The sequence below is a fragment of the Trachurus trachurus genome (genome assembly GCF_905171665.1).
Source record: "Trachurus trachurus genome assembly, chromosome: 6".
In the NCBI taxonomy this organism is placed as follows: Eukaryota; Metazoa; Chordata; class Actinopteri; order Carangiformes; family Carangidae; genus Trachurus; species Trachurus trachurus.
Window position 1 is genome coordinate 29,032,160 of NC_139897.1, and position 125,674 is coordinate 29,157,833.

A 125,674-nucleotide genomic window follows, 5' to 3' on the forward strand; every position below is an offset into this window, starting at 1 on the left:
AACCAACAAAGAGGAAGTACGGTGGTAAAGAAAGAAAAGAAAATGGCTGCTCATGAAGTTACATAAAGTTCCTGCAGTGGAAAAGGAAAACATTAAGTAATTTATCACTTTTATTATTATTTAGGTTCCTATCGACTCTTCTAGTCATGTGGTCAGCAGGGCAAAACTACAAAAACTACATATAGATGGATGGTCGTTGTGTTACTGTAAAACAACAAAACTTCTGGTCTCTAACTGTTGCCTCAAACATAAAGAACACACTCACACACATACAAATGCAAACAAACAAACAAGGGTTAAAAACACAGAATACAAAATGTGCAAGTTGGTATTTGATAAAGAAAAGAGAAAGTGACGGTTTAAAGTGCATTGAGGGTCTGAATGGCAGAGGAGAAAAGGAAAGGTTATAAGGACAAATACTGTAATATGTAATATATTCTAAGTCAGTGTTTTTCAACCTTGGGGTCGGGACCCCACGTGGGGTCGCCTGGAATCCAAATGGGGTCGCCTGAAATATCTAGTCATTGAAAAAAGAATTAAAATTGTGATTAAAGACACCAAACAATCCTAAACAACTGTACTTCATAATTTCACTTTCTCTAATATATAAATCCAGTTCAAATAAAATGCAGCATATAGAAATATCTGAGTTGATGCATCTTGATTGACGGCCGCAATCACGTGACTGCACATGATTGCAGGGTCGCCAGGAATTTGTGATGTCAAAATGGGGTCACGAGCCCAAAAAGGTCGGGAACCACTGTTCTAAGCTGTTTGTATTTCTGGTGCTGTAGCTCTGTGGGATGGCAGCAGCAGATTGATTTGATTGATTAGAATAAATCAAGTGCACAGAGAAATTGTGGATATTTCAAAAAATATTTAGGGACGAAATCTTGCAGGAAATAAAATGAGTGGGACAGACCAGGTGACGTCACACCAGGTAAACATGGCGTCCACTGTGTTTTCTCTCTCGTGTGTGTGTGTGTGTGTGTGTGTGTTTGCTGTGGTGGCGGCTGCTGCATCGGCCTCTCTCTCTCTCTCTCTCTCTCTCTCTCTCTCTCTCTCTCTCTCTCTGTCTCTCAGCGTCTTGTTAGCGTCCAGCTGGGACTCGTCCTACCAGCTGAATGAACGTCAACAGACGACACACGGCTGCACGTCGGCCCGGCTGCTGCTGCTGCTGCTGCTGCTGCCTCTGAGCAAGGCAGCTCAGTCGGTCACTCGGTTGCTCTGTTTGGTTTTGTTTTGTTTTGTTTTCCAGACACAGTTGAACTGATGATCTGATTGTGTTGTTGTTGGTTTCATCTTCACGGCTCCTGTTGTCGACGTGTTTCCTGATGTTTCATGTGTGTGTGTGTGTGTGTGTGCCAAGGTACCACAGCAGACCACCCTCCTCCTCCTCTTCCTCCTCCTCCTCCTCCTCCTCCTCCTCCTCCTCTCATTATCCCGTGCAGATGTTCAGCGCCGGGCCCTTCGGCGGTATCAGGTGACCTCAAATCTAATTGATATCAAAACTGTGGCGGGGGAGGCCTAAGCCCCTCGGCGCTCTCGGGTTACGGCCTGTTATAAACCCGGCCCGACTTCTGAATGCCAGTTTCGGCGTGAAACATGCACTGTCCTCACTTCAAAGGAGGCGGGTGTCGAAGAAGGGGGAAAAACCACCTAGGAAGAAGAACCCCCCCCCCCACTCCACCACCTCCTCTTCCAGCCATGTTCTGCCCGTTTCTGACCGAATTGAAACTAAATCGGATTAATCACGCTCTGGACTTTTATGAGAGGGGGGCATTTGTTTTGGCACGCCGAAACAAAAGCATTAATAAGCTCATCGGCAAACAGTGAGTTTAATATGGGAAAGTGATCCGCGGCCGGGTATTACAATGCAGCTGAGAGGGGGAATTGGAAGCTTAAGGAGAGGATGTGATGGTAATGACTTTAAGGCGGCATAATCCCCCCCATCTGTGCCCGGCGATTGTTTGATATTTATGGTTGATGATCGGCACTAATAGGTTTGTTATTTTCTTTGCGGGATGAATATGAATGGCAGGAGAAGAGGGAGAGAGGGGAGCATGGGAAGAAGAGGGTTTGTGATTTGTTTTGTTTTCATTTTGTTTTGGGTTCAAACCGCAGATCGGTTTCAGACAGACAGACGGGGGGAGGGAGGGAGGGAGGGAGGGAGGTTTGTCCTGCACCTTCTCTTTCTGTCTGTTTGTGTGAAGTCAGATTAAAAGATGGAGGAGTGGAGGGAGCTGAGTGGAAGCAGATGGAGCTGTGTGTTGTTCACATTAATCCCATTTGTCGCCGGGAGTTGATCTGATTTGTGTCCGTCACAGGAGATCGTTATACCAACACATCATCACTGGTTTTAGCCTTTATTAAAGGGACAACGAGGAGTTTTGGAAAAGCAAAGCGTTTTCACACCACATTTATGAGCCTCCGCGCGCACCGTAGAATTCTTCGACTGGCGCAAAACAGACTCATGTTTTCATTCATCAAGAATTAAAGTCAGAGGTTCAAAGAGGTTCAGTTACCGTCGTAGTTCCGACCATAAACGGCAATACGGCGGCGTTATTCTCATGAGCGTCCGCAAAACCGAAAGTAAGGAAACGCTGGTCGGCTCGCCCAGCATTTCACCATTAATTAAAATAACAAAATAACGATAGAGACAAAACGATATATTTATCGAAAATGGAGCCATTAACAAGTGTGGGTAACGTAGATTCATCCACATTAACGTGAGACTTTATTATAACCAAATAGAAACTCCTCGTTGTCCCTTTAAAGGGATAGTTTGGATTTTTTGACATGAAGTTGTCATGACTGCAATGCAGATCTTTTCATTTGAAGGGTGTGTTTAGTCTCCTCCACAAAAAACACTACAAAGATACAGTATACAAGGAAATAACCTTTATTTATAACAACAGGAGTTACATTTCAGCAGTGCAGTTCTGATCAAAACAAACACAGATTTCTGCAAAACAAAGACTGTGAAGAAAAAAAAACAATCCAAATGGATTTGAACAACAACATTTGATCTGACAAACACATCAATGTAAATGTGATTAGAGTTTACGTCTCCAGAACAAACCTCAGTGATAAAGGAAGGTCTGGTGATTTCTCTGTTGAGGTCCAAACAGCAACAACAACAACACACAAACGCATCAACACAAATATCCAACAAACATTTAGAGCTCAGAGAAGTTTCTATTTTCATGTGGAGAAATGTGAGTTTAGGTAAAGAAACATCATCATGAGCAGTGATCTCCTCCACGGCTCCAGCTCCACCTCAACAAACTCAAACATCAACACAACAAGAAATGACAAGAGTTCAAAGTCCCACCCATAATGTTCAATGATTGACAGGTGACCTCTGTGCAGTGCAGAGACACAACAGCAACAAGCTTTTAGCAACAAACATGGAAAGAAAGTGATGAACTAAAATACAGATTTTAACCAACTGCACCTTCAATGATCTTTGACTATTTGAGTTTACACAACTCTGCTGTGGATTCATGGCCAATGATCCTTATTCCAGCATGCAGAGGCTGAGTGAATGTCGTCTGGACTCTGTGGAGGAGAGTCATGGTTTCAGAGACGCTGTAGAAGGACAGAATACCTGCACTGTGATCCAGATACACTCCTACTCTGGAGGACGGAGGACCTAAGACTGGAGTCCTGATGTTGTTGAACAAAAATGTTTTGGACCAAAATAGCGCCCAAGATTTGTCACAATCTCCAAACGCACTTTCTTCCTTTCCTCTGTTGATATTCTTGTATGCGACTGCTACACGAATTTCTCCTGCTCTCCACTCCACCTCCCAGTAACAACGTCCAGTCAGACTCTCTCTACTCATGACCTGACACCATTTAGTGAATCTGTCTGGGTGACTAGGATAACACTGAGCTTCACCTCGTGTTACTTTTCTGTTTCCCTCAGATAATATCAGTTCTCTGAATGCTGTGTTTGGATCCAGTGTGATTTCCTGTGAATATCTTAAGAAGTCAGCTCTGGTCCTGGGCTCTGGTGGTGACAGTAAAACATCCACTTCAGTCACTGTCAGTGAGATGTTTGTCCATCTGTCTCTCAGAAGGTCCTGTAGTTTATCTCTGAGCTCTGACACAGCTGCTGTCACATCCTCAAAGTGTCTGAGAGGACGGGTATCGATGCTGGATGAGTGTGTAGATGGACTGAGTGCTGACAGTGAGGGGTAGTTGTGTAGAAACTGGGTGTGATCCTCTGTGTGTGACAGCAGCTTCAGCTCAGCGTCTTTCCTCTTCAGCCCAGTGATCTCCTGCTCCAGCTTCTTCTGAAGCTCTTTGACTCCACTCACTTGAGTTTCCTGCTGGGATCTGATCTGCTGCTTCAGCTCAGAGCTTCTTTTCTCCACGAGACGGATCAGCTGAGTGAAGATCTTCTCACTGTCCTCCACTGCTTTATCAGCAGAGCCATTGATGGCCTCCACCTCCTGTTGAAGCACCTTCACGTCTTTCTCTGTGTCCTGGATTCTCTGCTGGATCTTTTGTCGACTCAGCTCCAGCTCTCTCTGCCTCTCAGTCCTTTCTGCTGCAGCTGAGAATATGTCGTGGCCTTTATGTTCATCCAGGCAGAGGTGACAGATACACTGCCGATCAGTGCGGCAGAACATCTTCATCACCTCATCATGACGAGAGCAGATGTTCTCCTGGAGCTTCTTGGATGGCTCCACCAGCTTGTGTTTCTTTAATGGAGCTGCTTTGTAATGAGGTTGGAGATGATTCTCACAATAAGAGGCCAGACAAACCAGACAGGACTTGACAGCTTTGAGTTTCCTCCCAGTGCAGACATCACAGGCCACATCTTCAGGTCCAGCATAGCAGTGATCAGCAGGAGAAGCTTGGAGTCCAGTCTTCTTCAGCTCCTCCACTAAAGCTCCAAACATGATGTTTTTCACCAGTTCAGGTCTTGGTGTGAAGTCCTTCCTACACTGAGGGCAGCTGTAGATTTCCTTCTTATCCTCTTCATCCCAGTGGGTTTTAATACAGTTGAAGCAGTAGCTGTGTCCACAGGGAATAGTCACTGGATCCTTCAGTAGATTCAGACAGATGGAACAAGAGAAGGTCTCCTGGTCCAGATGAACTCCTTTCTGCGCCATTTCACCTCTCACAGACGACGACTGTCTGAGTTTCTGTTGCTCAGAAGTTGAACTAGTTTGGGCTCTGAGATCAGGTGTGACTCAGTCCTGTTTGTTTAACCTTTGTACGACACAAAGTTCAACACCAGCACAAGTGTTTTATTTATCAGTTTATTTGCAGGAGACAGAACCTGTGGCATTGTTGCATTTGACTGAACGCGTTCCAGTTGAGTAATAAAGTAGCAATAATGTTTTATTTGTACAGCACCTCCCATGGAGGAGATACAGCACAGTGATTAATCCCATCACCCTGAGTTTAAAATGTGACCCGCCCTGGCAAAATGATTCGGAAGTCGCAACGTTCTATTTTTTTTTTAGATAATCAGCTGATAACATGGAAAACCAATAAAAAATGTTTTTCTTTTTTTTGCTAATTTCAAAGAAATTACATTCAAAAGCAATCTCCCAAAGTTTCATAGTCCAGATAATTGAGAAAAGGCACGTACCTGTAAATGACGATTAAAGTTGACTTGCAACTTTTAACCCTCTAAAGACGAGGACAACATTAAATAATTTCTGAATCGTTTATGACGAGCTGTAAACTGTATCTGAATCCTGAGATTCTCTGCTTTCTGAGTGTCCTTGAATGGTGCATTTATGACAACAAGGATGGGGTCCACGTGTAATCACGTAGTACGGGAACAGACTCTAAACGGAGTGTAGCGTTGATGCTTAACCAAGCGTAGCATCGATGCAACGCTAGCGTTTTACAAAACATGAAACAACGTCTGAACCGTTTATGATAGAGACGAGCATCTGAATCGTGAGATTCTCCGCTTTCCGAGGGTCCTTGCTGGTGCTTTTGTGATAACAAGGAATGGGGTCTGTGTAATCACGTACTACGGGAACAGATGCTAAACCCAGCGTAACATCGACACTAAACCGAAGGTAGCATCGACGCAACGCTTGAGACGAGTGGTAAATAGCATGTGAATTGTTAGATTCTCTGCTTTTTGAGGGTCATTGAATGATGCCTCTATGACAACAAGGGACCATACAGGGTTCTAATGTTTTTACAGCTCAAATGAACGGTGCTGGGACACAGAGTGACTTCTTGGGTCTCATTAAAGATGAAGCATTACTCATAGTTTTATGGTTATGATCGTCACATGGTTTGGCTTCTGCTCAGAGGTTTTAAGGCGTTTGATAATTAACACAAGTCCGGTAATGGATGATGTTGGATGTAGTTTGTGACCCATTGTTTTGGCTTCATTCCAGTGCAGATGATAATGTTAGCAGAGCTGGAGAATGATTATGATGACGACTATGCAGGGGGCTGAGCAAACAGGTGGGACATGTTAGAGATCACATTAGGGCAATAATTTTATGTTAGTTGAGAGCAGATAATGAGATAGCCTAATGTTTCTGTCAGATGTTGTACCAAACTTCCTGGTGCCTGATGAGGTTTGACTCAGCCCTGTTTGTTCCACCTTTGTACAACACAAAGTAGTTTGGCCCAATTCCAGATGATCATAATGATAACATTATCAGAGCTAGAGAATGATTTTTTTGAGGAACATGCAGGTGACTGAGCAAACAGATCGTAACAGGTGAGGATTTGTTCAAGTTCACTTTCGGGCAGGCGGCGGTTGGTGCAGAGAGATGGAGAGATGAGAGGAGAGGAGAGGGCTCCATGTAACCAGATGTGTCCCCCAGCAGTCTAAAGCCTGGTTTATGCTTCTGCGTTGCGGCGACGGCGTAGCTACGGTGTCGACGTGGACCCCTACGTGGACCCTACACCATTGCCTGACGTGCACCTCCAAAAAATCCTGACTACGCGTTGCGTCGACGCAAGATGGCAAGATATTGACACACTTAATTTTCCTTCTTCCATCAATCCATTGACAATACATTTGTAGACTTAAAAACTACAGATAAAGTTGGTCTATTGGGCTAATCCATTATAGACAGCTATATAGCTTCATTGCCATGCTAATTCTGAGTTAGCTTTACTTTTTGTTGTTTTTTTGTCAGTTTCATGACCGTGCTAGCTGTGTTATTGTAGTTAGCATCATAGCAATGCTAGCTGTGTTGCGGACCCAAAGCGGACGTCTGCCAGACCCGTCCGCATAAAGCTCAATTTTTATGACTGCGCGGACTCCGCGTATGGTTTCACACAATAGACTGCTCAGTGGGAAATCTTCACATCGACCTGTTTTAGATGTGACACCGTACGCTCGACTATGAAACCTCAAATGTCCGCGTACAGTGCACGCGGCGCACAGTACGCCCAATTTTGTTGGTTTTTTCTCTCGACTTTTCTGACTGGGAGCTCCGACATGAGGTGGCGTTGGAATGCACTTTTTCAAGTAGAAGGTACGAAAGACCAGAGTTCAGAGTTCTCTCAAACGCAGCATTATCTTACATACAACCTATAGTCTAATGTAGCATGCTAATGTTAGAAGTTAACTCAAATAATGCTTCACAATATCATCTCTTGAGTAGCATGCTAATATTAGCAGGTAGCTCACTTTAAATCCTTGCAGGATTCAACTTCCAAAGTAGAATGCTAATGTTAGCATGATGCTCTATTAAAGCCTCACATTTTGACCTCTTCAGTTGCATGCTGCTTATAGCATGTGGCTTCAATGCCTTTAAGTATTTAACTTCAAAATTAGCATTTGGCCCAAAGTTAACTTTCACAATATTACATTTCCAAGGTAGCATGCTAATATCAGCAGGTAGCTCAGATAAAAGGTCACCACCGATTTGAACTGTTGCCCTCAGGGAGGCGCTTGTGGACCATCAAAGCAAAAAGCGTTGTGTTAAGGAATGACAATAAAGAGATTCTGATTCTAAAAGTTGCATCGCCATAGATTGGTGAAGCTAAATGAGAGATAATATTTAAAGAATAATTGATGAATGATGTGATTTACAGCCGGAAAAATAATAATAATCAGGCCCTGACCTGATTTGACTTTTTAAAGTGCAACGTAAAAATGGATCGTATCAGTGTCTTCACATGTACAGGACGTCCAGGTACAGTATATTAACAGACACCTGTGTATATTCGGCAACCCAGTTTTTTTTTTTTTTTTATTCAGCCCCTCCCCTTCCTGTTTGTTCTCCTGCCAACGTCTAATTTGTGTATAAATATTTTTACACTTTCTTATAATAGCAGCTTCACTGTAGCGCTACGTGCAGTTGGACAGTGATGAGCTCAGCGTTGTGGTGGGCGTCACATGACCTTGGTATTACAGTGATGATGTCATTGTTATAGCCCTGTAGCCTACCTGTGAACCATAGCATCTTGTGCACATGGGTGTGTGTTCAATGCATTTGGAAAGGATTGTTCTGACAACCAAAGTGTTGTCAGTGGTGCGTTCAGGTACAGTAGACCTTCATCACTGCAGGTCTGCTGTGAGCTACTTTTACAGAAGAACTGTTTGCCGGGGACACAAAGAGAGTGTTTGTTTTTCAGAATTTGTGTGCTTGTGTTTTTGTACGATGACTTTAATCATTCTGACCTGGATTTGCTCTTTAAGTAAGAATTTTTTGCAAATATGCAACGCTGATTCACACCCTGTTATTATTTGAGCACATATATTTTCTCAAACCAAATGCAGTGAGGCCGTTTCCAGAGACGATATGTCTTTATCTTTGGTTTGGTTGTTAAAGTTTGTATATTTGTATAAAACAGCATATTTTACCATTATCCAACACTTGAAAAATATCCCGTAAAGGAAAGTTTTTACCAATAAAAAGTGTGTAATTTGCAATTAACTGTGATTAGAACTGCCTAGAAAATATGATGCATAACAAAATAATGGATGAAGTAGCCTATTTGTATCAAATGTCAATAGTTAGTATAGTAAGTAGGTGAAGTTTTTTATTGAACTTAAATGACCTTACACCAGCGTCTCAGTCGTCCCAAAGCTCATGGTCAACTTTTCTTATTACACTTTCACTTCCTGGTGTAGCAGCAGTGATGCCAGACACTATTCAGCATCAGTATTTTGGGAAAACAACAAAACTCACATCACTCCTTTTGTTTCTTTTGCATTGGAGTCAAGTTAGTTGATAACTATTCAGATTCAGATTCAGACAACTTTATTAGTCCCCAAGGGGGCAGTTCAGTTCAAGCAGTTCCTGAATGTAAAGAAAATGAAATAAAAAAATATTTATATGGCACCAAGTTATAACAGAAGTTCTTTTATCTTTTCAGAATCAAAAATACTCTGTAGAAAGGTCTGAGGTTAAGCGACTGGACGATCTCTGGAGATGGAGATGAACCGACCCTCGATGTCTGGACGACAGGAAATCAGTTTAAAATACTTTACGGTCTAAAAATTGTCGAGTGTGAATTCAGGAGTATTCTGGGATGTTCCCTCTGCGCTCGTTTTTTTTTTTATCTGCGTGGTGGTTTACCTCCCTCGGCCGCTGGCTCGTCACTGACCCTTGGCCCACTTGTTTGATGGATGACTTTATGGCACTATTTTGGGTGCGGAGCGTCACGGAGGGCCCGGCTGCCCGAGCCCGGGTATGTGACCTTTTCTCTCTGGGTATGTCTTGTCAGGAAAAGATGCGTCAGGATGAGAGTTTAATAAATCCACAAGATCATGTTGAGCACGCAGGGCTCATCAGGGCGCTGGGGGGAGGAGGTGCTGGTAATACGGGACGACGGGGAGGTTCCTGAACGTTCCACCAGCCCTGAGCTGCGTCATGGAAAAACACCTTACCTGCGACTGCAACAAGTCTATTGGGTCAACAAGTATCTGGTCCTGGTCCTGTGACGTGTATCCAGGGAGAAGATCTGCAGCCTGCAGCCGCCACACTACAACATGACATGTGTTTTTATGATTCCCACCAACACCAACACCACCAACACCGCTGCCGCTCCCACCGCCCCAGAGTCATTCTGGGTAAAGGGTGTCAGCGAAATGTCTGAAATGAAAAATGAGAGCGGATCGTACCGGAGCCAGCGCGCGGCGTCACAAATCATCTCTCTGAGAGAGAGAGGCGTTCGGGTGCCGTCGGTTCTGCAGGACGCTGGCTGTGTGTGTGTTTGTGCAGGACGAGTTCACGTTCTATAGCAAATGCCAGAAATAGTTTGTTAATGAACATGTTCATTTTGTTTTAAAGGCTGCAGGTCATCTACCACACAGAGAGACATACTTACAAAGATATAGTATAATACAATATCATTTACAGACAAAACACACAACAATGGATCTACTGTGACGATCAAAAAAAGTTGAATAAAACAAGAGGAAACACAGAGGAAGTTGGCGAAGTTCATGTGATGAAGAGTTTTCTTCAGCTGCAGATTCATGAGTTTGAAGTAAACTATAACAAATCAATTTGTCTATTGATCATTTGCGTGTTAAATCATTCAGGCCACAGCTGCAAAAGTGTTCAGTTTTAGGAGCTGAAACCAAAGATGTTTTGTTCTCTTTTAGTCAAAGATTTAAATAACAAGTAATTATTTTCTTGCACTGACAAATGAGATGATTATTATTCATTTAAATATCTCACACAGTTATTTCTTTTTCTTTTTTTTAATGAAAACGTGAACAGTTATTGATTTGCACTGGTAATGTAAACCTCCTCATACTGTTTTCATTCTCATTATAATATTACAGGTCGTTGTTTACAGTGTGTCGTGCACTGGCTGTGTGTTTAATAAAGTTTTTTGAATTTAATTAAACATTTACAGAAGAAACTTTAATGTTTCCTTTTAAATGATTCACAGTGGATGTACTAAAAAGGAAGCGCAGGAGCTGGCAACAGTCATCACTTTTAGTTTTTCATGCTGGTTAAACTTCAAAAACACAAGATCCTACATTTCCCATAATGCATCTGGTCAGTGTCTTCATTTCAAACTGCAGGTTGGAAACTACAAATTGCAATAAGGGAATTAAGCTTTTTATCAAAATAAAACAAAATCTGATTGAGTGTAAATATTGATGAAGTGAGTGTGAGTGTTGTTAGTCGTGTGGTTCTCGGCTCGGTGTTTCCCCCCTGAGGCGGCGCTCAGCACTGCAGCGAGTTCCCCGAGTCGTCTGGCATGTTGGTAAATGTGTCCACTAATGCTCAGTAAGACCAGCGACATGCAGGGAATGTATGACACACACACACACACACACACACACACACACACGCACACACACACACACACTGCAGGCTGCACTCTGGGTTTGTCAGTCCGTCCAAGACATGAAGAGGAAACGTTGCTCTTGTCTGAATTTAAATTGAAAGAATCCTGTTTGGGCCAGAGACACCTGAACGCCTCGTCACTGCTGCTGCTGCTGCTGTTGGGATCTGATCTGCAGCTATGACATGTATTTTTATTTGGGTGTCAGACGTTCTCAGTGTCCGACCCTCAGGATCTGAACTGCCTCTATAAATATTCACCTGCTATTATAAAAATATATCCCCTTTGAATTACTGCACCAGTGTTAGAAAGTACACTGGTCTGAAGTATTTCCATTGTATTCAACCTCATATTTCTACTCCACTTAATTCATCTGATATCTAGTCATGATAATCTTATATAATACAATACAAAATCCTGTGCACATGTAAATTATTAACAGTTCTCATATGGGTTCATTAATAATGAATGGAGGCCAAAAAATGCAAAATTAGCTACATAAAAAAGTCAAGGCTCTGTATTTTCTCCTTCTGTGTTTTATTTTGAAGTTTTGAGTCTTTAGGAACCAAAAACCATCTCGGTGTAGTTCTCCATCTCCTGTCTTAGCTTCTCTCTGGAGCTCTATAACAACAGGTCAATGTCAGCCAATCAGAAGAGAGGAGGCTCGGAGCCTCTCTTCTGATTGGCTGACTGTTTTCTGAGTGATACAATAAGAAACAGAGCAGATTTCAGAATAAAACACTTAGATAAACCAAATCCTTCAAGTTGTTGGATGGTATTGTCCAGGTGGTGAGGGGGCGGGGCTTTGTTGTGACATCACAAAGTGACAGGAAGTCCTGACGGCTGGTTTTAAGGCTCAGTTTCTGCATACAGGCTGTGTGCATTTCTCTGTGGACTGAGGCTTTGATACTTTCACAGTATTAATATAGAATACTAGAGCTGCTTTATAATCACACTACACATGGACATCTACCTTTATACTGTATGGAGCTTTAACACAAACATCTACCTTTATACTGTATGGAGCTTTAACACAAACATCTACCTTTATACTGTATGGAGCTTTGATACAAACATCTACTTTTATACTGTATGGAGCTTTAACACAAACATCTACCTTTATATTGTATGGAGCTTTAACACAAACGTCTACATCATGTAGTTATAGCGCTGTTATCGATCAAAGCCAAAAACACTGGTGGTTAATGAGTATTTTCTCAGTACAGAGTCTAAAGTTTAAAGCCTCAGTAAAAAACAAGTTATTCTCAGTTCTCAGACAGTATTTTCCTGAGTTGCAGCCAACAGTAACATTTTTTTTACTTCCATCACGGTCACGATTTAAGGATTTTAAACCTCCCATCGTTTCTTCTTTTCATCTTTTACAGCCTGTGCTATCTCTTTTAGCACGGACATTCGCGGATCGGCGTCCCGAGCCAAAAGACAATGAGCTGTGACCGGAGCTGAAGCTCTCCAACCAGCCGGGACTCAACAACCTTTCAACACCTGCATCGACCTTCAGAGGCGTGAAGAAGCTACAAAGGTACCGAAACCTCCCACACATACTCGACTGTCGCTCTGCGTCTGCGAGGGACACTGTGCTGCATTCAGTGACCTCTGTGGCATTTGATAAAGACGAGTTAAATACAGTTTTGTCATGAGTCGTCCTCCATCTTTGAGCTCCCTCTATACTGTGTCAATATAGAGACATCCACTGACTTTAAGTCTCTGCTTTAAACTCACATGTATGTGAAGCAGCATTTCCACTAGAGGGAAGCAAATATAGTGACGAAGGAGGGATAACGGCTAAATTAGCATTTTGTAATTAAGATTTAATGATAATAAAAAACAATGATAATATAACACAGCATTTCAAAATAATTTACCACGCTATGAGATAATATTTAAAGTTGTTTCAGAGGTAAATTCATGCAAAACCACTGATGCACGTTCCCGTCGGGGGCAGTTTTTCATCAAGCAGTCTCTGTATTTCCCTCTAAAACAACTCTGTGTGGTAACGTTCTGTTATTATCTCATAGCGTGGTGAATGTGCAGGTCACAACTTGTCCACCAGAGCGTTGTGGAGTTGTTGGATTGTGTATTTGATGAGTTTGATGAGGGAAACCAAGAAATCCCATTAGCCTCCGTAGCGTAGCTCTGAGCAGCTCACGGCTCTGCTCCGCTGTTCTAAAAATATCTTGCACCGACAATTAAAGGTAACGAACCTACTGCTATGACTATAGGGATTATGGCAATAGGCCATTTTGCCAAAATGTTGAACATTACCTTTAACACTGATAACCTGTTGCTAGCTGACTATTGATTATTAATTTGCATCGATCGACACGCTGAAAACAGCTGGAACTATACGACTTGATCCAGTGAAGCTCAGATCTGGGTGTGAAGCGTTGAGCCGGACCTCAGATCACTGGGCCTAAAGAATCAGTCTGCCCGGTCCGTAACCGGCCTAATGACTGTTAATGACTCAGCTTTAACTCACGGAGTGTTTAAACCACACTGAGTTGTTGTCGGTTGAACTTCTGTTCGGCGTCCAGAGATTCATCCCGGCGCTGCAGCAGCAGCAGCAGCTCCGACAGCTGCAGAGATCAGCAACACAACGGCAGCCATGAACCCACTGAGCCACACGTGACGGTGTAAATCCAGCTCACTGGTGCACGGAGGGTTAAACCCCACCTGCACAGGTGAGCTCAGGAGCCAAGGAGCATTTTTATTATCATTTTTATTTAGATTATCTTTAATACAAACCAGAGAGACTGAAGTTAGAGGGTTAGTTGTGTATGAAGCAACTCACACTGCTGTAAAACCACAGGCAGCCTCCACCTGCCCGCCTCTACATCATGCCATCACTGTGTGTGTGTGTGTGTGTGTGTGTGTGTGTGTGTGTGTGTGTGTGTGTGTGTGTGTGTGTGTGTGTGTGTGTGTAGGGGCTCAGGAGTCCATCTTGTTTTTTCATTTGCTCTCCTCCGTGACATTTGTTCCTGCAGCTGAACATGTGCAGGACAATTTCTCGATTCTTCCAGCCGTGGACAGCTGCGGCGTGAATTACACTAAAGCTGCTGCTTTGGGGGGGGGGGGGGGGGGGATTAGGCTGCAGCACTCTGAGTCTGTGTGTGTGTGTGTGTGTGTGTGTGTGTGTGTGTGTGTGTCTCCCCTGGGACACGTTAACCCTGTGCAGTCAGAGGTCCTGCAGGTCCTGGACCAGGACCAGGACCTGGACTTTTACTGTAGAGTCTGAACGGTGAACGAGCTGCTGAACATCTCTTTATCATCCTCATCATCAGTTCACTTTCATCTGGACACACACGTTTACACACAATTGGCCCGAGTGAGTTGTGTTTGCAGCGATGTAGAAATTCAGCCCCAACAACATTAAACCTGTTTCACACAGACCGGACACCTGAAGCTGTGTTCGTCTAGACTGAACCTGAATCTGATCCGACGACGGCGTATTAGGTTGAAAACACGAGCAGGAAGAGTTTAAATCTGAATATTCAGTTTTATAGTCGGGAATTTGAGTTATTTTTTCTCTCCAAGGGGGGAAAGACGTCTCTACACGTCACAGGTTTAGACAGATGTGGGCGGTTCTGCATTGACAGATCTTATCAAACTTTCAGATTTTAAGTTGGATTTACAGTAGTAATAATGCCAGCAATCACCATGTAATTATATATCATATTATATTATGACCATATCTTTTTTTTTTTTTTTTTTGTTTAAACTTGAAGATTCTGTGTTTCAAACCCTAATACTGAGGGTGTTTAAATCTGAGATGGCCCCTAATACAACATCATATGATACAGATATGAGGAAAAAAAAATAGAAATACATTTGTATTACATTGTATTGTTGTGTTGTTGTGGATGAGCTTGTATTGTTCTTGGTGGACTGCCGAACATAATTGCCCTCTGGGATTAATAAAGTTGATCAAATCAAATCAAATCAAATCAAATCTTTAACCTTGAGGACAGTGAAGCTTTAGTGATGTTTTCTTTGAACAAAAATAAAAAATATATTATGTCCCTGGCCAGATAAGATAAAATGAACTTTATTAATCTCAAAGAAAATACTTCCTAAGTGAAATAGAAATATAGAAATATAGATACAAAGTGTGTCAGGTGTAAAGATGCAAACAAAGGATGGTCATAGTGTAATATCAACCTGGTATTGTACATTATAAAAGAGAAAATACGTGTTTAGTTTCAGGTGCACAGTGTGTGTTGTGGACAGGATGTTTGTGAATTAACTTAACATTATCTGACACCATTTTTACCTTCCTGACTTTTATTCTGGCACTTGCATATCAGCCAATGAGGAGTACTGATCCAACACCCGAGCATTAAAAAAAAAAACACACACACAACTAAAATAAGATATTGTTATACAGCCATGGAACTTAATTTATCATCATCATAATCATCATCATCATCATATCACAGTTCAGGCTCTAACTAGTGGACTGTGAGCTGTACAGGCTTAGACTTCAGGGCGTCATGAGGAAAACGCTCCATCTTCTTCTTCTCCAACAGTGACTCAGCTTTGCAGGATTAATTCAACTCCTTAACAAATCACAGACACCATCACATCTGTACTCAGAGCTGCTGAAGTATCTGTGCTGCCTCTGGCCAAGCTGAGGGTGGTGGTGGGGGGGCGGGGGTCTGGTTGAATCTGGAGGCTCCAGGATGAGCACTTTGAAGTCCGGCCTTGCAGCGGCAGCAGCGGGCGGCCGCTGAGCTCAGGATTTGCTTTGGTCGGAGCATCGGCCGTGAATCACTTCTTTTTTCTTTTTTTTTTTTACCACAGAGAATATATTGATTTCCACAGGAAGACGCTAAAACCCCAGAAAATCGGGGCTGGGTAACAGGACACCGCGCGGCAGAGAGGGGATTTCAGCCGCTCTGAGAGCCTGTTGTGTGTTAATCGTCCGCTCAATCTGCAGAATCTGAGCGGCGAGCCAAGTTTGAATACTTTTATGGACGGTCTGAGGAGGCAGAGCGGGAGGCGGCGGCCGGGCCAGAGGCTAAAGCTCCAATTGGTCTGAAGCCCAGTGTGTGTTCTGCTGCTGGAGGCGACCTCTGACCTCTGAGGGGGGGTCCAGTCTGACTTTGTTAAAAAACAACATAAACATTAACAAAGCTAGACTGATCAGCACTGACTGTCTGTAGCCGTAGCTCAGCCGACTATTGGTTATTGATTGGTAGGGTTGGGGAGAGTGGGGTCAAGTGTAACGGAGGGTCAAATGTAACACCTCACTTTCACCCAGTCAGAAACAAGCTAGAGTCATGATATTCACTCTGCACATGCTCACTATGGTCCTCTGCCTACCTGGAAGAAATCAGCCCATTTTCTGATCCCCATCAGGTTTTATCAGGAAAACACTGTTTTTGGGGTGAGAAAGTAATTTTTCAAAATCGCTGTAAATTTTAACTGGTGTCCTGAGTTCTTGAGGCAATGAACCTCAAGTTATATCATTTTGATGCCTGATGTCTTAGCTAACAGCCTAAATGAGTGCCATCTGATTCATTGCCTTCTACTAGCTAGCACATTGGGGTTTATGCTATCTGACAAGGGTGGGGTCAAGTGTAACACCTTGACAACCCTGTTTTCAGCAATGACAATTTGTATCACAATGCAGTTTTTACTTGTTTTTAATGAAGCAAACCTACTCAATGTTTTACTACATACTTAGATACTCTATGGAGTAGCTAGCAGAGGTTTAGGATACCTGAGGGACAACAACATGGGCTTCACTGCTAACGTTAGCTAGAATTCATTGCTAGCTTTCGAACTCACTAGCTAGAATTCATTACACCGTTATATTATCAAATTTACATGAGCTAATATGATTACTTAAGATAAGAAAATGTTTTGAATTAATGCTTTATGTAATAAAACTTTAATTATTTTCTTATTTGTGGTTGTTTTGTAGTGTGTTACACATGACCCTCCATGGTGTTACACTTGACCCCACCCTGCGGCTCAACAGTAACATTTGACTTCTCTGAAATAAATCAACATTGTACTCTTTGTGTAATATATGGGGCTGAATAAATTTATGAGACAGTAGTAGACTTGTGTAACTACAACATAGCAAAAAATGACATATCTAGTTGAATCAGTCCCAGAGAAATTCAGAAAATAGTCAAAAGTGTTACACTTGACCCCACTCTCCCTGGAACGATCACATCTGGATTTGATGTGTAGGAAACTGAAGTTGGATTTAAAGGGATAGTTGTTGTTTTTTTGACACAGGTGTGTGTGTGTGTGCATCAGTGTGTAAGAAAATGTTGTTTTGCATATTTGACCAGATGTTGGATTGTTTTGGTGGCCATTTTGAAAAGTTTCTAAAACACAAGGTTCTTGGTGTTTCTGTCACTTTCTACAGTGAGTGGAGTGGAGAAAAATAGGTACACATGTTCTCTTAATATGAAAATCAATAATAGGCTAATTGATCCATTTGGTAGGCCACAAGTATCAATATTAAGTATTGATCCCCACACAACTAACACACACCAACTAAACACAACTGTGTGCATACCACTATATTCATATCAATAAGGAAAATACATCACATTTGATTTAATGAAAAAATCTTATGAATGTTATAAAAATGAACGTGAACTTACATTAAAATATTGATTATATTATTACTAATTTATCAATACAGACCGCATTTACACCTGCACAACATCTTTAGGTAGCCTACATGGAGAGGTGGAGACAACAACATACATGAGAAACCATTAGCCTAGCTTGAACTGCTAACTAGCATACGACACAATCAGCACTATCAAAACTCACACCTGTTTTTTGTTTTGTTTTGTTTTGTTTTGTTTTACCACATCACACAACAGAAATTAATTAACATGATCAAATCTCCCAAAATGAAAGATAGCCTACATAAAAAGAAACAGCGGAATTACGGATAAATAATTAGGCTATAGCGATTAAGCTAACAGCAGCACATTTACTGTACATGGCTGCGGAAAATGAGCACTGTCCCTGGTTTACAAATAAACATAAATAGGAATGGAATAGACTTTTGGTTAAATATAAACCTACTGGGTTTAACTAAGGTCATAATCAGGCCTCCTGTGTAGTTACAGTAAATATTATTGAGGAGTAACTGAGTCTGTTTTAACGTTCAGAAGCTCTGACGAAGACAAGAAACATTTTAACAGTGAAACTCGATCGTGTCCTCGGGTGACTGACCTCTGATTCAGTTTGGAGGAATCTGTTGTTGTAGGTCGGACGGTCGACATGTGGTCAGAGACGCTGTTCAAAGCCACAGAACTTTATTATTGTGTCAGCGTGTGTGGACAATCAATGGACAAAGACACACAAACCACACACACACACACACACACGTGTCCTCCATTAAAAAGGAAAACACCACAGTCGAAGAAGAAGAAGACACTAACAAGTATGCGAGCCGACTGAAACACAACACGACTCCTCGCTTCCTTTTAATAGGTGAATGAAACTGCATCTGGGGGTCGATCATCAGTCGAGGGCCCTTTGTTTTCATGGAGATGTGTTTATGGAGCGCTCGCCCTCAGAAGTGGAAAACCATCTGTGTTGGCGAGGCCTTGTTTTCTCGGAGCGCCACGCCGGCCGAAGGTAACGGGCTCTTTAACGAGGTGTCTTTACGCGATGGGCAAGTGGCAGCGCCGCGGGCCGCCACGAGGACGAGTTTACGAGTGACCACACAGGGAGGCGGCGGTGGGGTGGGGGGGTTGATAGAGGGCCCCTGATATTTACTGCGAGTCTGTTTGGGGTCGTTTACGGCCTCTGAAAACACAGAGAGCCGAGGTGGTGATGAGGATCAGGTAGACCGAGGGAAGGAGGCGTTGGCGTCTTCGTGATGATGTTGAAGGTTTAACAGACGAACAACTGCAGCCGTTACGGATGTTGGACTCATCTGATCATCAGAGCTGGAACGACCTTCGCTCCTCCATCGGTCAGGACGAGTCCCAACAAGTCCCAACAAGTAGGGAGGAGGTTCTTCTTTTTCTCTGATCTACCACCTCTGTTTTTATCTTCTTCTGGAGTTTAGGCAGCAAAAGGTCGATCATAGCCTACGTCTCATAAGCATCTGAATCACCTTTATTACACCTCAGATTTTACCTATTGAACACTCTTTTCTTTTTGCTTTAAGGAGCTGGTTGCAGATTTTCCAATTTCCTACATTTCCCACAATCCTTTGCAAGCTTTCTGTCATGGAGTCGTCCATGAATGAGGAGGAAGAGTTGCTCTGCCTTTTGGCTGTGCAGGAAAAAATAAGAGAAGGTGGGTATATAAGGCCACTGAATGAAACAAGGGTATTTTCTCACTTGTCCGATGAAACGCTCCTCAAAAATCACCTCCATTTCGACCACCAGATGCCGCCAAAAATGCTCCAGTTGTAGTTCGATGTCACATTTAATGTAGGTCGATGTGAAAGCTACACACCGAGCAGTCTTTGTGTGGCATCGAGAACGTGGAGTCCGCAAATTGAGCTTTGTGCGGACGTGTCCGGCAGATGTCCACCTTGAGTACACGTGGACGTCCGCGTACGTTCATCCCGACCATGTGGGGGCCTTTACACTGGGGAGAAAATGTCAGTCCGACCTCCCAAAAGTTTGACCGCCCATTTCTCCAACTAGCCATTAATACGACTTATTCTAGAGGGTTATGGTTGTGGTTAGGCTAAGGGTTACTTAAGTCGGAGAAGGTCAGACTAATGGACGCAAAAATATAGAAATGTATGGTCCGAGAAATGAGAATTCAGAAAAATAGGAAGTCAGATGCCATGCCCTATATACTGTAGTTAGCATGCTAACTAGCTAGCCCTGTTCAGTTTGTTTTTGCCAAGTTACAGTTGCATGAAAAAGTATGTGAACCCTTTGGAATTACTGGATTTCTGCACAAATTGGCCATAATGTGAATGTTTACATGAAAAAACATGAAAACATATAATTGTTTAGTTTAAGCAGACTGTGTTTGTCTAGTGTTGTGACTTTTAGATGAAGATCAGATCACATTTTATGACCAATTTGTGCAGGAATCCAGGTAAGCGGTTCACATACTTTTTCTTGCTTATTTTCACATTAGCTGCGGGGATTGAATCCTGTTCCCTGAATGCATCACAACACAGCTACTGGTAAAGAGCTAATATGATAACTAGCTAGCCCCAGGCCAATCAAACTGTTTTGCAGTGCCAGGCTGCCCTGCTGTGCTGCATGTTTTAAATCCTTGTCCTCCAACACATCACAGCTCAGATAACCGCTGGTACAGAGCTCATGTTCACATGCAGGTCGTTCACATTAAGCCACGCCCCCTGTCCCTGTCCTCTTTTAATATCACACATAAACCTGACGACCTCCACTCCGCTTATTTATGAATCACTCCCAGCGTTTCACAAATAAATGTTCCAGTGAGTAAATGAACACCAGCCCTCATCATAAACCCCCGACACCAATACAGCATCACACTCGCCATGTCGCTAAATCAGTTAACCACGTAGCTACCTGACGGCCGCTATAATGAGCTGCTAAATGTATAAAGTTACACTCGATCTGCCCTAAATGATGTAATGGTAAATTTATCTGTGATTGTACAGTTACACGTCTGATTTTCACTTTGGATATTTTCCTGGTATAGTTGAAGTTTAAAGCTGAGACGTTAAGACTCTGCGGAGCGAACGCTGAGCCGATACGTTTCAAAACAGCTGCTATAAAGGTGGTAACATTAGAGGGATTATCACACCTGCGGAAAAACACTGGAAGTAAACATGTGCACGCTTGATCCCATCCTCCTGACAGTGGTGGGCAGTAACGGAGTAAATTTACTTGAGTACTGTACTTAAGTACATATCCAGAGGATTTGTGCTTTACATTGTGCTTATTTCTTTGGTACTTATTACTCTTACTTGAATACATTTCCAAGACAAATATTTTTACTTTTACTCGAGTTAATTTCTAGGAAGGCTGAAAAGTACTCGTTACTTTCAGGTCTGCTCTTTTTTTTTTTTTCTAAAATACTATTGGACACAACAAGATGTGTTTGTCAAAGAAGGAAACCCTAACCCCTAAAAGCAGCACATCAGTGCAGCTGCTTTCAAAGAGTTCATTCTCAGAAACAAGGTCTTTAAATTAATTTAGAAAAAAATATAGTAATTCATTGATGTGAAAAATAACAAATTTACTCTTACTCTTACTCTTACTCTTACTCTTACTCTTACTTAAGCAGAAGTAAGTGGAATGTTTGTGTTAATATAAGTCTTAAATAGTTATATCTTCCGACAGCAATCACTTACATAGAGTGTTTGGTCTGAAACACGGGTCTGTCAGTCACTCTGTTCTGCTCTAAGCCGAGGAGAAAACTTTCCTTGTATCCTACAACCTTTATCCAATGAGGAGAGAGAACGGCATAAAGGGGCAGTCCTCTCTGTGTGTGCAGCCAAGGGATGCGCCTGAATGTGGTGACGTAGGGACGAGGGCGGGGACTGCTAACTCCATCTGCTGACAGGAAGTTAGCCAAAACGACCGGATCGCTTACTTCTGCTTTAAAGTACCTTTAAAAGCAAGTACTTTTTTACTCTTACTCGAGTAACGTGTCGACTGAGTACATTTTGACCAGTAGTATTTGTACTCTTACTCAAGTATCATCTCTGCCTCCTGATCCCTGATGTTGTTCGCTATTTTTTTATACCCTAAAATATCCGCATTTAAAATCTCTACTGGTCTTCCGTTAATAAGTTTGATAAGTTCCTCCTAAAGCCTTTTGAATCACGTCTGCCATGTTTCCTGGATGAAGTGATTGTCTGCAGACTCTCCCTCTCTCTGAGCAGCAGCAGCAGGACGGAGGTGAAGTGACAGCTCCAGGTGGCGGCGCCGGGCTTCAGAGAGGACAAGAGGCAGAGCAGCAACTGTTGGCCCGACGCCGGCAGATAAATAATAAACCGTCTGTGAGCCGAGCGCTGCTGAACAGAGAACAAGAAGTGATGTAGGGAAAGAGGAGGAGGAGGAGGTGGAGCGGTTTTAAAACCTCTGCACTTGCGGCTTGGCACAGATCGATCGGGCCTGGATTTTTAATTGAGCATATGTCGCGGTGAATATTTCGACTTTTGAGCAATGCAATACAGACGGCGGTGATTTAACGCGCGGGGGAGCGGCCAATGAGCTGAGGAGCACGTGCAAAAAGGCCAAAGACCACAGACATGAAATCCTGTGTGTAAGAATAAGATTTCCTCTAGTAATATGCTGCAAGTAGTTAGATTTGACTGAGTTTCTTTATTGTTTTGGGTAAAAAAAAAAAAGACAAAATATGAGTGTATATTGTAAACTGTATACAATTTGAACAAAATGTTTAAATGATATAGTCGGGCCATCTTTCAGCTTTATTTGGCGTCAATAACCATCTGGCAACATTAACTAATGTTAGTGTTTCTATCTGCTATCTTAAAGGAGCTATTTGTAGTTGGTCATTTGTAGGCTACTATTGTTTCTTTCCTTTTACCAAAGTTAGCCAGTCTTGGACTAGCTAACTTTGGTTGGTTCAACAACACTGACTCGATAACATTGCTGAACTAATAACATTGTTTCTATTTATGCTGCGTTCAAAACAACTCGGAAAAAAATAGCTCTGAGTTATGAAAAATGAATTGAACGGCATCATCGAAAATTACAGGTCGCAAATTCGGGTATCATCTCAGAGCTCCGACTTAAAGCAGAAGTAAGCGGAATGTTTGTGTTAATATAAGTCTTAAATAGTTATATCTTCCGACAGCAATCACTGATATAGAGTGTTTGGTCTGAAACACGGGTCTGTCAGTCACTCTGCTCTGCTGTAAGCCGAGGAGAAAACTTTCCTTGTATCCTACAACCTTTATCCAATGAGGAGAGAGAGCGGCATAAAGGGGCGGTCCTCTCTGTGTGTGCAGCCAAGGGATGCGCGTGAATGTGGTGACGTAGGGACGAGGGCGGGGACTGCTAACTCCATCGGCTGACAGGAAGTTAGCCAAAACCACCGGATCGCTTACTTCTGCTTTAACGTCATAGTCAGTGACAGCAACAGAAACGGCCCTCATCGTTAATGGTAAGAATGGAGATGTGACAAAAGTTATTCGTCGATATTTTCACGCATCTTCATCTGCTTCCAAAATAAGCACAAATTGCTACTGCATATGTTTTTTTGTGTTCAGCTAATCAGCCACAAACTTCTTTGGGGCATCCATATTTTTTCTTCTCCAAGTTAACCTGTAGCACGAATACTATGATGTCTGAAATATCTGAGTTGGAGTTTCAACCTCTCGGTTTCTTCAGAGTTGTCTTGAACTCAGTGTTACATTGAACTGGCCACTGGACTCATCCCAACACTGTGACTCAAGTCAGAGAAGAGACGAGACCCGAGATGACAGCAAAGAAGTAGAAGAAGTAGAAAGTGGAGATGGTAAAGCTCTTCTGTGTCGAAATGTGTTAAGAAAAAAGTTTGACATGTTCAAATGTGATGTAGGCTACAATCAACGAAAAAGAAGAAAATAGGAAACTGAAGCTACACTTTTTATTTAATTTTTAAGGCCTTTTATTTCAAGATGCACATTGTATCAGTAGTTATTATAGGCTATTACTTACCACAGCTGAAATGTTCCTTTATTTCACAGATTCCACTTTTATTAGTGTCAACCAACCTAAAAACAACTTCTTTTTTTTTTACTTGTGTTGTTTTGTTGAAAGATGTTTGTTGAACACTGCTCACTGCGTTGCGTCACGGTGAGAAATGTTTCCCCATAAATAAAATTGACTTGACTTGACTCCACAGCTATTTATATCTAAAACCCCAGTAAAGCTGTTTGTGTGTGTGTGTGTGTGTGTGTGTGAGTGTGTGTGAGTGAGAGCAGGGTAAATCCAGTCAGGAACCAGTCTGGACAGGATGGAGTCCACAGAGCTCAGGTTTTACTCTTCCTGCACGTTTACTCTTCACGTTCCCGAAGCTGCACGCCGTGAACATTTGTAACTCAACATCCAATCAGTCAAATGAAGTCATTTATTCATTAATTAACTGATTAATGAAATATTTAACGGGCTTACTTTGTTCACTTTCACTTTAACAGCCTTTGGACTTAACTGTCATGCTGTAACATCTATTGGCAGTATTTTACGGTGGCCTAGAGGGCTCAACACATTGCAACACACAGCAACTTTAGAAAACAAGTGTTTCTGGGGACACAGTAAAGTGATAGGGACCGGTCTGGGGCCTTCAGTTGTTCTTCTTGACTTTAGAAGTTGTGCAGACAGCTTCCTGTACGTGGGTTTGACAATAAACTGAGTTTGTTTGGTTTATTAGAACGTCAATATCACAAGATTCACATGGTATTGATCACATGGACTGTTAGCTTAGCATTAGCCTGGTCTGTCACGTTTTTGTGTCTTCGTAAACACTTCTGTTTTGTTCTGTGTTTGTGTTGCATGTGTTGTCACATTGATAAAGTTGTTTTCTGAATTTGTGGCACATTTGTGTCTCCGCATGTGTTTTCCAAAACTGCAGTCTATTGACCTCTCAGGGCCACCGTAGAATAAGGTATAAGTGTGTCTAAATGCAGTTTTTAACAACTTTAACTCATCATGTGGAGGCATTTGCTTAAATAAATCACAAACTCTAATCATTATGATGTTTTCTGTCTTTTTATTAGAATACCTTGATGGATCAGTGGTGTATTTTAATAAAAAATGTCCTGTATTAGCTGTATTATAGTGAGTTTAAAAACGCTAACGGGTCGTATATCTCCTGCACTTAAAATTCTAAGTCTGAGCGTTGATCCGTGGAGAGTATCGACGGATTTTCTGCGGTTCTGAATATGTTGTTCGCAGTTTTAGTTTGACGAGTCGGAGCCTGGACGAAGCGCTCGGTGTTGATGAGTCACCTACTTTGCGAGGGAGATTGACGGCCGCTGGTTTTGATGCCGTGACGCGACAACAGATCACGTGTTGTGTTGTTGCTGCCGCCGCTGTCTTAAACGGCTCGACGCTCCAACTGTGACACGGGGCATAAGAGGGAGAGGGGCGAAGCAGCTGGGCGACATGCAGCCCGGGGGGGGGTTTGCCCCTCCCTCCCATCGTCTTCCTTACCCCCCGTCTCTCCATCCAGATGCCCCACGATGACAGAGGCCCCCGCCATCGGCCGCAGCAGGACACTTGGCTCTGACGTGAGCTGTCGGTTCTCCCGGAGGCTGGAGCGTGCCAGGCGACAGCTGCAGGGCTCAGGGTCTCTACACATAACAACCCCCCTGCACCCCCCCCAACAAAAAACATCACCATTAACCCCCACCATCGCCGCCGCCGCCCGAGCCTCCTCCATAACCCTCCATCCACGCCAGGCCACGCGGGGCAACGTCCTCCTCAATACCACCATTGTTGTGCTCGGGGGCCGACTAAGCCCTCCATATCAGAGGGATGAAACCCCCTCCTCACACACACACACACACTTACACTTAAATACACTTACACACACACTCACAGCCGCGGTCGTGAGTGTGGTGGTGTGTTAACACAAGGCCGAGGATGATGGACTGGACTTTGATAGCTCGGCAGCTGTTTGCGGTGTAGAAATGCAGCGGAGAAAATCCACCGTTCAGAAAATATAACTGCAGAAGTTGAAGAAGAAAATATTATAAAGTACAGAGGATTAAACTGACGGCTCTTTGTGTCGCTGTTCTGTTACACACTTTTATTTTACATCAGTTGTCGGTTTCTCGATTTCCCTCCACGCCGCAGAACAAATTTTTGCAGCTTTGCTAGCTTAAAGGAGCTATTTGTTGCTGTAGCTAACGGCAGCATGAACAGCTGTTTACAGAAACATCAAGTTCAGCATAAACAGTTTATTCATCTTCAGTCTGTTTTGTGTGCGTAACAAATAGAAAACATATAGAAACAGACAAAAACAAACACTTTTACCACCAAATGTTGTAGCTTTTAGCGTTCAATAGCATTTATGGAGCATCTCAGACTTCATTACCACCAGAGTTATATCAGATGCATTAAAGGAATAGTTCACCAAAAAATGAAATTCATTCACCCTCATGCTGATGAATACTCGGGAGTAGTTTTTTATTCCTCAAAGTGCATCTGGAGCCCTGGGAGGCTTTATACTTTAAACTTTATATGAGAGTAATAGGGCCCGACACTAAACGTCCATAAAACTACACAAAAACCATTTAATATTCCTCCACACTGCTCGCCCCCTGCAATCCACGTGTCCTGAAGGGAGATAGTCCAGAGTTTACTGGAAACACTGCACGAGGCAAGTCTGGGCATGTCCGTGAATGTGAGAGCGCGCCCCAGGCAAATTCAGTACAGGACTGTTTAGGCTGTAAAAATGTCCTAAATGACGTTGTTTCGAGTAAATTCTGGACTATATCCCTTCAGGACACTTGGATTGCAGTGGACAGAAGTTTCTGCATGGGTAGCGCTAAAAATGTCCCCGATTTTCATTTCAGAAATCTGGTCAGATTAATCTAGAGGAAGCATTGTAAGTTAATTGTCTTCTTCAGCCTGTCTCATGTGCACTAACGTAATAAACAGACAAAAACAAACATTTTTACCACCAGAGGTTGTAGCTTTTAGCTTTTGATAACATTTATAAAGCTTTCTAAGATTGTTTTTTTGTCTCAGAGCTGCACTGATCACCAGCGTCTGTTTATTTCAGACATATCAATGTGTAGAAACAACATTTTACACTTTTATTTAAACCAGCCGTCAGTTTCTAGATTTCCCTCCATGCTGCAGCCGGGGGGCGACCGCCATTCCGAAGGACCGCCAGTCCGAAAATTCCCGAAGGTCCGTCATTTCGAACTTCCCGAGGGGCCGCCGTTCCGAATGTGTTTTATTTTGAAAATTGACCGGATTCTCTCGTGGTTTGACTTCCTGCCCGGCTTGACACGACGCGCCGCGGGGACAGCGCCCGACCGGCCCCTCCCCCTCCCCCTCCGCCTCCAAAGTTTCACCCAGGTGCGAGTCTGATGCATTACATCCATGGTCTGATGCAGCCGCGGCACTCCTGCTGAAAATAAATGTCCTTGCTCTGTGCTTTGGTTAGGTTTAGGCAATGTAGAAAGGAGTTGGTTAAGTTTAGTAAAAAGGTTAGGTAGAGGCCAATAAAATCGCAGTTAATATGTATCTCCCCCGGGAGTCGAACCCTGATCCACCGCGTTAAAAGCAGATGCTCTGACCACTACGCTACCACTGCAATTAGACTTATTTAGTCCGTGCCGTAAACCATTCAAGATTTTTTCAGGTTCGGAATGGCACCCTTTCTTTCAGGTTCGTAATGGCACCCTTTTCCCATAAATAATTAAGGGTCGGCATTCCGACAAATTAAAGTAAACGTTCGGAGTGGCGGCTCTTCGGAATGGCACCCTGGAACCCTACAGCCAGTGGGTTTTACTCAGACCTTTTTACCTTCAAGGTTCAGGTTCAGGTTTTGATCATAATGTCTGTCGGAGGTCCTGATTGTACGTCCACATCAAAACAATAAACAAAACTAAATATAGTAAAAATTTTGTCACTTGTTTTTATCTTCTAGCATAAAGGAGCTATGCAAATTTTGCTACTGCTGTAAATAACATTAGCATCAATGGCTGTTTACTCGCTCTTCTTATTTGATGTCTCTTCTCTGATTGGCTGTTCAGTCCTGTTGCAACTTGTGGAGTTTTACAGTCTATTAATCTACTCCACATTATTATTACTTCATATCATTAGTTCTCATATTCTCCTCTCTAGAAGTTTCTCTCGGTGTGTTTGTGTGATTTTGTGAATGAAGCCCAAACAGCAGCTAAAATAAAACTCAGTTACGTAACGACGGGGTGAAACCATCCGATCAGTACTTACTGAAAGTGAACGCAGCACTTGTGCAACTGTTTGTGTGTGTGTGGGAAGGAGCCGAGGTTATGTAACTGGTATGTTGCTATGGACACCACTTGACCTCTGACCCCGGGGGTGAGTGTCAAGAGGAGCCCGATGACGCTCCTGCTCGGTGACTGGCATGTCACGCTACGTGTCCCACAACTCAGGTGTCACTGCTGCTGCTGCTGCTGTTACTGCTGCAGAGGGGAGAGGAGGGGGAGGAGAGGGGGCTGATGTACTGAGCGCGTGCAGAACAACCTGATAGTGAACACCGATCAATCACCAGGCGGCAACTTTATAGATCTCATTACTCGGCCTTTACAGCGGCATGACGAGTGATTCTCCCCCCTCCTCCCTCCTCCATCGCTGACGACACGTTCACATTCACCAACACGAGTTTAGGAGGCGTTCAAGTACAAAACGGGTCGCCATGTGTCCTGCACTCTGGAACAGGAAGTTGACACCGCCATGTTTTACTACAGTCTGATTTATTATTGAAATCAAAGTGAGTCTGTGACAAAAAACCTGAAGCATCAGTTCATCACCAACCCCCCAACCTTGAAACTTAGTTCAAGTTCAATTTAAGTTTGCTCACATCTTTTAACCCTTTAAATGTTAATTAGCTGTATGTTAATGCTAAATGTCTATACTTTACACATGTAACTTTCTGTGTCTTGACTTCTAGAAATGTTGGACAACATTTTGTGTCTGTTTCCAATCAAAAGCACCTGGCAATATAGGCTTTTTTTTCTCATATGGGTTAATGACGTGATGTAACCCAATGTCAAGTGTTTTTTCATAAAATTATACAGGAAAATAAATTTGGACTCAAATTTGAGACATCATTTGACATAATTTGTCACATTATTTAGAAGAAAAGAGGTGTTTTTAGGATCAGTCCTGCTCAGTGTTGCCAAGATGCATTCAAATTTAAATATAGAAACACTGCAATAAAAAAAATCTATTTCAAATTAATGTTTTCAGACACTTACGTGTCACTTAAGTCCACTGTAGGTAGATCAAATATTGAATTTTCATCCTTCTTTTGTGATTACACCATTTGACATTTTCAGGGGCATTCAGTCTTAGCCTACCAATGTTAAAAAAAAATGGTTCAAATGTCATTTCAAATGACGTAAAACCCACTACAAAATGTACATGTGAACAAATCTGATGCTTTTAAAAACCATTTTCTTTAAAGATATTTTTGAAATATCTCATCTTGCTAACCTTTATTTGTCTCTGACCCATATCTTGATTGTAGGAAACACAATTTTTCTAGTTTGTTTGACAGAGGAGAGATCACTTTTTTTATCAGTAACTTTCCTTGTTGATTCTCCAGATGTGGTCTTGGCGCCAACAACATAAAAGTTAAGATTATTGTTTGAGATATATATATATATATAAAAAAAAAGATAATAAAACATTATCCTATACATATTTTTTTCCTTCTTTTGCAAATAATGTCGGCCTTCCTGCAATACCTTCACAGGCCACCAGTGGGCCCCGGCCTGCAGACTGGCAACCACTGAGTTACAGAGTCGGTGAGGGGTGTGTGTGTGTGTGGTAAGGTGCTGATGAGGTGGGTTCCAGCTCCTGTGGGGATCATGGAGGATCCTGTAACAGTGCGGTCTCAGTGTCAGAGCGAGCTGAGAGTAAATCACACAGTTAGAGTGTTTCACTGACACACAAGTACACACACACACATACACACACACACACACACACACACTGAGTTCTGAGAAGTCTCTGTGGAGAATGTGCTGGTGTTGAGGACGAGTGAACTTCATGACCAGGATCAGAAAAATGATGAAAGTTGCAAATTCCTCCGACATTCTCATTTATTTACAATTTGCCTTTAATAATTGTTGCATAATAATGGAAAATTCCTAAATTAACATGTTTAAAAAAACACATTTTATTCACGACAATTTCTAACGTGAAATGAAATTAATATTTTACCTACATGCAACTGTGTTTTTCACATATTGACTCTGTTTTAAACACAATGTTATGAATTAATCATAAGTGAACTAGTGTTTTACATGAGATCAACATATATAACAAATATTCACTTATATTCAATCTTTGTTGTTTACATTTTTCAGATACAAGTATGAACAAAAGCAGGAGGAGGAGAAGCCTCAGAGGTTTTACATTGTAGCTCTTAGCAGCATTTCTGGAGCTTTCAGTCACATCACATGATCTTCACAGTGTTGCTCAGGTGTCATTGGATTATAGAAGTTCAGATTTTTATTTTAGGATAATATCCATATGGACCAAAGTCAGTTTAGTGGAGTGAATTAGAGTTGAACTATTGTTATGTCATTTCAGAGATAAAAATACTACACTACTACTACTTTATACAGTAAGTATACTGTATATATTGGTCTATAAACAGTGTCGTAATTTGTAAACAGTTACTGTTGAACCCAAAATGTAGATATTTTATGCTATAAAATGCTTAAAAATCTATATTTTTATCGGGTGTTTATATTTTAATGTATTTGTTTGTTAATTAAACTCTCAATTCATGTCAGACTCAAAAGTCTCTAGCCTCAGTTTCAGCTGTAGTTGTCAATAAACTCTATAAAGTGAGTCTGATCTAGTTGACACATCGAAGAGACTTTTATTTTGTTGCTTCCTGTTAACACCTGGTTTTCAGATTAAAGGTTTGTGTAGTTCAGGTTCATTCAGTAAATACAGACGTTTGTAGTTAGTTGTGTGTTACAGCTGTGAACACTAGAGGGAGCTGTTGACTCATTGTTCTCCACACTGAGCAGCAGCAGCAGCAGAAGCAACATTGTGTGTTCTCAGGTGTAATTCAGATTTTAGAGGTTTAAAGCAGATATCAGTGGAATGTTTTTGTTAATATAAGTCCTAAATAGTCCTATTTTCCGTCAGCAATCACTTACATGAAGTATTTCAGCCTAAACACGGGTCTCTCCGTCACTCTGCTCTGCTGTAACCCGAGGAGAAAATTTTCCTTGTGGGATACAAGTGTTATCCAATGAGGAGAGAGAACGGCATGAAGGGCTGTGTGTGCAGCCAAGGGATGCGCGTGAATGTGGTGACGTAGCACGAGGACCAATTGATGCCTGACAAGGGCGGGGGCTGCTAACTCATGGTGCGTTCAAAGAAACTCGTACTTTGTGTTTTTCCTTCCTGTGAAGTCATACCAGTTCGATCTGGTACGAGTTCACGGGTCGGAAGTTACGAGTGGCCGTTATAGGGAACTTTCACAGACAACAGGATGGTAAAAACACGAGCTGCGGGTTACCTGGAACGCTACCAAGTCGTATTTGTGACTTGAAGCTGGAACTTACGGTTTCAAAAGCCTGCCTTGAACGCAGCATTAGCCGAAACGGCCGTGAAGCTGATATCTGCTTTAAAGTAAAGTAATTGAATTGATCTGTGATCAGTTTTGCTTTTATCAATATTCTAATTTAACTAATCTGTGAGGTGATTGACAGATTAACATAATTAGTGTCATTGATGAATCTACGTCCACTACACACCACCAGTGCAGCCAGTCAGTCAGTGAGTAAAGGATCAGATCTTCTCTGACTCTGGTCGTATTGATCAGCCTTGTGGTTATTCTGGTCTGGTGACTCTGATCAATAATTAATGAGCTGTTCCCACAGATCATGGGAGATTTTTATACATCCAAAAAATAAACAAGAAAAAAAAACACCTGAGGACTTCAACCTGCTGTGAGGTTCCTCCTCCACCTGGTCAGGTTGGAGGTCGAGGTTACAATAAGGTTCGTTGTGACATCACAAAGTCACAGGAAGTAGAGGGAGGCCGCTGTGTCGAACTTTAAAGCACAAGTAAGCGGAATTATTTGTGTTAATATAAGTCTTAAAGGGACAGTATGGGACTTGGGATTGGCTTTTTATTGACAAAAATCAAATATCGCTTTCATAAATACGTATTTCACTGAAGTGGAATCGCGCCCGCATACAAACGAGCGCTTTCTTGTACCTTAGAATGAGATGTTACAAGTCGTTACAAACATACAGGGGGGGGTTCACCGAACCTTCTCTGCCATGTTGAATCGCCATGTTTTACGTTCAGTGTCACCGTGGCTGTAAGTAACCTCAAACTCGGGCCGCCGGAGCTTCTCGGCTCGGGGAGAAAGTTTTCCAGACAGCGCCTGTTAAAACTGTCACCACCGTGTAGCTAGTGTGAGGAAGGACGGAGGCACTGGTGTTGCCTTCAGGTGCAGTCAGACACCTGAATGACGCCGTGAGTGACGCCGTCGGCAAACCAACTGGATGTTATTTTACTCGACGAGAGAAAGCCGGTAAAACGTGGGTCAGGTAAACAATACGACATCACCATGACAACATATTGTCACGCCTGTATTGTTTTGCCTCGTGCTGGCGGACCGTTTGTTTACATAGAGGCTTGTTTATCCTGATACATGCAGCGTGTGTTGTTTTTCTGACTTCTGCCCGAGTTTACGTAAACGCAACAGCAAGAATACGTGCCGACATGCAACCGCACCGCTAGATGGGGGTAAATCTCACATACTGTCCCTTTAAATAGTTATATCTTCCGACAGCAATCACTTATATAGAGTGTTTGGTCTGAAACACGGGTCTGTCAGTCACTCCGCTCTGCTGTAAGCCGAGGAGAAAACTTTCCTTGTATCCTACAACCTTTATCCAATGAGGAGAGAGAATGGCATAAAGGGGCAGTCCTCTCTGTGTGTGCAGCCAAGGGATGCGCGTGAATGTGGTGACGTAGGGACGAGGGTGGGGACTGCTAACTCCATCGGCTGACAGGAAGTTAACCAAAACGACCAGATCGCTTACTTCTGCTTTAACATAAGCCGTGTTTCAGGAGTTCCTGGTAAAAGGAGGGGGTAGGAACTTCTACAGGAACCGTCCTCTCACTCGGCCCTCTCAGTGGCCGTGTCTCCACTGCAGACAGGACCCACCGGGCTCTTATGGCGACGGCCGACAGTTTCGATCATCGCGAGGTCGTTGTGCAGCGTTTTTTGTTTTTTTTACTGCTTTTGTTGTTGTTTTTTTCCGGCAGTATAGATGCTTTCTAAAAAAAACAGCCAGTTTTTTTTACTGCTACTCTCGTCTTTTACTGACTTACTCTCTCTTTTTTCCGGTCGTCTCGAGTTTTTAGTAACGTTGGGTTTTAAAAATGCCGCTTATTTCGAGGCTTTCTTCTCTTAGCGTCACATCCTGCTTTGAGTCTGACCAATCAGCACAGAGTAAAATCTCAAACCCCATCGGGACTTCTTCAGTGGAAACGCGCCTATAACTTCTGAACCTACTGATCAAACCGTGATGAGAGTTTGTTGTCATTGTTGTTCTGGTTGGACCGGACTTGGACGGGACAGTTGGATGATGATGATGATGATGATGGTGGTGTGTATGTGTGTGTGTGTGTGTGTGTGTGTGTGTGTGTGTGTTCTCCTAAGAAATAAAAACACACACATGGTCACGTCTGTCAGGTGTCGTCGACGTCGTCCTCGTGCCCTTGAGCCGGACACTGACCCCAGACCTGCTGCTGCTGGTCAGGACGGATCCGCCCACAGGCGACAATAATTAATACGACCAAGAGAGTGTGTGTGTGTGTGTGTGTGAGAGAGACTATTCAGCTCATTGTCTCAGTTTGTGTGATTCATCTGTGTGTGTGTGTATTGGGGCATCATGTCACTGCTGGCCTCTCTCTCTCTCTCTCTCAGCCAAATCTTTTTTTCTCCTCCGTCCTCTCTGATTGGTCGCAGGAGAGTCTGTCTCCAGAAATCACTCTAATCCTCTTTAGATAAAACAGAGCCCTCGTCCAATCCGCTGCTCCAATCCCTCCCCTCCTCTCTCTCTCTCTCTGTCTCTCCCTCTCTCTCTCTCGTCCCTCCATGGGGAAGAGGAGTTTTTAATCCAAGTGGATTACGTTGCAAATTGGGCGACAGTGGAGGCGAGCGTCTGGCTGCAGGCTGCTGGCGTTGCGTCCTCCTCCTAAATATCTACGTGGTGCAGAAATTAACCCGCTCGTTATCTTGGAACAACCTGGAAGAAAGAAAGAAAAAAAAACGCTGGAGGAACCTGCAGCAGAGGAAACTTCTCACAGTCTTTGTTTTTTCCCGGAGACCCTGAAAGCACCACTTTCTTCTTCATCTTCTTCCACTTTTTTTTCTCCATCTGCTTCTCAGAGGTTTAAAGTTTTCTAGAAGTTTCCCCGAGGATGATGAGAAGATGCCGGGAGCCGATCCAGTTCATCCGGACGTGACAGAGAGGATTCTGGGTCTACAACCCATGGATGTGACCACCTCCACCTTCATCTCCTTCATCTCCTCCTCCATCATCATCATCATCACCTCCTGCTCGCTTTAGCCAACATGAGGAAACCGTTTCCCACAAACTCCTCATGATCCTCTCAAACTTTCAGAGCTGAGTCCCATGTTTGTGAAACTTTGTGAAGCGATGGAGGAGGAGAAGAGGAGGACGTTGCCGCCGCTCGTGAAGCTCCTGAGGATTCTGGGATGTTTCCTCCTGTGGACTACGGCAGCTCAGGCTCAGATGAAGATCCCACCGGAGACGTAAGTCCAGCTCGGTCCAGTTTCACCTGCTGTGAGACGGTGAACAAATGATAATCACCTCGATTAGACGGAAACATCCCGTTTGTCTTTTGCATCATTTTAGACACATTTTCCCACAATGCACCCTGATGCTTTCGATGTGTTTGGAAACATTTGGATCTGAAGTAGAATTTGTGGGTTTGAACGCAGCACAAGTCTGTAAATGAAGGTTCAACAGTATAAATAATGTGCTAATATTGATAAGATATCGTCTTTTAAACAACTGAAGTCATGATTAAAGGCTGAAATAAAAGAGGGCAATGGTTAAAAAGTAGGTTAACTGTTATTTTTTTATGCAAATATCTTTCATTTCTTGGTTTTTAACTATTAATTAATGATTTTTTATCTGTAAAAGTCGACCTAATCTAAATTTTCAGTCGCATTTTCATTCAAACCAGTAAAACGTTGAATTTAAAGCCGAACCTACAACAGGAGAAGCTGAAGCGCTGTGATCTGTTTATAGAAATCAGTTCCCTTCCAGTTAAATGAAACTTCAGACAGCAAACTGCTCCCAGAATGCACTCTGTTTACAGAGGGGAGGGGGAGAACGGGGGGTCCTGAGGGGATATGTTTGTGGCGACAGGCTGCTGCAGCTTTTCCCTCAGGACTCGGAGCTGGAAGCTGCTTCACCTCCGTCTCTCAGACTCCAGGTGCTGCAGCTGCAAACGGCTCCAATTCACTCAGTCACGTCTCATTTTTAGTTCAACGAAGAAAGAAAACTATACTTTAATCTGCTGCAGTTTTAACTAAACTTAAGTTAAGTTTATTGTTGTCATTGCATAAAACATATACAACGAAATTTCCTTCGGCAGTCTCCTATAGCAGCAAATAAGTATAAATAAAGCAACAACATAGTGCAAAGTGTCAATAAATAATTAAGTATTTGCACACATATAAAGTGCAAAGTGCCAGTGTCAAATAAATAATTATACATCAACATATTAAAAACATAAGCTAGAATTGTATGCATAATTATAACCAGATGAAAAGCAACAAACAGATTCTTTAGGTCCAGAACCAAATCTGGTTTTCATGACAGGAAAGAGAGAAGAAAGATAAATGATGCACTCTTTGTTCCCTTCACAATAAAACAGCCACATCAGACTTTTCAAAATAAAAACCGTAGCAACTCTTTACACACAACTTCAATTCAACAGCATCCAAAAGAAGAAATCATAATGAGCACACAAAAACAGATCTTACAAAAAAGAAAGCGGAGCGTCGATCTCTGAGATGAAATATAACAACCAGCTCGTCTCGTCTCTTAAAGGGATAGTTCACCCAAAATTGAAATTTCACTCATTATCTACTCACCCTCATTTCGACTAAGGGCTGGGAGAAGTTTCCAACATCCAAATACCTCCATGCTGCTCGTATGTAATGTCCGTCTTGTATTGAAGCCCCAAAATTAAATAAGTCTGTTTTTCAAGCTTGTTTGTAGCGGAAGCTCCTCTTCCCAGTTCGTCCAAATTTGACTAATCGGGAAGAGGAGCTTCGAGAAGCTTCCGCTACAAAACAAGCTTGAAAAATAGACTTATTAAATTTTTTTCGGGACAATTTCGCATTTCGGGGCTTCAATACAAGACGGACATTACTGTACATACGAGCGGCATGGAGGTATTTGGATGTTTTTTGGTGTGTCTTTTTGTTACGAAGACAGTTGGTATCCATTTGCAACCGTTATATGGACATGCACTGCTACGCCGAGACCCCCTGTAACTCAGAGAAGCCACGGAGGACTCTGAAACTTCTCCCAGCCCTTAGTCCACATGAGGGTGAGTAGATAATGAGGGAAATTTCAATTTTCGGTGAACTATCATCTTTAAAGTTTCTCTCTGGAGACTAAAACATTTACTTTTGCACAACATGTGCACATTTAGCACAACTCCATCTCCCAGAATTCACCTGTGAGTCCATCTGGAGTAGATGAATGAATCTGGCGGTGGCGAGCGGATGAATGTGGGAGTCGTTTCAGTCTCAGAGCGTTTTAGTGGCTTTTACTTTCCATTTTCACCAGAGTTGTTGCAGCAGCTTATAAACAGAGTCACAGTCACCGTCTGTTCACACTGACCTCCATTTCACTTCATTCACATATTGCATTTTTTTTATTCTAATGGGATTTTAATGAGACAAACATCTCTCTGTTGAGACGTGATGTCCCACCGATGTGTCTGTAGTTCTTCTCTGTATTTTCCGATGCTAACATCCAGCGTCGTTAGCGTCTGTAGCTGCACCGCTGCAGCTTCATTTCCTTTCATTTATTGGATCTCCATTAGCAGCAGCACATTAGCATAGCTATTCTTCCTGGAGTCCAAACATTAAGTCTAAATTGTCTATTATATTCTTCCAAGTCCATCAAGGAAAAAGCAGAACAAAAACAACTAATACAGTCACAACACACAGATACAATCACACAGACGCAGACATACGTATAACACAAGACACAATACACCACTTACTTAATTGTACAATACAATTAAGAATCAGTAAATATATAGGCCTACATACATACAAGGGGAAGCAATATAGCAAAACATACAGATACCAAAATCCTTCCTGGTGGAGGACAAACACACACACACACATCGCTCTCCGTCCTCCATCACCATCTGTGGGCCAACATGGCTCTCTGGCCGCCGGCCACGCCCCCGGCCGCCAGCCGCCCCGGTCACCTTCTCCCCTGACCCACATTCACCAGCAGGACCTGGACAGAGACCACCACCGCTGTCAGTCTCACCTAAACCCCTGGAAACATCGACCTCAGCTGCCATTTGGTTTCAGTTGGACTCTAAATGTTGAATTAAAGCCTGGTCAGGACCTTTAACCTTAATATTACTGCTCTATAACAAAAAATGTCACAATAAGACAACATAAGTTATAATTTTGCAGTGCAGTCTAAATACATCCACATTAGGTTGATTGGTGACTTTAAATTGGGCCGTATGGGTGTTACAGTAATATGAGTGTTAGAGGTTGTTCATCTCTGTGTGATTGACAGATGACCTGTCCAGGTAAATCCCATCCCCACCCTATGTCAGCTGGGATTAGCTCCAGCCCCCGTCCAACTGCACAGATGGAAGGTCGGCCAATGGATGGATGGTTAATAACGTTGCTGTTTACCTGACAATGACTTTATGTAACTGAACATTCACACTGAAAATGGTGAGAAAACCAAACAGGAAGTAATGTACCAGCGTTTCTCTGTAGAAAGCAGAGTGTAGTTCAGGGGCAGCCAATCAGATGTTAACATGCATGCTTTGTTTGACAACTTAATGTGAATCAGACAGTTAAATGAACTTATAATAACAGTTTTCTTGTTGCACCGTCCTGGGTGAGGGATCCCTCCTCTGTTGCTCACCCTGAGGTTTCTCCAACTTTTTCCCTGTTAAAAGGGTTTCTGGGAGTTTTTCCTCATTCGATGTGAGGGTCTAAGGACAGAGGATGTTGTTGTGATGCGATGTAAAGCCCTTTGAGACAAACTATTTGTACAAACGGGCTATACAAATAAAATTGCATTGCCTTGCCTTATAATAACAGTTAAATAAAGATGTGTTTATACCAAAAGTCCTCGTTGACCAGGACTTCAGCACAAAGTTTCAAACCTCAACAGAGTCTGAACCTCGAACCGTACGGGCCGGTTGTTTTAAAAGCTGACGACCAATGACCTGTTGATTTCTAATCTCACATTTTGTTTGCATTGGCCGTTCAGATCCAAGTCTAAGTTTGTAGTGTTGTGGTACTCGAGACTGGTCTTGGTCTCAAACTGGTCTCAAGGTCTTGGTTTCGGAATCGACTACATTTTTATTTGGTCTTGACTCAGTCTCGACCCCCTCAAAGTCTTGGTCCTGGTATGCTCTGGTCTTGGTCTTGACTCGGTCTTGGGTTAACCGGTCTTGACTACAACGCTACAAGTTTGTGAATCAATTCATGAATGTTCAAGTTTACCCGTCCGTCCATCTCAGACCAGATGAAACAGCCTCTCCTTGCAGCCTTGTAAACCTCCACTGGGAGCTGCCCTGGAGGATTTTTCTTACCAAATACCTGACACCACCTCACCTGACTCCTGTTGAGCTCCCGGTCGTGGTTCAGATTTGAAACCCTGACTCGCTGCAGAGTGTTTCTCCTACTGCAGGTTGTACAAGCATCTAGTTCAACAGTATCTTATCTGAGAGAGTCCGAGCTCAGTTTCCATCACCGTTTGCGATGATTTGACCCATAAAATGTGGCAAATTTCCGACTTAAGTCTTGGCTTTTAAGGTTTAAGTCCTACAAGTTAGAGCAGAAACATGGTGTTCACATTACAAAAGCATCTATTTTGGATTTAAATCGTCTGTAATCATCCTAATCTAAGATATTATGACCATCCAGTCTGTCGTCTCTGTCCTCTGAGCCTCGGCTTTCTGTGTTTGTTTGTTGTTACATCACCAGTGACTGTTTGACCTTCCTGTTGGTTGTGACTCCAGATTCAGATGATGATGCTGCGTTCAGTCTGTCTTTATGTCGTCCAGGTTACAGTCAGATGTGAGGTTACTCTTTTGGTGGACAGATCAACTGATTAGAGTGGAGGTGGTCGTGATGGAGGATTTATTTTTTTGTAGTCGGGACTGGAGAGTGTTGGAAGAACAAGGGTGGTGAATCATGAAGATATTTACCACTTAACCTGCCTGATATGAGCTGGTTTAAAACACTGTGCAAACTTTTCAGAGACTGAAGTGGTAAAGTGGGCATCTGACTTAGAGAAACTGACACAGTTCTTCTCTCTTTATATAATATCAAACTGACTCTATGATGCTGAGATCAGATCTCTGTGGGGACCAGACCATCTGTTACTGTACAGGACTGGAGACGGTTCTTCTGGATTTGTGTTTTTTTATTTAAAGCTCCATACAGTATAAAGGTAGATGTTTGTGTTAAAGCTCCATACAGTATAAAGGTAGATGTTTGTTTTAAAGCTCCATACAGTATAAAGGTAGATGTTTGTGTTAAAGCTCCATACAGTATAAAGGTAGATGTTTGTATTAAAGCTCCATACAGTATAAAGGTAGATGTTTGTGTTAAAGCTCCATACAGTATAAAGGTAGATGTTTGTATTAAAGCTCCATACGGTATAAAGGTAGATGTTTGTGTTAAAGCTCCATACAGTATAAAGGTAGATGTTTGTGTTAAAGCTCCATACAGTATAAAGGTAGATGTCCATGTGTAGTGTGATTATAAAGCAGCTCTAGGTTCTATATTAATACTGTGAAAGTATCAAAGTCTCAGTCCACAGAGAAATGCACACAGCCTGTATTCAGAAACTGAGCCTTAAAACCAGCCGTCAGGACTTCCTGTCACTTTGTGATGTCACAACAAAGCAGTCACACTAAGCACCGCCCACCACCATCCAACAACTTAAAGGGATAGTTCAACATTTTGGCAAATTGGCCCATTGCCATAATCGCTATAGTCATAGCAGTAGGTTCATTACCTTTAATTGTAGGTGTAAGCTATTTTCAGTACGGCGGAGCGCAGCAGCTGGCTGCTCAGAGCTACGCTATGGACGCTAATGGAATTTCTTGGTTTCCCTCATTAAACTCATCAAATTCAACATCCCAAAACTCCACAGCGCTTTTGTAGACAAGGTGTGAGCTGCACAACCACCACGCTATGAGATAATGACGGAACGATACGAAACGGAGCCGTTTTCGAGGTAAATACAGGGTAAATACGGAGACTGCTTGCTGAAAAACTGTCCCTGAACGCAACGCGCATCAGCGGTTTTGTATGAATTTACCTCGAAAACGGCTCCGTTTCGTATCGTTCCGTCATTATCTCATAGCGTGGTGGTTGTGCAGCTCACACCTTGTCTACAAAAGCGCTGTGGAGTTTTGGGATTTTGTATTTGATGAGTTTGATGAGGGAAACCAAGAAATTCCCTTAGCCTCCATAGCGTAGCTCTGAGCAGCCTGCTGCTGCGCTCCGCTGTACTAAAAATAGCTTACACCTACAATTAAAGGTAACGAACCTACTGCTATGACTATAGCAATTATGGCAATGGGCCAATTTGCCAAAATGTTGAACTATCCCTTTAAAGGATTTGGTTTCTCTGAGTGTTTTGTTCTGAAATCTGCTCTTTTTATTTATTAGATCATTCAGAAAACAGCCAGCCAAATAGAAGAGAGGCTCAGAGCCTTCTCCTCTCTTCTGATTGGCTGACAGCGACCTGTTGTTACTAGAGCTCCAGAGAGAAGCTGAGAGAGGAGATTGAAAACTACACTGAGGTGGTTTTTGATTCTTAAAACAACAATTATATGTTTTTACGGATCAATCCTTCAAAATAAAACACCTGGAAAGTGTAAAACCTTTATAATGGAACCCAGAAGTTGTTTTGTGGTCGACGGATCTGACGTTTGAATCACTTTCTCTAGTTGAGCTCTTTTGTTAAAACCCTGAGTTGAGACTAAAAAGTAAATCTGTGGAGCTGAAGGCCACACACACACACACAAAGGGATTTATGAAGGATTGTTACTCGCAGGTTTGATCCCCCCCCCCTCAACAGCTCTGTGTCTTCACTGTTTGACTGATGATGTCACTGTTAAAAAAAAGACTAAAGAAGCTAATTATTCTCATTTAAACTGATTTTCTCTGGTGCTTTTTGTGCAGAAGTTCCTGATGTACGATGGCACCATGGTTCCTCTCATTAAAGAGGCTTCTTCTTCAGTCAGTCTGTGGGAAACGAGGCAAAAAAATCAAAGACACAAACCCTGAGACCTGTGTATCACTGAGACCAAACAACCTTTAACCACAATGCATTGCTCCTCCCATGAGATTTAACAGCCTTTCACACTCGCTGTTATGTGACCGTAACAACTGTTACAGCACTAATGACCCAGGTGACACCGGTGACCTCACACAGATAAAACACCTGTGTCCTCAGGTCCATTTACCCATAATTCATCTCTTCTTGAGCAAAAATAGAAATATAAATGAAACAATTTTTTATATTTCTGGATCAAAAGGGAAAACATACAAAGATAGATACAGTAGATGTTGTTTCAGTTCATATGAAACCCGTTTGTTCATTTTTGTCGTCACAGCAACAAAACTAGTTTTTAACTGTTTGTTGAAACAGGATTTTTCTGATCAATCAGGTCAATTATTGATGATTTTAACTCTTATTTCTGAACCAGTTTCCAGACGACTGCAACACAGAAACTGCTGCATGACTGACTGAATAATGTGAAAGCTGCTATAACCACACAATGTATTTTTAAGCGTGTGCGCTTGTGTGTTTGTGTGTGTGTGTGTGTGTGTGTGTGTGTGTGTGTGTGTGTGTGTGTGTGTGTGTGTGTGTGTGTGTGTGTGTGTGTGTGTGTGTGTGTGTGTGTGTGTGTGTGTGTGTGTGTGTGTGTGTGTGTGTGTGTGTGTGTGTGTGTCTGCATGTGCACTGATCTCAGAGGATTAATGTCCAGAACAGATGGACCAATAAACTCCTCCGTTCTTCAACACATGCTGAGCGCACACACACACACACACACACACACACATTGAGGGTGTGTGTGTGTGTGTGTGTGCTGACTTCACACTTCTTCATCCTCCACCTGTAGTTTTTTACCACCTGGACTAAATATTCTCTTCTCACTGAGGCAGATTCAGTCAAAGTCATTTAAAACAACAAAAACTGTGTTTTTTTGTCACGACTTGGATCATTTTCATCATTTTTTTTATTTAAATTTAGAGCATCCATCGTATTGTAACAGTAGCTCCTCTTCATGGTGTGATGATTTATGAATGCTACTTCTTAAACACTACCTCAAAACTCATGTAGCTCTATCATACGCCACATCTTTATTGAATAAATGTATTTCTTTAAGAATAAAAAACCCTATAAACTCTTCCCCAAAACACATACAAACATAACAATACACATAAAATGTAACATAAACATGAAATATCTAGTGGTTTATACTATTACATGTGTGGGGAAAAATGCAATCTTAACTTCTTCTTTTTAAAGAATATTACATTACATTTCTTATAGAAACTTGGTAATGAATTAATCACAGTATTGTTTGATTTTTAATGTTATTTGTATTGAACTATTTCTATATGGTAAGAAAATAAGACTCTGGCACCTGCTGAGTAAAATAATCATGTCTGTATCTTTAGTTAACAGTAAAATGTGTAAAACCTAAGGGAAATTAAAGAAAATAAATGTTTTCCCTTCTCAACTTAGTCATTTTTTATAAATAGATAAAGTTTAATGAAAGTAACAAACATATTTGTGGGTAAAACTGACGTCTACATCAGATTTATGTTGGACTTCATTGTGTATTGTGTTACAAAATCATTAATTGTGGGATTAAAAACACGTATAAACAATACACCTGTCACACACTCGGGTGTCGTCTCTGTATTTTGATGTTTTTAATTAAAAATGAATAGAAACATTGGAGCAGAAATCTCTTCAAACATCTTTATTAGAAATGCTGACACTAGTTTTCAGCTCCTTTCGGCTCCGCTGTCAGCAAACCCCTGCAGCTCTTTGTTGTGTTATTGTTGCATTGTGTGTGGTTGTGTCATTGTTGTTGTGTTGTGTTGTGGTGTTGTACTGTGTGGTTGTGTGATTGTGAGTTTGTGCTGAGCAGACACCTGCAGCTCTCTTCCGTGACCCAGATGAAGAACAGATTATCTAAATCTCTCTCATCACCGTCATATTTAACGGCCTTTTTTCTGCCACAACTCGCTGCTTCTGCAGAGCGTCGCCACGGCAACAGACTGCCAAAATAATAAATAAAACAAATCGCAGGGACGCATCTGATGCTTATTTCGATATTTGAGGGTTTACAAGAGATCAGATACTGATATTTTACCACCACCACCACCACTGTTACTATGACTCTTACATGTTGCTGTTTGATTTGGTTGTGTCCCGTTGAAGTGAATGTCCGACTATTTTGATAATCGATCAGTTGATATGATAAGTAAAACATTCATCAATAAAGAAAATCATTGGTTCAGTTATGTTGTTGAATGTGCCTCCATACAGTAAGCCTCCGAACTGAGCGACTGAATCTCAAAATCATTTGGATGGTGGGTCCAGGTGGTGAGGGGGCGGGGCTTTGTTGTGACATCACAAAGTGACAGGAAGTCCTGATGGCTGGTTTTAAGGCTCAGTTTCTGAATACAGGCTGTGTGCATTTCTCTGTGGACTGAGGCTTTGATACTTTCACAGTATTAATATAGAACCTAGAGCTGCTTTATAATCACACTACACATGGACATCTACCTTTATACTGTATGGAGCTTTAACACTAACATCTACCTTTATACTGTATGGAGCTTTAACACAAACATCTACCTTTATACTGTATGGAGCTTTAACACAAACATCTACCTTTATACTGTATGGAGCTTTAACACTAACATCTACCTTTATACTGTATGGAGCTTTAACACAAACATCTACCTTTATACTGTATGGAGCTTTAACACAAACATCTACCTTTATACTGTATGGAGCTTTAACACAAACATCAACCTTTATACTGTATGGAGCTTTAACACAAACATCTACCTTTATACCGTATGGAGCTTTAACACAAACATCTACCTTTATACTGTATGGAGCTCTTTAGATAATTGTGGTTGTTTTATCATTTTAACTGTGTATTTGTAGGTTTGATCCTCAATGTTGTGTAATGTTGTGTGTTGTTGTGTGTTTCAGGGTGCAGCAGTGGGCGTTGGTGTTCTCCGCTCAGCTCCGGGACATGACGACCACACACTCCGGCTCTCTGCTGCTGCAGAAGGTAAAGACAGACGAGATCGGCTTTAAGGGGAAAATCTCATTTGTGCGTGAACTCACGTACAGTACGACGTCGAGTTGTGTTTCTATGGTCCAGACTGAATCTTATATACAGAGACAGAGACCTCAATACACACTGTTGTTGTTGTTGTTGACCAGACGATTTACACTGAACCAAACAAAACCAACATCGTGACGACCCTAGATTGGAATTCAGAATACATTGAATACATTGGATTATCAGACACACACACACACACACCACTGGGAATAGCCTATAAATACATTTGTTTTCTGACCATTGGATTGAGCTTCAGTCTCTCTGGATACAAAGCTCAATTTCTCAGAATTGTGTTTGATTCAAGTGTTTATGGTCAGAAAATTGAGAAAAAATAAAAGTCTGCTATTCTTTTACTTAGAATCACGATATGTTAGACTTTATTTGTTTTTATTTCCTTCATTTATTTCCTCCATTTCCTCCATGCAAGTTGTTCAGATCCACACTCTTCCTTATGGAGAACATGGCTCTATGCTACTTGAGACCATAGACAGATGTTTGACGAATACAGCAGCAAAAACAAGAAACAATCTGATATCTACTCGTTATTTTCACTCTCTGTTGATCATAAACTCAACAACTCATTGAAAACAGTGTACAAGCTTTTTTATGCAGGAAAGTGTTTGTTGTCTTGTTCAGTCCAAAATGGCAGTGACACTGACATGTGACCACACTGGGCCTTTTAGTTTCACTTTTAAGTCTAGAAGAACAATGCTGATGTTGAAGTCTCGCATGAGTCTGGTGTAGATTCATTTTCTTCCACTTCATTGTTGAACACTTGAATGTGTCAGTAGAGACAAACAGAGCTGATGAGGTTTCAGATCATTGATATACTGTATGAATTGATAATTCAATGGGGGGAGAATCTTTTACTCTCTCACGATTAGATTAGATTCAGGTTTTTGGGGCTACGATTCGATTCAAAACTGATTTTTGATTCAAAACGATTTGATTCCTAATGATTTCTGCTTCAGTCTATCGGTGTGCAAAGGATCCTCATGATCTACTCCAGTCTGCTTTGCAAGACAGAATGACTAAAGTGTCTTTTTCACATTTATTGAGCTTTAAACATGTATCCATGCTTAGATTGAATTGTTGAAACTGTTGCATACAAGCAATATCACATATTGCATACGTAACAAAATTAAAAGGGCCTCTTTATTGAAAAAAATAGTGCAGTTAAACATGCTGCCTTTTAAATTCTAAGGAAATGGAGGCCGACAGCCAGCAGATTTGTTTCATTTTATATCGATTCTGAATCGTATTAAATGAGAATTGTGATTCTTATGTGAATTGATTTTTTGGCACACCCCTAGTTAAAATACGCATATTTAACATCATATAACATGACGTCACTGGTTTTGCTTGAAGTCTCATTTTGACAGTTTGAATTAAAACAAGAACAAAGTGTTTAAATTGTTATTAATATTATAATGTTCTGGGTGGATTTTCCTTCAGATTTTAAAGCAGGACGACAGTTTATTTTAGGATTAGAGGTCTAAAATGATGTAATGATGTAATTTGTTTGTTTTTTTAAATCACTGATAATAACTAAAGTATCAAACACTGAACTTCAAACCGGTCTAAGGGAAACAAACACTGGGTGAACTGGGAGGAGAGTGCGTCTGTGTTTGAAATGTGCATTTGTTTGTTTTTGTGTGTGTGATAGCTTCAGTCTGTGTGTGTTTACGAGGGAACACACACACACAGACACACACACACACACACACACAGGGATCATGGTAATGCCCAGATTGAGGACCGAGCCCTCTTTACCGGCGTCAGGATTTGTGGCCTGCTCTGATTTTAGACATTCATCCATTTATCTGTCAGATTTAGATTTATCAGAGGCCGTCTGCAGTTTGTCTGCTTTCAAACACACAACGCACAAACACTCAGGCTGCACAGACACTCACACAACTTCAGATTTCTGTGTGTGCGTGTGTGTCTGGTTGCATAAAGTTGTTTTTAGTTGTTGTGAATGACGCCGTGGAACCACACACACATATAAACACACACAGAGGAGCCTCTCAACGCTGACACGACTAAAACTGGCCTAGTCCTGATCCGATGCTGGCGTCGGGTCCCGGTGTGTTTTATTGGATCAGGCGGCGATCACCACCTGAGCGCCGGTCACATGCTGTGTTTCCCCCGAGGGAAATTAAAGAGTGTGTGAATGGGATGAATTACTGCGATGCACCAAACTCCACCGGGTCGTCACAGGTTCACTCTGACTCTCTAACTCTCGTCTTCTCTCACTGGCTCAGGACCAGTTTAGTTTGTCAAACATTCAGGCAGCAGCTGCTCCATCGGGTCCTGCCTGTGTGGCAGCAGATTTAAGAAATGTAAAGTTCAAGTTCTACTGTTGGGGAGGGAGGGGGGTGAGTGAGTGGTAACGGGCAGATTCAGGCAGGAAAAGATGCAACAGCACATGTGTCACATACATGTTCAGTTTAATACCAGGCTCACACTGCAAAAACTCAACATCTTACCAAGAATATTTGTCTTATTTCTAGTCAAAATGTCATTTCTAGTCAAAGCAAATCTCATTCTACTTAAAATAAGACTCATCACATTAAAAAGCAGCTTGTTTTTAGACACTTTTTACTTCTTTCAAGCAGATTTTCACCTGATACAAAAGAAGAATCTGATACTGGAGCAAGTATTTCTTTCTTATTACAGTACACGAAAACTAGCTTTCACTGGCAGAAGTGAAAATTCTCTAAAAACAAGTGAATTTTTAGGTGATGAGTCTTATTTTGATTGATTGATCATATTTATTTCAAACCAAACAAAAATTATATCTCACATACAACAACAAAAACATCCACGGGACACCATATAACCAACTATCGAACAGGACAAACAACAACAACAATAACAACAACAACAGACACTAACAACAACTAACACTGTTTGAAATGGGGATGGAAGAAGCAGAGCTTATCATCTTTAAGTGGAAAGAGTTTAGTTTTGACCAGAAATGAGACATTTTGACAAGAAATAAGACAAATATTCTTGGAAAGATTTTGAGTTTTTGCAGTGCACTATTACTAATACATACTGTCATTATGAATGAAATGACCCTCTGTGTTGTTATATATTCAAAAATTCAAAAATAAAACACAAAAATACATCAGGACAGACCCCGAGGTTACAGCTACTGTACAATAAACCAAAAGAAAAAGAGAAAATTGGCGTATATTTGATAAACTGAATATTGACATTTTTGATCTAAATATGGCTGAAAGAATTAGCAAATAATGACGGACGAGCTGTCCAATTGATGTCCTGATTAATGGACAACAAAGTCCATTCATTCCTGATCATTTGGGCACCTCGAAGGGCATTTTTATAAGTGACCATGGTATAAGTGGGATACACTTGTACCATGGTCACTTATAAAAGAAATAATATTACATCAATTGGTTTTTCAATTTAAGGTAAGAGCCTCTTGAGTAAAGTGGTCGGACATTTATGTCCAAAAAAACATTTTTCTCTCTCGAAAGTGAATTTAATTGATCATAAGTTTCATGAGTAAAACTTTAGACCAAAAGAGATCATTATAAATTTGTATTATACATGAGAAGAGGTAAAGTTGTTAATGGTGAATCCAAGCTTTACTTTCAAAGACAAACATGAGGGATTCTTCCCACGATGCGATGTAATCACAAAACTCCCCAAACCTCAGTGAGTTGGTGTCTCAGCAGCAGGTTGCAGCAGTTTGTGTTCACCTGCAACCTGGACAGGATGAATATAGAGTAAAGGGGGAGGTGGGAGATGGATGGAGGGGAAGGAGGGGCTCAACTTACCCCATACACGGGGTAAATTGTGCAACGAGACCACTTGTTTTGGACATGTTATATCATCAAAACAGTTGTGTTTACACTCATTCTGTCTGTTGCACAACATCCTGAAATATATGCAGATATATTAGTTGGCAGTAAAACTATAATTGTCTTGTTGTAGTGATCCTGAATATGAAAAGTGGCTCATCTTACTACTACTACAACACAGAATATGGAGAAACGTGGACATGGGTTAATGGGTTAATACTACTGTATACTGTATATTGGTGCATAATAGAAAGTAGAAATCCATGTGAATGTGGTGTGAAGTTCCCGTCCCGGGGTTTTTCTGTGTGAATCGATGCCAGTCAGAGACTGGACACGTCCGCGTTTGGCTCGGCCCGTGTGTTCACCTCAGTAAGTGGGTTACTTGGACTAATAGGGATTAATGAATTACTTAATGGAGTGATTCAGGGTGTAAATAACCGGACTGGGCCGTTCCTCCTCGCTCTCAGCGGGCTGATCCAGATCAAGATTCTTGATCCAGAGAAAGTGACCCGATGTTAAAAACACACACACGCATGTATACACACACATATACTGTATACACATCACAGTGCGGATGATTTAATCTGAGATAGAGACTCACACAGTCTGAATTATCTGATAGAAATGAGCCAAACTGCCAACAGCTCGAGGTCAATGTCACCGTTTTCATCTGTTTATATCACTTCACTGAAATACAGATTAAGCCTGGGTCTGCGTATCACATTATTATTAACCATTGACAACATATAGATACAGAACAGAAACTTATCACATTATTATTAAAGGGATAGTTCACCCAAAATTGAAATTTCACTCATTATCTACTCACCCTCATGTGGACTAAGGGCTGGGAGAAGTTTCAGAGTCCTCCGTGGCTTCTCTGAGTTACAGGGGGTCTCGGCGTAGCAGTGCATGTCCATATAACGGTTGCAAATGGATACCAACTGTCTTCGTAACAAAAAGACACACATACATACGAGCAGCATGGAGGTATTTGGATGTTGGATGAAGACAGTTGGTATCCATTTGCAACCGTCATAGTGAAATTTCAATTTTGGGTGAACTATCCCTTTAACTATTAACAACATATACTGTAGATACAGAATAGAAACGTCTAAACTGAGCTTTTGTTTCCTCTCAGAAACTGAAGGACGTGGAGCCGATCATTAAGATTGTGGAGCTGGACGGAGGCGACCTGGTGAAGGATTTTTCAGATGAAATCGAACGCATGTTGGGAAGCAAGATGAAGTCGGTGAAGGTGAGGATGAAGAGGAGGAGGAGGAGGAGGAGGAGGAGGAGGAGGAGGAGGAGGAGGAGGAGGAGGAGGAGGAGGAGGAGGAGGGGGAGGGGGAGGAGGATGAGGACTGGTCCTGTGTTTAAATGGCTTTAATTGACATTTCTATACGCATTATTTCTCCCTGTTTGCTGCGTCTTGTAGAGGTTAGCGGAGTCGGCGGAGGACGCTGATCTGTACCACGAGTTCAACGCTACGTTACAGGTGAGTCTCCTTTGTGTTGACAGGATGAAATGTAAACAATCATTTCATGAAACCTACTGTAATTTGATGAAGTGCAAAGTTTTGGTGAAATTTAAAAGGCAATTCCATAAAATTTAAAGCATTATTTCATACAATTTTATTATACATTATAGGGGATTCAATTATTTTGAAAGAGCCATTGTATAAAAAAGGGCAGTCCCATAAATATAAAGGATCATTTTGTAAGATCAACGACTTTATGAAATTTAAAGGAGCCTCCTTTGAAATTTATGGATATTTTTTTAAGATTATAAGAACAATTTTGGATAAATGAAAGATATTTATAGAAACATTTTGTGAAATTTAAAGGGCCATGTCATGAAATACATACGATTATTTCATACAATTTTAAGGAACATTATAAAACATTAAGGGTCATACTATTATTTTTAAAGAGCCATTGAAATTTCTACTTGCTGTCCTATTAAATATAAAGGATAATTTCATAAAATCAGAGGAGCATTTTATCTCTTTTTAAAACTTTTGACTACATTTTCCCCAGTCATCACAGTTTCCCGGGTTTACCTGGGTCCACCCGTGACCTCAGATCAGTCTAAGTTGCTAACGGTGTCTGGATCAGCAGGAGGTCAGTCGACTGCGGACCCTGCTGCAGCAGCTTGAAGCTCTAAAGCTTCAGCTGACACCTGAAATCAGATTAGATCAAACTTCACTGATCCTGTGGAGAAACTGGGTCGACGCCGCCGCAGCAAACATGCTACATACAGAACATAAACACAATTAGGCCACATGACAACAGATCACTGCTTAATTTGTCTGTGTTAAATATCTTTTTCAATGCTATTTATACTTAATTGTGTGATACAAGTTGAGAGTCTGTTTCTACTAAGCTTTGAAGATTCCTGCTATACATAGAGAAATATTAGGTAACCCTTTAATTTACAGGCTATTTATTATGTGATAATGTCAAGAAATAGCCAGGAAATAACAATTAATTGCAAAGTAATGTCATGTTTTTCATGAAGGCAAAAGATTACACATGCTTCATGCTTTGATTTTTGAAGAAATGCCAGAATTTTTCTCCACCAAGTTCTTTGCAATTGACCGATGTTTCTGGCCTATTTCTACGCAATCAATCCTTATTTCTTGGCTATATTTCTCGACATTACAATGAAATTTTACGTTATTTCTAGGCTATTTCTAGACATTATGATGCAATTAATTGTTATTTCTTGGCTATTACTGTACATTATCACATAATTAACGGCCTGTAAATTAAAGGGTTACCGACAAATATTATTATCTTATACAGTATTTAAATTAACACCTCCTCACTGGACTTGAGGTCGTAACTCGGCGACTCATCGTTTCTTCCTCCTGTCAGTTTGATTACTACAACTCCATGATGATCAACTCGATGGACGAGGACGGGAACTACGCGGAGCTGGGTGGAGAGTTTCCTCTGGAGGAGAACGAGCATTTCAACAACCTGCTGGTGAACACGGTGCAGAGCAACATCCAGATTCCCACCAACGTCTACAACAAAGGTCCGAGGTCGTCTTTTACACAAACATTTAAAAAACCAAGATGATGCTCAGACAAGTTCTGCAGTTGTTAAAGAGCATTTTTGATTTATGGATGTTTAGTCACCATGGAGATCAGAGATAACGACCGTCTGTCCTCTTCTCTCACAGACCCAAACATCCTCAACGCCATCTACAACTCGGAGGCGTTAAACGACGTCTTCATCAGTAACTTCCAGAAAGACCCCACTCTCACCTGGCAGTTCTTCGGCAGCTCCACCGGCTTCTTCAGGATTTACCCCGGTACGTTCATGTTCACGTTCAATCTGCAGTGGAGCGGGTCGACTGTTTCCATAAATGTTTTTTTTTTTGATTGATTTATTCGGATCCCCATTAGCTATGGCAATGCCAAAGCTGTTCTTCCTGGGGTCCATACAACATATTTACAATGTATCAATGCAATTTATGTCCCATACAATACAATCCATGTTCAAATACAACATAAAACACAAAAAATAAAATAAAAATAAAAATAAAAATACAGATACACAACACAACAATACATAGACAATACAAGACAGCTCCCTAGGTCAGTAGTGGTATGTAGAATTTACATATCATAATGTCAAATGTGTTTAAAGATCTGCTTCGATTAGATTTTTTCCTTATTAGGAATACTTCAAAAAGGAATTTTTAAAATACTATTTTATCAAGTTTTGATAAACCAGTTGTTCCTAGTCAGAAATAAACTTACTGAAAAAGTTACTTTGCTCATGTATTTCTAATTTATGCTACTTTATATTCAACTGAGAGCTGTAGGTTCTTTTTAACAGACAACAGATTAATTAAAATATGACCATCTGCAACATTAAAATACTGCTACACCTTGATACAACCAACCAACATGAATTTACAGTAGTACTTTTATTTTTCTACATTTAAGTTACTTTCTGTTTACAGTACTTTTATTAATGTAGATTACTAAATGGGTTGATAACGTGATGCAAACCAATGTCAAGTGGTGTAACCAGTACATTTTAATAAAAATCTGATGATATACAGGAAAATGAATCTGGATTTGGTCCAGATATATTTTCCCATGGAATAAATGTAATTCACTTTTGCAGTGCAGCACTGTGTTTCTTGACAAATTTTACATCATTTGTCACACATTATTTAGAAAAAAGCAGTGTTTTTAGGATATGTCCAGCTCAGTGTTGCTTAAATGCATTGAAATTAATATGTAGGAATACAACAAAAAATCTATTTCAATTTGAGGTTTTTAGAGGAAAGGAAGGATACTCTTTATAAGTAGCCTTAAATCCACTGTAGGTGGATAAAATATTTAATATTTATCATCATTTTGTGGTTACACCATTTGACATGTTCAGGGGGCATTCAGTCTTACTTTTGTTAAAAAATAAAAATAAAATGGTTCAAATGACATAAATCCAACATGGATACAAAATGTAACAAGTCTGATGCTTTTAAAACTATTTCAGATCTGACTTGCTCACCTTGCCAACCTCTATTTGTCACTGACCCAAATACTTGTTCCACTGCTAGAAAATGTGCAATTACTGTCTCAAAAACCTGAATTGACTGTATATTTTGTTTTGTCAGGTATTAAATGGACTCCAGACTCCAACGGTGTGGCGGCTTTTGACTGCAGGAACAGGAACTGGTGAGTTCAGTCCTCACACACATTCATCACATTCATCAAAGTGTTTGTTGTCTGATCTTCGGCCCACTCACATTGTCCCAAATGTTTCAATCAACTCTGAAACCAGATGACAGGAGGTGTCATTGATCGCCTGTCAATCATATCCTCCATGTTTTATTTATTCATTTATTTATATATTTATTTAGTTTAAGGACAGTCTGCAACTTGCATTAATTAATCATTTTAAAACAAAGAGATGTGTTTCCATCTGTTGTCCTCACATAAAACAAAGTATAGACAACGTAGTATAAAGCTGTCACCGTAACTCACAATAAAAAGCCTCAAGAAGTCCCGTCACAAAATAATACACCCGTTAAAGTGTAGCTAAGTTTTTTCAGTCCATCAACTGGTCCGAAAAGCTGTTTATCTGGAATTAACAGGGTTTCCCGCGGGTCATTAAAAAGCATTAAATTAGATTTGCTGGTACCTGCAGAAACCCTGATTAACCAACTCACTGAGTATCCCTCCGCACAGACAGACAGGACGCGCTGTGTCACTCTGACCAAATCCGCCCACTTTGAACATTTTATGAAAAGTAACGCAATAGTTACTTTTCCTGCTAATTACTTACTTTTATAATGTATAACAGTTACTTTTGGGGGAAAGTAATGAGTAACTATGACTAATTACTTTTTTAAAGTAAAAAGTCATAAGTGAAACAAAGATTAGTGAGAGTCTCATCTCCCAGTGCTTCTCTGGCATCGTATCTCCACTGAACTCTCAACAACTCCCATGATCCCTCGCTAAAAGTCATTATGACATCACCAAATGCTGTCTTTTGCTTTTGTCATTTTGTTATTTGTTATTATGGTCTGGATATCCAAAATGGCATATCTCGACACTGTCAGGCCCAAACATTGTACTTAACTGTACAATATCAAACTTTAGTTTTATTGTTTGACACATACAATTAAATTGGTTAAAGAGTTCAAGATTTTTCCGCCACAAACACCAGTCCCAGTTCTTCTTGTGCAGCTGCTGCATCGCCGTGGTGCTGGCAGAGGTTTCAGCTGAGCCGTTGTGTTTGTTGACCCATTGGAGCCCATTGAATTAACTGTGTTTACTGATATGGATTATATTAAATGCTTATCTTGGTCCGATGTAAACACTGGGGCAGATGGAGTTGCCAAAGCTTAGCCTTGTTAGATAAAGGTGTCAACTCGACTCCCTGTCAGCAGCAGCAGCAGCAGGAGAAGACGACGGGCGACACGTGGAGCCAAAAGACTGTGAAGTTTTATCTTAAAAGACAAATTAAGTTGTCAGATTCAGTTTAGGATCAAGTTTATCCTCTTTAAATATCTTCTTTTCTGTGTTTTTATGCTTCTTATCGTGTTAAAACAAACCAAACAAGAGAGTAAATGCAGTTAAATCTTTAACAAAATTCTTCCAAACACTGACAGATAAACACAAAATCACAGTCTCAGTCCATCCAGTAGAGTCAGTAAAACCCACCAGAGTGCTGTATTATACAGTGTTTATCTCGTATAACCCCTGAAAACATGAGGACAGACTCGGGGAGGGGGTGAGACGACGAGGACGAGACCTTTTCGAAGCTCCAGAGTGACGCTGTGAGTTTGGGTCCCAACGCTGGCCGTGCGTCGGCTGAGCAGCGTCCAGCCGGAGTCCTGATCCTCTGTGCAAAAGACGATAAGCTGCTCCTTAGCCGGGTCACTGCAGCCCACATGGCACCATATGCGACTGTTCATGCATTTCTAAATAATACCAGAGAGCTGCATATGTCCCTGAATGCCTCGTCACGCCGCATTACCGCCACTGAGCTGCCAAAGCTGCTGCTGCCGCTGCTGCAGTGACGAGTTCATGATGCTGAACGGTTTGTTTGCTTTGTAAAAAAGTGAAAGGAAACAGGCCTGAGAAGAGAAATGACAAAGTCTCTTTTATTTTATTATTAATATCATGTTATTAAACTGCAAAAACTCAAATATCTTACCAAGAATATTTGTCTTATTTCTAGTCAACATGTCATTTCTAGTCAAAACAAATCTTATTATACTTAAAATAAGACTCATCACATTAAAAAGTAGCTTGTTTTTATACAATTTTTATTTCTTTCAAGCATATTTTCACTTGAAATAAGTAGAAAAATCTGATAGTGGAGCAAGTTTTTCCTCCTTATTACGAGGACAAAAAACTTGCTTTCACTGGCAGATTTTTCTACTTATTTCAAGTGGAAATTTGTTTGAAACAAGTGAAAATGATCTAAAAACAAGTTAATTTTTAGGTGATGAGTCTTATTTTAAGTGAAAAGAGATTAGTTTTGACTAGAAATTAGACATTTTGACAAGAAATAAGACAAATATTCTTGGAAAGATTTTGAGTTTTTGCAGTGTATCAGCTGTAAGTCTCAGACACGTCCACAGAAGCTGCAGAAACTGAAAGAACTCATCAAATTAAACCGCGACTCTGGGGTTAAAACTTTAAAGTACATCTGATGTTATGTTTAGAAACACAATAATAGTGTTTAATAGAAAAGATAAACCGTGTGTGTGTGTGTGTGTGTGTGTAAAGGTACATCCAGGCAGCTACGTCTCCTAAGGACATCATCATCATGGTGGACATCAGCGGCAGCATGAAGGGGCTGAAGATGACCATCGCCAAACACACCATCAACACCATCCTGGACACACTGGGAGAGAACGACTTCGTCAACGTCATCGCTGTGAGGACACACACACACACACACACACACACACACACACACACACACACACACACGTTTGTATGGCTATCTTTGTGAGGACATTCATTGACATAATGTTTTCCCTACCCACTAACCCTAACCTTAACCATCCAAATCAAATGCCTAACCTTACCCATTATTCTTAAAGGGATAGTTCAACATTGTGGCAAATTGGCCCGTTGCCATAATCCCTATAGTCATAGCAGTAGGTTTGTTACCTTTAATTGTCGGTGCAAGCTATTTTTAGAACGGCGGAGCAGAGACTGCTTGATGAAAAACTGTCCCTGAAGGCAACGTGCATCAGCGGTTTTGCATGAATTTCCCTCTAAAACAACTCTGTGTGGTAACGTTGTGTTATTATCTCATAGCGTGGTGAATGTGCAGCTCACAACTTGTCCACCAGAGCGTTTTGGAAGATGAGTTTGCTGAGGGAAACCAAGAAATCCCATGAGCCTCCGTAGATTAGCTCTGAGCGGCTCACGTCTCTGCTCCGCCGTTCTAAAAATAGCTTGCACCAACAATTAAAGGTAACGAACCTACTCCTAAAACTATAGGGATTATGGCAATGGGCCAATTTACCAAAATGTTGAACTATCCCTTTAATCTACAGTAACTTAAACCTTTTTCTCATAACCTTTATCATAAAGTCTTAACCCTCAAACAGCCCTTGGAAGGGGTCTGAGAAAGTGAGGACTGACCAAAATGTCCTCACTTTGACGGTTTGAAACTCAAACTGGTCCTCCCACACACACACACACATATACATATCTATAGGGATCTTTCAGCAAGAAAAGTGATGTTTGTTATATTATTGGCTCAGGGATTTGAACCAGTGACTGTCATTTGCTCATGTGTGTGTGTCTCCTGTCCACAGTACACTGACTATGTCCGTTACGTGGAGCCGTGCTTCAGAGGAACCCTGGTCCAGGCCGACTTGGACAACAGAGAGGTAAGACCATTATCTGCTTCATGGAGGCTTAAAGAGGCTCTTAGCAACACACACACACATATACACACAGACACACACACACATACAGTATACACACACACACACATACTGTATATATATACACACAGAGGAATTCCCTTGGCTCCATCATCACATCATCCTCTTGGCCTCCTTTACAGGCTACCAAGTCAACCTGGAGCTTTAGAGTCTATGTTTGTGTGTGTGTATATATAGGCTTTAGGTGTTTATGTGTGCTCAGTTTAGTTCTGACCTGGTTTTTATTCAGAGATCAGAGATTAGAGAGAGAGAGATAGATAGATAGATAGATAGATAGATAGATAGATAGATAGATAGATAGATAGATAGATAGATAGATAGATAGATAGATAGATAGATAGATAGATAGATAGATAGATAGATAGATAGATAGAGAATTGCAGACCTGAATATAAAATTAAGCTATAACTCCCAATAAACTAATAAACCTACAAGTAGAAATGCAAATGCAATACATATAAATAAATAAATAAATACATCAGAGGTAAAAGACTAAAACTAGTTAATTATTATTTAAAACAACAAGTTCTATTTTAAAAGGAAAGTAAAGTGCTGGAGTATTGCACAGAAGACTGAGCTATTGCACAGATTAGTTTGAAATCTATGAGTTATAATGGATGGAAATAACAATATTATTAATCACAATAAAAGTAATAATAATAAACCCTATTTATAGAGAATCATTATTGACATGTAGCTTTTTTACAGGAAAATCAGACAAAAACTAAAAAAAAGCAACACTAAAAGTAGTAAATGAAGTAATGAGATCAAATCAATGAAATAATCAATTAAAAACAAAGTTATAAAATAAGTTTTGAGCTGCTCCTTAAATAGACCTGATCGATCAGCTGATGTCTCTCTGTCTCTGTTTCTCAGCACTTCAAGCTGCTGGTGGACGAGCTCCATGTTAAAGGAGAAGCGAAGATCAAGAACGCTATGAAGGAGGCGTTCAAGATCCTCAACGAGGTTCGTGTCCCTCAGCGGGGTCAGAGGTCAACTCTGAACGAAGAAACTAAACATGTTGAAATGTTGTTGATGTGTTTGTGTATGAACTCTTATCGTGTGTTTGTGTGTGTGTGCAGGCGAGGGCGAACGGTCAGGGCAGCATGTGTAACCAGGCCATCATGCTGATCACAGACGGCGCCATGGAGGACTTTGAGTCGGTGTTCGAGGAGTTCAACTGGCCGGAGCGCAGGGTGAGGACGGCTACACGAAACTGTGTGTGTCTGTGTGTGTGTGCGCGCTGAAGGCTTCTTTACACACACACTGAGCTCGCAGCTGTTTCCTTCACTTTACTTTCATGCTACAGTTTAACAGGAATGAGTCAGAGAGAAACGAACTGAACAAGTGGCTCAATCAGTGTTTTTGAAATGTTGATCCATAAGACGATATGTTTATGGTTGTAAGAACCAAAAACCACCTCTGTGTAGTTTTTCATCTCCTCTCTCAGCTTCTCTCTGGAGCTCTAGTAACAACAGATCGGTGTCAGCCAATCAGAAGAGAGGAGGAGGTTCTGAGCCTCTCTTCTGATTGGCTGACTATTTTCTAAAGTGATCCAATAAAAAACAGAGCAAATTTCAGAATAAAACACTCAGAGAAACCAAATCCTGCAAGTTGTTGGATGGATGGTATTGTCCAGGTGGTGAGGGGGCGGGGCTTTGTTGTGACATCACAAAGTGACAGGAAGTCCTGACGGCTGGTTTTAAGGCTCAGTTTCTGAATACAGGCTGTGTGCATTTCTCTGTGGACTGAGGCTTTGATACTTTCACTGTATTAATATAGAACCTAGAGCTGCTTTATAATCACACTACACATGGACATCTACCTTTATACTGTATGGAGCTTTAACACAAACATCTACCTTTATACTGTATGGAGCTTTAATACAAACATCTACCTTTATACTGTATGGAGCTTTAACACAAACATCTACCTTTATACTGTATGGAGCTTTAACACAAACATCTACCTTTATACTGTATGGAGCTTTAATACAAACATCTACCTTTATACTGTATGGAGCTTTAACACAAACATCTACCTTTATGGAGCTTTACAAACATCTATTATTGTATACTATACATTATCGTATGTTACAAATATAATTGAAGTTGCTGCTAAACAGCAGTTCAATGTTTTTATTTTGAAATTATGAAAACTAATACATGTGACAGGATTTTGTGATATTTGGTATTATCACATATCAGCCGCCTTAAGCCTAAAATCAAGCAGAAAAATCTGGATAAAGCCTGAATATCACAGATTTGAATGCAGCGAGCACACGCACACACGATTAGTCATCAATGTTTTTATTAGTCCATGAAAATATATCATGTTTTAAATAAATGATTAAAGCAGAAGTAAGTGATATATTTGTGTTAATATAAGTCTTAAATAGTTATATCTTCCGACAGCAATCACTTACATAGAGTGTTTGGTCTGAAACACGGGTCTGTCAGTCACTCTGCTCTGCTCTGAGCCGAGGAGAAAACATTTATCGTATCCTACAGTTTTTATCCAATGAGGAGAGAGAACGGCATGCAGGGCTGTGTGTGCAGCCAAGGAACGCCGTGAATGTGGTGACGTAAGGACGAGGACTGTTATGGTGCGTTCAAGGAAACTCATATTTTTCCGACCGTGAAGTGGTACCAGTTCGATCTGGTACGAGTTCACCGGTCGGAAGTTACGAGTGGCCGTTATAGTGACTTTCACCGGTAAAACAGGTCGGAAAAACACGAGTGGGTTGCCTGAAACGCTACAAAGTCGTAAGTTGTGACTTGAAGCTGTAATTTACGATTTCAAAAGCCTGCCTGGAACGCAGCATTAGCGAAAACGACCGGACCACTTACTTCTGCTTTAATTATGTTCAGTAATTGAAAAATATTGAGGTCAGAAGAAATCCAGGTGTGAACAGATGTGTTCCTCTGTGCAGGTGCGAGTCTTCACATACCTGATCGGCAGAGAGATGACGTTCGCTCAGAACACCAAGTGGATCGCCTGCAACAATAAAGGTCAGCTCAGTGTGTGTGTGTGAGTGTGTCTGTGAGTTTGTTTGTTGTGTGTTTTATTTATTTATTTATTTTTATTTATTGGTTTATTTGGGTGGGACAATGCACATTAATGGACATATAAAAACATGTACTGTAAATGTGCCGGATTGTAGCAGCTAGTGCTAGTTTCCATCCGGAGTCCCAAAACATAAAAACAGTACAGTGTCAGAACAACAACAACATAGTATTATAAAAAACGTAATGCAGACAACGACACACAATTTTAACGAAATAAAACACTTTCATTGGTAGGGGGACCAAAAGAGTTTCTGAGAGATAAAGTGCAAAAGTGCAAAGGTGCCGGGCAAAAGTGACAAGTGCTACAGTAAAGTGCAGGAGTGCATGGGTACCAAGTTGTATTGCACGGTGCCCTAAAGTGCACATCAGTTTATGCATATAGACATTAAAATATATTCATGTGTGTTTCCTCAGGTTACTACACACACATCTCCACGCTGGCCGACGTGCAGGAGAACGTCATGGAGTACCTGCACGTGCTCAGTCGACCAATGGTCATCAACCACGACCATGACATCATCTGGACCGAGGCGTACATGGACACTGTGGTGAGACAAACTGGACAAAACCTAATAATAATAATAATAATAATAATGATGATAAAGTTTTCATTACATTTCAAACTGGTCGTCATTATCATCTTCATCATCACTGTCACTTCACCTTCATCTGTGCGTTTGCTTCGCTTCCTCCTTGTGTCTCCGCTCATTCTCCCATGATCCATTGGATTTCCCTCTCCATCACTCCGGCAGCTCCCAAACACCAAGGAGGTAAAAAAAAAAGAAAAGAAAGAATAAGAATTTGTAGTTTTAGATGAATAGTTTCTTGTAGTTTGCAGGACTTATTGGTTCAGTTGATCTAAACTTATTATTCACATTTTATTTTTCCTTTTTTTTGTGTGTTTTTATTGGTAACAGAACAAAAACAGATCTAACAGATAGGATATAATGTACAGGAAATGAGTCTCTAATATATATGTGTAGATGAACATGCAAGTTTTTTCAAGTATAGTTGAAGCTGTAATAATAATGATAATAGTTTTATTCTTAAATATACACACTTTTGCCAATAGTTTTAGACTTTTTATTTTATTGTAGGCTTCTTTTATTTCACTTATCTTATCAAATCTTATCTTTTCTTATCTCATCTTGATATAATATATAGTTTTGATATAGACTACATGAACAAACATTAGAAATAGTATACATTGTGAAAATAACCCTAAAGTTCAGAACTGCTGCTTCAGCAGTCCTACAGCGCCACCTGGAGTTTAAGAGCAGCAACATCAGGGTTTCTATTTACTTTTTACTAGAGGATGATGAAGATATTTATAGCCTACTTTTTTATACATAGGAAAGAATAATATAATATAAATTTGTTCTGAAAATAAGATTATTATCCAATCACAAGTGGTCGTCGTCGTGTCTGATGGAATAGTTTCATTTATCCATTGTGTGTGTTTTGACTAACCACAGTGTGTGTTAAATGTTTCCTCAGCTCTTCACCACCAAAGCTCAGAGTTTGCTGCTCATGACGTCGGTGGCCATGCCGGTGTTCAGCAAGAAGAAGGAGACGGTCAGTGTCCGAGCACGAGGACAAACTTTAACATCAACACATTAAACATTAAAATCACCATGAACGTCACTGCAGAGCACATACTAACATACCGAACATGTTAGCATTTTAATGTCCTAAACATCAGCAAACTGTAGCCGCTATAGGCCAATTATAAATGCTAATGCTAACAGGCTGCCACATAAAAAAAGTTTGTGTTTTTATAAAACTAAAATTGATTAAAAACAGTTTCACTTCACAATATCATCAAACTTTAAAGTCGTAGCTTTATCTAAAACATTGCTCTCCGAATAGCCTCGTTAGCAACATGCTAATGTGCCACAGTGGGTGAAAATGTGGGGTTTAGATTGAAATATCTCAATAACTATTAGATCAATTGCTATTGAATTTTGTACAGACATTCATGTTGACCAGAGGATGGATCTTAACAAATTGGGGATTTCTTGCCTTTATACCTTTAGCGTTAGTACATAAACAGTAAATTGTCCAATAATCTATGTCTCACTAATTAGCACACATTAGCATGCTAACACACTCCATAACTGTGTTTTACTAGGTTAGCATTTAGCATTCCCTTTGCCAACAACCTGACAGAGCTGCTAACGTGGCTAACATCTATTGTTTCGGACCTGAGCAGCTACATTGTCATTAAAATGTAGTTCAGGAAGTACAGCAGTTAGTGAGCGCATCACCATTTCTACATTGACATTCACCGCTAGTTAAAATGTCTTTTAAAAGGCCTTTAAAACACAGAAGCTCTTGAACGCCTCTACCTCTTCACTCTGTATTATTATTATTATTAAGTCTTGACCCTGTGTCCTGTCTCTCCAGTTGTCCCACGGGATCCTGCTGGGTGTAGTCGGCTCGGACATCCCACTGATGGAGGTGATGAAGCTGGCGCCCAGATACATGGTGAGCTCATGGGATTGAAGTTGTTGTTGCTGTTGTTTTTTGTGCTAATTTTCTTCAAGCAGCCATCACTGACCTTTCTCCTCCTCTTCCTCCTCAGCTGGGAGCTCATGGCTACGCCTTCCTCATCACCAACAACGGCTACATCCTGGCCCACCCTGACCTCCGACCTCTGGTGAGCTCTGCCTCTGGACTTTTGGTTTAAATGACTGCACTGCAAGTCAAATTTAGCTCCGCAGCTCTGCAGCAGCAGCAGCAGCTCTGATTTACTAAGGTCTATATTTAAAGTGTGTGAGTGCAGCAGCCGTCCTGGAGGATGCATTAAAGAGGAGCAGGAATTAAGTATTTATAAGGACAGTTCTACAGTATTTCACCACTGACAGTGTCTCCTCTGTCCGACAGTACAAAGACGGGAAGAAACTGAAGCCGAAGCCGAACTACAACAGTGTGGATCTGGCTGAGGTGGAGTGGGAGGATACAGACGAGACGGTGAACACACACACTCAGACACACACTCAGAAGATGAATCTCGAATAACTGGACAAGTCAATTATCGCCGTGTTGCAACAAAACCCTTCGCTCACTCTAAGAATTACAAACCTTTGGATGACATCATCTTACAGACGCGTTTTAACCTTTTTACTTTGAACTTTTTCACAAACTTGTGATAAAACTTTGATTTACAATTTGATTTAAACTGTTGTAAACTCACATTTACTGAATTACATCATAGCAAAGTCCTTCTAGAACGTCTCTGATTGCAAAGTCCTTCTAGGCAGACCACTCTGATCATAGTAACATCACAGTACCAGCAGGTTTTTGGTTTGTCCTTGAGTATACGTAACTCATTTTGACTCAAGGATGAACTGTTTGAACAGATTTTAACTGGTCAAAGGTCAAAGGTCAGTCCACAGCAACTCAAAATACATGACATCTTTGGGGCCTTCACTCACAAATGAATCTATTAATTATCAGAATAAGAGGGAATTTGTTGTTGAATTACAGAAGTTATGAAAGGCAAGTGATTTTATTCTTTTTTTTAGGATCATTTTTTGTCTTTAAAGTGAAAAAATATTTTGTTCCCCAATCGAAAACAACCCAATAAAAACTCTTGGCATAAAGAACAAGAAAAAAAAAGAAATAATCACTTACTTTTCAGGGCTTCTAGACAAAATATCTAACGATAATGAATAAAAAATTTAAATAATAATATAACCTACCAATACTAGTTCATTTTGTTCAATTAATGATTCACAGATTGAATCATATACAGTATTATAATGTTAGGAGAAAGAAATGATAGAAGAGTTCAGCTAAAAAGTTAATAATTAAGTAGGATCGACGTGATGAGTTCATGTCACAGGAAAAGGGTAGTTTATCTGACCTCCTTTGATTTGACTCTTGTCGTTCTTCCAGCTGAGGACGGCGATGGTGAAAGGAGAGACGGGCAGCATCAGTCTGAGCATCAGAGCGTCTGTGGACAAAGGGGTGAGGAGCAAACTTAAATGATCTCACTTCATAAATATTAACGTTTAAACGCCACCATCAGTCGAGCTCCAACTTTAAAGACATTAAAAACTTTAAGGTACAGTTAAGTTGATGAAGGGTGTCACTGTGTTTCCTCTTTTCTTCAGAAACGACCTCTGTACCTGGTCAACAACTACTTCTACACAAACATTGATGAAACACCTTTCAGGTAGGTCCGCTTCTCTGTCATCAAGTCTTTTTAAAGGATGAAACAGAAACAATCGTTAGCCTTTTAAAAAAAGAAAAGTGCACAAAGATGAGGTCATGAGGAAAAAAAGGTTCTTGAGGTGGCGCTGTAACCACAAACCAGAACAGTCTGAACTCTGAGGACCCTGAAGGCACCGTTAGTGACCTGAGTTTGAACTGATGCATGATGGGAGAAAAATGGGATGGGAGAAAATCAGAAACACAAAGACACAAGGTCATTTCATCAGAATCATTTCAGATAAACAAATTCCTGCAGGTGATTGATGAAGTGTTTCTCATGGTGAAATGTATGCAAACAAAAACAGTAAATACCAAATTTATCCTGGTTGTAATTGGACTATTTTATCTACAGTGCTGTGAAAAAGTAATAGTATTCTTCCTTTTTTTTTTTTTTTTGCATATTTTTCACACTTAAATGTTTAAGATCATTAAACAAATTGTAATATTAGGCAAAGATAGACCCAGTATGATTGATGTTACAGTATCTAAAATGATTATTTCATTTATTAAGGCGAATAAGTTATCCAACCTTGCATAAATCATGAGCTAACTGTGATAAACCAATTTTTATTAGAAAGCTGAGTTCAGTTTCACCCAGACCTGATCACTGCCAGACCTGTTGAATCAAGAAATCACTTTAATAGAACCTGTCTGACAGAGTGAAGGAGGCTGAGCGATCCCAAAAAAACCAACACATCATGCAGCGATCTAAAGAATTTCAAGAAAAGATGAAAAAACAAAATTGACATCCATCAGTCTTGAAAGTGTAACAAAGCCTTTGGGACTTCAGTGGACTCCTTGTCCCATAAAAGAGAAAGAAAACAACCAACCAACAGGTTTTTGTTGCTGTTGTATTAGTGTGGTTGGGCCACTAGATGGCAGCATGAACCTCCTCCCTGTGTCTCTGCAGCCTCGGCATGGCGCTGACGAAAGGTCACGGGAGCCTGATGTTTGTGGGGAACGTGTCTGTGGAGGAAGGTAAGACTTCCCACAATCCCCTGCTGCATGAATACCCCCACCCCTCCTCCTCCCCGCTCCTCGTTATCATTTCATCACAATTAGCTGCTTAAACTGACGTTGTGATTTCATTTGAACTCAAGCCTTTGTGCGTTTCTCCTGCAGGGCTGCACGACCTCACCTCCCCCGACCTGAGCATCGCCTCCGAGTGGTACGTCTGAAAAAAAAAAGCCTCCGATTAAAAAACATGAGCCGATGCTTAACAGCACGTTTCATCAGGCTGCGGCATCTTTAACTTTTAATCAGTTTATTTGTGCAGGCAACAGAGTCAGGCTGTTCTCTGTGGTGAGAGCAGGAATAACAAAAAAGCTCATTAGTCGGCGTGAATCATTTATGTGTAATAGAGGAGTCTAATTAGTGGAATCAAAGACGATCAGAGCAAAGTGTGAAAAGTAAAAGTTTTGTAAAAAGGTTTCTACAACTACAAGAGAAATCCGCTCCATACAGTATAAAGGTAGATGTTTGTATTAAAGCTCCATACAGTATAAAGGTAGATGTTTGTGTTAAAGCTCCATACAGTATAAAGGTAGATGTTTGTGTTAAAGCTCCATACAGTATAAAGGTAGATGTTTGTGTTAAAGCTCCATACAGTATAAAGGTAGATGTTTGTATTAAAGCTCCATACAGTATAAAGGTAGATGTCTATGTGTAGTGTGATTATAAAGCAGCTCTAGGTTCTATATTAATACTGTGAAAGTATCAAAGCCTCAGTCCACAGAGAAATGCACACAGCCTGTATTCAGAAACTGAGCCTTAAAACCAGCCGTCAGGACTTCCTGTCACTTTGTGATGTCACAACACCACCCAACAACTTTGCAGGATTTGGTTTCTCTGGGTGTTTTATTCTGAAATCTGATCTGTTTTGTTTTATTGGATCACGATGAGATCAGATTAGTTTTGTAGCTGCTGACTCTGGTTTGATGAACCTCTTTTCCTTCAGGACTTACTGTGAGACCGACATCGACCCCGCCCACAGAAAATTCACGCAGATGCAGGCCGCCATCCGCTACCTGCTGGGGAAGGAGCCCGACCTCGAGTGTACGTTTCTTTCCTCTTCTTTTTTCTTTTAAATAAACCATCACAATATATTTACTTTGTAGCTCTATAAAAATTTGCTGAGGCGTCACTATTGTGAAGTTTTTTAATGGTCCTGTCTGTTGCCCAGGTGATGAGGTGCTGCTGCAGCAGACGCTGTTTGACGCCGTGGTAACAGCTCCACTGGAGGCATACTGGAACGCCCTGATGCTCAACGACAGGTGAGACGAGAGACACACAGGTTTTATACTTAAACTTGGACTACATTTAAAGTCTGTGATGTTTCAGAACCACAGTTTCACCAAAAACAAATCCTGTTTGTGTTTGTGTTTGTTCAGGGTGGAGCCCGGCATGGAGGCGGCCTTCCTCGGTACTCGCTCCGGCCTCATGAGGATCATGAGATACGCAGGGGTGGAGAACAGAGTGGCAAAGTGAGTTCAAAGTGTTATTATCTTATTATCATTATTTTTATGTAGGAAAACTTTTCTCTTTACAGTAACATTCAGGCAGTTTGCAGCTTCCCCTCCCCCTTCCACAGAGGCCTGAAGCTATGTTTGATGTTAAGCTTCTTTTCTATTCTGGGCTTTTATTTTTTGTGTCTTTTGTGACAGAAACAAATGTCTCTGTATAAAATATAAAATGCCCTATAGAAATACAATATTGATATAGAGCAGTGTAAACTTATATGTTACCTATAATTAAATATGTTATCAGGTAATATATACATAGTATATGTATAGGTCATATATTATATGACATATTGCAATCAGTTTTTTTTATATCTACAGTATCTAATTTATATGATACATGATGTTTATATGTAAAACAACATGTGTTTTTGAATGTTTTCCTTATTAATTTTACATTAATTTAAAATGTCGGCCTCAGACTTATTGTAATGTCAACTTACATTGATGTGGACCTTGGGGTAGATGTATATTAATCGATAGATTCATGCACATAATGGTATGGACTAAAGAGGTCATACATATACAGTGTATATACATATGGAATATATGTGGAAATTCAACGTATTGTTTCCTGGGTGTAGTCAAACCAGGGATGTTGTCGTTACACTTCAGCCATTTTTTGTAGTTGGTTGGAAACGTAGCACATGGGCAACAAATCATAGACCATTTACCCAGTTTCCCTAAGAGGATAAATAAAGTTTATCAAAGTTACATCACAGGTTTACAGTGATTTTCCAAGTTAAAAAATATTCCCTGAATTTGAACGTCCACTCAACTCAACAGGAAGTTTCTGACCCCGGCTGATAAAGACAACCTGTTCACCATCGATCACTTCCCGCTGTGGTACCGCCTGGCCGTGGAGTACACACCTGGGATCTTCTACTACTACCCAGTCAACGACAAAGGTGCGTCTCCACCTGTCTCCACCTGTCTCCACCTTTCTCCTCAACACCTCCCACTTCTCACACTTCCCTGATCTTCTGCTGATGTTAAACTGAACTTTCTACCAACAGGAGTGAAGTTCATCGTCGCCACGACGTCAGTAACGGTGTCGTCTGAGGGGAAGACGGCCATGGCAGGAGGTGAGTGTCGATCAAGCTTTCGTTTTTACTTAATGTGTGTTATGCTTTTCCTGTCTTGGTTCGTGTATTAGTGTTATCGACTTTATTGGCCCACATCTCGTACAGAACTTAGGACGACTGTAGGTCAGTAAAAGTTAAAGGGACATTGTGTAAGTTCTCCTGTTATCTATTCACGAAAATCGATTATTTGGTTCAAAAGTCTGTTTTTCATTAATCAGTAATCGCCCCATCAACAAACTGAAGTGTTCCTTTCAGCTCTGAATGAGCCGTTCATATCATTCATATCTACATGGAGCGGGTAAGCTCGGTGCTGCTGCCATGTGGTGTCGCCATGTTTTTACGTTCAGTGGCAGCGTGACAGTAGGAAACCACGGAAACTCAGCAGAGACACCGGAGCTGTCGGCTCAGGTGGAGGTGGCATCTGTGAAAAGTCACCGTGGTAACGCAGTGAGGAGGAATGGAGCGTTACACTGATGCTGCATTCACCTGCAGTCGGGCAGACGGCCGTCGGTAACAAACCAGATGTCATTTAGGCTCAGAAGTCGAGAGAAAGCCGGTAAAACGTGGGTCAGGTAAACAATACAACATCGCCATGACAACATATTGTCACGTGTATTGTTTTGCCTCATGCTGACGGACCACTTGTTTACATAGAGGCTTGGTTATGTCGTTACGTGCAGCGGCTGTTGTCCGTCTGCGGTCTGCCCAATTTCACGTGAATGCAGCATGAAAAATACGATTGAGTTGCTTGCAATATACAACAACCGTGACGCTAGAGTAATTCCTACACAATATACCTTTAAAAAAGCAACAAGTTAAGGGTTAAATAGTTTATGAACAACCTTCAGTTCAATTCACTTTGCTATTTTTTCTTGGCATGTGATATTGAATGTTTGACTATGTGCTATTAAAATGTATCTTTGGTAATTTCTGGCTTTATTATGAAAGGGACAGTGAGTAGTAAATGGGAAAATTAGAAAAGAGAGCGAGTGGATGTTTTGCAGCAAAAGGCCTCAAGTTGGATTAAATTAAATAGAATGTAAAAAGCATGAAGAAGAAACATAGACGGGATCTGAAGTTGGAGCTAATTCAAGAAAGAAGCTGCAGTTGTTGTTGTTGTGGGTCAGGTTGTCTGTTGTGATTCTTGCCTTGAAGAGAAAACAATGTTTTGCAGCCTGTTCTCTAGATGTCGCCTTTTTCTCATCTGAATAATTCAAGGGTCTGTAGTCAGGAGCGGAGGGTTCAGGAGGAAGTGATTCAAACATCCTGACAGCAGGCAGATGCTCCTGTCATCATATAGTGATCATCTTGTTTACAAATCAGACTCTCTGAGTGTTGACGCTACGTCTTTTTACTGCGCCGTGTAGCAGTGTCGCTGGATTTTAACATTTTATGGAACAGTCGTCTTTGTGCAAGTGAAATCTTTGTGTGGAAGGATAAAAAAAACATGATGTGAGGGGAAGAAAAGTGTAGATAAATATAGAGTTTATTATCTTCAGCATATGATTAACAGTCCTTGAGTTTGATTTGAGACAATGTTTCATGTGCTTATCACAGAAAATATGGAGAAAATAAATAACACATAAGGAAGTTACAATAACATCTCATTCTTCGCTATGTTGGGAATCTAACTGCTCCAGTCGTTGAGCTTTTAAGAGTTTGTTTGTGCTGGGTTAGAAGTTGTTGTAGCTCAAAGCTTTGGCCACTAGGTGGCAGCACAGCTCTAGCGTCCGCTGGACTGCAGTTTGCATTTCAGTGATGAAGCCTAAAGCAGCATTTCCCTGACAGCAGCAGGACTCGGGTATGGTCTGAAGTTATTTGGAAGAAATTCAACAGGGCGTCCATCGAACAGAGGATCAAGTCTCAAAGTGGGGATGTTAAAGAACTTAAAATATGCACAACAAAAAGGGTAAAGAAAATCCCACAGATTCACAGACATTTCTACTTTCTGAGGTTGTGCTTGTCGGGCTCAGGTACAAAGACAGACGACGCGAACGAAAAAAGGTGGGTTTATATTTCTAGAGAAAGAAATTAAACGACAGATGAAGGGAAGTCAAGGTGCAGAGGTGCCAAAGAGCAGCTTAAGAGGAGTTTCAAAGCTGGCTGAGAGATGCAGCGCGGGGAATTACAATTCACAGAGCATCCATACATTAAAAGAAGTGCTGCAGCATTCCTGTTTCACTGAGTCGAGTCCATCCGGTCCGTTTGCCGTGCAATCAGTCCCGCACTGAGGTTTCCAGCACAGTTGCAGAGCTGCGGGGTTTCCCTCTCCACGTGTCGTCTCATCAGTGATGAGCGCTGACGAGCAGAAGCAGCCAGAAAGTCCAGGGAAAGGACTGAGAGTCAGTAGGGAGCGTTGTGTCAGAAGCTGCTGATTCGATACCCGTGCACGATGCCGCAGGCCTCTTTGGGCTGCGTCTCCTCCGGCGAGCTCGGGGACGACATCTGTCCGTCCTCCAGGTCGGTGTCGTTCCCCGACTCGGCCATCAGAGGCTGGCCCCGGTTCTTCATCTCCTTCTGGTACCGCGCCATCAGAGACGCGTAGACGCAGCCGTAAGTCGCGGCGACCACCATCATGACGCACACCGTACCGCAGACCACTCCCGCGACGATCTGCGTGCCGTGCGCCCGGCGGACGCTCACGGGCCGGTACCGTTGGCGAACGCATTCCTCGTTGCTGCTGACCCGGCCGGGCGGACAGGGAGGCCGGGTGGCGTAACCCGACGCGCCCTCCTTGGACTGACTCTGCAGGCAGTAGCTGAACATCTCTGCCGGTACGCTGCGGATGTCTCTGCCTTTCAGATCCACCGGGAGGCTGCACCGCATCGCATCTACCTGCCCATCTATAAAACAGACAGAGAGCGGAGGCAAAGGAAAGAGAGGGAGGACAGGGAGGGAGACGAGGAACAGGGACAGACAGGGGAGATCAAGAGAGATAGAGGTCATTATATTCTTAGATGTCTTTGCTCAGCATACATCCATCCTGCAGAGCAGAGATTAATTGCTTCGATTAGACAGCTTTTGAAGTACAGACTCGAAATACAAAGTGATTTGCTCCGGCGCGGTCTTAAACCGGTGTAAGCCGACTGCCAATACCATCAGCTTCAGAGTATTTGAGATTTATTCGGAGGGGTCTGCTAACAGCCCTTGCTCACCCCGGTAAATCAACCACTCCATCCAGTGCTTGAAGTCCCTCAGCTTGCAGTCGCACTCCCAGGGGTTTCCCGCCAGCTGGAGCTGCCGCAGTCCCACCAGGGGCTCGAAGGTGATCCTGTCCAGGGCGGCGAGCCGGTTGCTGGCCAGGGACAGCCAGGTGAGTCTCTGAAGACCGTCCAGGAGGCCTTTAGGCAACCAACGGAGGCCATTGGAGGACAGGTCAAGCCCCTGCAGCCACCACAGCCCGTTGAAGACCTCTTTGCTCAAGCCGACACTCCCCTGGCTCCCGTTCAAGGCCTGGGTGGCCTCTGTGCCGTTGTTGTTGGGTTCCAATGTCACCAGGCGTACCCCGAGGTAGTTAGCGGACAGGTTGAGCCATCGCAGGCTGCTTAAGCTCAAGAAAGCTCCAGGCTGCAGGGCGGAAAGATGGTTCTGGGAGAGATCCAAATGCTCCAGGCTGCTGCTGAGGTTGGACAGCTCCGTCTTACCCACGGACGAGAGGTTGTTCTGGGGGAGGCGGAGGACCAGAGAGTCCTGATCCAGAAGCGGTAGGATGGGTGTCAGGGAGAGGAGGCCGACAGCGGTGCAATCGGTGGTGTTCCCGTAGCAGGTGCAGACGCCGGGACAGCCATGGACCGAGCCCAGCAGGCCGAGCAGAACCAGCACCAGACTGGACAGAGCTGCATAGACTGGAAGACAGAAGCAACAAACAGAAGTGCAGCCATGAAACCAAACCAATCTAAAACTACATTTGCAAGCAGTGAGTCACAGAACGATGAGCCTGTCAAACAAAAACAAACTCAGTGTGCTGCTTCTGAGAATCTCTGCTTCAAACCTTTTTATTTTGCTACCAACTTTATTGAGCTTGCAGAGAAATGGCACTGCAACACCAACAGAGGAGGAAATTAGGAGGGAAATAAAGGAGAGCAAAGCTAATCCTGACTGGGAAAGGTTCTGCCTGCTTCTTTAATACCTGTGGAGTCTTGATGGAAGCTGAATACGAAATGACAATTTCCTTGGACCTTGGGGAGAAGTATTGATCTATTTTGGTCTCAGTGAGAAAGGTTGCGCTCTGCAGCTCTCAGCGTGGATAAAAGCATCAAGTTGACTTCCTACGGTGTGAAGGAGGAACTGTCTGGCCAGACTCACCCAGACTCTCCATGTGACTTCGTCCATAATGGTCCTGGTCCTTCATGTCTGTCGCATCAAGTCCAACACTTCAGGCCTCGGGCTGGCTGCATCCGGCTGTGGAGAAAGATTCACAAAACAAAAAGTTTGTTTTTGAGGAAATGTAGACTTAACTTTTAGAAACTAAATCCCTCAATGAGGGTAAAGAGTCTCAACGCCGTCCTGAGGAGGCCCAACACCAAAAACAATCCTTAAGAGTGGGGATTCAACAAACATTCTTGGAAGTGCTTGGTAATGTTTGGTATTTAAACTATCCTCTTATCAATCACCTAAATAGCCAATCAATCGATCAATCTGGTTTTAAAGACCAGTGAACAGATGATAGTCAGTCTTACAACAGCAAACCCCTCAGTACCCCCTGGTGGAAAGGAAAAGTAACTGCAACACCATCGCACAAATTTACCTTCACATTTTTTCGGCCTCTCTGCATTGATATATTGTGTCACTGATTGGTCGACACACGAAGCAGAATTAACTTCCGTTATTTATTGTCCAAGCTCTAGAAAGGCAGTGGTTGAATCAAAGCTGCAGCTGCAGATTCCTAGAATCTAAATTTCACCCACGACTCTGAACCTGAAGTGATTTAAACTACTAAATGTTTCAACAGCTCAGCAGACTGAAGTTTTTTTTTCTACCAAGTCTCCAGGGCTGAAAACTTAAACCAACATTAAAGTGCCACACAGACTCTGGAGGTTTAAAGTTATGCATGGCATTAACTGAAGTCTCTGCTCCACCTTTTTTTGCCAACGTCTGGATTAGCTGAGAGTTTGGAGCTGCCAAGATGGCGACGGCGGAGCAGCTCCCTCGTCATGGTGGAGAGCAGTAAAACAGAGACAACCAGATATTTTCTAACTGTTGTTCTTAAGAAAATGAGCAGGACTTTAATTTTTCGATCCGCAGTCGGCTGGAATTACTCCTCCCACTTCACTGGGGGATAATCCTCTTTGAGCTTTGTTTAGATTTACTTTGCTCTTTCTCAGCTCCACAGCTCTTTGCATTTATTCATCTCATTGGTTCCAAATGAAAGATTCACTCGTTGGTTCTTCACACGTGGGCCACATAAAACAATCTGATAATGTTCCTCCCATGAGCCCGTTTCCAAAAAACTCTCGGGGCCGACAGAAAGAGTGCAACGCGATACGTGAGATTAAGTGTGAGTGCTGCTTCGTATGTACAGATTAAAATAAAACATCAACAGCTTAGTCTTGGTGGCAGAGCTGATCTACAGTCTGTATATTGGCATTACAGGCCAGAGTTGTGCTGTGATTCACAGCATTTTGCTTGGCCTCAATCCTTTTCATTCTCTCCTCTCCTGCTCGGGGGGAACACACAAGGAGCTTCGTGATGAAGTGAAATAATCCTCAGTGTTTTTCATCCGGCAACACACAACACCGGAGAAAAGTCAACGCCAACTTCTGTCTCCCTGACGCCCACTCAGAATTCCTGTGTGCTGCACATACATTGTCTCACACATGCAACCACAAAGGAACTGTTTGTACTCCTTTGATGATTCGTCGTTTTTTTTTTAAATATTTTATTTCATTAATTCGCTAATTCGTTTCCTCTTGATATCTTTAGCAGTTTTTTTTCAGGCTCTCAGATATGCAGAGGGATGTATGCATGAGCGATAAAGCTGCAGAGAGGAAAGAAAAGTGCTGTCACTCTATCATTCGTCTGAAGCTGCTATAAAGAGCCGGAGAAACGCTGCCTCAAGGTCTTTCCTTTGTTGCAGGTCTCTCTTTTGTTAAGTTGGCACAAAGATGCCAGTCACTCTGCTGTGGACTGCGTGAGGCAGGAAGGTGCCTCGAGGCCACGAGTGACATTACTGAACAGCAGGAATTACAATGCAGGTAGAAGCAGGGAAGGGGGGATAATGGGAGGACGACAGGAGGGAGTCGAATGTTTGACGTCACCTCGCAGCATCGAGAGGCCAAAAATTAGAGGATGTTCGTGTACAGTAGGAGCAGATGTTCTCACCACCATTTTGGCCAAGTGAGAACGGAATCAAGTGTTTAATTAATGATTTGCAAGATGTTGAAATTGGCTTAAAACCTGCTGAACTGACTTATAACATCTCAGACTGAACACAAAGTCAAGTTTAGAGGCTAAAGACACAACTAGAACCCATTCATCCATCTCTTTAGGTTATCCTCTTATCCACGAAAAAGATAGCAGAGGCCCCTCCAATCAGCATGAATTTTTTTTATTCCAAGTGTTCATATTAGTTGAATATTCAAAATATAGACATGAAGAACAGTCAAACACCTAAATAAATAACTTACTCGCATTGTATATAACCCACATTAATAAAGGCCAGGTAGTTACTGTCTTGGTATTTTTCTTCAATAAGCTTTAGATTAAATAAAAACATTGGGTTTTTAGTGAAAATAGTTCTGTTGAACTGACTTGGCGCCGTATAAAGGCAGTGCATTACATCTCCAACACTAGTACACCTCATACCACCAGATCCAATCTTTGAATGTATCGAAAATGGTGGAAAACTGCAGTTCCTCTCCTGACCACGAATGAGTCTCCAAAATTGAGCCATTCCCCGTAGACTCCCATGTTAAAGTAAACAACTTTACAGCCTGGTACAAAAACAGTTTTGGGGATGAATTTTTATATAAATCACTCTTTAAATCCTGCATAACTGGATTAAATATGGTTTTATTCAAAATTTCCGGTCTTCTTTTGACCTGCAGTTTATCAAATCAGTCAATGAAGTTGATCTTTTGTTAACCTTAATTCGACGCCAAAGCCAGATGTTCTTCTGAAGGTATCAGGACTGGTTGGCTGATCACAGGTCCAGTTTTAAACTAAGGAATAATAATAAAAGAAAAACATAAAACAATATAAAAATCCCAGTAACTCAGATGAGGCGTTGAGTGACAGCTGGGTCTCACATTAGATCCACTACATCAGCCTATAAGAGGATGAGCTGGAGCCTTCATCAGACCTTAGAGCATCTTATAGGACAGGTGACCCCTGACCCCTGATGGTCGTTGACAACAGATGGACATTGCATCGCGTTACACGTTGTTCAAACAGGAGAAAGGATTCACAGAAAACCATAAATCCTTCAGACGGAGCCGAAGATTAAAAAAAAAAAAACACACAATAACTCCCAATCGTCGTCTTTATCTTTTACTTTAGGGATCAGCGCACCATCAAAACACACTCCGCACTCCCACTTACACACACACTCCAACACACGTATAGCTGCAAGCTGGGGACCAAAACAAAAGCAAACGTAGAGGGGGGCTGGTGTGTCATCTTGTGTTTATCAAGAGCTGGAGTTTGCTCCTGGCTGCTTTTCTGCTATTCACCGCCTCCTTCCCTCATTCATCGGCCTCTCTGAGCGAGGCCTCTCCTGGCGTCTCTTTCTTTGGACTCGTGACTTTTAAGGACAGTTGAGCGCCGCCGCCGAGAGCGCCGAGGCTTCTGGGTCTAGGTCGAGGACGTCAGATGCACCTAAAGTCAAACTTTTACCCCGACAGCCTTTGTCTGTTAGATACAGTCCGTCCACCTCTCCGGGGAGGCTCCTTTGACTCGGCTCTTTTGTTTACACCAGTGTAGTAGGTTGGAAACTGTACACTCGTGTTTTTAGGGTGATTCAGACTGAACACAAAGTCAAGTTTAGAGGCGAAAGACAGAAATAGAAGTCATTCATCCCTCTCTTTAGGTTGTGCTTTTATCCACGGTGGCGCTTCTTGAGTCTGTTCGGCCCCAGGATGAAAAATAGCAAGAGTAATATGATGAAATGATGTCATCTTTTTTAGATTTTCAAAAAGATAGATGTGAAGAACAATAAAAACCTTAATAAATAACTGACTGACATTGTATATAACCCACATTATTTAAGACCAGGTAGTTTCTGCTAATGATCTTTAGATTAAATTAAAACTTTGAGTTTTTAGTGAAAATAGTTCTGCTTCTGAGATTTCATGGCATCAATGATCCATTGGTGGTTTTAAAGCCAAGGGAGAATCGTTTTGAGACATTTCTAGAAAAAGTTTGTTGTTCCTCTGGGACCCCCGAACAGCTTCCTGTCTTACCTGTTGATAAGTTGCACCTCTGATTTTCCTACATTGGTTTGGTTTGATCTGGTTCCTGGTTTCAGTTTTGGTTATTTATCACATCAGTGTTGTCTGGCTGGAGAGTTTCTATGAGTCTGTTATAGTTTGTCAGGATAGAAAGAACTAAGGAAGCCCAGGTGTCATTTAAATGAAAACTGACTGGAAGGACAGACTGATGTACGAGAACTTCTTTAGACTCAAAATATTCTGGTAAAACTTTCTGAACAAATCAATTGTGGCTATTTTCAAAAGGTATTTTTCCGAAAGCATGTTTTTGAAAAAGGGAGTTTTGGGTGTTAATGGGAAACTGTTGGATCACAGTGAAGCCAATGGGGATAATGTTCAAATCTTGGCATTGGTCGATCTTAAAGAGGAACTATGCAGGATTTGTAGCTTCACTATGCTACATTTTTACCTTAACTGGAGTAATTGTGATGGTTTAATAAATGGATTAACTTGTTACAAGGGAGAACAGAGGCTCTCTGCCTTCAACGTGTGTGTCACTTATTGCCTCTCTTGGCTGAAAAACAACTTTGCAAGATCGGAGTCGCTGCCCCGGTGTCCCAGCTCTCGTCTCTGCAGCACCGTGATACAAACGCGCCCCGTAACCCGTAATCTCTTGTTTATGACGGATTAAACTACAGGTCACAACATCGTCTTTGATATATAAAGTTATCTACCGCTCTATTGATTGCTTTTTTTGCCGGCTTTGTTGTAAACAAATGCACATGGCCAGGAGGAGGGTTAGCAAAACAGTGGAAAAGCGACCAGACTTACAATAGTTGCTCTTTAAAGAGTCTGAATCCTGTACCAAGTGTTGGTGCTAGAAGGAGCTGAAGTTCGACCAATCCATAGAAAAAAGCTCTCTGTTCTGTCTCTTCATGTTTATAAATTGGGTTTCCTTGGGACGATCATCTTGGTTACAGTAACCGTCGGCAGCGAGGAGCAAACAGCCGTGGAAACAAACAGCTCGTCAAATGCACCATCAGTCAGATTAGACGCCGCCCACACATCAGCGGCAGGTCACAGATTAAAACAAAACTGCGATTTCAATCCCGGAGCGGGACAGACGCCTGTTCTGGAGTCCAGATGGTGCTGGAACAACTGGTCCCATAGAAACGCCTCATCCACCCCCACCGCCACTGCCACTGTACACCCCCTACAGGAGCCACCGCTCTGCTCACGCTGTGTTATCTGGGTTTTTTTTACTGTCGTGGCATCATCATCGAACCATCTGCTGTTTTGTTGATGCTCGCATTTAAAGCACTTCCCCAGGACCAGCAGTAAACAGCGTCGACGCCTCATATGGCGCCTCATGACCTCACAACCAGGGCGGCCATTGTTGTTGGAGCTCCAGCAGCGAGTGTGCGTCATTACAATTTCAACTTAGATCTGAATTTCTACTCTTTTCTAACTCTGAGCAGTGAAGTGTGTGGTTATTAGCCGTCTAACCACACAACTGTGCTTTTACTCATATTATCGCTTATTACTCAGGTTATTATATGAACATTAGTGTTTGTTCCAGCGCAGCAGAGACGTGCTAATCTGCCACTTCAGCTTCCTGTTGATGGAGCTCGTCTTTCCACAGCTGGTGGATTTGGTTGCAGCTCATAGACTTTATACTCTGATGCACACGGACATTAAAACACTGTCGGCTTGTTTGTTGGCTCCAGCTGTTTTGGAGTCGTTGTCTCTTTTATAATAGTGGACTAAATACCCATTCATTGTTGATATCAAACTGTCACTGGTCTGGTCCTACACCTGAGACACTGCTGCTCACCAAGCGTCAACAACTTTTGGATTAACTGGAAATTAGACGCTGCCAAGTCGGCGACAGCGAAGCAGCCTCACAACCACTCATCAGTTGATCACATGTCTGGTGTTTCCGCCTTTAAGATAGATCTGTTGTTCTCAGGGCTTGTTAAAGGAATAGTTCATGAAATGAAATGAAAGTCATTAATGACTCACCCTCATGCTGATGAATACCCCAGAGTTTTTTTATTCCTCAAAGTGCATCTGGAGACCCGGGAGGCCAGTTCCTAGTCCAACCAAAACTTTATATGAGAGTAATAGGGGCCAACACAAAAACGTCCATAAAACTACACAACAACCATTTAATATTCCTCCACACTGCTCGTCCACTGCAATCCAAGTGTCCTGAAGGGATATAGTCCAGAGTTTACTCGAAACAACGTCATTTAGGACATTTTTACAGCCTAAACAGTCCTGTATTGCACTCTGACATTCACACGCCCTTGGCAAATGGTCTATATCCCTTCAGGACACTTGGATTGCAGCCGACGAACAGTGTGGAGGAATATTAAATGGTTTTGTGTAGTTTTATGGACGTTTTTGTGTCGGAGCTTATTACTCTCATATAAAGTTTTGGTTGGACTACGAACCGGCCTCCCGGGTCTCCAGATGCACTTTGAGGAATAAAAAAACTACTCTGGAGTATTCATCAGCATGAGGGTGAGTCAATAATGACATTCATGAATTTCATTTTTTGGTGAACTATTCCTTTAAGCCGGACTAATAATGGGGACATTGATCAAATAACTACCAAAAAATGACCACTAACGCCTCCAACAAGTGTGTGGGATGAGATGGATGCAGTTGTTGTTGTCAGTCGATAAACAGAAACTCTTAGATCAACATTACGACCCAACTCCTCCTTATGGCTCATAGCTGATTGATCTGAGTCTGATCAGAAAGAAGTAAAGAAGAGCAAAGAAGTAGAATAAAATTTTGTCTAATGATCAATTTAAACATAAATCAAATAAACTCTGATGAAGAATAAGACTTCATAATATCCTCAGCATCACATCTGCACTGTGATCTACGAGTGTTTGTTATTGACGATGTAAACTTCTCATTTGTTTTGGTTGTCGAGTTATTCCTTATTACGTATCTCTCTGTGTTAAGACATTTCTGCTGCAGCTCTTTAAGTCTCAGCTCCTCTTATGACTTCCTCAACAGACTAGACAGGAACTCTCCATCTTAAGGCTTTAAAACATCAGCAGCCTTCACACACACACACACACACACACACACACACACACACACACACACACACACACACACACACACACACACACACCCGGTTGTGATGTTTTGTGGGTTTGAGATTGTGTTGCAGGGAACAGTCGTGTGATGATCTCCAGTTCAAACTCTGCTCTGTGTGTTTTTGCCGCTGTGATGTTTCCTGCTTCATCTGCACTGCATCGCTCCGCTCTCCTGGGCTCTATAGTGTGGCGTCCCGCTAGCTGCTTAATGGCCTCTGACAGCCAGCCCCCCCCCTCACCCCCCCTCAACCCCCCCATTACCACCACCACCACTCCTCCTCCTCCTCCTCCTCCTCCTCCTCCACTTCCCCCTGTGGCTGCACTTTTCCTCCAAACAGCCTGAGAACAGAGAGTCAGCGGCTGAGCGCTCGGTCCAAAAGGCCGAGAGCAGAAACACACTGCAGCATCCACACACACACACACACACACCACACCGAGGAGGCAGTAAACAACACACACACACTGACACACACACACACACACACTACGACTGCATGCCAAAACACATGCACTGGCTCACTCCCACTTGCTCTCAGAGTCTCTCTATTACAAGCCCAGGCAGACATACTGTACTGTACGCTTCACCACTATGTGGCCAAAACTATCTGCACACCTGGTTCCTCCTGCAGAGAGGAACATCTGCTCAGCTCCTCCAGATGTTCAACCTGAGCTCTGACTCTGACGTTGACGTTGAGGTCAGAGCTCCGTGCAACTTCTTCTTCCACCTCAGACAAGTGAACAAGTGTGTATCCTGCACGATAATCAGCTGCAACAGTTAAAACGAACAGGAAACAATTTGAAGAACTGATGTTTTGTTAAAGTTTTTTTTTTTTTGTCAAGTTTGAGTTGACAAAATTAGAAATTAGTTTATGTTAAAGCATCTATAATAAAGCAACTTTAATTTTATGTTATGTGCATTTCTACGACGGAGTATTAGGGCCACATTGACAAATAAAAAAATCACAAACTTTGAGAATAAAGTCGTAAATGTACGACTTTATTATTGTAAATTTACGACTTTATTCTCGTAAATTTATGACTTTATTCTCAAAGTTGTTTGTTTTTTTCTCAATGTGGCCCTAATACTCTGTCGTACATTTCAGTGATCCTATGTTTCTATTTTTTTTATTATCTTTATCTATATTTTTTGCAGCAGCTTGGAGCTTTAAACACATTCCCCTCCTTCCCTCCAAGCGACAACAAGTCGACCTGGCCTCACCCTGTAAAGATCCTGGAGGTTCAACTGATGTTGGACAATTAAACCTGGAGTTGAATTCATAAAAACTAAAATAGAGGAAATATTAAATATTAATCTGAGATGAATCGATGCAGGTGGAGCAGCAGCTGCAGCAGCGTTTTCCTCTCAGTTTGGACCGAGAGGCGTGTCCGCTTACTTCTGGCCAACACACACAAACAAACACACACACACTTTCTCACTTTTGACAACACAATTGCACTGTATGTACAGTATCTACACACACATGCACACACATGCACATGCACACACACGCACGGTGCTCACCATCTGCTCTGCTGCTCCAGCCTCCAAACAGAGGAAGAGGAGAGGAACTGTTCTTCTTCTGCTTCATCTGCAGCGTCCGGTCCACGTTCAGAGTTCTCTCTCTACAAACCAGAACCAGAACACACACACACACACACACATACACACACACACACACCCTCAAAAGCCTCAGGTCCTCGTCCAGAACCAGAACCAGAGACCAGGACCTGGACTGGAGTTTTATCCCGGATCAAAAGGCGCTCGTCGTCGTCGTCGTCGTCGTCATCATGGTCGTCTTCGTCATCCTCCTCCTCCTCCTCCTCTTCATCCACATCGCTGCTGCTCTCTCAGCTTCCTCTTATTGTCTCGGAGCTCCGTCCAACACACACACACACACACACACACACACACCCAGCCTCCGACTGAGGGCGAGCGAGCCTGTGTGTGTCTGAGAGAGAGAGGGATAGAGAGAGGGAGAGAGAGAGAGAGAGAGTGCTAGAGATGCCACATGCTGCTGCTGAGCTACTGCTAATGGTGTGTGTGTGTTGTACTGAGTGTGTGTGTGTAATGTGCATTAAAGCAGTTTGACAGAAATAGTAACAGCAGAGTGTTGCAGCTGCAGGCTGAGCTCTGGATGAATGGAGGGAGAGAGACATTCACTTTGTATTAGAGAGAGGCAGAGAGAGAGAGAGAGAGAGAGAGAGAGAGAGTGCAGCTGTACGGTACTTAACTCACTCAGGACAATAGAGTAAATTTGCATTAGAGAAATAAAAACAACGACAACAACAACAGATTCTCCAGCGGTGAAGAACCTGAGCTGCACATGTGTGTTAACTCCTCACTGTGTTTGCTGCCACCTGGTGGTCAAACTGAGCCACTGCAGCCTCCAGGGGATTATTCACTTTTTTCATTTTTTTTAAATTAAAGTTAAACATTTTTAATAAACTTTAATATACTATTATATTATATTCTTTGTAGTTGTGTCCTCAATTTATCTAAAAGTTTTACGATACTTTATCATGGTAACACACTGTGTCCTTTACGTCGCCCGTCAGTTACGTTACTTCCTCCACATTTGTAAAGTTTTAATACGTCATTATTATTTCTCTCAAGTGAGATTGATCATTGGCTGTTACAGTGAAGACAGCAACTCCCATGATCCCACGCTGCTTCACGATGTCGTCAAAGTACGACTTTTGCCCCCTAGTGGCTGAAATTACACACTGCGCAATTACATTTTTTTTTTTTTATTGATTTATCTGATTATTATTTTGACTAATTGACTTATTATTTAGTCCAAAGCCGTTGGGTTTACTGTCATATATAAACAAAATATGTATATATAAACATCAAATAAATCCATATATCCATATATCGGCCAATTTTTTTTAAAATTTACTTTAGATCAATGAATCCACTGATCGTTGGTCAGGTTATGTAAAATATAATCCAGACTCTCTCTTTTTTTTTAATGCTGGCAAATAATTGTGAACTTTTTCTGGTTGTGGGTGGAGCTACACATGTGAAGCCCCGCCCTTATGTCAATTTGCCGCCATTTTTTGTTGCAGTTGCTTTACGTCCATCTGTTCCTCCTCCACCTCCATAGGTCGTTCTTTATTAAATGTCATAAAAACAACAGTGGGACTCTTTTCAACGGCGGATTAATCTAAATTTAGAGGATGTTTTAGGCAGCAGGACGATGTGTGTGTGTGTGTGTATGTGTGGGTGTGTGTGGGATGGATTCACAATACCAACATCACCCATGGCAACAGTCAGTCTGTGTCAGTGTGTGTTGTAACAGTGTTTGGAAACAGTGGAGCTCAGAGGAACGAGACACATCAGGCTGCGAAACAGAAACTTCACCTGACTGAGCTTTAATCTGGAAACTGGAACAAAGTAGAGACGAGATTCTACTGAATAATCTCAAACATGATTGAATCCCCCGTTACATTTACACAACATTTATTACTGGTTTTGATTTGACTTTTACTTTCATGCTGCTTCTTATTTTTTAACATTATTTATCTCTTTCCCCTTAAAATTGATTTTATTTTGTTATATTTATCAGTGGAATAATATTGATCTCACTTCCTGTTCGATCTCTTTATCTTTATCTGTAATTATTCTTTTCATAACATTTAATCCAGTGACAGATAGTTAGTTTGTTCACCATTAGTTCTCTGGCGATGGTTAAATCAAAATGTTGTAGGTATTTCAGGGTCAAATTCGACTAATTTGAGTGAAATCCTTTTCAATAGCCTATGTGGATTTATTATTATTACACAGCACTGAAAACTATGGTGGCCCTGAGAGCTCAATACACTTACTGTATGAATAAACTTAGAAAACCAACAATGAACAGATAAAATGTAAACAAAGACAAAGAAAACAGGAAGTGTTTCCAATAGAAATTGGAAAAAATGACCACAAAACACTAAACAACAATTGCACATAGATGAATTATGATATTTTTGTTGCTTTCTCAGCATAAATGTTAATTTAATGAGCTTTAAATTTAAGAACATTTAGATTTTTTGTAATGCATTGGCTGCATCTTGCATTTTCGAGGTGATAAAACCAGATTAGTTTCTGAGACGTTAACAACCGACACGATGAGAAGTGTGAAAAGTGACAGTGAGAGTGAGTTCACTGACGAGAGACGGAAATAAAAAAATAAATAAAAAAGCTCTGACTCAACGACGACAGATGTGTGAAGAAGAAGATGTGAATTAAAAGACAGCGGGCGAACTGAGCCGTGAAGCTTTAATGTTATTTCAACACAGTTTCATCACGCGGGAGAAGTTCAGTGAAATAAAAATAAAAACTGAACACTGCGAATCATAATAATAATAATAATAATTTTCAGTTTGTGTCATCATCAACTCTTCATGCACTAAACAAGACGGAGGAGAAACGAGCAGCTTTTTGACGTGTTGTGGTTGAAAAGCAGAATAAATGTGGCCCGTGTGGGGTTTTTTGGGCCCGTCCTTGCAGACTGCAGCAGAAACAGTGCAGCTGCAGCGCTGAAGGGCGACGATAAGGACACTGCTGACAGGAAAAAGGAGGAGAAGAAGGAGAAGATGAAGAATGAGAGGAGGAAGAGGGAAAAAAACGATAAATAAAATGAAAGAGCAGAGCAAAGCTGCCGAGCTGTGAGTCTGCAGAGCCGCTGTTTTTAAAGGAGCGACGCCGTAAGAGGTTTAACAGACCCAGAGGTCACAACTCTCCCCCTCAACAATAATATAAATGCAGCGTCACATTTCGTCTTCTTCATCTCTACTATAGTAACTGCTGCTTCACACCGACGTGAGTGACCCAGTTCAAAAGCTCAGACGCTTAAATGCGCGTTTATCCCCTCGTTGTTCAACAGAGATACAAGAGCCAAGAGTTGAACTGTTGAACCCTGAAGACACAGAGGAATAAATCTGTAAATATCAGGCTGTAATAAACAGAAAAATAATATAAATATGAAAACATTCAACAACTAAATTAATCCTTTAACCTTTAAAGGTCCAATGGCAGATGTTTGTGTTAAAGCTCCATACAGGATAAAGGTAGATGTTTGTATTAAAGCTCCATACAGGATAAAGGTAGATGTTTGTATTAAAGCTCCATACAGTATAAAGGTAGATGTTTGTGTTAAAGCTCCATACAGTATAAAGGTAGATGTTTGTGTTAAAGCTCCATACAGTATAAAGGTAGATGTTTGTGTTAAAGCTCCATACAGTATAAAGGTAGATATCCATGTGTAGTGTGATTATAAAGCAGCTCTAGGTTCTATATTAATACTGTGAAAGTATCAAAGCCTCAGTCCACAGAGAAATGCACACAGCCTGTATTCAGAAACTAAGCCTTAAAACCAGCCGTCAGGACTTCCTGTCACTTTGTGATGTCACAACAAAGCCCCGCCCCCTCACCACCTGGACCCACCATCCATCCAACAACTTACAGGATTTGGTTTCTCTGAGTGTTTTATTCTGAAATCTGCTCTATTTTTTATTGGATCACTCACAGTCAGCCAATCAGAAGAGAGGTTCAGAGCCTCCTCTCTTCTAATTGGCTGACTCCGAGCTGTTGTTACTAGAGCTCCAGAGATGGAAAACTACACTGAGATGGTTTTTGGGTTCTTAAAACGACAGATATATCTTCTTATGAATAAAAAATATGGAGCTTTAACCTAAACACCTGTATATATTAACATATTATTTTTATAATGAACTAACAGTGAAACCAAATTACCAACTCAGCTTTTAAGGTACTTTTGAATTAGCTAGTGACTTTCAGCTCATTTAGATTTTCATTCATTTAGTCAAACAATTATAAAATTACTACGTTTGGCTCGGTACTAATTACATCAACTTGCAGCAGTGTGTGTTTGTTTTTTTATGCAGATCAGCATCAGAGTGAAACAACTGCTGCTGCTGCTGCACGACGTCCAGAAGCTCAATAACAACCAGAAGTAAAAGGTTTTACAGCTGCTGCTCTGCTTTTCCAATAATATCAGTACACGAGAGGCTCAACACGTCGCCTCGTATCACTCACATCTGTGTGTGTGTGTGTGTGTGTGTGTGTGTGTGTGTGTGTGTGTGTGTGTGTGTGTGTGTGTGTGTGTGTGTGTGTGTGTGTGTGTGTGTGTGTGTGTGTGTGTGTGTGTGTGTGTGTGTGTGTGTGTGTGTGTGTGTGTTTGCAGACCAGCTGCCTGTGTGAGGAAGAGTTTTTCATTAGTGACAGAAACAAACAAACAGTAGCAGATAGACATCACTCTGCTCCGAGGTGAACGGCCCCCGCTGCTCCTGTAGCGCTGCAGGTTTCAGGTCCACATGGCAGCGTCTCAGCAGGAGGAGCGCTGGGCTTTTAGTTGCCCTGGTAACGGACTATATGTCGACTAACTTTATATGTTCTTTTATGCTTGTCCCTCAAAGTTTCTTATCAGGTGGTAGGAAGAGATGTGCATCATCATAGAGTCTGAGCGGCTGCAGTCCTGAGATTTGTTCCTTCAAGACTTCAATATCACTGACGGTTTTGTTCATTGGTTACGACGGCGTATTGTTGGTTAAAAAGAAACAAGTTGAGAGAGATGAAGGGGGGATTTCTAAGTTTGAAACTCAAGTTTAAAGTCACACAATCATGCAGAAAAAAATCTTGCAACTTTACTCAAAAATTATTCTCACAAATCATGCGAAAAAAGAAACACAAGTTTTTTTTTCTCACAATTTTGGTAGAGAAATTCAAAGGAAACACGTTGACTCTTTGCACAGTTGGACAGACATGGCTTGTTTTGTGTTTTACCTGCAGTTAAAGATCTGATTGAATTATTTTCTTCTACTTTCTTTACTTATTGTTTTAGCCCAGAATCACCAGATCATTATCAGCATCCAGACTTTGAAGAGACACATTTGCCATAAATCCCTTCCTCCATTAGAAAATAAAACAAATGTGTCCTTTGTTTTCTTGCATATTTGTGAGTTTTTAACGTCAGATGTGATTTAAATGATTAAATATCGGAGAATATCCAAGGTTTTTTCTTGGTGAATGTCTGACTTTTAAATGTCACAGAGTATCCAAGTTTGTTTGTTTTTTTGTGAATTTGCAACTTTAAAATTGGAAAGTACCGTCATTTTCGGACTATTGAGCACACCTGAATATCAGCCGCACCAGCTAAATTTTAAAAGAAAATAAACAGTATATAGGCCGCACTTGAATATAAGCCGCAGGTTTTCAATTTTGTAACATGAGATATTTACACAGAAAGACAGTAGGGAACTCTGCAAGTCCGCTCGCTTTTCTACTGTTTCGGTTACGCTCCTCTCACCCATGTGCATCTGTTTACAACGAAGCCGGCGAAAAATCAACAAATGGAGCAGTGGATAACGTTACGTAACAAATACGATGTTACGACGTGTGTGTTTGTGTAGTCTTAACCGTCATAAACACAAGATTACGGGTTACGGAGCATGTTTGTGTTGCGGTGTATAGAGACGAGAGCTGGGACACCGGGGCAGGCGCCGGCTTATAGTCCGAAAAGTAAGGTACTTAGTTTTAAACTAAGAAACTTATTTCACCATCTACTCCACTTCTTCCATTCCTTTTTTATTTGTTGAATTATTTATTAATAGTCTTCACTTACTGTATATATTTTTACATTATAAAAGTTTTGCAACATCCACTTCAAGGCTGACGATGTGTCTATGTCATGTTCGCAGCTTCTTCCTGCTGCCCCCAAGTGGCCGTAAGCAGTTAGTGCAGCTTTTTCACACAAGTATAAAGTACGACTTTAAGCTTCATGTAATAGAGATTATATTTTATATTATAAAAATTACCTTAAATGTTTAAAAAAAAAATTAATAGCGTACAGAGATGTGGGCACAGTAGGAACATCAGACTTGTGATGATTGTATGATTGTGTTTCTTCCTTGTTTGACAAAGTACTGAGGTCAAATATGCAGCTACAGCTCCAAACACCAACTTCACCTGCTGTGATTGGTTGTTGTTGTTGTTGTTGTTGTTGTTGTTCAGAGTCTAGTAGCCTGTCCTGTGTGTGGTTCAGAGTAACGTCTGAGTGACTTCACACAGTCTGTTAACAGAGTCTCAGCTGTTCACCGTCCCACCACCACCACCAGCCTCTAAACGCCCGTTCTGCTGCCGGAGTAATGAAGCTGCTCCGGTTCATCACTGACGCTCTGTGTCTGTGTGTGTGTGTGTGTGTGTGTCATTACTCAGCCTGCAGGGAGCACACACACACAAACACACACACACACACACACCATCAGGCTCATCAGTGTTTACATCCCTTCATTAGCGTCAGGACACGGCAGAGGTGAACTCAGGGTCGAATTGATTTCCTGTCCTCCACCTTCTTCCCTGGGCAAACAACAGCAACGACGGCGTCGTCTCTGCAGAGTCCATCTCGTCCTGCGTCTGGTCTTAACTCTGTGTGTGTGTGTGTGTGTCTGTGTGTGTTTTCTATTTTTAGCTGTCGGGGTGCAGATGTCCTTGGATTTGCTGGAAAGGAGGCTCTGGGACATCGCCAAGCAGGTGACTGGAGGACTCACTCTCACACATGTTGTTGGCTGGAGTCATTTTTGGGGGGAAATTTCATTATCACGACTTTATTGATTGACTCTAAACTAAACTTCACTTTGACCTTTAGCATTTACAAGTGCTCTGTGGAGTTTGTTCACCAACAGTTATCAATTCAATGCACCTCCTTTCTCATAAAACATTTGAAAACCACACTTTGGCTTTTTATTTTAAGTTAACTTGCGTTGTTTACATCCATTTTCACCATCGTGAGTCGTCTTTAGTCCACACAACTAACCTTTTAACCTTTAAAGGTCCCATATACATTGCCTGTCAACAAAAAGTCACACACTCTAACATTTCATTGGACCGCCTTTAGCTTTGATTACAGCACACATTTGCTGTAGCATCATTTCAATAAGCTTCGGCAATGTCACAACATTTTTTTCCGTCCAGAGTTGCATTAATTTTTCAAAGATTCTCAATGGGGTGAAGGTCTGGACTCTGGTCACATTGTACCACTTTTCTTCCTTGAAGATGTTGGTTCCCCACTAACTCTTTCCAGTTTTTAATAATGCGTTGGACAGTTCTTAACCCAGTTTTATTCTCAGAAATCTCCTTAGACGTTTTATTTGCTTGATGCCAATAATTTGACTCTTCTGAAACAGATTGACATCTTTTCCACGACCACAGGTTGTGTCTTCTAACATGGTTGTTTAAGAAATGAGACTGCATCAGTTAGGGTTAAATAAGTTGTTTCCAGCTGAATCATCATCATCCATGCCGTAATTATCCAATGGGAGGCTCTTACCTATTAGCTCAGTTAAATCCAAGTGCTGACTTTTTTTTTGCACAGGCAGTGTATTATAAATATACATTTATTAATGTTCTATATTAATACTGTGAAAGTATCAAAGCCTCAGTCCACAGAGAAATGCACACAGCCTGTATTCAGAAACTGAGCCTTAAAACCAGCCGTCAGGACTTCCTGTCACTTTGTGATGTCACAACAAAGCAGTCACACAAAGCCCCGCCCCCTCACCACCTGGACCCACCAACAACTTTGCAGGATTTGGTTTCTCTGAGTGTTTTATTCTGAAATCTGCTCTATTTATTTATTGAAACACTCAGAAAACAGCCAGCCAATCAGAAGAGAGGCTCAGAGTCTCCTCCTCTCTTCTGATTGGCTGACACCAACCTGTTGCTACTAGAGCTCCAGAGAGAGGAAATGGAAAACTACAATGAGGTTGTTTTTTGTTGTTAAAACTACAGATTCATCTTCTCACAGAACAAAATATGAGGCTTTAATTAACGTAGATATTCATGTAATAAACGTAATAAACTACCAACTCAGCTGTCCAGGTCCCTTTGTTTAAATGATCTTTAATCAATATCTTTGTGTTTTTTTATGAAGACAGTGACCAATTGGAAGATCTACCTATGGATAAACACTTATAATTAATAAACCACAGAGGAAAAGGAGAATATGGGACCTTTAAAGAAACATTTTGCAGTGTGATACTTTACATTCTGATGATGTTCACTGCTCAACTTTATTGTGAAAGCCCTGACTGCGCTCACCTTTGAATGAACAGAGCCGTGTGTGTGCGTGTGTGTGTGTGTGTCCGTCCACAAATGAGGGGAGCTATCTCATTAGCTGCGGTGGATCATCCAGTTTTATATAACCCTGTTCTGTGGGAATAAAATAAACTGCAGCGCGATGTGAAGCCAGACAGGAATCTGCTAGTTAGTGTAAATAGTGAGCTCATCACCCAGTTTCCAAGGACGAACAAATGATTTTTCTTTGTCTTTTCTTTTTCTCTTTTTTTTGGGGAGAGTGCATGACCATCCAGTAATAATCCTTTACACAGATTCAGAGGTTATTGCTTCAATTTTCTCTTTTTACGTTCATTAGGGAGCAGAAGCCATTAATTACGAGCATTAAGCCCCTCAGACTTTTCATTAAGATTAAAGTGAAAATGTGCACAGACTAAACTCCAATTACAAAGTAAAACAGCAGGATTCTTCCCTCCCCTCCTTAAGAGACCAAAAGGAAAGATAATGTTTCTTATAATGTTTCTCATGCTCTTCAGTCTGCTCCCAGCATCATGACTCACAGCTTTCATCACTTCATATAATGAGTCTCTGCATTTATCTCCACGACGCTTTGCAAGAAGAACCAGCAGAAAGTGGGAGATTTAAAAGCCACAGAAACAGTTTAACTCAGATACATCAGACGAGTGTCAGCGTGTGGACTGGTTTTCTTGCTATTTACACTCTGGGTTTTTATAATCTCACCTGCACAATCTGCCTGCTCTATGTCACTGTCTATTTTGTTCGCTTGTTTATATTATTGTGCAAATAAATTAAACAATTAGCATGTTAGCACAGATAAATTTAGCCTTCTTAAAGCTCAGGTGAGTTTAAGTGCAGACTGTTATGTGTGGACAGTGACATTAAGATTAAAATGTTCTTTATTGATCCCAGGCTGGGAAAATTATTAGCCTACTAAGTAAGTTTTTTCCAGTAATGACTTCACTTTTCAATCTAAATAGTGTAATGCTAACCAATGCTAATCTTCAGCAGCACTGAACCAAATGCTGCACTGCTACAAAGATAGTCACTAAACCTCGTTTTAAAGGGCTGTTGACTAAAATAAAAGCCTTCCAAGTCTAGCTGACTCTTTAAACTCAGGCCACGCCTCTTTTTGTGAAGTCATCAAATTGTTAGAGAGCCTAAGCGGAAGCGGAAGAGAAGCTCGCCATGGGACCTCAATTCAGAAAAAATATCCATGGAAGTGAACGGGAGTCCAAATTTTATTTTGTGATCCGATTGAATCGTGTCATGAGAAAAATATCTGACCTCTACCTATTTAAAACATCACGTTTCATGCCAAAACATCAGCAGTTTGTCGTAAAACGGCAACAGAAGAATTTATTTAGTGTGAAGACGCTCTACGGACTAGCTAGAATAACAGGAAGTGGAGTAGCTGACATTTTGTGTGGGACGTCACCTACGCCACCTGTCGTCTTTCTGGATTACGGATTTTCTGAGTTTTATTTTATAATAGTTTTACAACAAACTGCTGATTGTTTGGCATGAAACGTGACAGATATTTTTCAGATCACAAAATAAAATTTTGACTCCTGTTCACTTACATGGAGATTTTTTTCAAACTGAGGTCCCATGGCGACTGTTACTTCCTGCCTCCACTCAGGCTCTCTATGAAAATGATCAAATCCACTGATCACAGCCCCAAATGATGATGACTCAGTCGTACACAACATGAACCCGTGACCCCCTCCCTCCCTGGAGGACAAACTTCACTTGTTTTGATTTTTGATTCGTGTTTTGGGTCCAATTAATTAATTAAGGACTTAGGTCTCTGTTTTGATCTGTCTGGTGTAATGAGCATCGCAGCCTCCCGGGGAATCCTCCTTTGACCACACACACTTCCTGTCTCATTAACGAAAAAGCCCCCAAATATGACATAAGACAGACCAACACACACACACACACACACACACACACACACACACACACACACACACACACACACACACACACACACACACACTCTCTCTCTCTGCAGGAGTTTGACCTTGTGGTGGTCTCCTGCAGCTCAGTGAAGCGGAGGCAGGAGGCTGCAGCAGCCAAACGTGTGCAGACGTCCTATAGAGGTTGATGGTGTAGATAACGTTATTAACGAGAGCCGACAGCTGTGACAGGCCGGATTAATGTATTCACAAAGCTGCCCGGCCGCTGACTTTAACTCATCTGGCCTCACATTCATCCACAGAGCACATTCACTTCCTGTCGCCGCTGATTCACTAAAGAATCTCAAGGTTCCTGCAATAAAAACTGATCTTTATGTATTTTTGTCCTGATTATGAAGCTTTTAGATGTATTTATGTTTCTATAGGCACAGAGGGTTTATAAATTATTAAAATCAGTGTTAGTGACACATTCAATCCACCTAACAGGTGTGTGAATCCACATATTTACTACACAACATGATTGTTGCACATGGCTCAACACAATGTGTACTTTTATTTTGAAAAATTACTTTTCCATCGCACCACATTATGGATTTCTACAATTAAGGTTCTGGTTCATGACTCTCACACCAAAAAATGCAGATCAGTCGCCCAAGTCATGACAAATCCACAGACCACCTTATTTAATGTCTTTTTTTTTGTTTTTCAAAATAAATGTCTACATTCTAATGTGGCCTTTTATTGTGACAGTCCCAGGTCACATGAGTGCATTTAATCATGAGTTTGATGAGTTATGTTTTGCAGTTTAAACCAAGTTCAGTGTTAAAACTAAACTCTGCAAGTGCATGTTAGGGTTTTATTTTGATAAAACCCTATTGATTTTGGTTTAATTTAGAATATGCTGTTAAAATATTGTCATTTGTTTATGTTTTAATGATTATCTGTTGTTGTTTTTTTATTTCTCTGCATCCTCCTCTACTCTTCACTTTGTGGCCTTCAGCCTCCGGACACAGACGTAAGTGATTATTGATTATTGGTTTAGACCTCAGTGTGTCGAAAATGAATAGAATAGAAACAATTGAAGCTTCATTGTAACTTATCACATCTTTCAATGATCCAGACCAATAATTGATGGATTGATAAACGTGTATTATGAAGCTACATCCTCCAACTCGATGACCTTTGACCTCTGTGCCTCGTCTCTTCCCCTCAGTGTTCAGACATCGAGGGTGTGTGTCCGCTCAGCTGTCAGAGTGTGGTAAGTTCACTCACCTCCCTCCGTCTCACTCTCCTTCACCATCACTTCTTTTATGCTGAAAATCTTCTCTCTGCTACTTCCTGTCCAGGATCTGAACTGTTTCCTGGTCGACAACAACGGCTTCATCGTGCTGTCCAAAGAGAGGAACGAGGTGAGATCCAAAACCTGGAAATGTCACAGTGTAAATATGTTAGTGGATGTTAGTGATTGTTGATTTATTGTTGTTACTTGTTAAATCAATTAAAAGCAAAATAATTATCAATGAAGCAGCAGAGGATGTGCAACGTGTTAGTAAATGTAGTGTAGTTTGCTGTTGGACCTGGTTTGTACCAGATATTTAGACAGCAGGGCGTCATGGAAGATATTTAATACCAAAATCATGTTCTACAATTTAAATACAATTTAATGATAATAACAAATTTGAAAAACAAAATTTCTGAACATAAATGCACAATATGTAATTTCAGCCACTAGAGGTCTCGTAATCAAAGCAATAGCAAAAGATGTATTTTTATGACATCATAAAGGAGCAACTGCACATTTTATGGATTGTTCTTCAAAGGTTAAACATGCAGTTAATGAGTGATTATGATCAATAACAAGTGACCAATAGAATAAAATAGAATAGAATAGAAACAAATATGAATAGTTAGGTCGCCTGCTCCGACTTCTTCATCTACTTTATTTCTAAACCGATCTCTGAAAGAGGAAGTGATGCAATTACCAGGTGACCCAGAGGACCCAGTGTGTGATCATTTATATCTCTAAATTTGAAAATCGATACTAAACAGAATATAAAACATGAGTCAGTTCATTTTAAACATTTCAGTGTTGAAAAGATACATGTCCCACTTTTAAATCAACATTTATTTTTATTTTCACTCTTTACTCTATAACAGAAAACGTATCTGAAAATTAAAAAAAAGTGCATTACCTCTTTTTTTTTAGTAGCTGTGGACTTTAATTATTATTTTATGACCTGAGCATGTTCAGTTTTTTATTCCCCTGACAACAACTATAACAACTCTGTCGTACGTCACTTACTACATTGATTTTTGGTCTCACTTCATCACGTCAACGTTTATTAATTATATTGTTTGATACAGTGAACTGGAAACGGACTATTAGACCCAGTTGGATATTTTGAAAAGAATAATGTGGATTAAGTTTTTTGTTTTGTCGACTCTGGAGTCTTGAATGTCAGATTTTCCTTGAAGGTAGCACACAAACACTTATCGTCCAAACTCCGTTGGTTGTCGTTGGTTTCCTTTAGGTTACTGAAACAAACTGAAAACAGCTGATAAAGTCCTTTATTAAGTCATCGGGTAATTAAACAGGAACATTTTGGGTTTATGTCAGGACGTCGATTTTCTTTTGGCCACCTCAGGATGAGTGTTGTGTTGTCTGTTGTGCCTGTGGTGTCTCGATTTAGATTTCTCAGCTTCTCAGCTCTTTGGATCAAGTTTCAAATGTTTTTATAAACAACATCTGGATGAGTCACAGGATTTGAGGGCAGTTTTTGGTCTTAATTTGAGAGTGTGTGGTGCATTAGCAGGGAGGGAGATGTAGCAGCAGCTGCACCTGTCCACCTCGTCTGACCTGTGGGAGGGGGCGGAGCTAAAGATGAGATGCAATATTTTAAATTGTGCATGAGTTAGCTGCTTCCACACTGTGTTTCTACCCATTTAAAGAACATTAAAACATTAATACATAGAACAGAAAGCGGTCTGAAACTGTACAGAAGCCTATTTTGGACCAAACAGGCTTCCATACGTTGCAGAGTGTAGAGACACACAGACCCTGAGCCTGCTGTCCATCTGACAGCTGCTCGTTAGCTCTGGATTAACTCAGCCTGTTAAGAGCCATATTACTGGGGATTAATCCTGAGCCACTATATGCTGCTATAAATACACACACACACACACACAGTCTCTGCCCCACACCCCCTCCTCAGATGTGATATCCACTTATTTAATCTCTCTCTCTCTCTGCAGCGTCAGTGTGTTTCAAACCTGCGCTGCTGTTTGTGTTACAGTTGTGTCTCGGTGACCGTGAGGCAGCCAGCTGTGCAGCAGCAGCTGGCTCTGCTCAGGGCTTAGTCATCCACCGACCCTGTGGCATCTGCAGGGCTGTCAGGGTCAAACGGACCTCCTGACTGGACGTACACCCAGACCACTGTGTGTGTGTAGTTCACGGGCTCGGACTAACGAACTGTGGAATTATCCGTTATATAACAATAATGGTGATTCGAAATACAACCAGGCTGCTTCTGAGGAGACACGGTGACCCCTCGCAATGAATCCAAACTCGTCAAGTGTCAGTTTAGGTCATTTAAACTAAACTGAACTAGTTTTGACCACACAAGTTGATCTAACTCAACCCTTTGAAAAATAAACGGTCAGGGGTCCCATTTAAAGGACGGACCAAGGATTTTGAGCAACTTCCTGGTGCCATGAAACAGTTAAAGTTGTATATTTATTTCTTGTTCTGTGTTTTATTTCTAAGTGCTAAATCCAGAAGAAGAAATATTTGTGGTTTTAGCAATCAAAAACCATCTCAGTGTAGTTTCTCATCTTCCCTCTGGATCTCTAGTAAGGGTTTGATTGGTTAACACATAACTCAGCCAATCAGAAGAGAGGAGGCACTGAGCCTCTCTTCTGATTGGCTGACTGTTTTCTGTGTGATCCAATAACAATAGAGCAGATTTCAGAATAAAACACTCAGAGAAACCAAATCCTACAAGTGTTGGATGGATGGTGGGTCCAGGTGGTGGGGGGGCGCGGCTTTGGCTGACTGCTCTGTTGTGACATCACAAAGTGACAGGAAGTCCTGACGGCTGGTTTTAAGGCTCAGTTTCTGAATACAGGCTGTGTGCATTTCTCTGTGGACTGAGGCTTTGATACTTTCACAGTATTAATATAGAACCTAGAGCTGCTTTATAATCACACTACACATGGACATCTACCTTTATACTGTATGGAGCTTTAACACAAACATCTACCTTTATACTGTATAGAGCTTTAACACAAACATCTACCTTTATACTGTATGGAGCTTTAATACAAACATCTACCTTTATACTGTATGGAGCTTTAATACAAACATCTACCTTTATACTGTATGGAGCTTTAACACAAACATCTACCTTTATACTGTATGGAGTGTCAAAACCAGATTGTTTAGACTTGGTGTTTTCACATCAACTTGTGCAGTTGTTGGGCAGAAGATGAATTGTTCAGTTTCCAGGCAGGAAGAGACATTAAATGCACCATGTCTGATCAATATCACTGAGACAGACAGAAACTAGTGTCCAGGAAGTTGCCACAATAGTGTGACTGCCGGATGGGGAGCACTTCATCAGCTCCGAGTCTGTGTCTCGTTGGGGATGATTCTTACTTTTGGCTTCAGATATTTGTCGTTAAATCAGAATTATTTCTTTGACCCCGCTGGAGAAGGACGGTGGAAAGGAGACTCAGCTTCTGCAAACAGCAGAGAAACGTTGTGGTGTAGAGTAACCTTAGAGCAAGAATCATTCACTGTAGCAGCTCATTCTTTATTATTTGCATGTCTGCTGCATTCCCAGTGGTCTTAGTAAGCAGATATTATGATGAAGTGCTTCCTCCATGTTTTTTCGCTGAGCTCTGGACTTTACAGGAAGTTGGTGGAAACACCCAGAGTCCTCCCTGGTTGGTTGCTTGAAGCCGCTGCGGTGTTGAAGGTGCAGCTCGCGGTTCGTTGCAGGGCACGGTAAATATTTAATCAGCAGAGAAATTAAGTCGATGCTGACTAACAGAAATAGGTCAGAGGGAGGAAGCGTGGTGGTGAGCGGGGTGACCAAGCAGAACGCCGGCCGGCCTCGTTATTGGCCCGTGTGGCAGAGGAAATGTCTGCGTGATCAATGATCCTGTCTGAGGACCTGTGGCTCCAGTCCACTGATCATCCTCAGGGCTGCAAACAGGTTGGGACCGATAAATACCACCCCATAATGTCCTGAAATTAACAAAACACGGACTCCAGCAGCGGCATGAGGGTTGTAAACTTTACTGCTCTTACATTTTTAACACTAGTGGGGAAAATAATCAAGTTTTATGGGTTTTTTTATTTACTAAATTAAAAATATCTTTCTTCAGATGTGCAGAAACGAGCCCATTGGTCGTCAGTGCCGCAGGTTGTTATAACTGTTAATTTTGATGCCAGGCGACATCTAGTGGTTGCAGTAGGTATGACAGCAGCAAAGATGAACTCTCTGGTCTGGTCTCACCTCCTCTGTGTCTCTAACACTCCTCTCCTCCATGTGCAGTAAACAAATGCACATGGAGTGTATATTTGTGTAGTCTTATCTGTAATAAACAAGAGATTACGGGTTACGGGGCGCGTTTGTGTGGTGGCGCCAAAGAGACGAGAGCTGGGACACCTGGTCGGAGGCTCTGATCTAATTTTTAACACTAGTGGGGGAAAAAATCTAGTTTTAAGGGTCTTTTATTCATTAAATCTTTCCCCAGATGTGCAGAAAATGAGCCCATAGGTTTTTTTGCCAGGTTAGATTTTGATGCCAGGCGACATCTAGTGGCCGTCGGAGGTATAACAGCAGCAGACAAATATGATCCTTATATTTATGTCCACATCTCAGGGTTAATGCAACTTTAAATGTTCTGAAATTAAAACAACACAGACTCCAGGAGCGTCATGATGGTCATAAACTTTACTGCTCACACATTTTTAACACTAGTTGGATAAAATATCAAGTTATAAGGGTTTTTTTATTTCACTAAATTAAAAAATTTGCAGAAAACAAGTCCATACGTTTGTATCATGGTTAGATTTTGATGCCAAGCGACATCTAGTGGTTGTAGTAGGTATGACAGCCACGCAAGTTATTCCAACTCGAATTCAAACGTGACAAAAAAAAAACAAGAGCAGATCCGGTCGGCTCTGTTTCTGTCCATCACTGTTTTAATGATGGGAGTAACTCATATCTGCACAGCCAGTCCTCTCTGTAATGAAGCAGCTCTCATCAAACTCCCTCAGCGGCCGTAAGCAGAATAAAACCTGCTCGTCTGCACAGCTCCTCCAGGAGGGTTATATATTTTGTTTTGTTTATCTCAGCATGTTTACCCTCCTCCTGCTGTCAGATAAAACACCGAGCGGGTCCAGTTTCAGTGTGAGCATCATCGTCCTCCCTGACTGCGAGGATGCTGCATGGGAAAACCCCATCCGGGCGGAGACGAGGAGCGAGCAGCAGAGAGGCAGCAGCTTGTAAACGTGAACAGAGCTGCTTAGACAAAACGCTCTAAATAATTCACACTGTGCTGCTGCTGCTGCTGAGGGTCAGGGAGGCCCAGCACACACACACACACACACACACACACACACACTCAGAAATGACTTTAAATCACAGTGAAACACTTCCCTTACTCCTGCTGCAACCTCCTGCTGCTCTCTGCCACAACCAGACCTTGTGTTTTTCCTCTCAGACTGGAAGAGACCAGACCTCCTCCTCCTCCTCCTGCTCCTCCTCCTCTAAAAGACAAGTTTATTGCTGGAATTTGATAAATTGCATTGAGGATAATTCGGTTTAGGATCATAGACGTCGTCCTTTTTAGGACGCTGTGTCTTTGTCGGGCAGGGTTTTTAATATTTGTAAGAGCTACTTGTGATATGAAATCTATGGTTTTGATTTGTTCTGGGGGAGGTTGAATCGCAACCAACTGGAACAAAGAAGATCAAAACTTTATTGATCAGAAAATAATAAAGACCATGAGAAATAAAAGGAGAATATAATCTGTAATAAGGACTTGTTTATACTAGAGTATGAGAATATAATCACACAGAGAGACTAACTGTTGAGCTGTCAGGCTTTTATGTAAAGAAATAATTTGATTGTCAGATCCAGATTGACTCTTTATGAAAACTGTAAAGCTGTTGTTTGCTTTTTGTTTTTGTCAAATATTTTTGATCAGTTTCTAACAATTAAACTTTGACTTTTGACAATGAACAACATACAACAGTAGGTAAACAATACACACAAACAATCAGATATTTCCAAATCGCAAAACACAAATGAGACAAACATGAAATAAGAAACTAAACAGAATAATAACAAACAAATCATAAAAGATAATGAAATAAATTTATAATAGACTTCAATAGATAAATAGGAATAAGATAAGCTATATACATTAAGTGGCAGATTAACTTTAATAAGGTGTCCTGAATAAAACTGACAGGCTGATGAATATTTCTTATTATTATTATCATCATCAATATATCTCAGAGACTCAAAATAAAGTTTCAGTTCAGTTAAAAACAACATAAATAATCAGGTTGTTTTGGACATTTTAACTTTGTGGATGTGAACTTTTCCCAGTAAAATAAAAAGGTGTGAAAAATAAAATAAAAATGTTGTGTTTATTATTTTTTTTATTCCACAAAAATAATGTCTTAGTCTTCCAAATTATACTTAACTGTGGTTATGTTAAATAAAAATGTCTCTACGTCCTTCCAAACAGCGCCTGTAATGACCTGGGGTCTCATTTATAAAACTGTGCGTGGGATCGTTACTAAAAGTGTACGTACGCCCAAAAGCCAAGGTTTGCGTGCGCCAGTAAATATTCAGACTTATAAAACCCTGCGTACGCACACTTGCAAGCAAACTTCCCTTTATAAATCACGGAGTTCCTACAAGTGTGCGCAGCTGAATCCGCTTCACGTTCCGCCCTGTTCACGCCCTGTTTTAACCGTAGATGGTCAATGCAAACCACCACATGAATGTGATCTGCATGTCAATGAGCCTGACGTGCTCTTGTTCTGTCGCTGTTGTGAATTAGCTGCAGGTGTGAAAGTGGCGACGTGACTTGTTGCTGCAGCTGTTAACGGCATCAGCGGCTCAGAGCGCACGCAGTGTTGTTTTGGTGTGCTGCCTCTCACATGCTGGACCCGGTTCGGCACATAGTTACAACAATGACAATAGTTCTAATCTGAAACGAGTTATTAACCATTCATCATGGTCTCCCTCTCCCTCCTTTCTCCTCCAGCGGTGCCGTGGTGCAGAATTACGCACGGGGCTCACCGCTGTATTCATACATTTACAGTAATTAGACTGATCGATAAAACTTTGAATAATTAGCAGAATCAGTTACATTCTGATGAATGATCAAACATGACACTTCTCTTGATAAGAAGAAAACAGAATGTAACAATTGTGGGAACGATCACTGGATTTTTTTCTCCAGGGTTTGAGATTTAATTGACTCTCGATCATATGTTCACACAGTATCATAGGAACATATAGTTATTTACACCATGTAGCCTATTTATCCCATGCAGCCGCGCCTCCTCTCCTCCTCCTGCGCTCTGGGAGTGGACAATATGACGGAGAGACGGTGGTGATTAAATATAGAGAAGGAATTTTGATTTTGAATTTTAAGTTAGATTCTAAGAAGATGTTTCTGAAACACCAGTCCGATGCAAAATAAGGGCGCTGTTGAATTAAATCACCGTGGCAACATGGATCTAACGCATACGGGTTGAAATTAAATGTGTGACGGCCGATAATAAAAACATAATCGTTCTTCTCAATCATCATTTCCTGAGTCTGACTTCAGTTCACCACCACACCGTCTGTGTCGCCAATTCCCCTTTTCCTCCAAACTATGCGTACGCATGGCTCAGAGTTTGCTTAGAGCTCCGCACATTCTCCCGTCAAGTTAGTTTTTTATAGATCACAACCTTGGCGTGAAAAGTCACGTACGCCACTTTCAGCCCCGTTTTGTGCGTACGCAACGGTTATAAATGAGACCCCTGAACAGTCTGTGGTTCGGTCACCTCCGTTATCACTGAGAAGACGTTTTAGACTGTACTTTGTTATTAGATCTCAGTTAATTGTGAATTTCTAATATTTGTCCTTGGAAAACTTTGTTTTTTTTTGTAAGATTTCTGTTCATTTCATCAGTCAATAGGAACTTATTACAGTTCCAGGAAAAGAACAGAGGATGATATAAACTGGACGAAAGCCCGGTCTCTACCTAATCAATACTCAATCACCAGTAGAGAGAAGGAAATGAGCTTTAAACGTTCATAAAAATAAATTAATGTGTTTGAAAAGACTTTAAAAACACTGTTACTGCTTGTGAACTATTCAGTATATCTATATATTTGTCCCCTCCAGTGTAAAGTCTTCATGAGTTTAACCATTATGGTTTTTGTTGTATTGTATTGTGTAAATGAGAATTTTTAATTCAAGCAGACATTATAGGACAGTTGAACTTGGGTTTTTTTTGTCGTCTGCAGGTCGGTCGTTTCTTCGGAGAGGTGGACGGCTCAGTGATGGCGTCGCTCATCAAGATGGGGATGTACAAAAAGTAGGATGATTGAATAACACACACACACACACACACTACAGACACCTGACTCCACAGTTTAGTTCCATCAGGTGTATTAATCTGTTGTCTGAAGTTCAGTCCTGCTCCTGATGTGGACAGATGTTTCTGGGAGGAAAAACACATCTTTAAAAGCTTTAATGAGCTGGTTCAACTCCCTGGTTTGTTCACACCGGATGTTTAAAATCCACAGATTAAAAACCTCAAATAAATAGTCTCCAGTTGAGCTTGAAAAACAAATTTCTGAAGTGTTTTCATACAGAAATGTAATATAGTCTCCTGAATCCGAAGTATCGGCATGTTAATTACCTGTCATTATTATCACAGACTGTATGTGTATGATATCACATTACAATTATATCATACAAAAATGTGTATGTAACTTTATTACAAACAACACACATTAACAATTCTAAATGTTTCTTTTTAAGTAGATTTTGGGGCTTTTTATGCCTTTATTGGATTGTATTGTTGAGAGAGACAGGAAATGGGGAGGCAGAAAGAGGGGGAATGACATGCAGCACAGGGCCACCTGATGCAGGATTCGAACCGGGGCCGACTAGCCTTCATCCTATTTATTTCTCCATAAATATATTTACAGATATATATATATATACAGTATACTAACATACATGAAATGATTCCAGTTATATTTATTCTGTATGTCAGATTGGAACTGATTGTTTGTTTGTTTACAGAGTGTCGTTGTTTGACTACCAGGCCATGTGTAAGAACAGTCATCACCACGCCAACAGCGCCCGACCTCTGCTCAGCGTGAGTCTGGGTTGCCGCGGTTACGCATCTGTTTATCCGTTAAATCCACTCAGAAGAATCAACAAAGAGTCACAAGAGATTTTTGTCTTTTCTGTTGTTTTTGTTAAAAACTGTTTTCATCTGAACAGTTTCTGTTTTGTTTGTTTTGTTTCCGTCCTGCAGCCGTTCTACGGCATCGTGGCGTTGATGAGGTGGCTCTTCTCCAACGCTCTGATGTGAGTGTCCAGGGTTTATTATAGATAGATAGATAGATAGATAGATAGATAGATAGATAGATAGATAGATAGATAGATAGATAGATAGATAGATAGATAGATAGATAGATAGATAGATAGATAGATAGATAGATAGAAAGACAGACAGACAGACAGAAAGGGATGGATAGATAGATAGAAAGAGAGAGAACGAGAGAAAGAAGAGAAAAGAAACTAAGAAAGAAAGAAAGAAAAAAGAAAGAAGTAAAAAGACAGAGAGACGGGGTAGATAGAAAGAAAGAAAGAAAGAAAGAAAGACACAGATAGATAGATAGATAGATAGATAGATAGATAGATAGATAGATAGATAGATAGATAGATAGATAGATAGATAGATAGATAGATAGATAGATAGATAGAGAGGGGGTAGAAAGAAAGAGAGAGGTAGATAGAAAGAGATAGAGAGAGCGAGAGAAAGAAGAGAAAAGAAAGAATGAAAAGAAGAAAGAAAGAAGTAAAAAGACAGAGAGACAGGGTAGATAGAAAGAAAGAAACACATAGATAGATAGATAGATAGATAGATAGATAGATAGATAGATAGATAGATAGATAGATAGATAGATAGATAGATAGATAGATAGATAGATAGATAGATAGATAGATAGATAGATAGATAGAAAGAAAGACAGACAGACAGACAGAAAGGGATGGATAGATAGAAAGAGAGAGAACGAGAGAAAGAAGAGAAAAGAAACTAAGAAAGAAAGAAAGAAAAAAGAAAGAAGTAAAAAGACAGAGAGACGGGGTAGATAGAAAGAAAGAAAGAAAGAAAGAAAGAAAGAAAGAAAGAAAGAAAGACACAGATAGATAGATAGATAGATAGATAGATAGATAGATAGATAGATAGATAGATAGAGAGGGGGTAGAAAGAAAGAGAGAGGTAGATAGAAAGAGATAGAGAGAGCGAGAGAAAGAGAAAGAAGAGAAAAGAAAGAATGAAAAGAAGAAAGAAAGAAGTAAAAAGACAGAGAGACAGGGTAGATAGATAGATAGATAGATAGATAGATAGATAGATAGATAGATAGATAGATAGATAGATAGATAGATAGATAGATAGATAGATAGATAGATAGATAGATAGATAGATAGATAGAGTGTAACCAGGTGTGTGTGTGTGTCTCCCGTCAGGTTCGTGCTGGACTTGAACCTGTGCGGTCTGTGGCACTCTGATTACTTTGTGGACGGTAAGAAGCTCTGATCATGTGACCTGGTGTTTGTTGTTGTTGTTTTAAACTTTGACTGAAACAAAAACAAGGAAGGAAAATCCAGACTTTAAGAGAAAACAGTCGTCTCATTCATGTTGATCATCTTTCTCCAATATGGCCGCCGCCTCATCTTCATCATCTTCTCCATCCTCATCTTCAACCTCATCATCCTCATCATCTCCATCATGGTCACCGTGGTGCGTTCACTGTCCTCCACCTCCATCCGTTCAGCCAAGGCTGGTTATCACACGAGTGAGTAAAACATCTGTATGTGTGTGAGTGTGTGAGATCATGAAGACGAAACGTCCACAGATGTTGTAAACCGTGTGTGTGTGTGTGTGTGTGTGTGTGTGTGTCTGTGTGTGTGTGTCAGGTCACAAACAGAAGAAGGTGGAGGCGCTGGTTCCCTGTGACACGGCGTACCCCGGCTTCATGTACGACCCGTCCATCAGAGAAGCCAACAGCCTCATCAAGTGTGGACGCTGCCAGAAGTACGACACACACACACACTCTCACACACACACACACACACACACACACACACACACACACACACACACACACACACACACACACACACACACACACACACACACACCTGTCCACTCACACACAGCGACGGCTCCATCTAGTGGCTGAAGCTGAAACAGTTTCACTCCTGAGAAATAATTGTTTCCTTAAAGTTTTAAAGGAATAGTTCAACATTTTGGCAAATTGGCCCATTGCCACAATCCCTATAGTCATAGCAGTAGGTTCGTTACCTTTAATTGTCAGTGCAAGCTATTTTTAGAACGGCGGAGCAGAGCCGTGAGCTGCTTAATGCTGCAGAATTGTTTTAGAGGGAAATACAGAGACTGCTTGATGAAAAACTGCCCCTGAAGGCAACGCGCATCAGCGGTTTTGCATGAATTTCCCTCTAAAACAACTCTGTCTGGTAACGTTGTGTTATTATCTCATAGCGTGGTGAATGTGCAGGTCACAAGTTGTCCACCAGAGCGTTTTGGAGTTGTTGTGTTGTGTATTTGATGAGTTTGATGAGTGAAACCAAGAAATCCCCAAATAGCTTGAACCGACAATTAAAGGTAATGAACCTACTGCTATGACTATAGGGATTATGGCAATTGGCCAATTTGCCAAAATGTTGAACTATCCCTTTAATCTGAAATTCTCCATGAAACAGGAAGTGACTCACAAACCTACAACACCATGAAACTTAAAGATAAAGATAGTAAACAATTATTGTTGTCATGGTGATTGATTAGTACGACTGAGTATTAGGGCCACATTAAGAAAAAAAAACACAGACTTTGAGAAAAAAGTCATAACATTACGAGAATAAAGTCATTATGAGAATAAAGTCGTAAATTTACAAGAATAAAGTCGTACATTTCCTATGAGAAGAAAGTCATAACATTACGAAAATAAAGTCGTAAATTTACGACTTTATTCCCGAAGTTTGTGATTTTTTTATTTGTCAATGTGGCCCTAATACTCCGTCGTAGATTAGCGCTTAAATATTTCTTGTAATGTCAGTTGGTGAGTAGGTACATTTGTATGCATTGTTTCTTTGTTGTTGTTTTTTTAATTTTTGATTAATACATTTTCACATGTACTGCTGTTCTTTTATACTGTGATATGGGTCTCCTATAGGTCTGAAATAAAGAAATCTATCTATCTATGTTTCTTATAATCTGATAGATAATGTTAATGGTTGAGCAGTGTATCTCTTGATGAGTCATCAGTGGTTGATTGACGACTGATCGGCTCTAACGATGCGTCTGGTCGTGTGTCAGGATGTTCGTGGTGCAGCAGATCCCCGACAGCAACCTGGTCCTGGTGGTGACTCAGGCCGACTGCGACTGCTCCCGTCAGTACGGACCCATCCTGCTGCAGCCCAAAGAGATCAAATATATCCTTTACACTGATGCGTTCAAGGACCACGGACAGTTCACTTACATCCAACAAACTATTAACAAATTGAGTTTTCTCAGTGGTTCTGGTATCAGATCATTATCATGACAGTTTTTTAGTTATAATATGAAACTTTTCTACATTTCAAGTTGAAAATTTGTCTAAAAATGACCATGCCCTTATATTATATTATAATATATTATATTAAATTAAATTACATTATATTATATTATCATATTATTTATTTTGTTTTTAAAATTTCACTTTTTTACTCCGGAATTTATATTTTAATCTCAGAAATCTTACAAAAATATGATCTTATTTTGCTCAAACAGGTTTAAATGACAGAAAATATCTGGTGTCAGTGTGTTTTCCTTGACGACAGTGAACATAATGCCACCGTGAAGTGCAACAGGATGAAATCCCAGAAGGTTCGGCGACGGCCGGAGTCGTGCCACGCCTACCACCCGAAGGTCGGTGAACACACATGAACACATGAACGGTTTCGAACGTCCCCTCTTTTAACACTATATTTAACATAACAGACTACGATAGAGTTTAAGTTGCTGTAAATTAGTTTTTAATTAATAAATCTATTCAAATAACTCTTTATGTTCATTTAACTGACAAATGATTAATAATAGGCTACAATAAACCACAGCAGAAATAATGTAATGAGAAGTTATGATTATTGACAAATTACCCTGTTATTATTATCATTATTAAATTACACACAATAAAGACCAGAACATACGCAGTCGCTTTCTCATTTTATATTATTTATTTGTATAATATCTTATTATGGATCAACACTTAAAATAAAACACTGAAAAGAGCAGAAGTTGGGACGTTGAATAAATTTCCTGTTCATTTTCGTCTGCAGACGACAATTAAACTGTTCAATTTCAAAATGAATTGACCAGATTTTCTATATTTTATATTTTCTGTTTTCGATTTGAAGTTATTTATTTCTTAGTTTTCCAGAAATCATGAAGTCGTTACATCAATATTGATATTATAATGAAAAAAAAACAGTGTATCAGGTTAAAAACACTGACGGTTTTAATGAATGAACAGCTGGTTGTTAATAATAATTTGCATATAATGGATTTATAAAAAGATGGAGCAACATCATTAAAAATTAATAATTAAAATGAATAATAAATCACTTTAATGAAAGTTTATTGATCAATACAGAAACACATTGTTTAAATGTTCTCTTTAACGTCAACAGGAGGATGCGAAGGAGTGTGGCGGGGCGTCGGCCATCTTCCTGTCAGTCTCCCTCTTCTCCGCCTCTCTGCTCGTCTCATTGGTCCATCGCTGGACGTAGACCAGGACCAACCGTCCAATCAGGACGCTCAGGAGGAGGAAGAGGACAGAAAACACAGAGCTGGAAGCCAAAGGATTTAATTTTTTTTTCTTTTTTTTCTAAAAACTTGTCGTCTTTTCTTTTCTGCTGCTCAGACGAACTTCAGTTGTTGTCGTCGTCATGGCGCCGCAGATAAAAGGGCTAAAACTGAAAAACTGATGTAGACGAAGTAGGAGGACGAACAGGAAGTCCTCGTCCTCGTGAAGCCCTGGACTCACTCTTATGGGAGGAGGAGGAGGAGGAGGAGGAGGAGGTGGGGGCCGTGGAGCCCCCTGGTGGACAGGTGTAAACAGTGCAGCTCGTGTTTTTTGTTTTTTTTGGGAGAAATGTTGCCATTAACGTTTAAAAAACCGAAGAAGAATGTAGCTTCTTTGTAGCTTTTTTTTGATACAGAAATCTCGTGTACGAGTAGAGTTTTACATTCACATGTTCAGACGCAGGAGAAAAAGCTTTAAATAAAAACACAGAAATAATAATAAAAAAAAAAAAGATTTTGAACAAACTGAAGCCAAACATTGAACAGACCTGAACTCACGGGAGGTTTCAGGGTCGTGTGACAGCGACAGCGACCTCTAGTGGCCGGAGGAGGAAACACAGCAGCTACACAAACTAAACTACAGGTAGACACAGCAGCTTCATACACTAGAACACAACAGGGTTAGAAACACTTCAGTTTCACAGCTCCTGCTTCCTCCAGCTGGAAACTTTACTCATAGTTTCCTAACAAAACAAAACAAAACGAAAAACTGCAAGTGTCAGTTGCTGCAGTTGTGAGTTTTACAGAAAATGTCAGAGTGAATGATCCATTACACGATGTGTTCATGTCTCCTGGAGATAATTATGAAATGATAATGATTAACTATTGGGGTGCATATGTGTCTATGTGTATAAACAGTCATGTGTCCTAAATTATTACTCACCGAAAATTGATTTTTTTTTTTTTTTTTTTTTTTACATTCTACAGAAATAATTTAAAAGTTTTTTCTTCAGTTTTAATTGTTTAAATTACTTGAAGCCCACCAGTTTTAAGATTAATATTGAATATCAACATGTCCAAATATGTTAAACAGGCAGGCTTTCATAAGGTGCGCTAATTTTTCACATGACTAGGTATATATACGTACATATTAATATATGTATACACATGCAGACATGCATATATGAATGTATTAATTTTAACGTAAGTGCGTGTGTATATACACATGTATATATGTGTGACATATACAATGTTGCCCATAAATCTGAAACATATTTTTTACCTCTTTAATGAAATTACTGTGACAATTTATTGTTGACAGATAGTGTAGGCTATATCTTCTAAAAACTTTATTGATGAATCTCTTCCAAACACATCACTGTGAAAATTAAACCACTATTAATCTTTATAATAGAAATAAAAAGAAGAATGTGTCCAAAAACAAAATTATTCTGACTTTATGGGCAACAATATTAACATATAGGCTATACGTATATATATACTGTATATATGAATCTGCAGCAGCTGACACTTCTTGCTCTTTTCAACTAGCCAGCAGGAAACTTTCACTTGATTCAGCTGGAAACTTCAGGATCTGTGAAGTAAAGTGTCACATTTTTTACTTCTGACGACTTCAAACTGAAGGTGATTTCAGGAAACGTAACCGTTGTGTTGCGTTCAGCGTCGTCCAATCAGAGACGGTGTGAGTCAGGTGCGGCAACAGTTTCCACACATCAGGACGTCTTTTCTGCGTCTGAAGGTTTTTTTTTGTGTGTGTGTGTGTGTTTTAGTCGGTTAAAGATGTGAAAACTAAACAAACAAACAGAAAAAACATTAATAAACAAACATTTTTCACTTGAACTCGTCGCTTCAAGTTTATTTTCATGTTGAACCAGGCGACTTGAACACACCACACAGTTTGTACAGGAGGTGTGTTGGTGTCGAGTCTGAGTCTGAACAGTCCCACAGTCCTCTACAGCATCAGCATCATCATCATCATCATCAACCCCCTCAACGACCTTTATAAATACTGAACGGTGCATTCAGGTGTCAACTGGAAAAGTCAGAAACTTTTTGAGGCAGAAAAAAAAACTTCAAGCACCTGTTTGTGTTTTTCTATCAGATCAATGATAAATAATTAATCTCACATTTAATAGACACTTTTTTTTTTCTTTCAAAATTTTCAGCCAAACGTTAAAATTTCTGACTTTATCACAAGTGAATGATCACAACTCATTAATACACAGCAGAGGATTTAAAGGTACAACATCCACGTCGCCATGGTAACACACTTCCTGTGAGTGAGGTCTGAAGGTACAGGTCAAGGTGGTGGAGGTCGCCACCTGCTGGTCAGCTGCAGTAACAACGACGACGACGATGTTACAAAAAGGAACAACAGCAACAAAACAAAAAAAACACTGTGATCAATACGTTTTGTTTTTGGTCTCAGCTTCTTCTGCTTCAGCCTGTGATCTCCCAGAATGCATCTGCTTTCAGTGCAGAAGAGATTTTATCACTTGAGTGAAGAATTTAGTTGAATGTTTTTTTGGTTTCTTTGAGATGTAACAATTCAGTTTGACGTGTTTTATCTTCCATATTTTTGAAAAAACAGGAGGAACTGAGCTAAACAGAGGTTTGTTAGGTCAGTGAACGCAGCATCTTTATACATTAATCCTGATTCGTGGAGGAGGACCGGAGGTTTGGAGGCAGAAGCTGAAGAGAGGAGACGTTGAACTGGTTTTTACTCAGAGAAGCAGCTGATAAAAAAATAAAATAAAAACATTCAACAATCATGAAGCAGCTTCTTCAGGTCAGCGTTGAGGATGAGCTGCATCAGGACGTCGTTAGAAATGGCTTTTTACTGAGTGAACCGGCAGCAGGAAAAAAAAAAAAAAAACATCCTTCTGAGAACTTGACGTTTTCCCATCAGCCACTGGGCCGACGTAGCAGCAGCAGCCTCTGGACGCATTTATAACATCATAACAAAACAAAAAAAACATTTACACGTCAGAGCGTCGAGGCGTGTCATGATGTGATGAGCGTTAGTTAGTCAGTGAGGCGTCGAGGTCCTGCAGGAAAAAATAAACTTTCTGCACTGACTCGGAAACACACGGAAAATAAAAAATAAAAACTTCAATCTCAAAAAAAAAAAAGAAATTCTCATTTAAAACTGTTTTATATTCTGTCACCGAGCAGAAATAAATACAAATGTTAATAATAATAATAATAAAGTTCTTTCAGTTCAGGAGGATCAGTTAAAATCTGCTGAGTCGCTCTCTCTCCTGGTGGACGAGCGTTCGTTAAGGCGTCGGAGCAGATCAGAGTCCAAACGGTGACGAAGCGAACGCAGCCTCACTGAAGATTTAAAAGTCAAAAAAGAAAAGAAAAAAAATCAATATTTGCCTGGAGGTCGTGCAGAGCCTGATGTTCTGATCTCAGATCTGTCATTTAGAAACTCCGCTGATCCGATTTCAGGGAATGAACTGAACGATTTAAAAGTTGAATTTTTAACCTGAAGGAGCCAAAAAAAAACAAAAAAAACAAACTGAGGACATTAATTATTAAAAGGATAGTTCACCCAAAATTGAAATTTCACTCATTATCTACTCACCCTCATGTGGACTAAGGGCTGTGAGAAGTTTCAGAGTCCTCCGTGCCTTCTCTGAGTTACGGGGGGGGGTCCGCGTAGCAGTGCATGTCCATATAACGGTTGCAAATGGATACCAACTGTCTTCGTAACAAAAAGACACACCAAAAAACATCCAGATACCTCCATGCTGCTCGTATGTAACGTCCGTCTTGTATTGAAGCCCCGAAATGCGAAATTGTCCCGAAAAAAAAACACAAAACAAGCTTGAAATATAGACTTATTAAATTTTTTCGGGACAATTTCGCATTTCGGGGCTTCAATACAAGACAGACATTACATACGAGCAGCATGGAGGTATTTGGATGTTTTTTGGTGTGTCTTTTTGTTACGAAGACAGTTGGTATCCATTTGCAACCGTTATATGGACATGCACTGCTACGCCGAGACCCCCTGTAACTCAGAGAAGCCACGGAGGACTCTGAAACTTCTCCCAGCCCTTTAGTCGACATGAGGGGGAGTAGATAATGAGTGCAATTTAAATTTTGGGTGAACTGTCCCTTTAATTAGTGGGAGTTGTTTATAAAGACGTGGCTCCTCCCCCTTCCCCTCCCTCCAGAGTTTTTTGCAGCTGGGATGTGCAGCGTTCGGTTCGTCCTCCTCGGTCTCTACACCGCCTGCTGTTTGCCCTGCGCCGGCTCCGCCCCCTCCTCAGGCTCCGCCCCCCGCTCCTGGTTCCAGTCCTTCAGGCCTTCGGGTAAACTCGTGTCCTCCTCGAAGCTGCCCGTCCCCTCCACAAACTCCTCGTACGTGGACTTCTCCTCGAACGGCCGCGGGCCGAGCAGCTCCAGCATGTCGGCCTTGTCCAGCACCTCCTTCTGCAGGAGACGCTGTCCCACCTGAGGGGGGGAGGGGGGGGACACGGGGACGCAAACGTCAGCTCATCCAGATGTTTCTAGCACTGTCACAGGGTTCCTACACATTTGAAATTTCAAAATGTCCATACACTTTCCAGACTTCTCTGTAAATATGTAAGTAATTAGATGTGTATCATGTAAATAAATCATTAAATTAATCATTTGTTTTCATTATTCTGAATGTGTATGGCATTATGTCACCAAATAAATTGTAGGTACAATAGCACATACAAAATAATTAACCCAAATAACTTCAGATAAGACCAAACCCAGATAAGAAAATATATTTCCATATAATAGTTTCCATTTTCCATACTTTTCCAGACCTGTAAATGTATAAAATAAAATTCTATACTTTTCCATACTTGTGTAGGAACCTCTTTCCATTCGATAACGCAAATTCCCACAGCCCTTAAACGCCACAGTGTCCCAGAAGATAATTCAACATAAGATAATTCAATTTGTTAGTGTAAAAGCATCTCTTAAATGGATACATAGAAAGGTTATGGATTCATTATTCAATAAATGTGTTACACTAAAGATATGTAATAATATTATTCAGAAAGGAATAATAACTGCTAAGTAATAAATATAGATTATATACAATATCTATCTTAGAATAATGAATATCAAATATAAAGATATGGAATTAAATTATAAAATAGAATGATGCAGAATGTATGTATGTCTTTTTGTATGTGCTCTTAACTGGACCTAGAGTCTGTAATAAAATGGATCTATCTATCTATGAATTGGTCAGATTTTGAAGCATCGTAGTAGTATTTCATTTTTAAGGTGTCGGTCGGCCTCACCATCTCCACCAGCTCCTTCTTCTCCTTGATGAGCTCCAGCGTGCGCTCGTACGCCCGGTCCACCAGCGCCCGCACCTCGCCGTCGATCAGCTCGGCCGTGGCTTCGCTGTACGGCTTCTCCATCACCATCTCGCCCTGACGGGGGAGATCGAACGACACCTGGCCGACCTTCTCACTCATCCCAAACTGGACCACCTGGAGGAGGAGGGGGAGGAGGAGGAGGAGGAGAAAACAAGGCGTTAGAGCAGGAAGGAGGTGGAGGAGGAGGAGGAGGAGGAGGAGGAGGAGGAGGAGGAGATGATGTCAGTAGGAGGAAGAAGAGTAAGAAGAGGAGGAGGAGGAGGAGGAGGAGAATTAGGTAGAGGAAGAGGTGGAGGAGAAAGATAAGGAAGAAGAGGAGAAGGTAGAGGAGGAGGAGGAGAAGAAGAAAGTGTCAGAGTAGGATGGAGGTGGAGGAAGAAGAGAATTGGGAAGAGGAGAAGAGGGAGGAAGAAGAAGAGGAGGAAAAGGAGAAGAACGCATCAGAGTAGGAAGGAGGAGGAAGAATAGGAAGAGGAGGAGAAGGAAGAAGAGGAGTTGAAGGAAGAGGAGGAGAAGGAAGAAGAAGAGGAGGAGAAGGAGAAAGAGGAAGAAGAGGAGAAGGAAGAAGAAGAAGAGGAGGAGAAGGAGAAAGGGGAAGAAGAGGAGGAGGAGGAAGAGGAGGAGAAGGAGAAAGAGGAAGAAGAGGAGGAGGAGGAGGAAGAGGAGGAGAAGGAGAAAGAGGAAGAAGAGGAGGAGGAGGAAGAGGAGGAGAAGGAGAAAGAGGAAGAAGAGGAGAAGGAGAAAGAGGAAGAAGAGGAGGAGGAGGAGGAAGAGGAGGAGAAGGAGAAAGAGGAAGAAGAGGAGGAGGAGGAAGAGGAGGAGAAGGAGAAAGAGGAAGAAGAGGAAAAGGAAAAGGAGAAAGAGGAAGAAGAGGAGGAGGAGGAGGAAGAGGAAGAGGAGGAGAAGGAGAAAGAGGAAGAAGAGGAGGAGGAGGAGGAAGAGGAAGAGGAGGAGAAGGAGAAAGAGGAAGAAGAGGAGGAGGAGGAAGAGGAGGAGATGGAGAAAGAGGAAGAAGAGGAGGAGGAGGAAGAGGAGGAGAAGGAGAAAGAGGAAGAAGAGGAGGAGGAGGAAGAGGAGGAGACGGAGAAAGAGGAAGAAGAGGAGGAGGAAGAGGAGGAGAAGGAGAAAGAGGAAGAAGAGGAGGATGTAGAGGAGGAGAAGGAGAAAGAGGAAGAAGAGGAGGAGGAGGAAGAGGAGGAGAAGGAGAAAGAGGAAGAAGAGGAGGAGGAAGAGGAGGAGAAGGAGAAAGAGGAAGAAGAGGAGGAGGAGGAAGAGGAGGAGAAGGAGAAAGATGAAGAAGAGGAGGAGGAGGAAGAGGAGGAGAAGGAGAAAGAGGAAGAAGAGGAGGAGGAGGAGGAAGAGGAGGAGAAGGAGAAAGAGGAAGAAGAGGAGGAGGAGGAAGAGGAGGAGAAGGAGAAAGAGGAAGAAGAGGAGGAGGAGGAAGAGGAGGAGAAGGAGAAAGAGGAAGAAGAGGAGGAGGAAGAGGAGGAGAAGGAGAAAGAGGAAGAAGAGGAGGATGTAGAGGAGGAGAAGGAGAAAGAGGAAGAAGAGGAGGAGGAGGAAGAGGAGGAGAAGGAGAAAGAGGAAGAAGAGGAGGAGGAAGAGGAGGAGAAGGAGAAAGAGGAAGAAGAGGAGGAGGAGGAAGAGGAGGAGAAGGAGAAAGATGAAGAAGAGGAGGAGGAGGAAGAGGAGGAGAAGGAGAAAGAGGAAGAAGAGGAGGAGGAGGAGGAGAAGGAGAAAGAGGAAGAAGAGGAGGAGGTAGAGGAGGAGAAAGCATCAGAGTAGGAAGGAGGAGGAGGAGGAAGAAAAGGAGGAGGAAGAAGAGGAAGAGGAGGAGAGATCAAACCAGGAAGAAGAGAAGAGTAAGAGGAGGAGGTAGAGAACAAGACATCAGAGCAGGAAGCAGCAGCAGAAGGGGAATCAAACAGGCGCCCCATGCGGCGGTCGTGTACCTGAGCGTAGGCGGACTGCGTGACCTTCTTGAGGTCGTCCTGAGCTCCGGTGGTGATGCGGCTGAAGAAGACCTGCTCGGCCACGCGGCCGCCCAGCATCATGCACATCCGGTCGAACAGCTGCTCCCTGCTGTACAGGTACTGCTCCCGGGGCAGGTACTGGGCGTAGCCGAGGCCCTTCCCCCGCGGGATGATCGACACCTGGGGGGAGAGGGAGACAGGGGGGGGGGGGGGCGAGGCGGTCTCATTTAACACCAATAATAATAACACCTGGAGTGAGACTATTGGTTTAACAGTCGACAGTTTAAAGACAGATGTGTAGTTGTGTAACTGAGGAGAGAAGAACGACTACGTTATTCCTAATTCCTATATTTCTACACCTTCTCTTCCTCCACCTTTTCTATTTATTTTACTACTTTCTCCTCCTCTTCCTTCTTCCTCATCTTCTACTGTCTTATGCTCCTCCCTTTTCTTCTACTCCTTAGTCTTCCTTTTCATCCTCTAATAAATTGTTTTCTACCACTTCCTCCTTCTCCTTCAACTCTCTACTCTTTGTCCTTCTTCTCATTTTTCTCCACCTCCTTCTTCTCATTTTTTTACTCCTACTTCTCTTTCTTCTTCAATATATTTTCTTTCTCCTCCTCCCCGTCCTCCTTCTATTCATCTTCTACTACTGTATTATGCTCCACCTATTTTTCTACTCCTCCTCTCTTGTTTTCTACCACTTCCTCTCCTCCTTCTTCCAACTCTCTACTCTCTGTCCTTCTTCTCATTCTTCTCTTCCACTTTCAATTTCTCTTTCTTCCTCATTCAACACCTTCTCTTTTCCCCCTACTGGTATTTCTTTCTCCTCCTCCCCCTCCTCCTCCTCCTTCTCTTCATCTTCTACTACTGTATTATACTCCTATTTTTCTTCTCCTCCTTTCTTGTTTTCTACCACTTTCTTCTACTGCTTCTGCAGCTTCAGCCTTCAGTCGTGTTAACAAACTAACATTTGTGATTATTATCTATTACTTCATTCATAAGAAAAGTCAAGAGTTGATTTAGGAGGCAAAATTGATCAAACGTGGTCGACTCCTCGTCGGCCACAAACAAACCGAAATGATTCTAAAAAAAAGTTTTAAAGGTTAGAAAAAAATGCTTCAAACTTTTTTCTAAATGAGCTTAAATAAAAGAAAATAAATCTGCCATTAACAAACACATGAGTGAACTCGTCCAGCGTGCGGCCGTACCTTTAGCAGCGGGTCGGCGTGCTGCAGGAACCAGCCCACGATGGCGTGACCGGCCTCGTGATACGCCACCGTCTTCTTCTCTGTCGGCTGCAGCACCTGAGTCTTCTTCTCCAGACCTGAGGACACACAACTTATTATTGTTGATGTTGTTGTTGTTGTTGATCATTACTGCTGTCGGGCTGTGATGTCACTCTGACCTCCGATGACCCTGTCGATGGCCTGCTCAAAGTGTTTGGCGTTGACGGACGGGTTGAGGTGGCGGGCGGCGATCAGAGCCGCCTCGTTACAGACGTTGGCGATGTCGGCTCCTGATCACAGACACAACAAAGAGGAGGAAGTTATTTTATTTGAGTTCATCTGTTTAATTATTTAATTTATGTCCAGACGACTTTAACGGCTCAGGTGGGAACGACCGTCACTGACCCGTGAATCCCGGCGTGGCGGCGGCCATCTTCCTGGCCAGAGCGTCTTTGTCCATGGCCGGGTCCAGTTTGATTGGTCGGAGGTGGACTTTGAAGATGGACGCCCTCCCCTTGATGTCTGGAGGACCTGAGAGGAGACAGAGAAGTCGCCTCACTTAGTTTGACAAGAAACTAAATTCACTGTTTTATTTTATTCATTTGTTAATTATTTTATCAAAATTTTACAAACACACATCTACATTTTTAGGCAAGAACGCAGACCCGTCTGCGTATGTTCAACTATGCATCTCCCTAAATGTATATACTGTATATGTGTCCCAGCTCTAGTCTCAGCACACCACGACACGAACGCGCTCCGTAACCCACAATCTTTTGTTTATGACAGTTAAGACTACACAAATATACACGTTGTAACATCGTATATGTTATATATAACATTATCCACCGCTCCATGGATTGATTTTTCAATGGCTTCGCTGAATGCACAATGGCTGAGAGGAGGGTTAGAGACACAGAGGAAAAGCTAAATTAAATCAGTTCATCTTTGAGTCCTTGTAAATGTTTGAAGAGTTTCCATCGAGGTGAAACTGAAGAAAAAAGCTGCTGTGAAGTTTGTGTGATCCTGTGTTAACACTGTGTGTGTGTCGGCCAATCAGCTGTCAGCGTCGGGCTCCTCCTACCTATGTAGATCTGCCTGTCGAAGCGACCCGGTCTCATCAGAGCAGGATCCAGGATGTCGGGTCTGTTGGTTCCGGCCAGGACGACCACGTTGGTGGCCGTGTTGAAACCTGGGGACAGGAGAAGACAGAAGACGACGGAGAGACGTTACATCAAAGCTCCACCGTCCAATCAGAACGCTCAGAGCGCTCAGAGCCACCAGGAGGAGCGGCCGTCCCACCCACCGTCCATCTCCACCAGCAGCTGGTTCAGCGTGTTCTCCTGCTCGCTCTGACCGCCGAAGTTCCCGCCTCCTCTCTTCCTCCCCACCGCGTCGATCTCGTCGATGAAGAGGATGCAGGGCGCGTTCTTCCTCGCCAGGGCGAACATGTCCCTCACCTTCAGAGGTCAGAGGTCAGAGGTCAACATCAGACACAATCAACACAACATCTGGTCCTCAGACAGAACATCTGTGCAGTGACTAGTGATGTCACTACTATAAATTCTCATGCTACGATTATTGTCGGAGAAATAATCAAACTATTTTATACATTAATTAATTTCACAGCACTATGAATATGTAAAATCAAATACAGTCAAAATATAATTACATAATTATTTACACAAAACAATTGAGTTAATATTCAAGTCATTAAATGTCATCTATGGCAAATGTTTAAGTTTATTTATAGTTTTGTTTGTTTTTATTACAGATGACACGCTAACATTTAAATTCCTTCCAGTTCAATGTTACATTAGGAAAATTAACTTAATTTAAACCAGTATCTGTGTATTTACCTTTACACTTTTTTTTGGTGCTTATTTGCCTATATGGTTCCGATATAATCTTTTTTGGAAAGTGACAGTATTTAGGAATCATGACGATTAATTAATTGTGGCGTTTAATACCGCGGTTAATTGTGAAAACAAGTTATCGTGACATCCCTAGCGGTGACTGACCCGGGCCGGGCCGACGCCCACGAACATCTCCAGGAACTCGGAGCCGTTGACGGTGATGAACGGGACGTTGGCTTCTCCGGCCGTGGCTTTGGCCAGGAGCGTCTTCCCCGTCCCCGGAGGACCGGACAGAACGGCACCCTGGGAAATACGGAGACAGGAAGAAGAAGGGAGAAATAAATTAATCAGTAATGTACAAAGATCAATTACAAAGATCTTCAACCTGATTTAATTCTTCATCTGAGCTCTGCTCTGGATTTTTAGACTTTTGGACGATTTGAAAATGAAACAATTTCCACTGACGACTGATCTGGTTTCAATTTATCTGTCTTGTGGTCTGGTCTACTCCTCCTTTTTCTTTCTCCATCTGCTTTTCTTATTTCTTTTTTTCCTTCTACATCTCCACCTCCCTTTTTCTTCTTCATCTCGTCCTTCTCCATCATCTACTACTTTCTTGTCCTCCTTTTTCTCCTTCGTCTCTCGTCTTAGTACTCCTTAGTCTTCTTCATTCACTCCTTCCTCATCTTCTACTACTTTATTCTACTCCTCCTTCTCTTTCTTTTTCTCCCTTTCTCCTTCCTCATTTTCTTCTATAGCTTCTTATTCTCTTACTCCTTCTCCTCATCTTTTACTACTTTATTTTTTCTTCTAAACCATGTCTTCCTCCTAAATGTTTTTTTCTTTCCTCTCCCTCATTCTTCTTCTCCTACTCTTTATTCTCCTCCTCCTTCTCCCTCACCATCCTTTTCTTCATCTACTTCTTCCTCTACTACTTTCTTCTACTCCCTGATCTTTCTTGTTCTCCTTCTTCCTCATTTTATACCACTTTCTTCTGTTTCCTGTCCTTCTCCTTCTCCTACCTTGTAGTCTTTGTCCTTCCCCTCCACCTCCGCCTCCTACTTCTCACTTTCCTACTCCTTCTTTCTTCTTCTTCTCTTCCTCCTCCATCTATACCTTTCATTTCCTCCTACTGCTGCTATTTCTTTCTCCTCCTCCTCCTCCTCCTTCTCCTCATTTTAATGGATGTTTCTTTAAATATAACAACCCAGAATTTTTAAATCCTGCTCTGACTTTTCTTCCGTGTGATCATGTGTTGTTGGACCTGCTCTATGCTCTGTCCTCTGTGTTCCGTATTCTGAGTTCTGTCCTCTGTGTTCCGTATTCTATATTCCGTATTCTATATTCCGTATTCTGTGTTCCGTGTTCTGTGTTCCGTATTCCGTTACCTTGGGGATCTTGGCTCCCAGGTCCTGGTACTGCTGCGGGTTCTTCAGGAAGTTGACGAACTCCAGGATCTCCAGCTTGGCCTCCTCGCAGCCGGCCACGTCCTTGAACTTCACCTCGATGTTGTCCTTCATCATCTTGGCCGTGGACTCGCCCATGCTGAAGGGCCCGCCCCTCCCGCCGCCCGCGCCGCCTCCCATTGGTCCTCGCCGCAGGGTGAAGAGCAGGAAGCCAATCAGCAGCAGCGTGGGGAGCATGCTCATCAGGAAGGAGCTGAAGGACGGGGAGGGAATGTTTTATAAACTTTATGGCCAACTGCTTCATGTCATCATGTGAGAAAATCAAGTTTGAGAAAGTTGCGTGTAATAAATCATATTATTATGGGATGTGAGACCGACCCGTCGCTCTCGGTGCTGTAGACCACGGTGGCTCGGTGCGACGGCTCCAGGCCCAGCTCCATGTGCGCCGTCTCCAGGTTCCTCTCAAACGTGTCCACGCTGCCGATGTTGAACCAGACGTAGCTCTGCACACAAGACGACCGATGACATTTACAGCCTGTAGGAAGTCTGCACTCTCTCATTGCTTTATTTTTCATGTTTTCATTCTTTTTTTTGTGTAATTATATTCCATTTAATGTATCTTTATAATGTATGTGATCTTTTATCTAACTGACAGTAAACAAAAACATCTAATGAACATTTACTGAGTGTGAAGAGATTTGTCAAAACACAAAATTCTGCGTATGAACACCTGTTTATATGTAGCTATAACACAAATGTAACTAACGGTCTGTCATACAGCCAGATATTACTCTATGTCAACAATCATTTACACTATTCATTATAATATAATAATATCAGAGGTTTGTTTTGCACCCGTGTCATTTTACTGTGAATCGTTGCATTTTTTAATGTCTACTCTATTTGCTCTTTAAATCTGCCCCTGGGGACAAATATAGTTTATTGAACTGAATTTAAAAACGCATCAGATTCACATACACAGTATGCCAGTGTTTTAATTGTTGTATAAAAACGGGGTTAAAGCTTTGTTTTTAGTTTCTTTTCAGAGATTTAGAGAAGTTTCTGCTTTAGTGTGACTCTTCTCACCACGTCAGTGTCGGCTCCCGGCGTCAGGATGACTCTGACGTACTGTTTGTTGATGACCTCCAGCCGGTCCACCTGCACACACACACACACAAAGGAAATACTTTTAAAAACGTATTTTTTACCTTAAAATTGTGGATTTGTTTCTGAAACTCCAAAATCTTTAACAACACCAGGATAGTTAAAGCGATAGTTCAACACTTTCCTATAGTTTTAGGAGTAGGTTCATTACCATTAATTGTCGGTGCAAGCTATTTTTAGAACGGCGGAGCAGAGCCGCAAGCTGCTCAGAGCTACGCTACGGAGGCTCATGGGATTTCTCTGTTTCCTTCATCAAACTCATCAAATACACAATCCAACAACTCCACAACGCTCTGGTGGACAAGTTGTGACCCGCACATTCACCACGCTATGAGATAATAACAGAACGTTACCAGACAGAGTTGTTTTAGAGGTAAACACAGAGACTGCTTGCTGAAAAACTGTCCCTGAAGGCAACGTGCATCAGCTGTTTTGCATGAATTTACCTCTAAAACAACTCTGTCTGGTAACGTTCTGTTATTATCTCATAGCGTGGTGAATGTGCAGGTCACAACTTGTCCACCAGAGCGTTTTGGAGTTGTTGGATTGTGTATTTGATGAGTTTGATTAGGGAAACCAAGAAATCCCACGAGCCTCCGTAGCGTAGCTCTGAGCAGCTCACGGCTCTGCTCCGCCGTTCTAAAAATATTTTGCACCGACAATTAAAGGTAACGAACCTACTGCTATGACTATAGGGATTACGGCAATGGGCCAATTTGCCAAAATGTTGAACTATCCCTTTAACACCGAGGCGTTTCAGTGGTTACAGGTGTTGTTAGTATCCCATGATGCTCCTCACCAAGCCTCTGCCCAGGTATCGGTGGACAAAGTCCTTCCAGCTGATTTCTCTGCCGCCGTCTCTGAAGTAGAAGTAGAGCAGAGCTGAACTGATGCCGGCCGCCGTGATCGCCAGGTACCGGAAATCCTTCTCATCCCAGGGGAAGTCGCCCTGAAGAAGGAGAAGAAACATGTTCAATTCAAAATGAATGTTTTAATGATTTAAATGTGATGTTTTATTTAGTTAGTGTGACAAACCTTCTGTAATCGGCTCCACCAGTCTTTTCCTCCTCCTGCTCCTCCTCTCTTCCCTCCTCCTGTGGATTTTCCTCCTCCTCCTCCTCCTCCATCTGAAACTCACAGATTATTTCATTACAACGACGACTCCCTCTCACGTTTCTGTTCCATGATCAAGTTTTTATCTCAGCTCTGCTTTAAGTGACAGAGAAATGAATGAGGATGTGATTTAGTGAACTGATGCCGCTGTTGAACGTCTCATCCAACATCTGTTCGCTTCTCTAACTTAATTTATCAAATATCTTCTCCACTCCTGCTCCTTTACATCCATAAACCTTTTATAAAACTTCTACTCTGGACTGAACCACAGGACCCAAACCAAACTCGCTCCACAAACTGTCTCATGCCGAGGTTAAAAGGCAATGATCTGAACCCACTTCACCTCAGTGTTCAAATGTTTGCACTCAGACAGGAGGGAAACGTCAATAAAAATCGAGGTTTAAGTAAATAAAAGTGTTTTATTTGACACTATGTTTCTGCCGCTGCCTGCAGGTAAATATGTCTGACTGTCTGAACCTGTTGAACTGACACAAACACATCCTGACTGCTGGTGAAAGCAGGTTAAACACTATGAGAACATGCTTATGCAACATCGGACCAAATCTTTGCACAACAAACAGATGCAAAGTCACAGTAAGAATGATCTAATTATAATAATAACTTATCATAGGCCACAAAAAAGGGGAAAAAACTGAACAAAACAATAAAGTAACATAGTCCTGCAGGTTGATGTGTTTGAGACATTTCATGATCCAAACTTCAGCTCACCTTTAGGTTCTGTGGAGTAGAGCCGTCGCTGAGTCGACTGGAATCTGCGACACGACAGGAAGTTTGTTGGAGTCCGACACACGTTCTGGAAAAAACACCAAAGAAGAAACACGGTTAGTTACAACAGAGCACGGAGTTTAAAGGCTTCATGACCACACGCTCAAGGAATTTTCTACCATTTTTTTCTAGAAACGTTTTTGGAGAAATTTCTCTACAATATTTCCAAAAACATTGCCATTAGGCCATTGGCCCTAATTTGAATGTACAAAAAGTAAAGTTCTTCAGTCTCAGAAAAAATATTTGTTTATTTCTGGTGTTTACTTCAAATCTTTGTCCAATAGGGGTCTGTGGTCTAATTTGTGTCAATTTAGGGGTTCTTGATGTAAAAGCTTGAGAACCGTTGTGTTAGGAAACATTCACAGATTTTATTTTTAAAAACAATAGTGTTTTTTATCTCAGTGTCAACAGTTTTAAGTTTGTCTTTCTCCTGTTTGACCTGTCGTGACCTCACTTACAAACACACATAAAGAACTGGTTTTCACATATTTCTGTGTGTGAACTGACCTCGACCCCATTTAACTCCTCTGGTATGAAGCTGTTAAAGCAGAATATTAATGCCCATAGTTCACGTCTGAGATGGGTGTGTATAGTATAATTACGTAAGCAGGCTACACAAACATCACATAACGTGGTAATAAGTTAAAATGAAACTTATCACAATCATTCATGTATTTTTAGGTATAAAAAACAATAACATGCAGTTTTTTACAGTTATTTTTGAAAACATATGAAAATACTTGTTGTGTTGTGACTGACAGAGATACTGGTTGGTTGTCATAGTAAATTTTATTTAATTTCTCTTTTGTTTAACTCTTGTTATGCTGTCATAAATGTGTAACTATATTGGTACTATTGTAAAGAAACATTGTTTGTTATTGTTGTAACTTTCAATAAAGTTGGAAGAAGAAAAAAGATACTAGTTGCCATAGTAACTGTCCTGGCCACCATGAAAAGGGTGACTGATTAGGCTACTCACTCTCTGGCTCACGTGGAGCTAATTTAAAGCAGCTAATCTGACAGCCCAAGTGAGTATGTATTATGTTTAAATATATATCTATATTATCGAACAGTTTTCAATATCCTGACTCTGTATGTTGTAAAACTTCATATATGTGACCAATGTTTGTGACCGCGTGTGTGTAGACGTTTATCTCCAAGCTAATCTGAAGCTAAGGAGCTACTGCCAGCTAATCCTTCTGAAAATAATGATGTACAATAATAATTTGACGTCGTTTCTGTTTCTATAACCAAGGCTAGACACTACAGGCACAAACATTTAGTCTCTTTCGTCTGTAGATTTCTACTAAATTCATCAAAAGTTAGCCTGACCCATGTCATTTCAGGTGTCATTGTAAAGCTCTCTTTCTCCTGAACAACGACATAGGCTCCAAACATTATCATTTCGTCCGTATCCACAACAAATTATAAAAGTGCAATTGACATTAACAATATATGTAATTTTACAGTAAAAGGCAGTTTTCTCAAAATAGGTTTTCCTCAGACTCGGAACCAGAAATCTCCACTTCAGCAGCACAAGTAGATACCAAACCTCCCAGTTTGATCCATTTCTATATTATGAAGGTTTTTACAGACACACAATCCCCCTCTGTAAAAAATATCTTACTCTAATGTGCCAACAAAATAAAACAAGAATTTGGAAAGTGGCTTAATCAAGTGTTCAGATGCTAATTGGGGCATATTTAATTAGATATTGCCTCAATTACCTATTTAAACGTAACATTTGGCAAAAACTTGTAATACAAACCATATTTGTCTTGATGTAAGTGATAAACCTGGGAGGTTTCATGGTGATATCTGAAGTCTCCTTCACAGAGTTTCACCGTTACATCACCCGGTGTGGACCGTTAGCATCGTGCTAGCTGGTGACGAGCAGTGTTTTCACAAACAAGTTTATGTCTCCTCGCAAAACGCGCTTATTGCTGAAGAAAAAAACGTGTGCCGAATTAAAAAGCGGAAGAAATAAGAGACATATACGGTCTTATGCTAAGTTTGTAATAGTGAAAACATAATGAAAATACTTAAGATACTGGTTGCCATAGTAACTGTCCTGGCCACCACGAAGAAGGCGATTTCATCCTGATCCTGTAGTAATTGATTACTCACTCTCTGGTTCACGTGAAGCTCATTTGAAGCAGCAATCTGAGTCAGACAGCCCAAGTGAGTACGGTATGTACTATGTTTTAATATCTATACTATATTATCGAAGAGTTTTCAATGTCCTTATCATTATGAGACTCTGTATGTTGTAAAACTTCACATTATGTGACCAATGTTTGTGACAGCGTGTGTTCAGATAAATGTATGCAAATTAGCGCTTGTTAGCCTTAAACGTACAATTTGGCAAACACGTGTAACAATATTTGTCTTTATATAAGTGACTTGGGAGGTTTCATGGTGATATCTGAAGGCTCCTTCACAGAGTTTCGCCGTTACATCACCCGGTGTTAGCATCGTGTTAGCTAGTGACGAGCAATGTTTTCACAAACAACAAGTTTGTCTCCTCGTAAAACGCGCTTTTTGCTGTAAAAAACTTGTGCCGAATTAAAAAGCGGAAGATATAAGAGACGTGTAAGGTGTTACGCTAAGTTATGACTTGTGTTTTATCTTGTTTTTCAACAAACAAACCTGAACCGTTTGGTTTTTGCCCATGGATTTGGCACCGACTCAGGCTACCTAAACACCGGCTCCTCTAAACAAACAGCCCGGTTTCAGTCTATAACCTCCAGTCCATGTGAAGACGATAATTCAACCATTAAGTTACTTCCCCCGCCAGTTTATATATTTCTACACACCTGTTATTACTGAAAATCCTCCCTGTTTCACTCACCGGGACAGCGGAGCTCCTGAATCCGGCTGTGAAGTACCGTCCTGCGGTCACCGCGGAGAGCCGAGCCCGGGCTCCCGCAGCCCGGCAGAGAGGCAGAGCGGCCGCCGAGAGAAGCCTCAGCAGCTGAGACATCCTCCCTGAGCCTCCTGCCAGAAGCTTTCAGTCAAAAACACCTACTTTATTAACAATTTCCTCCAGTGAACTTCATGGTGCGACTGGTGCAAAATGTTATTGAATAAGTGCAACGGTGTGAAATGTCAACGGGGAGGGTGATGTAAAGGTCCAAGAGGCTGTCCACGGAAATGCCTGCCGGAAACTAATAATTAAAATGATATTTTTGATCAATTATAAATTATTTTTTGCCACAAAAATATTATTTAAGTATAATGTAGTGTAATAACACTAATTTTCCGTACGTTAACACATTTACATCGTTTAAAATGACTTAAATAACTTTATTATAGTGAGGCATAAGACGGTCAGCTGTGGGTCCTCACGGCGCACCTTCACTCTGATTGGCTGAAGGAGAAGCACATTCTCCTCTGCTGTTCACCTCTTCAGCCTACAACCGTTAATATAATACATCCATGCCTACAACCGACTGGGTGGTTTAAACTTTTTTTTTTGGCATGTAACTACAATATTGACAAAATACCAGTAAAGCCTTTCACCGGCAGGCCTTTCTCTCCTGGTCCCTTATCTTCAAGCATAATTTTCCACCTCATAACATTATATATGGAACAACAAGGACATTTTATTTAAACATAAATCCCTTTTTATTGAGTATTGGTTTAATAACATTGTATGTGGCTCAATTATTCAACAGGGATGGTCTCCTATTCGTATAATGAGTTTTTATCTGAATATAATATCCCTGTATCACCTGCAGATTTTGCCAGAGTTTTTGGAGCAATTCCATCTGGAGTTTGCATGCTAAAATCTCAACCTAGAATGGATTCCAAACATTTCTCCCTGTTATCCTTGTCAGACACCCCAATAGGTAAAGCTTGTCTGGCCGGTAACCAAGGGAAAAACAACAAATTAATAAGACTCCTGTTTAAAAGGGATACGTGATCTCATACTGGAACAAATTTATGGAGGACACCAACTAGAAGAAGATTTGGCTCTTACCCAACTGATACCTGTTAACTAATAAAGTGAGAGAAATTTCATTTAAGATTATTTATAGATTTTATCCATCCAATGACCACATTGTAAAAAGATTGACGTGAAATGTACTTTCTCTTCTGTATGCTGAAAACTGTGACCCATTTTGTTTTGGCTCTGCCCTATTGTGCAAAAACTATTCACAAATACCTCTGAAGATGTACATGTTGCATTTGTGATGGGAAAGTCAAGAGTAACTCCACTCAAAGCAACGACTATCCCAAGACTGGAGCTCACTGCTGCCACACTGGCTTCACGAATGGACAGAATCAGTGGCGTGCACAGACTTTTTGAAGGGCAGGGTCGAAAAGGAAAAAAAGGGGCACCTAATAG

At 41.3% G+C, this 125,674-nt stretch overlaps 4 protein-coding genes across 4 annotated transcripts; 1 reads left to right on the plus strand and 3 right to left on the minus strand.

The window, feature by feature from the left end:
• Positions 1-3,473: 3,473 nt before the first annotated feature.
• Positions 3,474-5,129, minus strand: LOC310987589 (tripartite motif-containing protein 16-like; the record flags this gene model as incomplete). The annotated part of the gene is made up of 1 exon (XM_083973914.1): positions 3,474-5,129. Exon 1 carries the CDS (start codon positions 5,124-5,126, stop codon positions 3,474-3,476), a length of 1,653 nt encoding a protein of 550 aa, XP_083830040.1. The 5' UTR covers positions 5,127-5,129.
• A 29,471-nt stretch (positions 5,130-34,600) lies between these two features.
• LOC310987916 (voltage-dependent calcium channel subunit alpha-2/delta-4-like) lies at positions 34,601-106,384 on the plus strand (the record flags this gene model as incomplete). The annotated part of the gene is made up of 40 exons (XM_083974385.1): positions 34,601-34,716; positions 44,462-44,543; positions 49,575-49,691; positions 49,872-49,931; positions 51,313-51,475; positions 51,623-51,754; positions 53,075-53,135; positions 55,701-55,851; positions 56,747-56,821; positions 57,755-57,844; positions 57,961-58,074; positions 59,811-59,889; positions 60,361-60,494; positions 60,699-60,716; positions 61,444-61,521; positions 62,353-62,433; positions 62,531-62,605; positions 62,833-62,919; positions 63,847-63,918; positions 64,065-64,126; positions 65,075-65,142; positions 65,287-65,332; positions 66,122-66,219; positions 66,347-66,437; positions 66,555-66,647; positions 67,470-67,591; positions 67,700-67,768; positions 87,728-87,789; positions 92,272-92,286; positions 92,485-92,529; positions 92,618-92,680; positions 100,819-100,889; positions 101,606-101,681; positions 101,844-101,896; positions 103,064-103,119; positions 103,372-103,392; positions 103,514-103,631; positions 104,934-105,068; positions 105,437-105,524; positions 106,286-106,384. 40 exons carry the CDS (start codon positions 34,601-34,603, stop codon positions 106,382-106,384), a joined length of 3,336 nt encoding a protein of 1,111 aa, XP_083830511.1.
• LOC310987584 (uncharacterized protein) lies at positions 70,130-72,119 on the minus strand (the record flags this gene model as incomplete). Its single annotated transcript, XM_083973908.1, has 3 exons — positions 70,130-70,611; positions 70,924-71,613; positions 72,074-72,119. 3 exons carry the CDS (start codon positions 72,117-72,119, stop codon positions 70,130-70,132), a joined length of 1,218 nt encoding a protein of 405 aa, XP_083830034.1.
• A 4,129-nt stretch (positions 106,385-110,513) lies between the features above and the next one.
• LOC310987565 (mitochondrial inner membrane m-AAA protease component AFG3L1-like) lies at positions 110,514-124,408 on the minus strand. The gene is made up of 16 exons (XM_083973881.1): positions 124,175-124,408; positions 121,267-121,351; positions 120,460-120,551; positions 120,224-120,373; positions 119,347-119,418; positions 118,639-118,763; positions 118,243-118,513; positions 117,020-117,157; positions 116,305-116,458; positions 116,083-116,190; positions 115,404-115,529; positions 115,178-115,288; positions 114,981-115,096; positions 113,749-113,949; positions 111,716-111,910; positions 110,514-110,885 (listed from the first exon to the last, which is right to left on the minus strand). The coding sequence occupies exons 1-16, from the start codon at positions 124,304-124,306 to the stop codon at positions 110,655-110,657; spliced, it is 2,307 nt and encodes a 768-aa protein (XP_083830007.1). The 5' UTR covers positions 124,307-124,408; the 3' UTR covers positions 110,514-110,654.
• Positions 124,409-125,674: the final 1,266 nt, after the last annotated feature.

Excerpts from the sequence above, each read along its gene's own strand:
- LOC310987565 (XM_083973881.1), bottom strand. The coding sequence starts at position 124,306 with ATGTCTCAGCTGCTGAGGCTTCTCTCGGCGGCCGCTCTGCCTCTCTGC. Across the intron at positions 121,352-124,174 it reads TCAGGAGCTCCGCTGTCCCG|AACGTGTGTCGGACTCCAAC; the intron begins GTGAGTGAAACA and ends TGTTTTTTCCAG. Across the intron at positions 118,514-118,638 it reads TACAGCACCGAGAGCGACGG|CTCCTTCCTGATGAGCATGC; the intron begins GTCGGTCTCACA and ends CCCGTCCTTCAG.